At 45.1% G+C, this 144,179-nt stretch overlaps 1 protein-coding gene across 2 annotated transcripts; it reads left to right on the top strand.

The window, feature by feature from the left end:
* Nucleotides 1-51,635: 51,635 nt before the first annotated feature.
* Nucleotides 51,636-137,392, top strand: LOC8040002 (transcription cofactor vestigial-like protein 3). Of its 2 annotated transcripts, none has more exons than XM_002413855.5 (4): nucleotides 51,636-51,994; nucleotides 91,832-92,288; nucleotides 125,997-126,605; nucleotides 136,795-137,392. In XM_002413855.5, exons 1-4 carry the CDS (start codon nucleotides 51,842-51,844, stop codon nucleotides 136,842-136,844), a joined length of 1,269 nt encoding a protein of 422 aa, XP_002413900.3. In that variant the 5' UTR covers nucleotides 51,636-51,841; the 3' UTR covers nucleotides 136,845-137,392. The 2 variants fall into 2 exon arrangements, with proteins under 2 accessions (XP_002413900.3, XP_042147202.1); XM_042291268.1 differs by lacking the exon at nucleotides 136,795-137,392 and adding an exon at nucleotides 129,239-129,303 and having other exon boundaries at nucleotides 51,684-51,994.
* The last annotated feature ends 6,787 nt before the right edge of the window (nucleotides 137,393-144,179 follow it).

Here is a 144,179-nt window from a genome sequence, read left to right as displayed (position 1 = left end):
TTTTTTTAATTTCTTTTTGTACTTTGAAAAACAAAAAACTTAAAGGGGGGCTCCTTGTGATGATGTGACTCAAATGTCCAAATGAAGAAGTGCAAGTCAACCATGGATCGGCTCAGAAGGACAGGGAAGATGACGAAGAAGAGAAGGGATTGGTAGTGCATGCACGGAGAGCGTGAAAAGGACTGGCCGGGAGAACGTGCTGGGTCGGAACGACACCATCGACCAGGGCAATCGGCGGTTCGGCAGCCCGTTCCAGCGAGGGCAGCGCATAGAAACCTACGCTGCCCGGCTTCCTACTGCGCGAGCACTTGGTGCGGTGACTCTTGGGTCATCGACAAAAGCCAACCGCTCCCGCTCCTGACTGCCTGCCACAACCGTGGGCCTACAACGACAACTCCAGACACAAGGCCCGCTGCTGCGCATGGTGATTCAAAGACATGGTGACTGTTGCGTTTTCCTTTCTTCCATTTCTTTTACTAAGTTTTCTTTTTTTCTTTTAGTATAAGCATATGAACTCTTTGATTTCTTTTGTAAATACATGTTTTAAGAAAAACAAAGGACATTGTATCTTGTCTATTATTAACCCCAAAGAACCTCGCAACAAGGACAAACACAAATCTCCATACACAGCTAGGTGACTGGTGCGCGACCGAAAAAATCCGCTCGGTCCGGGTATCGAACCCGGGACCTCTCCATTTCCAGTGGAGCGCTCTACCAAGTGAGCTAACCAGGGGTTAGACGTCAGTAGAGTCGTTTATCCTCGAGTTTTCCAGGCGAGACAGAGGAGACAGGTTTTTACGGCGGGACCTACGAAAAGGCGATGCATGGCGTCGCGGTGAAGGCGAGCGAGCTCCTCGGGACGAGGCGGGTACAGGAGACGGTGGACTGCGAAGATACTCGTCGATTTCTCGTGGGCGCTCACCATACCGCGGGCGCAGGTTGTTCGGGTGAAATCTGCGTAGCCCAAGTTTCCGGTAGGGCATCGGCGATAATTGGGTCCGCTTCCCCGCAGTGGTGGCTTAGCGGGCGTCCGTCAGTCGTTCTCCATGCGTCCGTCTTCGTTGGCGCCGACTGTTCTTGGCGTTCCTCCTGGTGTCGAGCGGGGTACAGGCGTATCGCGTCGAGAAGGTGACGGGTACTGGCGGGCATCTGGCGGTGGTCGTGGGGATCAAGGCGGCGTAGGTCAACGTCGGCTCCAACGGGACTGACACATTAACGAAAGCTTCCGGCTACAAGGCCCGCTGGACCTCGTCGCGTACGATTTCGGCGACTGAAAGCGAAGCCGGGCGCTCAGCAGCGGGGTGCAGCTTTTGGTGTTCCTCTCGGTCGACGTCCCGGATGATTTCGCGTATGTCCAATGTTCTGGGACCATTGTAGCAGCTTGACAACGAGGATGCAGTGATGCCAGGTAGTCGCTGGCAGTGCAAGGATTGGGCCTGGAGGGCACGTTCGATGTTCGTGGCCTCTATCACAAATTTTTCGACGGTCGCAGGTGAACCGCGCACAAGTCCCTTAAATATGTTTTCTCTGACCCCCGCATGAAAATCCTGCTTCTTTATTTATACTCCGTTCACTTTTAAACGGACCCTGACAGGGTATTTATGATCGCCAAGGTTTTTATTTGTACATGACACATGAGAGCCCAACTACCTGAACACAATTTGCGGCTCCGATAATCGTTTTCTTTCTGCCCGAAAACCGCCGATAGAGAACTGGCCGGTTTGAGTCACGCTCACTCTCTTCTCTGTGGTCACGTACCGTTTCGTATGGTTTAGACACAACCACCAAAAGATAATTAAAGTCGTGCGTCATTGAAAGCACACAATCAATAGGAAAAATATACACAAAATATGATACCTTCATCTTGTAAACCCTGAGATGGGGAACGATAAAAAAACGTCCGTTTTTTTATCGTTCCCCATCTCAGGGTTTACAAGATGACGATTGATTACCAGCTCGCCTGCACTCTCTCACTGCTTATGATACCTATTTGTGTACCTTCTGAAAAACTGCAAATACGTTAATTTAAAACAAAAAGTTGCACAGCCACATGATCTCTCTTAAAGGCCGACGACCAGACTAGAGATTCTGTAAGGCAGAAGATCCTCCTCACCATGGGGAGGAGGAAACAGCCAACGGTGAACAGGGCAGAAGGGTAAGAGGAGGAAGCGAGAAAAAAGTGGAAAGCGCGAACTGGTCGTCGGCCTTTAACTTTCACTTCTATATTTCTTCTTCCTCCCCAGTCCAGTTTCGGTTTCGGTGTCGAGCAGTTGCGTTTTCTGACTATATTAAAAATGATGGTTTAGCAAAACATTGATTGGGTAGTCTTCTGACACCATAACAAATCGTCTGGCAAAAAATTAAAAAAAAAATGTTGGGGGTGTGTCAGTGACATTTAAGCTGAGAGTAGAAGCTCCGCCTTCAGGGCGAGCTCGCTGGCTTCCGCAGTGCTTTGGTTGCGCGTGCTTGCGGGTTCACACTTGTGTTAGCAAGGGCAGAAAGCTCGCGCTGAAGGCAGAGCCTCTTGTCTCAGATTAAGGGTGAACGGTGTATATACTTCGTCTCATCCTACGATAGACTAAAGGCCAAAGCTACGGGCCGCCAGGTCCAATCACGCTCCACGCTAAACTATGACATGCTTAACATTGATTAAGGATGGACGAATAATGCTCCTTATTAAAATGTGCTGCATGAATCTATAGCTTCGACACTGCAAATAGCCTGCATCTCGTGGCTTTCTTTGCAATGTAAAATTAATGAGTCACTCAGTAACGTTCATCGAAGCGAAATACCAGGCAATTTCTAAGTGGCCCGTGATTGGATCTGGTGGTTCGTAGCTTTTGTCTTTAGTCCATCGTAGGGTGAGACGAAGTATAGGAGCTTCGGGATCCACTCGGCTGCTAGCCGATGCACGTCCTTGAGGAAGCTGAAGACGCTCTAGCTAGGGCCTTGAACCATTGCCTGAAGCAGCTCGTCAGCTCGTTCTCGTCGCTGCGGGGTCGCAAACTCTCGGCAGTGCTCTATTTTGCGTACTTGCCAGGTGGTGATCGTCACCTCGTGGTTTCCCTCCCCAGGTGTGTACGTTCCGTTCCGTCGAGAAAGAAGTAGACGTTCTGCAGGCATTGCTCCGGCGACCACCCAATGTGACGGGCAAATCACTCGTACTGCTCCACCCAGTTGCCGCTGTCCTCGTAGACGTTGCCGTGGAAGGGCGTCGGAGTACGGGGTTCGACGGGCAGGACGACGACGGGTGGGCTGACCGGGTTCTGCGGCGGCTGGGTGCTCGTCGCCCTCTTTTCCTTTGTTACCCCGCACCTCCACCAGAAAACCGCCTATGAAATGGGATCGATAAGCGCAAACCTGAAAATAAGTATTTAATCGACGAACTTGGGACAGAAATAAAAGAAAGAAGGAGCGACGAAACGGCAGCAGCGAACGTCGCAGCGTCGGCATGACATCTGGCGGGAGCGAGACTGCGAGAGAGGGAGTGCGTCTTCGTCGGTAGAGTCTGAGTTGGCAAGGCCACGTCGGCTCCCTATTTACTACACTCGGTATCTCAAATATTCGACCTAGAATATTCGAGAATGAGCTAGGGCGAGACTGACTCGGCAAGGTCATGTTGGTCTTTTAATTTTACTCTCGGAATAAGAGTAAACTCGAATCTTCTAGAAGTACAGCGAATCGTTCAAGCTTTCGCCTATAGATGTTCCTCTTCGCACACATCACAGAGGCAATGTATATAGTGCAAGTACTTGGTACTTTTCGTTCCTGAAAACTTCAGCTTAATTAAATGTATCTTTCTGGCAATAAACCGAAATTCTAGGACCTTTTAGTTGGTAGATACTGCGTACAGTGCAGCCGGATCCTGATAGAATCAAAGCAAGACCTTCCCCACATCCCGATTACCTAAGCCTTCGAAAACGAGAAAAGCCTGGCACATTGCCGCTAGAATCAGGTTTTTTGCTGATCTCGAAGAGAGAGGAGGAATGAAGGAAAAAGTTCGGAAGTTCTGCGAAACACATTGCTCTATCTCTTGTTGAGTTTTAAAATGTGATCAGAAAAGTGGCTACGGCTGCGGAATGGCGCTAATATCGGGGTTCTTTGTGTGTTCTTAGCTCTTAGCCTCTCTTTTACGGTACTGACCATTTTGTTTCAATCTTCCAGGTTTTCCCTGTAGGGAGGAGACTATGGGCCTAACATTTCCGTGTTTTCCTACTAGGGATGTGTTTAAGTTAAGAAACTCTCATGAACTTTGTGGATGTGAAAGTCTACAGCGAGCAAGGGGCATTCACCAGGCACAAGCTGCAATGGGATACATTTTCCAGGTAAGTCAGCTAAAATGAGTTTATAACAACAACAAGAAAAAAAAAAGATTACCTGAAAAAAAAAATGAAAAAAACTTTGAGTTTGGATTTTTTTGAAGCTCTTGAGGGCCAATCACTGAAAGGAGTCGACTTGAGTTGGTATGTTTAGCGACCGTGTGTGATCTACTGTTCATTATAATGCTGCTTTTTTTTCTAGTTTATTTTCTCGCGTATCTGCACTTGCGTGCGAGCGCAGCACAAGTCAAGATGTTCATGTCAAAAAAAAAAAAAAACTGAATATCTTGATTTATTATTACAAATCAAGAATATGGTCGTAACTGGTACAATGACCGTTCCAAGGAATATCCGGAATACCTTGGAGTGAAAGCGGACGTTTCGACGAGTAGCTTCTTAACATAAAAGTGGCAGCCAACGACTCGCTAAGCTTTATCGCGGTATATAGGTGGTAATATTTTACCAAAACTTCGGCTGCAAGTCTGAGACTTCCAGGGGGTTCCTTTCAACGTAGCAGAAACAAACAATGTCTATTCTAACAAAAAAAAAAAACAAAAAAAACGAGGTCAATATTTTTTTTTTTTGTTAACATAGAGTAACACATTATCGTAATTCCGACATTTCCAACGTGTCGTGTGAAGGTGAGAATCGTAGCACCTTTTCGCAGGCCACTAAAACAATGAACCCAAACTTTTCGAAGTGACGCCTTGCACATTCCGCAATTGCAGTTGACCACTTCATTGTCAGCGCGTTCCGCCGAAACTCGGCGGGGAACCTCCGCACCGGGGAACACCATGGTACGGAGCCATTTCGGCGATGAGATCCGGTTTAATCGAAGCCATTATTAGCAGGTATTAGGCGGTGGAGCCCAATCAGAAAGCGGCCAATCTTGCGAAACCATTATACAGCCTCCTGAACCAAGGTCGGCCGCTGAGCAGCGCGGTTCGAGGCAGGAATGAACCGTATTCGTAACATTCCGATTCCTTCCCGTCCTGTCTAATGGTTGGGACACTGGTGTCTGGAATTCAGACGCTGACGCAGGCGACTGTTGAGAGTTGTCGCGGTCGGGATTCGCCAGCGTCGCGGCGCCCGGTGTAGCCCTGTTGGGCGTCGGACGCTCATTATACGAGCCAACGGGCCGTCGACTTTTAAAGGGCAGTGAAGCGCGTTGCCCCCTGCGTCATTGTGATTATCCCGGGCGTTAAGCCTTTCGGAGACTGGGTCAAGCGAGTTTAATTAGATTTCGTGCCTCGGTCTCAGTGCGTTCAACTCATGTAGCTAGATAGCCGGTCGGGCGCTTGACTGAGGGTCGTGCGGAAAGAAGGTTATTTGGAAAAGAACGCGACAAGAATGGACGATACATGAACCTTCGATATTTATCTTTTTGGGCACATATGTCTATCAGGTATACCGCTCTCCCCAACAGAAGCATGAAGGATCGATAGTAAGGTAGGCTCTTGTGATATATTTATCGAGGGTGGAAATGGGGGATGGCGTACGCGAAGGGTAAATGTAATGTGTCGTCTCATGGTTCTCTCTAATAACACCTCTGGCTCCTCTCGACTCTGGAAACTCTAACCGAGTCACGTGTATATGGGTCGCTATTGGTTTATTCTTCCCGGCTTTAGCGTACCAACTCTTCTCGGAAGTCGGATTATTACACTCGCGTAAAGAAATCAGGCGCACGAAGATATAAAATAATTGTTTTAAAGTTTAATTTATAACCTTTGATCTTAAACAAGTCTGAAATTCTGGAAACTATAAGAAAAAGCGACAATAAAACCCAATATTGAAATTCTAGTTTTATGTATTACTTTTCGTTTCTTCACTTGTCTGGCAGTGTCAAAAATTCAATTACGTTAAAATAATATTTAAATTAAATTAAAAATATGCACGCAGACGAACCTTCAAAACAATTCTGCTATTGTCCGGCGCAACCATCAATTATACAGGAATAATTTCACCCTAAAGGCTGATGTAGTCTATTTTTTTTTTTTTTAAGTGGCGCTGAAAGCTAATATTGCGGAATATTCATATTGCAACATTTCCGACGTTAATCCGCGACCAACCTATTAGCTTCACCTCCTCGTAGAATGGCCTAGCTAGCTTTGAAGCCGAAGGACTGGCTGAATGCACTTTCCCTTCAACGAGCCGATTTCCCTGCGCTCGAGTATGCTTGTGTGGCTGCCTATACGGATCCTGCATCTGTGCTCGGCGTTGCGAGACTATAGGTGACCAAACACTTACTTAAGAGCGTACCAAAAGCGCCTCTTGACTCTGGCCTGGTAATAATTTATTTGGCCTTCAATTAGGTTTCCTCATGTTTTCAGCAGAAATACTAGCGTATCCGATAAGTTCTTGTACCAGTTTGCGTTAACAAGCATGGCATCCAGACCCAGGGATTTATTTTTATAATTACACAAAGAGAGGACAATGACGGAGGCGCCGCTTTAATGCACAGCCGGAAAAAAGCATAAGCAAAACATAAAAAAAAGAAACGTAAATATAGCATGTACACAATATGCCTAAACAAGAAAATTAAAAGCCACAATCTTTAATAAAACAGAAGATACAATTGTAGATAAAAATCAAACAACAACACTATGCAGTAACAAATAAAAAAAATATTTTAGAAAAGTAACAAATTTTGGTCATACACTGTTCACATATCTCATAAAATCGACAAAAAGAAAAGAAAGCGAATATGACGGTGCGCGCGCGTTGACTCATATTTAAGGTTTGATGTTTTCGGTTTTTATTTGTTTCAAATTCGCCACTTTCTTGCGAATTTCATTTAAAAGGTTCATTTCTATTATATCGTTTAAACGTTTTTATTACAAAATAATAACATTCACCTTATTATATAATAAAAATTATATATCGTATGTAGCAAATATCAAAACTGAGCAATTTTTTTCTCGTTTATATATATATATAAGCATCACCAATATTGAACCCGAAACCGAAGTCTCTCTTTTCTTGTACTTTTGCGAGCACTGGGCCAATATCTACCAATGGTTCTGTTTAGCATGGTGCTCTCATGGGGTTTCACAACTGCCATAGAAAAGGTGAAAGGCGGAAGACCAATTTGTAGAATAATGTTTTTAAACATGCACGGACAAGTATAGGCGAAGGAGATACTAACGAAACGTCTATCCAAGCTGAACATAACAAGCAACTTTGATAATCACTGACAATTTAGGTCTTAGTTACTTAATATGATCGTAGTAAATCACCGTACGTAGTTTCCGAGGTTTTCTATATTAATGCGCGCCTGTTATATTTTGTTGATAACAACGTCACACTCGGGAGCGACTTCTCTTGATTTTCCAAGGTCGCTCGACGCTTTCCTTTCCTGCCAGTGGCCGTGCATTTACATGCGATGCTGGCAAGCTGGCTAAAGTGGCTAAAGTGACCAATCCGTCAAATGCTGCAGAAAGGCCCCAGTTAAAATAAGGTCGCTTCTCTATAATATTCTTGTACGTGCCAAATTAAAGTATGCATCCTCAATTTGGAATCATAACCACACCATCATGCGTATGGCTCTTTAACTAGTTCAAAATAATTAGGCTTGTTTTATTTTTATTTTCTAATTATAATCGAACAGCCAGCAGTACAGTAATGAAATCTAGCCTGTCCTGACTAATTCCCCTGTTTGTCAATCCGTTGGAAGGATTTTCGTACCTTGCTATTTTATAAAGTTTACCATCATCCATTTTTACGAGATCAATTCAGTAAAATGCCTAATCATAACTCTTTTGTCGATCATCAGCATAAAGTTGGACTAACAAGCTCCCAAACGAGCATCTTTTTTTTTTCTTTTTTTTTTAGATCTATTTTACGTCAAAAAAATGTAACCACATTGCTGAAGTTACCGCATTATATATATCATTATACGCTATTCCGGCAATCTTTGTTCACTTTTTTGTAAAGTAAACATCATGCAGATGATTATGCAGAAGCTTATGCTTCCATGACTTTCTTGTTTTATTTTACTTTGTTTGTGGAAGATGTCATTATTCTTTTTTTTTTTTTCAGATTACAGCGCATATTTGGTGTTCGTATACTTTGTCGCATTTCCCTCTTTTGTCTTCTGATATTTTTATGTTTTCTTTCCCACTCCCCTCTTCAATGCTTCGGCGCTTAAAAGTATTATAATAAATAAATAAGTATATTAAATAAATGAGGGCATGAAAATACAATTGTTACGACATTTCCAAACACTGCGTATACTCACGAAACTATAGTTGCAATGCGTGAGCCTCGTGATTGGCTTTGCCAGAAACTTTGAAATGGTCCTCATGCTCCAAGAAGTTGTGGGACATTCCTGACATATAAAAAAATTTCAAACCTTATATCTAGAGGATTGGGGACTTGGCGCGCAACGCCCGATTACAAACGAGAACAGAAATGTAACTCCCGAAAAATTGCTAATTGTTAAGCCCTCCCCAGCATAAAGTAGAACAATCCCAAATGACAGACAACAGGTCATTAAGGAAGTGCGTCATAAGGACACAAGTTGACGACTAACCCCTCAAAAAAAAAAGTATCAGCTCTGCTATATATATATATATATATATATATATATATATATATATATATATATATATATATATATATATATATATATATATATATATATATACATTCTTTTTTAAATACCGACCTTTATCGGTTAAAGCCGAGTTCTCATAACACAATTCGGTATCCGTTTATGGTCATTTATCGATTCAAATCTAAAACGCAGAACCCTATACTCACCTCCAATATTATGCGAAGCGGTGCGCGTCAGCAGTTGCAAGTAGACTAATCCGTGCGCTGTGAGGTTTCTTAGGGCCGGTTGCACCAACGTCGCTTAGCGCAAAGCGGAGCTTAGCCGGGAACTTAAGCTTAGTTTCGGTTTCGTTCGGTTGCACCAAACTCGCTTATCGCTAAACCTAGCACTAAACTACGCTTAACTTAAGCGCCCAACACTGGGCGCTTTGCTTCTGGTTGTTTCTTAATCCTGGATTAAAAACATGGCGGCTGGTTTGTCGCGGTCGACGCGGTGGACGGAATTGGTTGTGCAAAGTGTTTTAGGCTACATCAGCGTGAAAGTCTCGACAAAATGACTTTTGATTGTGACAAGGATACAAGATATTGTCGCGTAAAGTGTTTATCGACCCCTGTTTTCAAGTTGGCTCTCCACTTTCAGGGCGTGTTAGCCCTAACCGAGAAACGTACGGAGCTGTGGGGCTCACGTCTGTATTCCCGTTGGTTCTTCTGTCAACGAGCTTATTCGTATGTACTTACTAATTTTCGCATAGCTGTAACGTATTGTTATTTACCACCTTGTTTATTTACACTTGCAGCGCGTATCCTTCAATCTGATCAGCGCGTTGAATAGTGGCAGTACATGATCTCGGCGATCAGCTGATTGTCGACACCTCTGCCGTTTGCATTAGATTGCGGCGCTTTTAAGTAATAAAACAGCGAAAATTCAATTTCTTTCGTTTTCTGAGTTTTGAGACAATCTTCAGTGAATTTTCCTTATCTCGCGAGTAGAATCTTGGCTTCAGAAAACTGTATCGTTCCATAACTGTAACTTTTTTGGTGATCGCATTTTTTTTATATACTTTGCTTTATATCTTTCATTCGTTTCCCGAGAACGAGATACTGTTGTTTCCGAGTTGTGCTCTGTGATGGTGTTCTCCCTTTACTTTTGTCGTTTGTTGTCATTGTGACGATGGTTGAGACTATATACCGGAACACGTTTTCAATAAAATTCAGTTGAAAGTTGCGCCTTGTTGTGTCCTCCGTAACTTTTTTGGTGATCGCGATTTTTTAGGAATATTTTGCTTTATATCTTTCATTCGTGGCGACGACAAATCGTAACGACTACTAGATTCGGTCATTGCTGTATCGGGGCAGGCTGGGGCAGGTGATGCGAAGAGACGACCGTTCTTATCGGCGCGATGTGATGTACTAGTGGGAGTTCTTTTTTTTTTTTTTTTTCTGAACTCGACAGTGTGAAACTGAAGTCCGTTTGAGGCTGCAGCGGATGTTCAACGACGGTACAGTGCAGTTCTGTCACCTTGCTGATAGCAACGAGTACAGTCGATGCAAGGTCTCGTGACCTGACCTCTCGACGACTTCTATTCGACGATTTCCGGGCATTTTCGCAGCCGCCGTGGCGAGTTCGTCACTGTTTTGAACTTCACCGGTCTCAGGCTTGACTTGGTTTTAGTAGTCATCTTACCTGCCTACTTATATCCATGATGTTTTGTCTTCAGCGATGTAGTGAGTAGAGTGTCCTTCTCGCGTTCGGTGAGTTTTGGGGCCCCCGATGGCTCCTTCGCCTCAAAATGTGAGCACGAAAACTACTACCACTGTCAAAATATCCTGTTATCAACCGATATTAAACACACAATCACAGATGTAAAGAGCATTCGTGTTTATTTGAAGCTTTGACTTCTGTTATTGCAAGTTAAACGAAAAAAATGCTTGAATTTGGAGACCTTTAATTTGTTACTCACCGAAGAAATACAGCCAAAAGCAGACGCCGACGACGACTACTACGGCAGTTTTTCTTTTTTTTTTTTTGTTTTGTTTACATCACGTGATTCCTCTCCGTCAATCGTATTCGTCGCTCTGAGCGTTCCCTAGTTCGCTCTGTTTGTCCCTAGATTCCCTACGCAAATCCAGCGTTTAGCTAGGGGCGCGTCTGTAAAGCCGGCTTAACCTTGGTGCAACCGGAATTTAAACCCGTGCTTACCTAAGCTCGGTTTAGGGCGCTAAGCCGGCTTAGGAAAGCGCCGCTTTGGGTTAAGGTAAGCGACGTTGGTGCAACCGGCCCTTAGAAACGGTGGCCGATGGAACAGTGTGGCCCATATTTAAGCGAACATTAAAGTCATAGATCTTCAAATTTACAATATGAATTTCGCCCGAATCATATAACTTCTTTCAACTTCACGTTCTCAACTTACGCCTGCCGTTCGGGGCACCAGGACAGTCACCTCCGCTGTGACATCGCCCTCCACGTCGAGGGGTAAACCCCAGAAAAAGACCGTCTAGTGATGCGCGTCTTCATCTGGAGGTTGTAATTCATCTCAAACACCGCTTCATATCACGACGAGCCATAGCGGACACTGCGAGCCACCCGGAGCCAATCCGATTCAGCGCACGGATCACGTGACTGGGTGTCCCGTACACCGTTGTGCACCTCTAACTCGGCATGTGATACTCAGGCTTCACTGGATAGGCTCCGATGGCTCGTAGGGTCAGCTGCGGTCCATGTATAAGGTGAAGCGGAGGCTATAGTCTCGTCGTTTGCGGGCGTGCGACATGGGCTTCCCCGCACGGACTGTCCGCGTCCCTATTTCCTACTTCCGTTCCTTCCTCGCCTTCCTCAGGGACCCTTTTTGAGAACCGGAAGTCGCCTCGAAAGCGATCGGGCTCGCTTTACTCTCTCCAGCGGCCTCCCGCCGACATCTCCTTGGAAACTTGATACTCGCTCTATTAGCGCGCTACGGGTCGTGATTTATATTCCGTTGGTGCGTGCGAAAGTTTCCCACTCCCCGAACTATCGCACGGGCGATAATCGCGTTATCAACGTTCCTGTGGCTGTAAATCTCAACCGGCTTGGCATCAATGTCACCGCATAGTTTGCGAAGTGAGTTGCGAGTTGACGTTGATGTGGAGTTGGTGGGCAGGAGAACCCGAGGAATAAGTGGCCGCTTTAAAGCCGAAGAAATCTGTCGTCAACAGTTTACGGAATACGGGGCGCGTTTGAATAGGACGTATTTTGGTGTTTAATACCGTTCCCAGGAGGAACTTAAGATGTGTCGATGCCGTTGTCTGACATCACTCAAAAATGCTCTATAACCACACCAACTACGCCGCAAAACAAGCTGGTGAGTTTACTTTCCTGCAGACCACAGTGACGTCGAAAAAACAACGAAAAGGGTTCCAGTGAATGACGTAGCTCTGAGTATGAATAAGCCTTCAAAATGCGGTGTGCGGAGAGAATAAGCGAGTGAAACGCCGTGCTCATACCCCTGTGCGTATCCTGTGTTATATTCGAATTGTATTCTGCGCTTCGTCATTCGCTGAGATTCTTATATCGTTCGCTGTCCCTGGCTCTCTCTTTGTTCTGCGGGAGACTGAGGAGAGTGGACTCAGAGCAGCGTTCTACGGAGCGGCGTCCCAAGAAACGGCGTTCCTGAAACGCGTTCCCTTCAGGAGAAACGGCGGAACGCTGCCGTTCCATCTTACTTCGTTAGAACTGGAACGGGAACTCTCCATGTTTTTGAGACAACGGCAAAAAAAAAAAAAAAAAACGGGGTTAATATTTTTATTGCAATATTACTGAACTTTAGTAGGCATCTAGGCTTTTCATTGTTGACTTTGTCAACCTCCGGCTTATTTAATTAAAAGAGGCAACTGTTACCTAAATGTAACGACACGTTCTAATCGTTGATAAAATAGTAGCGGGAACGCGCAGTTTTGAACCACTAAAACCAGTAACAAGAATTCGTTCCAAGAATGAGAATGAACGTGGAACGAGCTTTCATTTCGTGTACAACACTAACTCAGAGACATCATTTAGAGTCTAGGTGCTTTGCATTTCAAGCGAGATATGGGCTCCAAAGTCACGAGCACTCATGCTCCATGCTTCAACTGATTATTTTTGTACGTTCTAAATATAGCTCGCGACATGTTACCTTTCCTATGTACATTTCATACGCATGTTTTCATCTAAAGTGAATTACGGTATTGAGGTCCACTTTTTGTCTTATAAAGAAAAGGAGAATGTCTTTTTTATAGTATTTCAGAAATGAAAGCAGGAGAAAACAGCAACTTCAATTAATTTACTTTTTTTTTTCAGTTATTAACCATTGAATAGGCCATGACGGAAACTGGCATTTCTCCCGTCTGTCAGGAATTGCGTTTGACGAACTGCCCATTTCTCACTCCTTAGCCAATAAATGCCCAACGCAGCTAAATTCGTAAAAAAAAAAAATATCTGTTTTCGCTGAAATGTTTAATATTGCATCCCAATCAATGTTGAAGTAAATAGAGAGCATGTTTTTCTTTCACCGCAATGTGATGTCAGAATGTTTCTTGGCATTTAAGCCACAATTTTTCAAAGCAAGCATTCTGATTTGTTGACTAAATACATACGCCAGCTCCGGTAGTGTTTAAGTCAGTTCGAGGCTGGCGCGAAGCAGAGATCAACAGTACATTTGCAGCCTGTCGCGTTCGCAATGTATTTTCAGGAAGAAAACTTGCCCCTTCTCTTTCCCCCTATTTTGACCAGAGCTATCCTGACACACGTATCTTATATTTGCAGCACCTGCGGCCGGCCCACGCTTCAAATTTTTGTGGTGTAGAGCTTCAACGCTTTTCTTCAGGGAGGTCTTTTATATGTGTTTTTTGCAGGCTTGTGGAATCTGGAACACGCAGTTATTTTGCAGGGCATGGTGCCTGACACTAGATCAATACGACATTCTTTAATCAAAAACTTTCTTGTGTTTGGAGGTCGTATTCCCGACATACATAGACGCGGATAGACCAAAGGTTCCGCAATATACATATTTCGTAATGTTTAGTGATTAATCAAAATGCTGCAAGATAAGGTACAAACTGAACTGTTGAATACTGTCGTAGAGCGTGCCCTCATCTAAAAACTTGACGAAGTAATCGTGGGCCGTTTTTCACCGGGTTGACGCCTGAGTGGCGGTTCCACCCAGACGGCGTATGTTTGCGTTGAAGAAACGCCTGCACTGCAGTTTTCCAGCTGAGGTGCTTACACGTTGAAGGCGTAGCGGCATTTGCTGCAAAAGGTTAATTTTTTTTTTTTTTTTTGGTGGAAGAGTGCTAGGACAATCAGCTGCTGTGGGTGTTGGTTCCGAACATTTGTTTAATTGAAACATGTTTTTATCAATATATTGTTTTAGGTGTTCATTCTGCGTCAGAAGTGCTTAAGGCACTGTCCTCGTTGCGTCCATCTGAAACCCTTCTTATATATTTTGTGGAACATTACATCGTTACGCTGAGCCTTCTTACATTATTCTGGAGTCCATTTTTATTACAATACTGACAAACACTGTTAATATAACGTAAGATCGGAAGAGGTGCGTATTAATTTCCTGTAAACTTGATCAAAAGTCCTATGTTGGACAAAAGTGGCATACCTGTTTCGCAATCGTGCTTTCCAATCGGAACCACTAGTAACCAAAACGCACTTGTGACAGCTTTCTGTTCTATTAAGCACCGTCGAAAACACTCTCACACAAAACAGCCAGGGCTGTAAAGACTATGGCGTCCAAGCTCAGGCGATTTGTGTTCACGAGCCGTAATTTTATGGCACAACCTTTCAACATGCCGTAGGCGCTGTGTCATCAGGCGCCCGAACTGACCGAAAGCCAAACCCCCCCGAAGGAGCGGGATTTTGTCGCAGCAGCGGGAGCTCGCACTTCTTGCGCGCCGGGGTTGCCTGCTAGGGGCGCAAAACCAGCATGCGTTTTCGAGATCACAATGGGAAGTAAAGGAATAAGCTACCGCACCAGCATATTCTCAAGGTACTCCCAGAATATAGTAGAATAGGCTGAATGCATTTCAAGGTGTATTAAGGTTTTTCAGCGTTGGTAAGCTCTATTCAAGCTCTACGGTATGATCTATTCAAGATATCTCAATAATCTAGACATCTTCTGAAGGCTCTGAGTTATGTCACTTCATTGATTATGAATCAAATGCTGTATTTCACTGATAGATTGCGTTACATCGATTGTGATTGGCGTAAAATCAAACTTAATAAAGTTGGTATCAAATTAAAGAACAATCTATTCGCTTAATAAACCGATTTCACCAAGCGAACTGCCCAGGCACGCGAATTCCGGCTCCCCCCCCCCCCCTGAAATTGTCCAGTTTGCTGGGGCCTCTTTTCCCATCTCCCCCTCATACAGCATTTTGTCAAGGGCGCCCCCCCCCTCCCCTCCCCCCCCCCCCCCCCCCCCCCCCCCCCAGAAACAAAATCCTGGCTACGTGCCTGAAGCATGACGCTTTGCATTGCGTGATGCCACAGCGCAGATTTCATTTTTGTGTCTAAACGGGTGTTCCGCCTGATCACTCGCGGAGCTGATTTTGTAGATTGCAGAGATTGACTCTGAGAGTTTTGTGGGTAAGTAGACGCGCAGGGATTTTTTAGGATATAGGTTGTTTTTTTATCCCGCAAGACACACATTAATAATAATAATAATAATTGTAGTAATGTTTTTTATTCACTTTACACATACATATACATAATGCTGGCCTACAACATATTATTCTACAACTTTTGTAGAATACTACAAAAGCAGTATCCTGCTTTTGTAGGATTCTACTATCGGTCATGACATTACACCATAGAACCGATTATTTATTCGATTAAGGGTCACTTAATAATCGATTCAAATTATTAATCGCTGCGCAGTGACCATTGTACTTTTGACAGTGCATTCCAATGTGAAATTTTTCTAACTGCTACAGAGCGACAATTATCTTTAGTATATTTATATACTTCGCACTGTCGTCGTCGTCATTATCATGATATAATTATTTTATCCCTCTAAATTACAAACGATTCCTTCAAGAGGCCCTTTGATGTTTCTGCGGTAGAAGGCATGTTTTGCGAATAGAACACAGCTGGTAAGTCAGGGAAAGGGGGTGGCTAGCGTTGATCATGCAGCAGTGATGAAACGAACGCAGCACAGTACAACGTATGTCCGCATCAAAACCGATCCATCTCAAATCTGAGTTCCCGATCCTTGAAGCGGAAACTTACATATCGGATCGCAGTAAAAATTCTCTGAATAATATTTGACAATAATGCTAATAATGTACTCCTTAGTATTCCTTAGAAGCTGACCATAAACTTATTCGCACAGTTACAGTTCGCTTCCTGGGGAAAGGGCAAAAGGCCTAAGAAATTGATACGATGGGTCTGCTAAGTTAAGCTGGTGATGCAGGCAAGTTGGTTCAGGAACAGCGCAAAAAGGCGAGGACAACGAGAGTTGAGCACAGGACGATCGCTCACTATCAACTAAATTTTTATTATAAACGCTAAAAAAAAAAAAAAACACAGTTACCTAACGCCGTAACAACCAATGGCGTGTCGCTCAACAAGCATCTATAATATCTATCTCTTTTTTGTGTAGATAAATTGAAGGCTAGCTGATGCAGTGCCCCGAGCTAGCTCTTTCTACTACCTACATCCGCCTCCAGCACTTCTCTTTCCACTTTTGTACGCCCCCTGCCAATGATTATGGTATTTTCGAGGATAGGGTGACACAGACAGTCTCTTCAGTGTACGTACATGTGACCTCCAGTCATTGACCGTAAGGAAAGGCCATGTTCGCGCATTCTTTCATTGACACAGCATCTAGCAACTCGGCCACATGACCTAAGGGCTATGTCGGAAGTTGCAAACCGGCGCCGCGTGCATTCTGTGTCAAGCTTCGGTAAACTTCAATTTTTTTTTCCTTCACTTATTAGCGGAGATACCAAACACTAAATCACTACATGCTTCCCTGTGTGAGCTTCCGTATCGGAGCGTTTGTAGTAAATAAACATCAGTTCCAAAAACACAAAATTTTAAGAAGTGATCAAGTCGAGAGCAATTATATAATTGCGTTTGTCATTATATGCTTGGAAATACACGAAAAAATAAAAAGTGAAACTTTACCCTATACGGTCATACAGTAAGAAGAGGACATTCCGAGGTTCGAGAGTAATTTTGAAAGACCGATAATGTCCTCTTCAATTAACATCGATCCAAATGTGCCCAGATCGATACCAGGGATCGATAATTTAAGAATAAACACGAATCAGCCACTTCCATTTGAGATTCGCCGAACGATTTGGGGAAGACCATGGCGTCGCCGCATTGCTTGTTGTCGAAACTTTTGTTAGCTAATGTTTTTCGGGGATTAAACGTCTATTGTTGCCACCGCCACCTCCAATTGGAAGATGCCTGCTATGGATTGTGGGAGAAATGTCAAATAATTTACACATATCGTGAAAGTTCCATCTTTGATTAACCACCTGCCAGTCATCCAAATGAACCAGCAGAACAAAACAAAATATAGGGATTTATATGTTTCTTTATGGATGAAATCCATCGATTACCTAATTAAGACACCATATTTTTTGTTGGGGAAATTCAAGATGTTTATTCGCCGAAAGCATAGTAGACCCTCTTTGTTTGTCTGTTTAGTTATGTTAGAAATAATTCGCCTCGCCAGAATCCATTTTAATATTTCGCTGTTCGCGTAGCATTGACCTCCCTATACTATAGGTAAAACTTGTCGCATTTGCTCTCTTCCTTTTTGCGCGTCTTTTCTTTCTGAAGTTTGAATCACCACCGTTCTCGTTTGGTTGCTTGACGGTGGTGATTGATGACGCATTAGTGGCAAATAAAATATATATATATATATATATATATATATATATATATATGTGTGTGTATTTTATACGTTATTATGAGATTACCAGTATTTTTGGAGAGGAGTAACCTGTTACTATTTAAAGAACTTGACACCTTACAAGTATTTTATGAGTAATTGTTTGGTTGACAAGATAAGAAACCCAGCGGTGATTTATTAGTTACCTTTCAAATCGAAGCATGCTTTAGTTCCAACTGAAGCTAATGAAAACATATATTATATACGGCAAATTAGTCACCTTCACAGCCTACGAGTCCCGGACTCAATGGCGTTGCGGTCGCCTTTGTAGCCAAAAATAATTACATATTAAAGCACACAATCATCTCGTTGTTCCAATACAACAATATCTGATTGACTTCAATCAGAGGTAAGGCAGCTATGATATAGCATAAGGTAATTCAGGACGTTTTCTGCTGAATCGGACGACCATTGTCTTTAACAAAAATATGTTTCAAAGCCAGGCACGTAGCCAAAATTGGGGGGGGGGGGGGGGGCATGGCCCCCGAAATCTTTCATTTTGCTGGGACCTCCTCTCCCCCCCCCCCCCCCACCCTCATAAAGCATTTTGTCATAGCCCCCCCCCCCCCCCGCCCCCCACCCCTTCGAAACAAAATCCTGGCTCTGTGCCTACAGCATTTTCGTGTCAGCATGTGCTTCAGGGATTATGCAATTGAATGAAAACATATTGAAGATTTTCACTGTGTTTCAATTCGTCAGTGAGTCGTTCTTTTATATATTTTGAACGCCGTTTTTTTTTTCATTCAAAACCCACTTGAAGGAAGACGAAACACCAATTTCACTGGCGCCTGCCCAAAAACCAGATGCTACGTACGTATAAACCCCTAAAAAAAAACTTATTAAAAAAAATACACATTTAACGCAAAAAATAGTCGAAAACCAACGATGCCGTGTGATGACAAAGTAATTATCGCAAAGGTGCAAGCGAGCGGGACAGCAATAGTGATAATAACCCCTGGAGGAGTGTAACAAAGGGAACAAAGAACAAACAGAAATCTTCAGTCTCAGCTAAGTGACTGGAGCGCGGCTTACAAAACCCGGCTTGACTTGGTATCGAACCAGGGACCTCTCTATTTTCAGTGGAGCGCTCTACCAACTGAGCTGCCCAGGCGTTAGACGTCAGTAGAAAATGGTTTTCAGCAGGTGCCACCAGTCTAACACCAGCAAGGGTGAACGGCCTACATTTTAAGGTTATGTTGACAATTCAATTAATAAAACGGTGCGAGCGAGCTGGACAAGAGTAGCGATAATAACCCCTGGAGAAGGAGACAAGGGACAAACACAAATCCCTAAACACATCTAAATGACTGGCGCGCGACTGAAAAAAGAAATCAGCCTGATCCTGGTATTGAACCAGGGACATCTCCATTTTCAGTGGAGCGCTCTGTCAACTAAGGTAACCAGGGGTTAGACGTCAGTAGAGCAAACGGATTTCAACAGCTGCCACCAGTCTAACACGAGCAAGAGTGAAAGGCCTGCTTTTTAAGGTTATGATGATAATGCAATTAATTTAAAGGTGCAAACGAGTTGGACAAGAATAACGATAATAATACCGGGAGAAGTGGAACAAGGGAAGTAAATGACAAACACAGCCAGGTGACTGGTGAGCGACTGAAACAATTCCGCCTGGTTCGTCCCCTTTGTTCCCATCCCTCATAGATTATTATCGCGATGCCGTCTCCCGTTTCAGCGGGACAGAAAACCCTGCCACAACTGCACGACGTGAAGAGAAGCGGAATCGGTGAAAGCTGCTGTGGATGCCATCACCACCGATTCAAAATATAAAAAACACCCCCCTCTATAAATACTCACGCACACAAAAGCGGTATAGTAGAGAATGAATGACGGACGTACGGAAATTTCGGGACTCACTGGAGCTGCGGTACTCGCGCTACGCCCGCTTTCGGTACGAGGCGAGGCAGCCTTATTGCCGCCCGCAGCCCGTCCAATAGCGCTGTTTCCCGGGCAACCCCCTCCGGCCGGGGAGCTGTCAACACTGAAAACACTGCAGCCGCTCTCGCCGACCTGGCGGAAACCTCGCTTCCTCCGAAAACCGATGTTCGGAAGCTATTGGAAAGACCCCCCCTTCTCTCCCTCTCTGTCTCTTCCTTTCTCTCTCTCTCTCTCTCAATCTCTTTTTCTTGTTTTTTCAAATCCTCTTATCGTACACTGGTATGACTTTAAGCCACATTATTCATTAGGTTTGCGTGATACTTACAAATCTCCTAGTTTTGTTCCAACGCATTTTCGTTTGTCTTTCCGGTGTTTCTGATAAAGGATGGCGTGGTAATATTGTTGAACAAAACTAAAGGATTTTTTTCGGAATAGTGCTTGATTTCGGGCTCTGCGAGGAAGAAATTTGTGCATTTCGCATTGCCTTAAAACACTACCTACTGTGACCAGTGTACGGTGCCTGGTAAGTGAAGAATTGCGGACTTCCAATCCCGGTTACATACTCAATTGTAGTGATCGGAGTTCTGTTTTAACACAAGGGAAGTTCCCAGCCCCAGTTCCTCTCTTCTCTCAATGTATTTACTATCATATTCCAATAACGTAAGCCCACGAAGCATGTCCATAAAAAGCGAGACTAACTTCACTGCAAATAGAATAATACCTTTGCCCAATTATTCTTTCTTTTTTTTTCTGGGGAATAAACTAAAATTTCCAGTTTGTGAAATCAAAATATTCACATATTCTACGTGTACAGCAGTACTCAACTCCAATATTATAGCAGTTTTTGCTCATACAGACGCAATCATAAAGTTATATTATTGAAAGAGCTCCAAAAAAGAGGAGTTAAATTTGTTTGCTCCAGTACGGACGTTCAACTTGCATCACAGACCAACCCACAAAACTGGGATCAAAGATTAGTGTTGATCGTGCAAATTTAGGCTACCTCAAATATATGTACCCTATTTTAAATGGTGCTTTTAAGGCTAACAAAAGCAGTCATCATTAAATGCTTGAAGCAGGACATATTGTACACAAGGACAGCAACAGGCTCGTTCAATGTTCCTTTAAAATATAGCTTTAGTTGCACTTTTTTTTTTCAACCGTCTCAGATCGAATTGCACTTCATACCTATATTTCAGCTGTACGAACCTAGATTATTTCATTAGCGTTCTTAGGGTTTAATCCTTCTGCCAAACCTTAAATGAGGGCACTCAATTCAGTCCTAACCGTTATGACCGTTTCCTAAACTTCTTCTTCTTCTCATATTAGTTTAATGCTTCTTCCTGACAACACTCCCAACCCCTCGGACGTGAAGCAGTGACTGGTGGAGGATCTGCCTACGGTTCAAGGTAAAGTGGGAGCTGGTCAGCGTGAGCCATACAGCGTGAGCCATACAAGCTGTGTCACTCTGGAGGAAGTCGTTTTCCTTAACCTGGTGCAGTACACGGAAGGGTCTCTCACGCTTAAGAGCAAGCTTTGCCGAGGTGCCTTTGCTCGCGTGGCTCAGCGTGAATATGTCGCGAAGGAAAAGATCGCCCGGCCTTGAGTGCTGTCGGTCACCGACGTTTGTTACATTGTACAGCCCGTGCATTCTTGGTCACCTCCTGGTGTTTTTTTTTTTTTTTTAAATTTTAGTGCTTGTTGCAGGCGTCCCGTGAGCTCTGCCACAAATGCATGGCACGCCACCTCAGGGGGTTCCATGTCCTCTGTGTCTCGCGTTTCTTCGCACAGGGTATACAGTTCTCGGCCGTAACAGAGGAATGCAGGTGAGTTGCATGGTGACCACACTCTCTGCGGTGCGCATTGCGAGAGAAATGTCAGGGAGGTTTCTGTCCCAGTTTATGTGGTCGGTGCAAATGCCCTTAGAATTTTCTTGACGGTCCCATATTATCGTTCAACCAACAGTCCGGGAGGCCGGTAGGGTACCGTATGGCCATCTGCGGTTCCCCAATGTTGGAGAAGTCCTTTCCACAATCTGCTCATGAAAGGTTTACCATTGTCACGTGAAATGGCCACAGTTAGGCCCTGGCTGCAAAACACCTCGAGTGTGCAGTTCACACTATTCTTGCTAGTAGCAGACCGAAAAGGAAAGAGCTCTGTGACAGTTCACACAGAAAGAATAAAATCTGTGAAAATAGACGAGGGACAGACACTCACAGCTCTTTCAATGAACAACGACATTTATATGATCCCCATTATACTGCGAAAGGCCACTTTCGTCACAAGGAAATTGAGGGAAGACGAAGATATTAAGAAAGTATACTAGAAAAAGATAAAAATAAATATAACTGACTTTGATCTTTTGAACAGAAAGAAGAAGAAGAAAATTGGAGCAGACTTTTTTTATCATAGCTCTGGCGCTAGAAAGTCCAGCTCTGGTGTCGAGAACGACCACGAGGGCCCTGAAACATTGTTTGTGGCATTCTTGATCTTAAATGCTTCAATTATTTCTCGCCCGTACTTGTCCTTGCGTGAGCCAAGCACAGTAGTGTTTTCATAGCTAGGGGTGCAATCATGGAAGGTGCGTGCCCGAAGGATTAGCTTCATCCTACATGTGAAGACCACCTTCGTATCGAACCGAGCAGCGAGACTCTTCAGGCGGTGGGCAGTATTATGCACGTATGGAATGCAAGCCGGGTGTTAGCGTCTGTGTCTTTTGTTGCTAGATGAAGGACGGTTGGGATCTGTGATGAAACGCTGAAGGATAGTACGGAGGAGGCTTGCTCGGTACCCGGCTTGGAGAAGTCAGTCTTGCTGACGTTGGATGCTTGCTGATGAGAGGTGGGGAAAGGATTTTGAATGAGAAGAGGCAAACAGGGTTCGAGTAATTCCAAGCTTTACCGACTTAGAGTGGTTGCTGCAGAAAGGGGAACCGGTTTTTTCGATCGTTGCTGGAACCTCCAGTATGCCTTGAAGTTGAAGTTCAAGTGTTAAATCCAGGTACAGTAATCCTTCAACTGTTGGTTCTTCGCTCGTAAACTTAACCCCCGACGAGCAGGAATCGAATGCTTCACAAATGACCCATGAAGAGAGGGAGGTCGGATGAATAACAAGATAATCATCTACATGATGATTATCTTGTTATTCAAGATTCCTGAAAACCACCTGTATCATCAATGCAGGCGGTTTTCGGGAGCGAAAACATCCAGTCGGGGCTTAACTGATTGGTCTACGTACATAAGGAAAACTTCACTGAGCACCGAAGCTAGGTAGGAGCCTATACAAACACCTACCTTTTGCCTTAATATTTTGCCGTTGTATTCAACGAGAGTTGACTGAAGGTACAAGGCAAGGAGATCTGTGAAGTTCTTTATGGAGATCCCTGAGGTGTTTTGAAGCTTACAGAGACCATGTTCATAGATTGCATCAGACACGGAATTCAAGAAAATTTGGTTGTTCTACGCTGCTAAAATAACAAAAAGGGCTATGCTAGAGACGTTACACTATTAGCACTTCCCAGGAACTATAACCAGGTGTGGGTCTGTTCAAAGGGTCTGTCACCCCCCAAGGTTAGCCCTTGCCGCCAAAGAAGGTCAAAAGGAAAGAAGAGAAATGGGAAGAGTGAAAAGTGTGGAGAAGATAAAACGAAAGATCAGAAGGTTAGAAGAAAATATCGCAACAGACTGGATCATCCTGGTCGGTTCAAACGAGGACAACTGTCTAGAAGAAGCGGGGCAGAAGTGGCGTATTGCCTCACCCGGGGGGCCCAGAAGTGTCCAAACCTACTCCGGACTAGGCTTCGTCACCAGGATATCATTTTTCCCGGAAACGGGAAAGCCACGCACAGCCAGACGTGGGTTGTCGAACACATATTGCTCGGGGTCTCTGGTGACGCCACTCACCAAACAGTTGCTTTCACAGGTGCCCCCTGCGGGAGTACAAAAATTTAGTGAATGTCGAGTGACTGCAAAGAGACTGTATGTGCATATTAGGCAAGAATACTAGACATTTATGCAAGAATCGCTAAACACGCAGCCTCAGCTGGGAGTTTGAGAAAGAGAGCACGAAAGATAATGTTATCACTACCACGCTGCGACATGACGATTTTTTTTTTTTCGAGCCCAGTAGATGAGGCGAATATTTTTGCGAGTCCTTTTTGGTCTTGTTTTAGTGTTAATGGCGAGTTGTTACCAAGCTCAGATATAAATGCATGGATTTTTTTTAAGTCGTTTCAATATTTACAAAAAAATGGTGCGACGGTATTCCTTGGCCCTGTCCTGGAGTTGGCCTTTACCTGTCGCCAACGGCAGCATAGCCTTCTTTCATCGTGAAGACCTGAATCCCTTAAAAGGACCACCATTAGAGCTCGGTGCTCAGTGTCCCCGACTTCCTGATTGCCGGCGCTGCCGATCCTGGAGTTTCAAATTCAAATTCAAATTCGTTTATTTTGCCACGAACAGTACAATTGTGACAGGGGAGCTGGAAAAAAAAACTGCAGGCCTGCAGCTTGACGAGTCCCAGAGCCCCAGAACAAGGTAAGAGCGGCACTGGCACATACAGACAAAAAAGAACGAATATGCGCGCACATACATTTGCATACACCTATACAGAGGGTAAACACAAGAAAAACATAAAGTATTCAACTTCGCAATCAACGGTATACAAAAAAGTGGTGGCTACTTATTATAAAGCTTCTTGAATGGAACGATGACTAACAGAGTGCATTTCAATATCACGGGAAAACAGGGTGTTTAATAAAAGTGGTAATTGGTGGCGATATCTTTGTAGACCAAAATTGGTCATTGAAAAAGGAATACGCCAGGGGGCCTACGTCGCGATGGGTATACAGACTCGTTTGCTTCTAGATTACCAAGATCTAAAGAAATGACATTATTTTCCCTTGCGGATCGTTGATAATTAGCTATCAGTTTATGTGCATACAAATTGGTTATATCAATTGTACTGTTGGGCGGTTTGTGGACCGCGATCAGAGCACGACCATCGCGGGCAGTCTCGTGAGGAACTGCTTTATTCGGACCTAACACAGAAGAGGAAAAGAAAGAAGATGTATTGAAGAATAACGCGATAGATCGGACAACACAAAGAAGAAGAGGTGAAAGATGAACACAGGAGGACACAACATCAATGACTTTATGTTTTTCAAAAAGAGGAAGGGAATGATAGTCACGTGGAACATTTTCGATTATCCTGAGTGCCTTTTTCTGTAATAGGCGTAACTTGTCAATGTTGCCCTTTGTAGTCAAACCCCATACCAGGTGGGAGTAGCAAAGCACAGGGTAAAACAACGCATTGTAAATTAATTTTTTTAATATTTACCGGAAGTATGTGCCTGAATATATTCATTATTCCGACAACTTTGCATTGTTTTTTATGAATATAGGTAACATGATTATTCCAGGACAAGTGACAAGAAAATATTACCCCCAAGATGACCTTCACCTGTCGCCAACCCCTCTTTCGTCGTCTAGACATGATTTCCTTTAAAAGGATCACCCAGAGCCAAGATTACAATGGGAGCCAGGACCACCTTTAGAGCCAGGTGTTCAACTTACGGGAGACCACGAAACGGTTGGTGCCTCGGGAAGGGGCAAAAGACTCCGTCTCGAAACTTTAGTGGAAAGGATGCTACGGTTTCTTCCTTCTTAGTCCTATTTCAGTGTGTGTGTTTTTGCGTGTGTGTTTTACAGTGAAGCCTGCGAGGGAGAGGTATCTTGGATGACAAACTGAACCTTTGCCGCAATTGGCTCTTGACCCTGATGCATGAACTTTCTCATCGGGGAAATGAGAAGTGCGCCTATATATGGAGCAGCGCGCTTCTAGAGAGGAGTTCTCTGCTTCGCTTCCGTTCGCTCCCGTCGCTTAGGCGATAAGTGTGTATGTCTGCACTTTGTAAATAGCCATTTTCACCGATGTAAATAAACTAGTTCTTCTGCGGCTAAAACGTTTGCTCCTTGGCTCCACACCTGGCCCACTACCTGGCTCGACACCCTCGGAATTGCACCAACCGCAACAAAGCGAAGTGATGAAGGCAATTAAAAATATTTTAACCGAAGCTGTCCTAGGGAGCGGATGGAATTCCTAGTTTTATAGTCAAGGGTTGTGCTCAATTGCTTTGTCAAGTGTTGCTTTACAAATATTTAACCTGCCACTTGAATCTGGAATTTTCCCTACCGCGTATATAGAAACGCTGTGTTGTTCCGTTGCATAAATCGGGTGGCCGTTCTGTTAACAATTATAAATTTATCCGGTGACCAAGTTAAAAATTTCATTTCAGCAGGCAGAAGTAGTAGCGCTGCACTTAAGCACACCTTTGTTATCCCTGGTTATTTTCTCAATCTATCGTCCTCCGTGCTGTAATGCACGGTTATTTCTGGCGAAATTTGATTTAGCTTTGTCCTCTCTTTCGTCTGAAGAGCTTGTATGTGTAAATGGCGATATTAATATTGACATACTTCGTCCCACAGTGACCATAGTCGCAGGCTATCTTGATGTTTTGCTAAATGGGGCTTAAAAGCAACAACTCAGAATGCGACACGGGAGGAATTTATATCTGGCCAGTTGGTGGTATCTAACATTGATCATATAAATGTACGAGCTCAGAACGTAGTAGTCCAGTTTGCAATTATTGAAACTAAAATTGCTGATCATTATTTTGTCTGTTGTTCATTAACACAGATATCTAAGCCGTTGACTTATGCTGGTGCTAAGAGGGAGTTGTCAATAGTTGATCCCAGGCACTTCGATAAACTTGTGAAGCAACATGATTGGAATACTTTTCTTTAACTACATCTACAGCTGACGGTTAACCTTTTTAAAAAGGTAGCTACACGTACTGTAAAAATTAAACAACGTAACATAGACCAGAAGTGGATGTCTTCAGAAATATTGGCAGCATCAAAGAAAAAGATCTTCTATGGGCACAGCCGAAACGCTCCCCCGGTAACCTTATGCTACGGTTGAAATTTAAGTGATACATAAATAAGGTTAATGCCGTGATTCGTCTGGCAAAACGCATGCACTTTAGAACTAAATTTAAGGACGCTCGTTCTGATATAAAAAAAACTTGGTCGCTCATCAACGATCTCCATGGCACGAAGGAGTGCACTAAAAGCAATGATAGCTACCTTCTTTCTTAATTCTGTACTGATGGACAGAGTATTGCTAATGAGTTCAACAATTTTTACTCAAGTGTCAGGTATTGCAGGACAACACCCAGCTTCATGTAACTTAAACAATAGTGTCTTAAACTCGGCTTATCTTCCTCTTCTCTCTGAAGAAGAGCTTCGGTCAATCTTTTTTAGCCTTAAGCCCAATAAATCGCCAGGTATCGACGGAATTTCAGTTAATGAATTGCGCAGAAACTTTGAAGGGATTAGGGCTGTTCTACTTTCGATTTTTAATCACATTATATCTAATGGTATCATTCCATTAGCAATGAAAACAGCTTTGGTAATTCCATTATTCAAGGGAGGCGCGCGAAATAACGTAGAACATTATCGACCTATTTCCATTTTGTCTTGCTTTGCTCAAATACTGGAAAACATTTGTGAATAACTATCAATAGCTTTTTTAGATAAACACAGTTTACTATCTCTTTATCAGTACGAATACACACAAGTCCGAGGTACTCAAATGCTCCTTGAGGACTTTTCTGACATGCTCTGTTTATCTTTTGAACGGAATCAAGTTGCCTGCGCACTGTTCCTTGATGTCCGCAAGGTATTTGACAGTGTTAGCCATCACATGTTAACAAAGCTAGCTTTCGAAGTTAGGCTTTCGAGGCTCTTTTCTACATTTATTGGAAAACTTTTTGCAGGATAGGCGTCAAGGTGTTTTATTTAAAGGGTATCAAAACGGATTCTTTTCAGTCAAAGCTCGTGTCCCCAGGGCTCTGTCTTAAGTCCACTGTTGTATAATCTTTATGTTAATAACCTCTCCATGGTGGTACCAATTTCATTATTTCAATATGCTGACGACACCATTATTCTATGTAGAGCGTCCAATTATTCAGATGCCCTTTCGTCTTTACAAACTACGGCAATTAAAACTATGGACTGGTTTGAAGCGAATATAATTAAAGTTCATGCATCCAAAACGCAGCTAATATGTTTCCACAACCCTTTGAAAAAAGTTAACCTGACCTCCTCTTAACGGTTGCATACGTCTAGATGTCTATCATGAGTATGTGAGCCCTGTACAGCACACATCTTCTATAAAATATCTTTGCCTATTCTTTGACAGTGACCTAATCTGGAACACTCATCTTGTTCATGTGTGTAAGAAAATTCGTGCAGTGTCTTGTTTGCTGTACAGCATGAGATATTTTGTGCCACTATCCGTTCGAAAAAATATAGTACATGCTCTAGTCTACAGTGTGGTCCGTTACGGTATTACCGTGTATGGTCATTCTGCTCTGCGTTGGCAAATTAGGATTAATTCGATTCTGCGTTTTTTTGTTAAAGAACATTTCCTATGATTTATGCCTTGGTAAGGACATTGACGTGTTTAAAGTACTGCATTTGCCTGCTTTTAACTCGCTATTGATGGAGACTGTTCTTCATAGGCATTTTTGGGATAGTCAATTTAAAGCTCTATATGTACCCATACCTCGGCAAGCCTCACTCATGAGGGCCCTCACTCACCCTCACTCACCCTCATCTTCACAGGTGAGGTGAGGGTGAGTGAGTTTCTGAACAAGGAAAATTCATGAGTGTGAGGGTGAGTGAGGGCCGTGAGGGCTGTGAGGACCGTGAGTGCGTGAGGGCCGTGAGGGTGGTGAGTGCGTGAGGGGAGTGAGGTTCATGAGTGCGTGAGGGCGGTGAGTGGCGTGAGGGTTATGGGATCTTGAGGGCCGTGAGGGCGGTGAGTGCGTGAGGGGTGTGAGGGCCATGAGTGCGTGAGGGGCGTGAGGGGTGTGAGGGGCGTGAGGGCAGTGAGTGCGTGAGGCCCCCTTCAGACGGAGCAACTTTCTCAGCAATTTTGGTGTTGCTGGCGGGTTGTTCCCTAGCTTTCCCTAGATCAACACAAATTTCTGAGATCGGGTCCGGCTCGAAACAAGCGAGCAACTCGGAGCCATTCGAAGTCGTTTGAAGTGGCTGCATCCAATCAGGGACGCAATATTTTCACGTGATACCTCGTGCCGGTAATGATGACAACAAAAACTCGGTGCTGGTTTAAAATCGATCGTTTTTGGAAATAAACTATTTCAGAAAGATGCATTAGTATTCTCAACAAGATTTAAATGCATAAAAGCACGTTTAGGCCCGTTTCAGACGGAGTAATTTCACCCAGCAACTTGACGTCGCAACACGAGCAACACGGGCCGACAGCTTTCACACCCAGCATCCGAATTGTTACGACTTGCATCATCATCATTCACTTTGAATTTTTTTTGCACTATTTAGACGCAAAGCTACGCGCTAAAAACGTGTTTTTATATCTTTGAACGGCGTTTAGAATACTAAATCATCTTTCTGAAAAGGTTTATTTCCAAAAACGATCGATTTCAAACCAGAACCAAGTCTTTATGTGTCATCATTACCACCACGGGGGTGTCACGTGAAAATATCGGGTCCCTGATTGGCTGTTGCCGCTTCAAACGGCTCCGAGTTGTTCGAGTTGCTCGTCCGTTTCGAGCCGGACCCGATCTCAGCAATTTGTGTCGATCTTGGGAAAGCTAGGAAACAGCCCGCCAGCAACCTCAAAATTGCTGGAAAAGTTGCCCCGGCTGAAGCGGGCCTTATAGCGCGTAATTGTGTGTCTAAATAGTGCAAGAAAAATAAAATTTCATGATGATGATGCCAAATTGCAGCAATTGGTTGTTGCGTGTGAACGTGGGCGGCCCGTGTCGCTGCATGGTGTTGCGACGTCAAGTTTCTGGGCGAAATTGCCCCATATGAAGCGGGCCTGAGTGGCGTGAGGGCCATGAGTGCGTGAGGGGTGTGAGGGGTAGAGTGCGTGAGGGCCGTGAGGGCGGTGAGTGCGTGAGGGCTATGAGTGCGTGAGGGCTATGAGTGCGTGAGGGCAATGAGGGCGGTGAGTGCGTGAGGGGCGTGAGTGCCATGAGTGAGTGAGGGTCGTGAGGGCGGTGAGTGCGTGAGGGGCGTGAGGGCCATGAATGAGTGAGGGGCGTGAGGGCGGTGAATGGCGTGAGGGCCATGAGTGCGTGAGGGGCGTGAGGGGTATGAAGGCATGTGGGCCGTGAGGGCGGTGAGGGTCGTGAGGGCCATGAGTGCGTGAGGGCGGCGAGTGCGGTGAGGGGCGTGAGGGTCATGAGTGCGTGAGGGCCGTGAGGTTCAGTGAGGGTGAGTGAAGGGCTGAAGGTGAGTGTGACTGTGAGGATGAGGGTGAGTGAGGGGCTGAAGGTGATAGTAGCTGTGAGGGTGAGGGTGAGTGAGGGGCTTAGGTGAGTGTGGCTGTGAGGGTGAGGGTGAGTGAGGGCGACCTAAAATGCCGACCTCTCTATGTACCTTCTTGTATTCTTAGACCCAACAAGCGTTGCCGGATACTTCGATGTTCTACAAGATTTGGAAAAAGAGCTCGTAGTTACTATGTACCAGCATCAGGGATGGGCAGTATTTCAAATACAAGTATTTGAAATACGTATTTCAAATAATTTGTGTATTTTGCATTTGTATTTAATTACAAATTGGGTAATTTATTTGACGTGTGTATTTAAATACTAAAACGTGGGTATTTCAAATACAATTGTAATTAAATACAATTTTGTGGGCGAAAATACATCCCTCAAATTTATTGTCACAACTCAATTTGCTCATCCTAAGACGTGTCCAGAGCAAGAAGAAAACTACGTTCTGCACCGAATGCAGTGTGTCAATCAAGCACAAGCGTCTAATGACTTTGTGATTACGGTGCTAGTCCAGGGCAAGAATAGTGACGAAATCGACGTTCACAGGCAGATTGCCTAAATAAGTGCCTGTGACAACTTGTGATGCTTTCCAGCCTGATTTCCATCCATACTTTTGCCTGGAACATCCTAAATGCGCGGGTCGTCCAGATTTTCGTAACTGGTGCGAGTTGCAACAATAAAAAATTCTCTAGCTAGTGCTACGCGTCTTAATCGTCTCGGTTCTTTGTTGGCCTATACCAAAATGTAATAGACGAGAAAAGCTGCTTGAAGCTCTGTACTTTTTTACCTATAACGTCCAAGCTGATTACATTTTTTTTTATTATATTTCTATTACTTTACTAGAGCCTTGCACACTTACTCCAGAGTGTGCGATGCGAAATTAAAATTAGATACCCAGAAACCCGTTGCAGGTGCCCTGAAGTCGCTGACGCAAATTTTGAGGAATGTATTTGGAAAAGTATTTGGAGGAGACCAAATACATTTGGTTGTATTTGTATCTTGTAATTAAATGCTTTTTTGGAAATGTAATGAGATTTGTAATTAAATACATTTTCAACGAAGTATTTTGTATTTGTATTTCGATACATATTTGCATGTATTTTGCCCATCCCTGACCAGCATTTATGAATAAACTACCTTCTAGTATTCTAAATTTAAGAATAAAATACAAGTTTGAGAAAGCCCTGAGAAATGTTAGTTCGTAAAGTGCTCATTAGTTTGCTTTTGTTATTCTAATTTCTTTGTGTGGATTTTATTTTACATGTTTCCTTTTGCAAACGGCTCGTTTCACTGATTGTAAGACGCTGCCAGTCAAGCCCAATGTGGCTTAGGGAGGTCTGGCTTAACATGCATTTTTTTCATTAGCAATAAAAGTATTATTATTATTATTAAAAACAACAGTCTCTCTGCTTTGCAGAAAATCTAGTTTCTTTTTTTTTTTTTTGTTAAATCATTTTGCACCCACGCTTTTGCACATGTTTTTTTCGATATATTATTTTTGAGCAACATGGTTTTTGAAAGGCCGCTCATCGGAAACAAACCAATGTTCATTCTTGAGTTATGTCGTACTATTTTTGCATAGAAGAGAACAAGCAGATGTAGTGTGCTTTATGAACAACTTCTGAGTAAACTTCGTGACTACGGTGTATCCCTTATATACTGTCGTCCTTCGAATAGTTATTTATTCCAACGAGTTAACTTTGTACACGTCTCCGGTCGCTTTTTTGCTCCTTTTCTTTCTACTTCTGTTGTTCCCCAAGGCAGCAACCTTGGCCCTCTGGCATTTTAAAGTTTTGTGAATTATATCGCTTCCTGAGCTAAATATACGCGAATGCTCGTATTTGCGGTTGATATTCAGTTGTCTTTGGTGGTGAATCCGGTAGGGAAATAGTAGCGTCGTCAGCGAGATATAGACTTTATTTTGGCACACTTTTCTTCAAATTACCTCCTTCTCAATAAATCAAATATGAAGGTGATAATAATAATAATAATAATATTAAATTTTATTCACATCATAAACATAATACATATGCAGGCCCGCAAAAGCACTGGTATGCTTGTATGCGGGACCTGGCGTCCAGCGGAATCACGCTTTCTTAGAAAGCGTGATTCGTTTAGTTATTGTTACGCATTGGATGCAAGTTATTACTCGTGTTGAACTTATCTGTGATCTACAAGTTCACATGGATGCTGGAATTCGTTTCAAGCAGCACGTAACGAGTTACGAATGCATTTGGAGTTTTCGGTGCCATCACACGTATTATCCGTAATTGTTAGGGGGCATTTTCTTTTTTTTTTTTTTTGTGCTTGTTTTGTTCACATGTAGGTTCCCGCGTCGACTACGACTCGGCTGTCCGGAATTGTATGGGATCAATCGATTCAAGCGCAATTGAGCGTGCACAAAAAAAACGTTCATTGTCGTGTTATATGATTGATATCTTCAACCTAATTATTACATCAGCTATCAAATTATATGCTGACTGGTGAAGTTAGATACGTTGCACTATAGAACGTTGCGGGATATGATGATCATGTTTAAGGTGGTGAACAGAGTTATCGATGTACCCTTGCTGCTCAGCTACATTCGCGTTTTCTTAGCTGGAAGGTCTACTGGGTTGTGTTCACTGTTTTATTATTTTGTTTTCATCACGCAGCACCCACGCCTCGGTTACAATTGACATATAACCACATTAAACAGATCGCTGCGAGTACTACTCCTCACATTTTTATAGCATGCATAGCTTTCGACAGTGTATTAATGCCAGTGCTTTATTTTAACCTTTTCGTTCAAGAGGAATTGGGAAAAGCTGCACTAAGGAGGCGTCAAAATGTTTGTGGACGATGAAAATAAATAAATAAGTGAATGAAAATACTTAATTAATTAAATAAATTAATAATTTAAATAGCCAAATAGCTATTCGAAACCCCTAAAACCGATATGAAATCATGCAAGAATCAGAACAACCAAGCACAAAAACAACTTCAAGACAAGAAAAAAAGCTAATGAAGGGTTTAGTTTTATTGAGGTCAATACCAACTGCAAACCAGGCCTCATTACCGGCCACGGTCTCGCCAACTGTTTTTGTTCCGCCTTGTTATTCAAATTTAAAAATGTATAACTGTACTACTCTTCTTGGTAACTTAACTTATCAATTTATATTAAAATGTCTTAACGTCAGCATTGCTAACGCCGGAGCAGACAGGGACGACTTTACATTTTAATCTCTTTCTAAATCACCCCAACTCAACATCGACCATTACCGAAACTTCTTTTGATTCAATAGCTTCTATAATCCCCCGGTAATTTTATAATATCTTGAAGTGAATGATAAATATATACACTAAAACATCAACGGCCGAGATTTTTTTTTTTATTAGTATTTGCGTTTTTTGCCGCATACACTCACTGGTAATGTGATGAGGCTCTGCTTTTTGTCCTTCGTTTAATAAGATATAGAAGCAAACCTGTCTATGTTTGTCACAGTAGAGTCGCGACTGTCTATTTTTGTTTTATTCCTTTGCCACAGCTAACCCTTGAGAGAACGAAAGGATAGAATAAATGGACTACCACGTGATGAACGCGTTTTAGAACAAAATAGTAACATTCTTTTCTGGTTTTCTATGTCTTCCGCTTGTGCGGACGTAGGCCGAAGACCCCCTGCATTGTTCAGTTAGAGCCTTTGTTACGCGCTGCTGTGAGGAAGAGACCGGTGGTAAACTGTGGCTACAGAATTGTACATAGGGTGGTATAATGTTAGTTACCTAATATTAGAACGGTGAAAAAATAAATAAAAAATTAGACGTTGGATGTTTAGACAGAGTAGATATATAGACACTCAAATATGGTGCAGCTCCGGTGCACCCTCTGTATTATTCAATGACCGCTCTCAAAAAAAAAAAAAGCAAAAAAAAAAAGCAAAGAAAAATCATGACGGGTGAAGAAATTTTTAATTTAACAAACCTAAAAGGTTGCACTCCATGAATTGAATATGTTGTGAACAAGCGACAAATTTTGCCCAGCGGTGTTCCCTCAGCTCGCTGGGTAAGAATAGTGGCGAGTTTCGTCGATTATTCACAACATACTCGCTCCAAGAAGTCGAGCCATAAATCAGTCGCGTTGCCTTACTTTGCTAAATGTTTCCCTCCGTTCGTTTAAAGGGACCATGAAGGCAGTTTCGAAGTTTTATTCGACGATTGAAATGAATGTCAGGCACGTCTCAGATACTGTTGACCAAGTTCTAGCCCAAACAGAAGTTTGGGTGCCGCACCAATCGAGCAAACAGGCGCGGTAATAATAGCGCCGGGAACGATGCCTGAGACCCCACCGAGGCGGCGGCAGAAACCTGAACTAAAGTGCGCCGTCGAAGCGTGACGACAACGGGCTCCCCGTCTGGCGATTGGTTCAAACGATAGACGCGCTCTTGGTTTCGATTTCGGTGGTGAGATGTGATGAAAAAAGGTTATTTGAACGTTGGATAATATTTTGAAGTTGTAGTTCGGAATTAATAGGTTTCATACCGTGTATAAAAGCATAATCTGAAGCGATCCCACCGTTTGTCACTGGTTGAACGCATCCCGCACTGCTACCTCGGGCGCGTAACAAGCATCGAGCAACCATGGACAAAAAAAAAGAAAAAGAGGTACAAGCGCCGGGGGCGGCGGACTTTTGGTTTTCGTTTCGTGCGTCGTCTCGTGTTCGCTTTGCGAACTGGTGTCTCACCAATCATGCCGCGTTTATGTGCAGCAGTAGGTTGCGCGGAAGGCCGGCTAAAGACGCGGTCGATCGGGCGACGTTAGTTTGCATAAACTGCCGACCGATGCAGCAATGCGCAGCATTGCTGCATCGGCGTGAGGTCGCTGAACGGGAGCTCAAACTCGTTTGCGAGCGCGGCGTTGTCGTCCATTTCTTTCAGGTTTTCTTCACAGACCGCCGTGCACTAGAGCGAACCACAGGAACCACACTGAGTGTGCACCAAATCCTACCGATGCCGACAGTGCTCCCTGACGTCACTTCTCTTTCCAGAGGCGAAAAGGGAAGAAATCGGAATGTTTGTTTCGGTTTCGCAAATTTATTTGCAGGTACAGAAATAAGAGCCACAACATTCTAGAAAAAATTGTGTGGCATGCCAGGACCTCAATGCTTCCGAAAACACCTTCTTTTTCAAAAAAAAAATTAAATTACTTCATGGTCCCTTTAAGGGGTGTTCACACGGGGGATACTTTTTCGGGAAGGGACGTGCATGACGTCAATGATCGGCGGAACCAGAGGGACTCCCTCCCCGACTCGAGCACTCACACGAACGGCAGGGAGCCGAGAGGGATGATAGTGTTATCAGATGCATTAAGCGCTCGCACTCTCGACAACGGTGCTTCGTGATAGCTGACGAGGGTAAAAAAATAGAGGTGTACATGAAACGACGATACGCGATCAAGGCAGCAGCGTGGTTCGATGCGGAGGACGACGAACTGCTAAAAGAAAAGGTCCTTCTTTAATGGGTGGCTGCAACACGAAGGACGTGGAATCAAAAGCCAGTTGTATGAAGAGCGGCTTGGGGACGACATTGATAAAGGTCGAAGACTCCTTCGGGTGCTTCGGAAGACATGCGTAACAGCGCAAGCCACAAGTCAGGCGATCCCGATACCGCCGCTGTTAGCTCGCTAAGCAAAATGTTCGAAGTTACCAGACACACGGAAAAATACCGTCAATCGCTAAGAGATCACACGCCAAGGCGGGGAGCGTTTGTGCAACCCGAGCCTCCTCCTCAGCCCTGGGATGTCTACGACAGTGCGGCTCCGTGGAAAAGCGTGACGTTGTTACCACGTGATGCGCATCCTGGCGAGCAAGCGCAGAGATTTTTTTCCCGTATGAATAACCCTTTATACGTTTGTTATTGGCCAATTGGCTGTCAATAAACACAACATATGTCAGAGCTCGAGTAAAAATCACGAACTATGACCTTGCAGCCGTCGAATCTGTGCAAGGGTACGTAACCAAAAGAAAAAAAAATAACAAGGAACACTGGGACGAACCTTGAAGAAACAAATAAAATGATTAATATTTCGGAAGACTAAAGGTAACCATAAATTGAAAATGTAGAAATGAGCTAAAAGATTAAATGCATATATATCTGAAATTATGCGTCATCCTTGGGGAGTGAAGCGCCGAAGATGAAAGTGTGGTAACAAGACCTATCTTCCTAGTCTTCATTCCTTACGTCTACGCCTGTGTATGGCAACAGCGTGATTTGAGAGAGCATTTGTTTCTCATGACTAGATACTCGTTATTTGCCCCAGAATACTGCAAAATAACGGAGCTTTTTTGATCGAATAGTACTGCACCAAATGTGACGCTCGCCTCTGTGCATTTTTCGCTAGAGATACCGAAGAGCACAACTCCTCGTTGGGGACTTATGTCCTCCGCAAAGTTCGAGTACCTTCAATGTTAAGTAATCACGAGGTACCCATCGCAAGAACAAACGTCCGGTTATGTTTTTCTAGCCGCGGAACTTAGTCGCGCACCTCCATTTTTTTATCGTTGATTTGTTGGATCTTGCTTCAGCGTACTCCTCCCTTCGGGCACAACCGGCATTCCACCGGAGCGTCCCCAATCACACGCCGCAACGAAGGACGGACAGAACTAACTTCGCTTCCTCGTGGGAGAACCCGTGTTTATTAAAGAGCACGCCGAATCAAAATAAAAAAAAATAACCGAACGCAAAAACAAGTGCGTCGCAAAAATGAACGGAACGCGGCAAAACGCGATAATTATCATTATGCGCGATGCGTCGCCGCGTGCCTGCGACTGCTGTTCGCGAAGGAACGCAAATGACTCGCCGACACAAAGACAATCGCGCGCCGAGCCGCCGGAACGCTGCAGCAACACGGAGACGGCCGAGGGAGAGAAGGAGCCCAGAAAGGAACAAAGGTAAGAGGGAGAGGAGAAAGCGGACGAAGGGGAACCCAGGCAGGGGACGGCGCGAGCGCGCGCAAAAAGCGAAAATGGAAGGCACCCGAAACCGAAAGTGACCGAACACGCTCGCTGCTCGGCAGTCGGAGATGTGCATGGCAGAATATAGAAAGGGGAGTTGGGAAAAGACGGGGAGAGGGTGCTCCACATTCCTGGCGAGCTCGGAATCTGAGTCTGCCGGTCTTTTCCCCTCGTCCCCAAAGCCGCCCCCCGCGTCGACTTATGAAACGTTTCTTGGTCTGCGTACTCGGCTCCCTCCCCCTATACCGCGTCGCATCTACAAAGTTGGAAGCGAAGCACATCGAAAAGCAGCAGCTCCGCATAAAGCGCACAAAAAGGAGGTTGGAGGGGAGGTCGGGATGATGGGGAGGGGGGAGGCGGGAGCGGCATTCAATATCGGTGTTGCGGGGGCTTTGAATATATCAGCTCGGGGAGTAATTATTAAACGCCGCGATGGAAGATGACGATCATCAGCTGAACGAGAGGGAAGAGGCGAGGAGCCAGCTTCGCTGCCTGGAACGATGGCTGGGATCCATTTTGATTTCCGCCGCTTTTTTGGTTCCCCTCCTGCTTATGGCTCAAAAATATTGTAACTTCATTGTCGCACAGGTGGCGCAACCTCATTCGATTGCTGCAAATAGATTGTCAGAATTGGACGAGCAAATCTCAAAAGGTATTTTAAAAATGTATTTTTATATGCGGTTAGGAAAGCGATGTAGTGGCTAATGTCGAGTATAAGTTTCTAGATTGTCCCAATAGACTGTTCGTGTAGTTACAAAAGCCTCTTTTCCTGTCAGTTATTTTAGATGATGAGTGGACGGTCCGTTCACTCATCATCCCGAAGAGCCTTGGTTTCGTATAACTCCAAAAACAATGCGATTAAAAAAAAAAAAAGAACAAGAATGTCGCCAGGTTATAAGGTTCCATGAGTTGAAATCAAACACAAACGTTTAACTCGTCCAAAATATAACGCAAGGTTCGCTTATGCAAGGATGTACATCCTCGCTTTACTGGGCAAACATCGAAACTTTGCTTATAACGCGTTCCGTTCTGGCGGCGCTTTGCTCCTGGATATGCGTGGAAATTAAATGCAATGGCATTGATTTCCATCTATGAAGGCACCTTCACAGCAAACGATGCCTTCACGAGGGCACTGTCAGGCTCACCTCGACTTTATGGGGGCTGCATCTGTTACGACAAAAGGTTATAGCAGAGGGAGCGTAGCCGTCATGAACCTTTGGGTAAGACCGACAATGCTCCATGAAGGCATCGTGTTCTATGAGGGTTCTTTATTGAAGACGAGCAACGCTATCCCATTTTATTTTTGAGCCCCCCCTCGCTGGTGTATTCCTAGCCAAAATTCGATCTGTCACCCCCGGTGTCTCTTGGCCGCGTCGAGCATGGCCGCACTCTGCACCTGGCCGACTCTGTTCAGCCATCCCTTATTCGGTGCGCTCCTTCCTCTCGCGAGGCATTGTTCATCATTAACCGACGTAATAATTAAAGATTATTAAGATTTCCTTCTTCATTTTTATTATCCCCTCCAGCAGCGACCTTAAGAAACTAAAGTAAAACGCTTCGATACGTGACACGTGTTATTTTTTTTTTCTTTTTAGGTTTTGTACATTTCGATGCAGACGCTTGTTCTTATTTAATCCATGAAAGGCATTTTGACATTATCCCCCCTACTCCCAGACATTTGACATTCCGTCTGTGCGTGGCTCCGATGATCCACGTCCGCAACCCCGCGCGCTTGGTATACGTGGTAAGGCATAGCAGCACAAATTTGTTCTGTACACACGTGTCGAATAAAAGCGGCCGAATAACGGACAAACCAACGAAAGCTTTCACGCTATAAACCTCCTCCTGCTCTTGACGTGCTCGAAGCTATAGACACGAAGCCATTGGCAGCATACGAAAAGCTCAGTATTTAAAAATTTAACAAAAATAGCGCCACGTTCCTCGTTAGGACCCCCCCCCCCCCCCCACCCCTCTCCCTTTTCCCAAACCCACACACAAACACACAGACACACATACACACACATAGTCACACACACTCAGAGTGCTCGTATACATCGTACAAAACGCACGGCATCTGTTGCGAGCACGTTGACATTATTACATGCGGACACGCCTCAGGCATGTTTTAAGCATGTTCACTTGATTCATGTGTAAGGTTCGTACCTGTCTGCAGGCAGTTTATGTATGGCCAGTGCGACAGGACCGAAGAACCTCAGACAGTGTCTACAGACTGTCGTTTTTTATTATATGTTAATGGTGCAACCGCGGGATAAGGATATAATTTTTTCTTTCGTTTATACCATCCAAGTCCTCAGCGGTCCGTTTATAAAAAAACAAGGAAATGACAACCGGGCAAGAGAAGAGAGCTCGACATTTCCCAAGGTGAAGCCAGCTGGAGAATTTCACGTCGCGTTGCAGAAAGCTACATATTGGCTTTCAGACATTTTTTGCGTCCCAAGTACTACGCTTACTTATGGGTGACAGCTTTCCACTCAATTGACACTCTTTAACGAGCTTGAAATCGCGGAGGCCACTCCGCGGCGAACGATGCATTAGGGACATGTAAACAACCGTGATACTCTAACGTCTATGACGTCCGTTTTAACCGCGCTTAGTCAAGCAAACTATAGCAGTATCCAGACTCGAGTCTATCTATATTCATCACATTGCAGCGTATACTTGTTCTTAATTTAGTTTGTCGCGAAAGTTAAGCTGTTCCGCCCGAAAAAACAAACGCGTTCAAATTGGAACGAAATATGTCGAAACCAATTTGAAGCAAGGCTAAGCGTCCAGAACGAGCACCAACCCTAGCTCCTTCGAAACGCTCTCTCGTGCCTCGGACGTGATTAATCGAGAAACGGCGAGACTCGGCTTCGGCGCCTTCGCCGTTTATCAAGGGGCGCCATTTTGGCCACGTGCGGCTCCTTAGGGTCCCGGGCCTGCAGTACACCCGCTCTTCCCCCCCGGTCTCCTTCCCGCCTGCAATCCGACCATTTCTCTTTCGGAACTAAGCGACTCGAAGCTGTCTCTCCAAACTCAAACGCAGGCGGCTGTTCAGTACCACTTCCGGAGGGGTGATGAGGTCCCTAATAGTGTCATAATTGGGAACAGAAACTGGCGAAAGACCTGTCACTCCGTCCATACATACGGAGACGGGAGAGGGGGGCAAAATAGAAATGGATTGAAAAACTTTCAGTGGCAGAAAGTTTATATAATGATCTAAACCCTGAAACGGGGAGAAATAAAAATAGCCGACAAGACGAACATATATCGAGCTTCTTCGTATTTGAACCTCGCAAGGCACACTATGCACACTACAATATTGCCACGCGCATAGGCGAGCGATCGCGTGCGTGGCCGAGTCGTTACCGCGCTTGACTGCCGCGCAGAAGGTCTGGGTTCGATTCCAGCGAGCAGAGTGGTCTTTTATTTATTCCTTCAACTTGGCGTTCTCGTGAGTTCGAGAACGTTTTCGTCTGACCGAGTTCCGAATGTATTACGCACCGAACGTTCTAGGCCGAATGTTCCCGAAACCCACGCGGCTAAAAAGGTGCTCCGCTTGGCGAGCCGCGGTCAGTCTCGCCTACAGCGCTCGATCCTGCTGCTTCGCCGACATCGACACCTGCGACGCCAACGTTGTTCTATTTTATTTTGGTCACAGGTTCGTCGCATTAAACGTTTAATATCTTCAATCATTCTTCGCCTCCTCATTTGTTATTCATAACAATATTATTTAAAAAAATTTAATCTGAAAAAAAAAAAAAAAAAAAAAATTTGCAGCGACATTTACCTCCGAAGTTCTATCATTAGGATTCCGGGTTTTCGGAGTTTCTTTTTAGCTAAATTCGGAGGGTGTTTTTCGGAGTGTATATTTCGCATAAATTCGGGGTTTATCAGACTCTTTTTCTTTTTTCTTTAGATTCCCTTTTTTATATTGCGGGATTAATGTTACTGTTTCGATTTTTTTTTTATTCAGAATAAAAATAAATTTTAAACGAACATTAAACCTTCCCCTAATTCAACTCACCTGTATGGAATGATACTCCGCGGACTCATTTGGCATTGGCGCCCTATTCATAGACAATACTAACTGTTCCACCACCAACCTTGAACAAAAGGATTGCTTCAATGAAAGTCAGTACATTGAAGTAACTAAACGACGGTGAACGTAGGCCGTAAGAAGCATAGAAGCTAAAGGTGGCCCTCCTCCCCCCAATGAAACTTACATGTTTGTAGCTTTCATAGTTATATTAACGCCCCCCCCCCCCCCCGCCCCCTCTCACTAAGAAGCAGAAATCGTATGCTCCAAAGTGAAAGCCGGAACAGTGTTTTTTGTCGGTATCCACAGGTACAATGACCCGTTTTTCTCACCGAACTTCGGCGAGATAAACAGTTAACCGTTGGGAATAATCCGAGATTTAAAAGAAAACTGAAGTGGCCACTTTTCAGGACTTTCACAAAAGTTTTTCGTCAAACACCATCTTTTTTTGCTTTTTGTTGATTTTTAACTTGCCATCATGACCTCGAAACTCAGAGTTTTTTAGCTAAATGAGTATTCACGAAAATTTTACCGTCGAGCGTCTTTCTAAGTTTTTCGGATTTATACGCGGAACCCTGCCTATAATGAAAAACCGGTGAACAGGCGAGCTGGTTAAGGTTAAACATCGCGAAGACCGTCTCCGGTCTTGACGATGTCCTATTTATAATAATTTTAATGTCGTATTTAAGGTGCGACCGTTTTAAATATTTAGAAGACATTAAACCATTCTTTAGGGGATCAAAGAAGAACTGACGGACGTACAATATTTTGGGTAGAAAGAAACAGAATTGTGTACTTTAAGCGAAATCTAGTCGGGTCTGGTCTACGCCCTTTTCAAACACTATTACGCAAAAAAAAAAAAAAAAAATTGGAGTTTACATTTTGTCTACCAACTGTGGTAAACATTGCGAGACATTCCTTTTATATATAATAATGGTGTTACAAACTCCTCATGCCATCAACCCTATGCCAATGGGCGTTTGTAAAGGTTTTTTAGTTTCAATCCGCCAGTGTGCAGGGGAAGAGGATCTGTACGGGAGCCAATTGCAAGCTTTGGCAAGTACGAAACGTTCCCGAGGAGTAAAAAGTATTCATAGAAATTTCAAAACTTTAATTTTATTATTATATGCGACGAGTCTTACGCAATTACGTTGCTCGGGGATAATATTTCTAATGTGGTGGACATCCAGTTAAGGTTTTACAAAAAGCGGTTACTAGGTAGAAAACCAAATATAAAAGAGTAAACGTTCCTGAATTTCTGATTTATATTAAATAGTATTTTATTTTGCCTTCTATAATCCTTTCGGGGAATATTAGCACTTCTGCAGACGTCCGACAAAAACCAGCTTTTTTTTTTTTTACGCAGTTTTTGCGAAAGTTTTGGGGAAAGGGGCGAGGGGCAAATGTCCCGGAGTGTTAGGAATGAAGACGCGAATTGCAGGCATTTAAATCGCGCCCACGATTGGGGCCGCCATTACTGACTCTCACTTGTCTCATGGTAATCCCGAGGCCCTAAAACTGGCGATGGCCAGCCAAGGCCAAGCGTTTGTGTTAGCGACGACGATATACCTTCCATGAACCTCTCATGTAGTAGGGCAGGAATGAAGAGGACGAAATAGAATCAGTCAAAAAGTGAATTAATTGTATAATAGATTCACAGTGAATATACAATAGCTATGTATTCAAACTTTTTTTTCTCAACCATTGAAGTTAAAGCTGGTTCAAAGTTATTTAGACTGCGAGAAAGTGATCTATCCATATACCTTAAGATGCGGCGACTTCTTTTTTTCACGCGAACAAGGAACAATGTGTCCATTGCAGTACGACTGCTTCTGGGTTAGCCAACGAAGGCTGCATTCAAAATGTAATCTGTGTCACAATATAAATGCCTGGATTGTTTATTTTTTATTGACCGATACTGCTATATTCGTCGAGGCGGCAGCGCTCAGCTGCACTGCAATACACACAAGATATTAGAGCGCAGCTCTTAGGCACCCGTTTTCGGCTTGAGCGGCGTCGCCCTCGCCGTCGGCGTGGCCCTCGCCGTTGCCGTCGGCGTAACCGCGCGTTGCATGCAACTCAGACTGCATGCAACCTGCGTTGCGTACAACCCGCCGGCGTCGACGCATTTATTCCAAGTTGCATGCAAACCGCGTTTCATGCATCCCGCTGGAGTTTGCGGGTTGCATGCAACCCGGCGACGCCCCCGAGGTCACGTGACCCCCCTAGGTCACGTGACACCCCGAGGTCATGAAACCCCCTGGTCACATGACGCCCCTAGGTCACGTGACCCCCCCGAGGTCATGTAACCCCCCGAGGTCACGTGACACCCCTCCCCGCTATCACGTGACCCCTCCCCCACCCCCCCCCCCCCCCGAGGTCACATGTCCCCCCACCCCTCAGTACCTTCCCTCCTCCTCCTCAAGGGCTGCGCTCTAATTAATTTCTTCCAAAACCGACGCGCCGCGTTGCGGCGAAATACCACGCAGTGCACTCTGGGAACTAGTTGGCCACTCAGTTTCGGTTTCGACTGAGCAGCTTCATCTCATGCCGCGACCGAACGCGCTGCTTGCGTTTTTGATTATCTGACTTTTCACGAACGTACAATACACTCATTCTCGAGCAATACAAAATGAAGACCGGGGCACCTTCCTTGGTTCCCGAGACACCGGATATTATGAGTGCTTATGCAAACGTAGTAAGACGTGGCTTAGTCACCTCACCCCACAAGTGCATCTTTGAGTTCAATTTCAACAATCCCGTCTAGTACCAGTGAACTAGTACTGAAATTTGTTCATCTGGAGCCTTACACGTATTTTCTTTGCCAAACGTCCGATTCTTGTTACTTCATTGGGTGAAAAGCAAGCCGCATCCACACAGAACTATCAAAGTTGAGCCCAGGGTTGGCGCATGAACTTTTAAGGAAACGCAATAAATTCGACCTCACTACTGCACAAAAGTTACTATGAGGTCTTCCTCGTGTCATCACATATCTCACACTCAACTTTTATGCTGATAGAAGATTAAGTTTTCGCAAACGCTGAGATCAGCTAGCTACGACGGAGGCCCTAACAAGCGTCCCCTACTCCTCGCTAAGCCTTTTTGGACGAGCTTTTACTGACGCCCAAGATCTGTGCCTTAACGGTGTGTCTGAAATTATTTCGGCATACTCAGGCAGGAAAAATGCAAACACATGACAAATAATATGGCCGTTAGCAACCGTCAAACGCGCTTTGAATAATTTCGTTCGTTTGGCGCACCGCATAGGGGTTCATGCCCGTCCGGCGCACTTCCGCCGAACGGTGCGACATTCTTCACACAAGTGCTCAACTTTTGCTTTCTTAAAACGGTCTGTATGTGCTTGCAGGATAACTTCATGCGCATACGCGATGTTGAATATTAGTGGAATGCAAGCGGGTGGGGACTTCACTTCGTGCCGTGCGTCGGTTCAGTACAGATGAGAGATAAGAAGTGTGTTAAAAATGAGTTTTTCAATGACGCCTCCGAGTTTTACCTCGCGTACTCAGGCGTATTAAGAAAAACAGCAACTACAAAAAGTAATATTTCGTCTATGGACGCACGAAACAAACAAACTTTATGATCAACAACACTAATGTAAAGGCGCGAGCTCGATGTATGCTTACTTTTTGGTTGCTACAGCTTGTTGATTCGTACACAAGCGAGATCCCAGAGCTTCGCAGCGTCGAGATTCCCAGCACTGGCTCGTCCACATACCTCGATTGGAACGCCTAACAGAGAGGCTCAAATACAAAAATACAACAAGCATGTGTTAAGACAAGCTATACGTCTCGGGCTTGTGCTAGAGCTTCGAGGTCTGGCCATTTTGGTTAGTTTAGAGACCACAAATGACGCTCTCGGGACCATAAAATATGAGATAAGGGCCTTTAATAATCCGCGCTCTGTGTATAATTTCTTGTCGACGTGTCGACCGAAACCGAAACCATGCCACCCTCCTCCCTGGCCAACTAGTTTCCAGAGTGCAACGCGCGCCGTGTTGCATGCAGGGCTTTATGGAAGTAGTCTATTCGGCGTTACAGGGGGTTGTAAACGGCTTTCATTTTTTTTCATAAAAACTTTGGTTTGGTCTAGTTGGTCTCCATTAAGTAAAATGTTAAAAAAACCAAGGACAAAACTAGGACAAAGAAGGTACAAAGGTAACAAGACCGTAGCTATTTTCGAAGGGTCCAAGATGCTCTGTCACCAGCACCGGTGGATACAAAAAAGTCCAGCAAAATCTCGACAGAAAAACGTATAGATAATCAAAGAGGAACGAAATTCGTCACAACACTGCAAAACGAATGTCCAGAACAATTCTCGTACATTTTCTTAGCCGATTTAAGATACGTTTTCTAACAAACTTGAGATGAAAAGAAAGGCACTGAAGCGCTGGCGACGACGTCAACTGTGAAAGAATTCTATTTTCGAGTAGTTCGCGGAAAAAATGACTTCAAATGCACTATTTGCAGCAGCACACTGTCTAATTGACAAATGATGAGATCTACTTGTTACCCGTGACTGGAAGAAAGCGTCTGTTACGTGACAATAAAAATAAATACAAGGCTCATAGAATTAATACTAATCGGGTAAAATTACGGTTGAATAAAATTTAGGAGGAAACTGGAGGATAAAGATCACTCGGATAAGGTTCTAACAAGTCTGCCTTAATCTGCCAAATTTTTTCTTCGTGCTTTATGGCTCTAATGTAAATAACCTTTTCGTTACATGTCAGAAGTCTCATGCTGTACATGCATAAACACTTAACCCATTACTGTTGGAGCGTGCCAGATGCCCTTTCTATATATATCTGACCCTCTAAGCGAAAAACAAAATTGCATATGTCTTACAATTTACAATGCCAACAAACAAACCTTCACTGCACCTGTCAAGTTTCACAGGCGCAATACGAAACATTCCCACTGGCGCTGAGAATTGGGAGGATTTTAATGATTACAGTATTAATCGAGAATTTTGCTGCTGAAGCTCAGTCTGAGGTTGACTTCGTGGACCCTTCTGTGTGTTCGTAAATAAACGATCTTCATGTTGTTCTTCATAACTTGATAAACTGCGTCCGTTGTGATTGCATGTGAATGCGAACTATTATTATTTCCTTTGAACTGAGTATAGACATCCCTATCACTATCACTAATATCATCGCTGCCTTTTGACCGCCAGCACCTTCTGCCATTAAAGCGTGATAAGAAGTTCGTTACCCTCACTCAACGGCTACGATAAAAAAATATCATGAACGTCACGGGACAGCCATGGTTTGTCTCGAAGCACGTACCATACATTTGTAATGTGAAGTTCTTAGCATCGCGATTGCTATAGATTTCTAGCTTCGGCAAGTGACGAAAGCTCTCCTAGATGCAGTCAGTCCGATCATTGCTGATGACAGGAAACGTTTTGGGGGCTGAAGCAATCTTCAATTTCTTAATCACACATGCCACGTTTTATTTACGTGCTAGTTCTTGCATCACCGTCGACGATGTTTGCATAGCCTCGCATTCGACTCAATCCTATTCATTTGCACGGAAGAAGCTCTTCAGAGCCAAAACAAAATAAACAAAACATGTGTCCTACATTGAGCTCAGGTTAGCTATTTCTCAGCAAACCACTGTCTTAACTACACAAAATAAAGTTGGACATATCCAGCAATGACAGAGACGACCGATATTTCTCAGCATTCTGGTTATCGCAGCTTGTCAGCACCAATTCGGCAGTTGGTTAACTACTGTGTCGGCCGAAATACCGAACAGACAGCAGTAAACCAAAAACATCGCAGACAAGCATCAGTGCGCCTTTGCACATGAGAAAGACCATTCTTTGTAATCAAATTATTTTTCTTTTGAGTCAGAGACCATCATGTACCGTCATGCCACTTTCCTTTTTTTTTTAATATGGTAGTAGTACTCATATAATTAGTGCCAACAACCCGTTCAAGTCTAAAGTCCAGGCCTTCAAGTCCGGGCCTTTGAGATCCCTTCCAGTGTCCACCTAAAAATGGAGGTATCCATTAAAACAATTCTACGAGATGTGATAAAAAAGTTTGGGGACTTATTTTGTAGCGTAAAAATAGAGGAGTACAGCGATGCGCGCGAAGCAGTCGAAGGAAGGAACCTTCGCGTCTCGTTATACTCAAGGGCGTCGCTCTGTGAACATTTGGAGTTGCGCTTCACGAGTTTTTGGGACCACGTGCACTGGCACAACGGCGATTGCACAATAGACTGCAAATTAGAGCGATAGCGAACATCAATTCTGCGTTAAACTTGGCAAATATTGAACAGAGACCTTAGAAATGATTCGCCAGGCTTGTGCCAAAAACCAGTTAACGTTGCGAAGTGTTTTAAGTGGCACTCGCGCTTCAGGAACGGCAGAACATCGCTGGAAGTTGAAGAGGGGTGGGGCGACCTTATCCGCCCTCTCCTTGACTTCAGTGACGTTCAGCCATTCCGGAGAAGCGAGTGCCACTCAAAACACCTCGGACACCTCACTGCTTTTTGACATAAGCCTTCCAAATCATTTCAAAAAGTCTCTGTTTTAAATTTGCCGAGTTTGACGTGAAATAATGTTCGCTCTCGCTTTGGGTGTCAGTATCTGGAAAGATCGCCACTATGCTCGTGCCTGTGGTGAAACAAACGCGTGTATAGCGTAGTTCCAAATGTTCACAGAGCGACGCCCTTTGACACATTGACGCAGAAATGGCCGTTCCTTCGACTGCTGAGCGGGTATCACGGTGCTGCCTTTCCCGTTTGCGCAACAAAACCAGTCCCTGAACTTCTTGATCACTCTTCTTATCGATAAATATATGTTTGTCTTGCTCAGTAATTTATTTGTGTCAAGGAAACTTTATCTTAGGTGTCCAGAAAGATAGTGACATTAGTGACTGAGCGGCAAATTTGAAATTTGATGCGGATTTTAAGAAATAACAAAAACACAAAAACAGGGTCATTCGACGAAAATAAACCCTGGAGAAGGGTTTATTTACATTAAACAATATTTTAACAGTACAGTAGATTGTTGGGCTAGTTGGTTTTGGAACTTGGAATACATTTTAGCGCTCAAAACACAATAACAAAAAGACGAGAATCAGACACCACAGTGCGCTACTAACAAATGATTTTATTACATGAAACGTCACTTATATACCATCCGTGTTTCTGATATCGGCTCATCACTAGCCAACCTCATGTCATGCCGCGTCATTGAGGAAGGCACATTCCTTGTCAAGTAGATCAATCGAGGCCACGCGGACACATGCTGCCCCACCCTTCTTAATCTCATCTGCCTCGACTAACTCCCTCACAGATTTTTTTTTCTTGTGCTTCGCCAGAGTCTTGCACTCGGAAAACAACGGCACACACTTGCAGCTTTGAAGTCGGACATTATCGAGGCGGTCATCTGTCTGATCATTGTCAAAGCTACAAGTGTGTGCCGTTGTTTCCCGAGTGCAAGACTCTGGCGAAGCACAAGAAAAAAAACTGTGAGGGAGTTAGTCGAGGCAGATGAGATTAAGATGGGTGGGGCAGCATGTGTCAGCGTGGCCGCAATTGATCTACTTGACAAGGAACGTGCCTTCCTCAATGACGCCGCATAGCACCGGGTTGGCAAGTGATGGGGCGATATCAGTAACACGGATGGTATATCAGTAACACGGATTGTATATAAGTGACGTTTCATGTAATAAAATCAGTTGGTAGTAGCGCACTGTGGTGTCTGATTTTCGTCTTTTGTCCTTGTGTTTTGAGCGCTAAAATGTATTCCAAATATTTCGACTTCTGTGACGCCACCTTTTCGAGAAGTGAAAAAATCGTTTCAAAATCATTTTGGCGTTTTTCTCTCTATTTTTAAATCTCAAACTTTGGAGCTTCGTAGTTCGGACTGCGTAGTGATCGAAAGTGGCGGTCAAGAAAATATGACCTTGCTTGCAGGCGGCGTCGCAATTCAACACGCATTTTCCGAGGGAAAAAACGAAACAAAAGTGCAGTCGGGCCATTATATTTACTAGCGACTTCTTAGGACCTCAGAGGCTAAAAACCGTTTTTTAAGTCCTCCGTGGCGGCTTCGGACCGGCTCCGTAGCAGCGCAGCCTGTCGTAAGCTGTCAGAAGAGGCATAAAACGCGGGTTTTAGCCTCTGAGGTCCTAAGAAGTCGCTAGTGAATGTATGGGCCCGAATTACAGAATGCGGATTTGTTCCTTTTCGTGATTTATTTCACGTTCTCTATATATACACAAGGGAGCTGAATTTTGTGTCATAAAATTTGTAGTTGATAGGACGACATCTGCTTTCGAAAAATGCGCATATCTGTACATCCGCGTCAGAACCTTTTTTCGTTCGCACCGGTCAAGAAACATCGAGAAGGCAAGGTTTGCATTCATAGATTTTTATTTAACGCGCCCAGATCGTTTCGTAGTTAACCGGCTCGTTATACACGAACCGAAAATAAAATCTAAACCAAACAGCGAAGTCAGGAAAGCCGGTTAAAAACAGGGCTGGAGCCAGATGCAAAACGAGACTGCAACCATACGAAGACGCGCTCGCACAATAAGGGGGGCACAAAAAGCGTGCCGAATTTCTAAGTGTTGCAAAGTGCACGCACTTACATTTGTTACGTGCAGGGAAGACAAAGGAGTATCCAGCTCGCCTTTGTTCTAAATTCTATAATTTAAGTGAGACGCGTGCCGAGATGATATGCGAGAGCTCAGAACATCGCCGCCGTGCGTGTCTACGTCCGTAAGGATCAACCGTCGAGCCAGTCCAATACACACGCTGAGTAAGACATTTCCTCTGCCAAGAAGGACCGAAACTTCTTAGGCACGCAGCACGTGATTCCGGCAACACGTCAACGCAACACCATCAGAAACTAAACAAAACGAAACCACAAAACGGGTACCACTGCGAGGGCTGCACTGAGACGTCGAAATAATAAAGCCACTACTTTGACGTTTTACCAAAGTGACGTCGCAGACGTCAAAACTATTTTTGAGATATCTTGACGGTGGACGTCGAAATAGTCACTGCCCTTTCATTGAATGTGCATAGAATCTGCAACATGATTTTCGCCCCCCTTCCCCCATTACTAGTTAATTATAAAAACACACGTAAAAAGAAAATATTAAAATGTCTAATAGCCTTCAAAAGCAAATAGTTTCATTTGCGACTTCCTAGAGTTTTGGTTATGTGGCTTCTTCAGCAACCCTGGTCCGTTCGTAGTTCCGAAGTGATAATTCTATATTACAAATATAACGTGGTTGCTATCGGACGCCATGGTGATCAAACCTATAATAAAATGAAATATACAAATCATATTTTAGTTTCAATATTGTGACCATATATTATATTTTATACTCCGAGTCTGCTTAAATAATGACACGAATGAACTCAAAATTTGTAACAAGAAGCCACGATATTTAAACTAAAATATATTCACGAATTGTATTAAGATTTTCGTCGGTTATCCTGAAACCGTGAGCCGGATGCCTTTACACAACGAAGTTCTCGTTTCGCTGTGCAACCGCACGAGGCTTCCCGGTCGGCTGCACAGGATCAAAAATAGAGCGAGGCAAAGATAAAAGTTTAGACGGTGGGCAGGTTGTTCGAATACGCGTCAACGAAAGAATAAACACAGAGACGGACACGAAGGTCGTCGTGTCCATCTCGCTATTTCTTCTTTCAGTAACGTGTAAAAAATATAAATTTTTGCGAGTCGGAGTTTTTGTTTCAGCACTCAGTGCAAAATATCCGCTGAATTGCTTCGCTGAATAAGTAAAATATATTATAAACAGAAAACCTTTAAGTTATATTTCCTCTCAGCAATGATTTTATGAATTTAGTTGCTCAGGGACAACCCCACATCTGACCACAATCATTGATGCGCGGATCGCGCATCAATGAGCAATATTCCAACCGAAAAAATAGAAAATCATGAAGCAAATGCATCAAAACAGAGATCAATACGCATCGCTCCTTCCGAAAGAATGCGCCAAGAGGCAGCACTGATTCGTCGAGAAAACAACAACAACAAAAAAAAAAAAGAAACTAGAAGAAAAAAGAAAAACCAATCCAGCATGTCTTCAATACAGAGAACAAGTACAGAAACGCATTCTCAAGACGGCCAGCGAACGCCGCCAGAATCGATTAGGCCCACAGCCACGCGCTGCGCGTCCGCTGTCCAGCGGAAAAGCGAGCCACGTAGGCGCCGGCGCCACGCACGGCCTGGCAGCTCTCGCAGCCAGCAGCAGCAACACAAAAGCCGGGAGCTCGCCGCCGGAGGTGCCTCGTCGTCCTCCGACGTAGCATCATCCCTCCGATCCCGCCCCCTTTCGGCTCGCTCCTCATCATTTTCTCCCGCTGACTCCCCGCCGGATCATCCCCAGCATCTTCCTCCTCACTCCCCCATCCACCCTAAGCGCGCCAGCGTCATTGGCTTCCTTCCCGGTGACGTCACGAGAGCGGCCCCTCCCTCAGCCCCTCCCTCGGTTTTCCATGGCGTCGGCGAGAGCGGAGATCCCCCTCGGCGGGAGAGAGAGGGTGGCGACGCTCGCTGTTTCCCCGTTTTTGCGCGTTGTGAGCCTCCGGCGAGTCGCGGGAGCAGCTTCGGGGCGCCAGTGGTGCGCGGCTTTCTCTCGGCGCAGTGGTGGAATTGTTTTGACGGCTCGGGCGCGGGTGTCGGGCCTTGTCTACGGATGTGGGGCCCCTGGATGCGGGAACGATGAGTTGCACCGAAGTGATGTATCAGCCGTACTCGCCGTACTTCCCGTACCAGCGATCGGCGGCCGCCGCGGCGGCTGCTGCCGTCGGATCTTGCGCGGGTCCTCCGCCGGGGATAGCCGCGGCCGCCCAGGCAGCATGCCTCGACTACAAGGTGAGGGAACTCTGTTGCTCGTGAACACTTCTATGTGTCGCGGGAAAAGGCTGATTACTCCGAGCATTTTGAGTTGCAGCTGCGACGTAGAAGCGCGAGCGTTTATGGTAGGGTTCGGCTTCTCCCCACTCCGTATGGTCGGGCTGTCTTCGAGGACCACGTGTGCGTTGAGGGGAAAACAGGTTTCATTCATATTGCTTCGATTTCGTGAGTCGTAGTTTGCGGAAGTAGCCCAATTGAGAGTCGCTAGTGTGATGATTGTACGGTCCACTCCTCTCCGACCTGTTAACGCCTTGGCTATAGTATGGTGTCCGACGTGATCTGCTGCGCTAGAAATGTGGAGCCGCATTTACCGAATAAAATTGTCGGACGGTACTTCACACTCTAAATCTGACGGGATTACGACATTTAACATATTTTGACTTCAGCCTGTGCCTTTCTCACGACATCATAATGTTTAGTTCCCAGTACTTTAATTCTGGAAATGCTTTATATACCGTGCGAATTTCAAGCGACAAACTTGTTTCTCGCCAATTTAAATTAATGACGGTCGCGAACCGCCAAGACTGATGTAATATTCAAATTCCACGCGGAGCTTTGAATGTTTGCGACGAGACGGCTAATGGAATAAGCTTAACACAGAATTCATTTCTTGTAGTCATTAAATCACCTGTATTTTTATCGCTATTTGAAACAGCAACAGTTACAGCAAGCAATTACTTAGTTATTATTTCATCATTTTATTTTATAAAATACAGTGCTCTTACCCCCCCCCCCCCCCACATACACACACACACCCCGCAAAAAACAGAAAGAAAAAAAAAGAGTGAAGAAAAAAGACACCCCTTAAGTCGTTATTCTACATGACGAAACAAAAACCCAAATTCTTACCGAAAGTCCTTCGTATTGAGACATGCGTTTACACAAATAAAAACGCCATGCGCTCTGATACTTAAAATATTTAGACGTCAAAATGCAACATGTGCTTAACCCGGGTCAAATAACTTGGGGTCAAGCACAGATAAGCTTCGAGTAATTAGTCGCGGGTACTGAACTGCACGCTGGAGTAGGTTCTGACAACGTGAGTCACACAAAGTTCCAAAGAAGGTATGGAATTCGGAGCTTGGAATGCAGCGTTAGTGAACTTGGTAAATTACAAAGATTAGCAACGATTGAGACTGAAGCACGACCTGCTCCATCCTGAATTCCAAAGGGTGTCTTAAAAGACTGGGTATGTCTGTTCGCGAGATTCAACATTTTAATGTGAATGTTTTGTTTTGATACGAGTGTGCACTACTGCTTCCCTCAGCCAGATGACTTGCCTCCTGCGAAGCTTTCCGCGTCAGACGACTTGAGTCGTCTATTGCTCTAACATGTCATATGTTTTTAGGGAGCTTATTCCTAAATCCTATATTTTCCGGTATTCATTTCTAAGAAAATTCAGAATGTTTAATTGCTTCCTTTTTTTTTAATATCAATGTATTTTGATTATTTATTTTGAACGGGCGCTAAACCATGGTGATTATCAATGATTATCAAAAAATATCATGAAAAACTGGAGTTAAAGTCTGAGAGGGGAGAGTTTCGTCAAAAACAGTTTGCTGGAGGAAAATTTTCCAGAAACCTGTGTTTTTTCAGGTTTGAACCGATTTTGTATTTTTGACACCAACAGTTATCGGTGTTTTTTGGTTTAAACTGATTTTGTATTTTTGACACCGACGTACCTTTATTGGCGTGTTTCGGCTAAAACTGATAAATCAACAGTCTGCTTATTACGTACAACTAAGGTTGACTCCCTACGACGTGTACCGCCAGTTTTTCGCATCTACGATATTATGTTTGGTAAGTCTCTGCGTATCGATGTCAAACGGCCTCTTTAGCGGTACTCAATGTTTATCGCAAACAAACCGATAAGTCCGGACCAAGAGGTCTCGCGTATCGCGCGACAACCTTCGCCTTGTCTCTGACCTCGTTGTGGGGTTTGAGCTGTAACAATGATTCACGTTGGATAGGGCAGCGGTCGCCGTTCTACCGATAACTGGTGTCCTTGACTGATTAAAAAAGTGGAATGAAAATATAAAAATATAGAAATATTTTCGTCCATAATGCAGCACACGATTAGAAGAGACCGCTGTGAATGGAAGAGTTCGAAAACTACAATATTTGCACACAGAATAAAACATCCTACAGGGAATAATTTAATAGCTTTGCCTTAATAAGGGCCTCTTTAGAAAACTAGTGGGATCTTAATTAATGCTATATTTTTATATTTTTTCTAGCATTTTCTGTGCTTTTACTGCGTTCTATTCAAGCAAATTTCGGCGCCATTTGTTAATGTTTTAAGCTGCGTTTTCCCTCACATTTGCCGATATGCTCCACTTCTCAGCACGTATAGAGTAGATCTTATTCTTATTTTCTGTTAAAACGGAATTTTTTTGGTGACCTCTCTTAACTTCACGCACAATGTGCATCTTTATATTATTGCCTATGCAAATAAGCACAGCCACCGAGCAATCCCATTCATCATCTAGCCGTGATCAAAGGTTTGCGCAATATCTTTTCGCGGCACAGTGTGTGACGGAACGCCATTTAAAAAATAGCCAGGTGTCAGGCTTGCCCTCGCAACGCACTCTTCGCGTCAAATCCTGTCAACACTTGCAGGTCGCGTCTCCAGTTAACGTAAAAATGGGGGAAGTTACACCATCCTGACTTAGCCTAAAGACACGTGGCTTTCTTTATATTTATGTGAAACGTGAATATTTCCATTACAAGAACAAGAAAAGGAAACAGTCTCATGGCAATAATTTTAGTCCGACGCAGAAAAGTATTCAAAAATAAAACATCCATTATATTTTGCTAGAAGGAAATATTTTTTTTTTTTCTTAGCTGTCGGGGTCCCCGCTCTGCATTTCAATGCGTCGTAAACAAGTTATGGAATTCGACAAAGCCGACGGACTGAAAAAAAAAAAAGACAGAAAGAAAAATAAAGGACGTCTTTTGAGACGAAGCAGGTACAGCGGGATCCCGGAACGTTGATCACGTTGACATGCGACGCACGCCTTGAAGAAACAACTGAGCGCCTGCCCTAAAGAGTGTAGCGGCGGCAGGAGACAACATATGCCGATATGGGCGATACGAGCAAAAACGAGCGGTGTGTGACAGAGTAGACAGACCCCTACGAGCGACGATGTGCATATGTATTTATTTATTCCATTATTTTTACATACTGCCGGCCCAGAAGGCCAAAAATAAACGCTGCAACTTAATAAAACAACCAGATCTCACTGGATTCTTCAGGAAACCGTCGCTAAGGAGCGGAACTTTCTAGGTCTTTCAAACATTAATAAGATCAGCGAGACAATATTATACTTGTAGTCGTATGAATACATAAAAAAAATAACTAATTTACCAAACCCGTTTGCGGGAGTCACGATTTTTCAGGTTTCGATACTCCTAATGAAATGTCAAAGGCATATAAAGGTCGTGCGGTTCTACACATCGTTATAAAAAATAAAATGCGAATATCTTAGAAAATATTGAGCTTGTTGATTACGTGTCTGCATGTCATAGGGGTCTTCTGCCTTAAAGTATTACTTCTAATTCGAAAAACCTACTGGTATATATGAGGTGCAATACTGCCGCTAAGATATCTGAGGGTCTTGAGCGTGGAATGGGCATGTTGATCTGTGAGAACGAGCCAGCCTATAGAGTTGAGATGTCGTTATCCCTGTGAAAATTGAGCTGCATCGGATCCAAACTTGATCCGATTATTTTTTTGTATAACTGCTCTTGTGCTTTAAATTTCCTTAACCCTTTCTACACCTTCCAGCCTGCAACCTATAGCGCAGGCTACGTTGCAGGCGTGCCCACATTCTCTCTGCTGCGCTCAACATTTTAGTAACTTTGTGCACATCCGCCGATTTTACTGCGGACATCTGCGAGTCGCCCGCTGGTAGGAGCGGTTCTTTCACAGCAACGTGCATGGCCTTGTAGCGCTACCTTTCTGTCCTCATGCTCCTATAGCTGGGGTTCTATTTACAGTGTTAATGTTTCGCCATTTTAGCGTCGTACTAAAGGTCAGCCCATGGCAGCTGGAGTGCCAAGAACGTATCTCTTTAAAAAGAAGCTCGAGCCGGAAACACAGTTTGTTGTTATTATAATTACAGTCAGGGCACTCTTTCTATTGCCTACTTCTAATTGCTCAGCTAATAGCTGCAATGTAAAAAAAAAAAGACTACAAACAAAACGCGGCAGTCCAAATGGAATCCCGGACAGAAGCTCACCGGACAAAAGCTCACCCATTCTTTCACAGACCCGGACAAAAGCTCACCCATATTTTCGCAGACCCGGACAAAAGCTCACCACTAGAAAATTTCATGTTGGTCTTAACACGAGTGCGGACAACTTGGGTGCATGCGTGCGGCACAAAAATACAACGATAAATTAAATCTGACAGGCGCATGGTTTGTTGATTTTAATAAAAACAAGTTTATTTATCAATTGGTTAGAAGCGAATGCAGTCCCCCACTAGCCCTAGCAGCCTTGGTAGATCTCGATGTACATGCAAGCCCTCGCAAATATTTCTAAGACGATTCTGCAAATGCAGAGTAATTTTTCGCACCCGCTTTACTGTGGGCTCACGTCTCCGGGCTTTTGTAAATGCCGTGGCATTGAGCACCTGATTTTGCTGTAGGCATTCAATCAGCGTCAAGACACTTGGATGGGCGTGGCCGACGAGCTTCTGAAACCCGGTACTCTATCTTTCGCAGGTGTTCATCCGGTCTTTATCTTGACGAGTGGTGTCATACATATTCCACCGTACCGGGGGAAACTCAGGTCGCCGTCGGCGCAGAGTCATGCGAAGGGAAGAATTCGCTCTGGGTGCCGCCGCAGATGGAACAGAAGCATAACGGAAGCGGCCGTTGACATAGTTGCAATCAAAGTAGTCCAGCAGGTAGTCGATGTCACCGGTAGACTTTTCCTTGGTGGTTAGTTCTTGTGGAACAAGCTGTGGTGGAAGGAACCCGAGCCTATCTAAAATCTCGCACAATTTTCTAAATTGTTCATCTGTCTTGTACTTTTTTCCAAAAGGCCGAACCCCCGTTCTTTCAAAGTATTTTTTAAAAAATTCGCAACTCATTGGTGGATGAGGTACAAGTTCTCCTAAAAATGGTTCAATGTCCATTGCGTCCGCACTTTATTTCAGCCCGTGTTTCGCCCGGGTAGGAAAAAAAAAAGAAGTCGAGGTGAGCTTTTGCCCAGGTCTGTCAAAAAACGGGTGAGCTTTTGTCCGGGTCTTTCAAAAAACGGGTGAGCTTTTGTCCGGTGAGCTTTTGTCCGGTTACCGTCCAAATGGCGGAGAGGCGCCGCACAAAGACCTCTGTTAATTAATATTGCTTCAGTAGAAGAAGAAATAGAATCACCGTGTTACAAAATGACTCATGATACTAGCACCCACGGCCTTGCGAGGTTTTGCTTTGAGGAGAGTGTTTGTGAATTTAACATTCACTGATCCGAAATGTAGTGATGTGGAAGTTGCGAGGCAATCAATATAGACATATCTAAATAAGTATTCAATTGCACGGTTTCTCATTACAGTGGTAAATGTGGATTCGCTTGGTGACTGGCGTTAAATGTTATCTTCTTGAGTAGGTCTGGAATTCTGTGCGAGTTCTTATATTACATTCCGTCCGAATCCCCTGGATAAAAAGAAAATAAATACCTGCAGCCCTCGCGTGCATCGCACGAAAAAAATCGGACGTTACGCAACACTTTGCATGGATACCGGTCAAACAATCACCGGCGTTAGCGACGGCAGTGAAACTGAGACAATCGTCCGCAAAGAATTCCCCAAAAGCAACGGCGTCGTACAAGCACTGTCTTTCCTGCAAGGCTCTTCTCGCGGGCTGCTTAGGCATTTATTTCGCAGGAAAGTATAATTTACCGCTGTCATTAAAATGTCTTCTTTTCCTTTGTCTGAATTTCAACATTCAAGGCGTACTGCACAATTATCCGGGAAGTACTCACGGTTACGTCTTCAAGCGCTTTAGGTTAAACTACACTATCTTAAGGAAGCCGGCACGCACGGTAAAACAGCACGCTAAGATTGCTTCGTAGGTTGAAGGCATCTTCACTATTTTTTCTTGAGTAATTCGTCGCCTAGTGATTCTATCGATCGGTATTTTACAACCTGTCACCATCCATGCTCTTTGGAAATCCATCGAGGTGTTTTTACACCAAACGACTAATTACATTTTGTTTTATTATTTCCCTTTTGCTGCGTTTTATCTGCTTCAGTGGAATGCATAGAAGCGTCAGTAGCGTGGACTTTATTTTTATTATCTTTTGTTCTATTTATTTTAGCAGGGCGCTATCCTGTTAAGACCTTCGAAGGCCGACCCTGTGGCAGCGGGGTTTCAAGGTTGCTGAATGATATGGAGTCAGCTTGTCCCGATGGGAAAGACACAGCTTAATAGTGTATTCAGGCCTCCTCCGACACTCACACGTGCTTTAGCAGCTAATCTCCGGGTAAAAAGAAAAAAACAAAACAGATTTAATGGTAGGCATGTTTTAAGCCGGCATCATGCTGCGTGTGTGTGTTTAGCAATCATTGGTGCTGCATAGGCGCAGTGTCGACTTAACAGGAGAATTTATAGGATGCCGTCACGAACTGCAGTGGCTATACATGTGTCGAGTATTGAAGTATAAACAGTGCCCTATGCTCCTATTTGTGACGTTTGAGTCACAACTACGTCCTAAAATCCTACAAATTTGCGCTGAACATTTTTTTTTTTTTTTTGCGGGGGGGGGGGGGGGGGGGGGGGGCTATGGGACGCTCCAGTGGGAATTTTTAATTTCGACCACCCGGTGATCTCTTGGGGCGCAACCGAGATCTCAGTCAGACGGCGCCTTCTACGCAATAAGCTTCCATCATATGGCGGGCCCCCTGGCCTGAAGTCAAGCTCGCCAACTTTGGGATCCATAGACCATCGCTTTGCCTTGAAGCCACCGAGGAGACGGTTCTCAGTAGAATAATACAGCTGATTTGTGACGCTTTTCGCGCCTGTAATGGGCACATTAGGTATTTTTATAGTGATCAACTTTCCCTCGCGTCATTCTTGATCATTCTTGATACCATTTTAATTTATCCTTTAGGTGAGACGCTTTGCATCCACTACTTGCCCATAATCTCTGAATTCGTATTTTAATAAAATCTCCCGCATTTCTGATAATGATAAGTGATTGATCGCATTTTTCTCGTAACGATTTTAGTCTAGTCTATGAATTTACATATCATGATTAGAAAACCGCCATGTTTTCCTATTTCCTGGATTAGTGTACGTTTTAGTGTTTTATCCGGTTATCTACTTTGCTAACTTGAGGTTCCAGTTAATATATCCGTATAAATCATCTAAGCTCGGCGTGCACGAATCTGTCATTGTTAATGTGGAGGACGAGTGTCTACCTAGGTATATCTTCACTCTCTTTTGAGAAGGCATTTATTGGAGGGTAGCCGAATTTACACCAAAACATCAAATCCTAGCTTCAACAATTTCAAAATTTAGGCCGACTCGGAGGCAGGGGGAAAAAGTGCAAAGGCACGGTCGTTTGCTTTGTTTTAATTCTAAAAAAAATGAGATATATATAAATATATATATATATATATTTAGCTTACAATGCAGTTTTTTTTGCCTATTACCAACATAACACTGCAACATTTACGACAAAGAACGCTCTACTTGTTGTATTTGTGGGCTACCAGCAAGACCGCAGTGCCGACTGTCCGACGTAACTTAAACCCGAGTGTTGTGTCAGAGGTGCTGGTGCTCGTATATTCAATGTATCTGGAGGTATTGATGCCACTCTCGCAAACAAAGTTTGATGAAAGACTTTCATCTTGTTACGCAACGTCAGAAATCACTTGTAAATATATCAGCTTGTATTTTAAAATTAACTTGAACACGAAGACGAAAGGACAGGAGAGGACCAACAGGCGACTACCAATGGTGTTATAGTGTAAACTTCTTCCTTGCGCGTTTGCTTCTTCATTTAGAGTCCAAACGAGAACACGATAAACCTAATACATAAATAAACCTATTGCCCTAACAAAGCTCACTACCGATATTTACACTTACAGAAATGATACGGAGCAATTACACATAATTCCCTAAACATTACTGTTTTTTAAACTAACCCGTAACAAGCTGGTGTTATTGTTGTTCAGGGCGTGACGTAAGCTTGTTGCGGGTTAGTTTAAAAAAAAATGTTTAGGTAATTCTGTGTAATTGTTCTGTATCATTTCTATAAGTGTAAATATGGGTAGTGATCTTTATCAGGGTAATAAGTTTATTTATGTAATAGGTTTATGGTGCTCTACTTTGTACTCTAAATGAAGAAGCAAAAACACCGTTGGTAGTCAGCTGTTTGTCCTCTCCTGTCTTTTCTTTCTTTGTGTTCAAGCTAATTCTAAAGTTCAAGCTTATATATCTGCAAGTATGTACCAAAAAAGCTCAACTTTTAACCATTAGTCAGAAATTATTGTCCATTCTTACCGTGTAGCCAAGTAGCCCGAGTTTTGTTTGCGAATTCGGGGCACAGACTTCACTGCAATTCTCGTGGGTGGCGTCCGAGCATCCACGAAGGTACTGAGAAAATGACGAGGCGGCAATCACCCTTGTTCGTAAAAATATTGGGACATGACCCTGAGCCTCGCGTTTGTATAGATTTTCAGAAATATCCTCAAAAGCGTCACTAACTAGAATCTCTGTAACCACCGTCACGGACTAAGGGGGTCACGTGAGCATGGGAGGGGGGTGTGGATCATAATTTTCATTCATCGTATAACTTCCTTTACGGGGTGAAGAATTCGGCCCCGCTACCCAGGACCGGCGAAAATGGTTGTGCACTACACGTCAAAACACCGCTAAAAATTCACCTGGCCGTCATATAGTTTTCAATGCAAACAAAGCATTTTGTTCGCATTGATTAAAATATATAGTTTTACCAATCAATCATGCAAACAAATACTTTTTGTACCTCTGTAGCGAACAAAAACTATTTTGGAATTTCCGCACGTTCATAATATTTCACATATTATGAACGCCGTTTCACAATTGTGTTAAGTAATTGTAAATTGTTTTAATTATATACTCAGGCTTGAAATATGATTTTTATGTTAACTATGAAACTGCGGAGGCCTTTGACATAGTCATGTACTTAAACCGAATCCTCAAACTGGCCAACACAGCTACAAATTCTATAGCCTATACCTGTCTTCATGGCCCTTCACTTGAATATGTCATGTCGATCGTTTTGTTCGAATTCACACAAAAGTCAGTATGCGAAGCTTGAAAATTTACAGTGCAAGGCGGTTAGATTTTCATTCAATGTTAAATATATTAAATACCTGTCCTCAATACTTTTCAGTAGAGCTGGTTCCTTAACCCTAGCAAACACAGCTAGACAATTTTGGTTCACATTCTTGCAGCTCCCATTTCAGAATGAGTTTCAAAATGACAAATTTAAATATACTCCAGCTTGTGCTATACTAAAGCGACCAGATACAAACATGGTAAAGTCTGAATTATCATTATTTTCGGTACATATTTTTTTCTTATTTAACCGCTACTCTGTAGAAGTAACTTGATCATACTATTACTACCAGCATCTCCTCATTTTTAAGTCAGTTAGATGTTCGTTGCATATACATGTTTAATTTAGCTGACTCGTTTTATATGTATTCGTATTATACTTTTTCTTACTTTCTATTATAATAGATATATAATATATTAAGTATATAATATACTTTATATATTATATACTTTCTATGATCGTTATAGTTTTCACTTATTTATTCCTATGGCACTATTCACTAGCATTTTAAGTGCGTGATTTGATGATAAACGGCTAATGATATTTATTTGAAATTTTGTACCCATTGCTTCTGTCATTTATTCTCATGCATGTAAAAAATACATAAATAAATAAAGGTTTTTCTGTGCATAGCACGGATGTGCTTTTGAAGATTATAATGAAAAAGTATACGTACGGGCGTTTTTTGGAATGCATTCGCTTTCCTCATTACCGCTTAAAGTTCACCAAGATCTTATGGAACACAGCGCGTGGCGCGTCCCAATCATTTTGTTACCCCTCCACGACCAATCAGATAGCGGCATTAGGACGCCAAAAACGAGGAACGAAACAAGAAATGGTAATAAGAACGCCTTCTTGTGGTGTCAGTGACCGTAACACAATTTTCGGTGCGATTATGTGGCCCGCAATAACGGGCATTCGGATAAAACGTTGTGGCTACCTATAACAAAGGTGCATATAAAAGGCGCGATACAAGCAAGAGATTTAAAATAGCGTGCTCAAGCGCTTTCCGCACGCAAAAGGAAAACGTCGTGCTGAGCGCCAATGCGCCGAGTCCGAACCTCCGTTTTGGGTTGGCACGTGGCGACGACGCTATTTGCGCAGCGAGCAAAGCTTCTGCGTGCGCTATTCTAAAACTCACTAAGGTCTTAGCTTGTCTGCTCTGGGAAGAGGGCGATACACTGAACCCCGCACGCCATCCCAAGGATGACGCAAGGCAAAGAGGAAACTATCGTAATGTTCCACTCTGAAGGCCGTCCAGCAGAGCGGCAGGCCGCCGAACCCTTGACCTTCTCAGAACACAAAACGCTTTCTTTCTTTATCCCGTTTGACATCGTTTTTGACTTTTTCATTCCTCACATCTGTTGGGCACATCGCCCTTTCATCGCTATGTGCCAGGAGTTTCGTTTGCTACTTAGTAGACGGCTGCCCGATAAGCGTGCGTCGATGTCTCTCGATCCACCCCACGTAACAGTTGCATTAGGAAACCGATATTGCGCAGTGAGTGTATTCCGAACGAGGGCGTGGAATGTAAAAGTTTTCAATGACAGGACCAGTATACTTACTTCTCATAGTTCACTCGTAATCGCGTATTGTTTATTTAATTAATGCCCTGGACTAGAGTGAAAAGCTTTGACCTACAAAATTCCTCCTTCTAGTAGTGATACTTTGTCTTAATTCTTATTTTTAATAAACATCGGGTAGCCTGCATTCGATATTACTCCAGGATGTGCGTTATATGTAGCTGCTTATGGGCTGCAAAATTTACCGTGGAAAGCTAAGATTACTCATGAACCCCGGTTCAGGGCACTGTGCAAAGCGAAAACGCAAATTCGTCTGCTTTTTTTTTTTTTTTTTTTTGGCAGGGGTTTTTGGGGACCTCAGAACGGCGAGCTCTGACTGGCTCTGATTGAAAGATAGTGGGTAGGCCTCAATGCAAGCATGCCTTGGGGTCTACCCACTGTCCTTCTATCAGCGCCAATCAGAGCTCGGCGTTCTGGCGTTACCACAACCCCGGCAAAAGGAGCAGACGAACTTGCACTCCGCACATGCTTTCCAGGAATACAATATCCTATTGACTCACTTGAGTAGAAAATGTTCTGTACTACTTTCAATTTGGCAACCTCTTTCGCTCAATATCTATGTTATATTTCTGGTGTATTATTTTTGTATTTTATGCTAACTGATCTATTTGCTTTGTCTACAAAATGGAAAATTAGAATTTGATTTCACATTGGCGCGCTTTGGTTTATGTAATACAATGCAATCTTACAGGACCTGTCAGGAAGGACCAAGAACACAAGGTTATTTTTTCTAAATATGTGGGAACGTGCGACTAAGCCGCAGTGTTTGCGTTCACGGGTTGCAAGTCGCGGCGTTAAACATAACGCGGTATTTTTTCCAGATGTGCATCATGCTTCATATATTTTCGAAACAATAATCGGTAAAGTACTTGCATTAATATTTAAAAGTAATAGGAATGAAAACATTACTTGTTACTTCTCGTTTCTTTAACTTTCAATTCAACATTGAAATAACATTTCAAACCCTTTTCGCATTTCCAGATGCCAGGTCATGACCAATTACACACCATTATGTTACCTTTTACACACATCCCACATACCTTGCAAGCTCTCAAGAATAAAAAAAAGCTAGATAATTATTTTTGGCACACTGCACTAACGGAGAAAACATCAGAAAACATCTGAGTTAAGTAATGGCGAATATAAGACTGATACAAATAAGCGCCTTATAAGTTTATTGTGTTAAATAGTTTGTCAGCGGGAGTAAAACAACTACTCTGTGGCGACTTCACTTAGTTCAATATTTGCCGCCAATTTCGAAAAACAGAAAAACAGATGATCCTCAAATTACCTCTGGAGCAATTAATATTAGTTAAAAAACACTATATAACGCAAGAAAGGACACCATTAAATATTGTGCTAAGAATTACTTGTACTATACTTTGAAATTACATTGTATTTATAGTGCTTTACTTCTTTAAGTATATTGCGCCCGGTGCACTAACTACTTTACTTCAAGTACACCTCTAATTTACTTTGTACTTTACTTCAAGTACTTGGCAGATGTACTTTAGGCAACAATGTGAGCAAACAAACACTGTCTGCGAAATTAAGCTCAGGCAGTGTTAAACTTCAAAATGGAAATGATACATCCGTAGTACATAATTGACCAACAAACAAAAAAGTACGAAACAATTAGGCACGCAGAAGCAGACCCAGCTATGAAAGCATTTCTGTGAAAACACAAGCCGCTTTATATTTGGCTAGCACAATCTCGGTAACGGATCACAACCAATGTACTTTCTTGCTGCCATAAAAAGTAACTTCAAAAGTAACTCGCTACTTTTTACGGTAATTAGTAATTTACTCATTTACTTTCTATTTGGGTAATTTATACTCTACTCAAATTACTTTTGAGGCCAATACTCAGTAACTTAACTTAATTAGTTTTTTGAGTAACTCGTACATGTCTGCTCCATGTACACGTTTATGTTTTGACCTGTATATAATAAAGTCAAATCTTTAAAACAAAGGCTTGACCGTTCGTTTTTGGCGTACACACCTTGTTCCTTATCCAGGAACGACGTGTGTCTCTTACACCACCGGTGATGTCAAAACAATAGCTGAATTTTTGTTTCCTGCTTAAAAGTAAATACTTTTTTATAGCTAACGGTAACTCGAAATTCCTTTATTGCGGTAACGTCCCTTACAAAAAAGTGTAATTCTTTTTTGTGGAAAGTCTACTGAAAAAAGTCAACACAGGTATTAAATGTCAACAGCTTTCCATCATACTTTCTGCAGATTGTATTTAGCTTTTGACTTGACTTCCAGGAGCCGTTTGGCCCAAAGTTCATTAGAAAGGCAGCAGACTTCTTGGCGCCTAGGTGTCAACTTTTTGTTGAGACTCCACTGAAAAGCTAAACCTCTAGCGTAAGACAACCTTGTGACCCCAAGGCGATTCATTGGCACCAGACCATTTTAGTCTCTGTGTCGCCAGAGCCTACAGCTTTTCTTGTGATTACCTTACAACTTTCGAGGCTTGGGCCTCAAAAGTCGCGAGGTAGTCACAAAAAAAAACAAAAAAACGGGATCTTTTTTTTAATTTTGTTAGTATGTTAAGTACATGTTTGTAAATTGTGTGGAATTTGAAGGCACAACTAAATATATCCCACAACTGCACATTAGAAACGAACACAAACACAAACACAATGAAGCATTGAACACTTGAATCACAGTCCCGTTGACTGCTCCAGAGCCTTATATAGCCTACATATTGAAGGTAATCTTTTGGCCGGTGACCACCTTAGCACTTATTAAGGTTCCAAGTCTTTAATGTTCTCCTCGAGAGTTTATCGAAGGGAAAACAGTGTTTCGAAGTTCGTGGACAATATCTCTTACTAAAATGCATTGGTGCAACTAATAATATTTCGGCGCAGCCGCTAAAATAACATCCACAAAACGTCTCCTAGATGAAATATTATCACTGCCCTAGATAGCACGACTCAAGACGAAGCGACTCAAGGCAGTTTCTCCCCTTTCGAATAGTCATTTTAATTTTCTTTACTAGTTGACTATTTAATGTGGTCATTAAAGTCTCTATAGTCACAACGTCATAACGGCAGGGCATGCCTTTCGAATGCTGGCCTCCAGGACGCATCCCATGCCTTCCGTCGTGTTTTGACTGCACGCGCGCGCTCGAGGTGCATGAACGCCGAAGCGTTTTCAAGGGTAGTAGGCTCGCGCTGGAGGCGGAACAACTGAAGTTGCTTCCCGTTCTCACCTTGTCAGAGACTACTGAGAAACATAGCGACTTTTGGCATCTAGTCGGGGTGTACTATGTCCAACAAAAAGTCAACAGAACGTCTGCAACAAAAAGTCAACAGTAGTCTGTAGCATTGGCTACCGAGAGTCAACTGAAAATTTTCAACACAAAGTAAACAGAACGTCTGCAGTCATTCTGATGACACTGTCAACAGAAAGTCAGCAGAAAAGAATCAACATAAAGTTAATAGAAAGTCAACAGCTTTTCTTTTGACTCAGTCTGAAGAAAGTCATCAGAAAAGTTTCAGCAGAAATTCAACAAACTTTCTGTTGACCATGTCAACAGAAAGTCAGCAGAAAAAGTCAACATAAAGTTAATAGAAAGTCAACAGCTTTTTTTTTGACTCAGGCTGAAGAAAATCACCAGAAAAGTTTCAACACAAAGTCAACAAACTTTCTGTTGACATGGTCAACAGAAAGTCAAAGTCGAAAGAAAGTAATCAGAGTCAACAAGAAGTCAACACGTTTTCAATAAAAAGTCAAAAATCATTTTTATAGGCGGTAGATGGAAATGTTTTGCTTTTAATTGCACTCAAGGAATAACGTACTTTGTCACTTCTCTACTGCAGCCTACGACACTGCCGGATAGTCAATTCCGCAAGGACGGACCAGGAAAAAAAATTTAGAACCTAGCGTGTGTCTCAACTATTTTGTGACTTTACGAGAAGACGTCAGCTTACTCAACAGCAACGGAAAGGACAATTAGAGTAGTGCAACAAAAATAGTATGGCGGATGGAAGAGCGCACGAAGAAAACACGAGTGGGTTAGGTGCATGCGCTACACGAGCGTTAATCATTCACCCTGCGGGTTTAAGACATTTAGTTCTTATTTGTTTGCCGGTGATTCGTCTTCGCAAGTTTCGCGGAATATAAACCACCACGGCTGGCCGTAAGCGAAGCAAAATCTCGCATTGATTTCCAGCCAGACTGTGTCAGTCGGAAACGATAAGGCCACAAGCAGATATAAAAAAAAGGCAAGGCGAGCGAGTTTTGTGAATCTAATCATTAGCGCTCTGAAGCTAATGAGACTGCGCATTTAGCCACGCCGAAGAACGAATCAGAAAGCAAGAAATCGAAACATTGTAAGCGCCAATTAGTAACTTCCCCTAGACGCGGAAAGACGTTTGAGCCCCCCCCCCCCCCCCCCCCCCCATTGCATGATATGCACCATAGCTACGCTGTCGATTGATTGGTACAAAGAGTTTTAGTGTAGCGTTTTGGCACCCTTCCGCTATCGGAACAAGCAGGATCGAATCAGGAAACCAAGCCCTACTTAAATCTAAAGCGACCCGTCTGGACCGGTTTCTTGAATGAATGTGAAACCTTAAGACAGCATTCAAATATACTGAACGAAAATTTGGTACGCTCCTATAAGCTTCCAGTGCGTCGCCACGGTAACAAATGTTCCAATTTTTTTTTATTATTATTATTAATGGAAACGAGGAAAACGACAAAGCATTCTTCTTTTCCGCCGGAACAATATCCAGCTACTCGATGAACCCACACGTCTGCCTTGTGTATACACTGAAGCGCGTGGGTCCCCGGAACCACGGAGCCCTCTTCGGCCCCGGCGAAGTGAGGCTTTGGTCGGCATGAAATACGAGCCCTCCCCAATCTAGCGTGGCGAGACAGTGTGTCCGACTGCCGCGTCGCAATAACGGATTCTTCGCTTCCCCCTCTGCCCAGTCGGCCACTGTCCGTAGCAACTGACGGAACTGTAGATCACATATGTCGTCCTTTGGTGCGCTTATACGGGGGAGACTCCAGTCCATTCGCTCGTATGAGCTCGTGCGTTGCGGAGTCTAGCGATGACAGCGTTATTGCTTTGTCCTATGAAAAGATACGAGTGACCCTTTAGGAATCCTCGGGACGTCGCTCCTCGGTTGTATATTCTTTTTAGTATTGGAGTAGCGCTCGTGTTTCCGTGTGTAAACACTGTCTTATCCTTTTTTTTTTAGTTTCTAATATATGGATTGTTTTATTGGTAATGTCTTTATAAACACAATGATAGATCAGTAGTGTTAATTGACAGTACACGGTAGTTTTACAGTAAAAATCGGGGGTAGTTTTGTTATCATTTCTTAGGTTGCCTAAAGCAACTAATTCTTCAACTCGCAGCCTCACCCTAATTCGGCGAGAGCCGCGAGCTTGAATTTGTCCATCTTTGGTTTAAATAAAGCTGCCTCGTTTCTCAGACCGGTAAGCGAAATTGTGGATCTTGTGATGCCAGAAAAAAGGAGGCACAAATTTGGGACCTCGACTTTCCGCCATTAATCTGCGCGTCTTTTCTTTTATCCTCCCCCAACTTCACACGTCTAGGAACAAAAAAAAAATCTAATCATGGTTCTCTTGATCTTAACTTTATTCTCAAATGTATATATAAGCCTTCCTTCCTAAACCCGACCAGCTATACTGTGAAAACATAAATTAAAACTATTTAGAAAAGCCAGAAACTTTTGTTGCGTTTAGTCTCGGATAACGTAGAGGGGGGGGGGGGGGGGGGGGGGGACACATTTCAAAGTTTCGGGATAAATTAGCCACCGATAGGTGGCATAAACTCGATACCATCGGAAGTTTATAGTTCTGCCTTTAAAATCAGACCAGAGACCACCCTTTAGAAGAGCCCATTGCTGCAACTTCGAGTGGTCCTTGCCCCGCCACGTGCTTCCCAGCAGCGTGCAACTCGGCTGCAGTGCAGTGCTCCTCGGTATGCACGTTAGTCGCGTTCCTCGGCATGTCTTGGAGGCTCCTTTGAGAGAAGACTGCCTGGGAGGCAGCGCGCGCGCCCCATACCAAGTAGGTCAGGCCGCCGCTGTATGGGCGTGCAACGACACTCGGCCACGGTGACATCTGAGTCTGGCTAGAGGAAATTCAAAGGGGCGCCGCGAACGGCTTTCGATGCGTTTCAGCCGCCGTGACCACGCACACGCAACCATAGTTGGGTCGATGATATACTCAATGTCACATTCCCTTCAGTCTTGTACACATTACTCGGTAATAGTAATCCATTACAATTACGATTACTCTTGATTAAAAGGTATTAAATTATATTACTTTGTTACTTGAAAAGAAAAGTAATTGGCCGTTACTTGAGGAAGTAAATGTTTCTTTTCCGATTACCTCAGCTTATTAAAACGAGACTTTTCTGCCTCTTTGAAAACGAGTCTTTCGTACTTTCCGTTATTGGATTAGGATATCACCGAATTATGAACTCCTTATCTTCTTAATCCACAAATTTCGGTAAAGCATTCTTTTGTCAGAGAGTTGGGTCGCGGATTTTTCAGGATGATCGTTGTACTAGCAAAGAGCGTTATTAGGAAGCGGAGGTGAAAAGGGCAACGGTTAAAAGTACCTTTAATACTTCCAGAAGTAATCGCATTACTCTTGTGAACTCTTTCTGATAAATGTATTGAAATGATTACCAAATTACTCCAAAAAGTAATCGATTACAAGTAATATGGTTACGTGTAATGAGTATTGTACAAGTCTGCGTCGCTTACAACCACAGTCCATCACCGTATACAGGCTGTGCGGAGGTCATCAAAAAAATGAAAGACGTTTACAACGCCGAATTAGAGCGCAGCTCTGGATGAGGAGGAGGGGAGGGTATGCCCCTCCTCCTTATCCGTACCCTCTCCTCCTCCCCTCCTTTCCTCCTCCTCCTGCTCCTCTCTTGAGGTATTCCGATTTTGCCATATACCGTGCTAAACAATCTGAGAAAGATATATATATATATATATATATATATATATATTCTGGTATTCTCGCTCACCGCTTGTCCGGAGAAATGAAATGTAGTTCTCACATCTGAAAGCTCCGCTCTGTCTAAGTTCTGCCGGTGCCAGAAAACAGGATAGCAGGATCAAGGCGGGAGAACAAGACAGCGTTAAAGTCAACACTTTTACGAAGCATATGACACTCTTGATGTCATCCTACTTGCTGTCGGCTCTGTCAAAGACTGCTCGACGTTTTTGATTTTCTCAGCGGTAGTCTTGAGCGTGCACCCCCGAAAGGGGGGTGCACGCTCAATGGGATGTTTTCCTGCATGACTGGTATAAACTTCTACGTCTTGCACGAAATATTCGGGGTGTGCCGTAGGCGACAGATACAGAGCTACCACGAGCAATTCGTTGTTGACCTTGGCGGCACAAAGTCCATCAAATTCGTCTGACGTGCCACAGAGATCGATGGGCACAGCACAGACCCTTACCCATGTAGATAACCGCTTGGATAACGAGTACACCACGTTTTTATACGTGCCTCTCTGTGATTTATGAGTGGTGATATCACTTGTATGCACAACGGGTAGCTAGTGTGGAGAAAAAAGCGACCGAATCCTTTGGTGGTCTGGCACGGACTGGTCGCGCGTTTATGTCTCTTTCGCGTGACCCGCGACTGGCCCGCGGGCCGGAGCAGCTGCTCGAGCTCAGTGTTGCGGGTTTTGCTGTAGGCTCCTACAGGGGTCCCCCGCGGTAGCATGCATCTTGGGAAATCGCAGAAAAGCACTAGATCCAATGCTAGCAACACAATGAGAACAACAACAGTAGCAGAATCGATGTTGGTAGCCGCGTGATGCCGATATGACATGTCATTTTGTCCATGAGACGTGCTTCATGCCAGGGGATGCGCTGGTTTTCTGGGATGCAGAAATTTGGTTGGTGGACGTGAAACCTGATACTGAGTCGTTGGTAGCGGGTTTTATGCGATCCATGGCGATAGTTTCTGGATGCCCGTGCCAGTCAGGAATGATGGACTTGTCAGTTCGGTTGAGGATTTTAAACGGGCCGTCGTATGGTGGAATAAGGCTGTTCACGTTTTTGCGGACGAATGCTTGAGTACAAGTTGAAAGTTTTTGGCTTACAAATACGTTGCGAGAACTGGTCAACTGAGGAGGCGTATGCTGGAGCTCTTGGATGAACCAACATAAGTCATCCAAGTACTGTGGTTGTGGCACAATATCCTTGGATGCGTCGAAAAATTCTCCAGGGAGTCGGTGCGGCGATCTATACGCGAATACCGCTGAGGTGCATTTCAGGTTTGTTTTAAAAGCAAATTCAATGCCGAGGAGGACGAACGGGAGATGGTCGACTTATTAAAGTCGCCCGTCTCGTGCCATGATCGATGCTTTTAGCCTCCGGTGCAACCTTTCTACTATGCCGTTTGCTGATGGGTGGTAAGGGGTTGTGTGCACATGATGTGTTCCAAGACTTTTTGCTAGGGCAGCGAACATTGGAACTGGCGTCCCCAGCCCGTAGTGACAGTTAAGGGGTAACCGAAACGGGCTACCCAAACTTCAACAGAAGTCCTGGCAACCGTCTCCGCGGTGATTTTTGGAAGGGGAGTTGCCTCAGGCCACCTGGTGTAGCGGTCAGCGCAGGTCAAAATATAAGTGAAACCTCGACATGGTGGCAAGGGACCCACGATGTCGAGATAGGCATGCATGGTCAAAGCGTGTATCGGGTATACGGAAGGGAATTAGAGGTGTTACGGTGCGCTTGCTGACCTTCGACCGTTGACATTGTAGGCAACCTCTTGTCCAGCTACATACATCCGCATTAATGGTAGGTCACACGTAGCGAGCTGTTACCAGTCGTTGTGTTGCTCGAATGCCCGAATGCCTTGGGTTGTGCAGATGGTCGAAGACTTTCCGACGAAGGATTAGCGGGACGAAAGGTGGAGGACTGCTGGTAGACACGTCGCAGAGGATGGTACCGGTAGAATGAGGGAGAAGAGCTGCCCTCAACGCCAAGGACTTTAGCCGGTCAGGATGGGCTAGCAGCTCCGGATCATCCCGTTGTGCCATAGCAATGCTCTCAAAATCGGCACCACCCGGACTTGCCGAGACAGCGTCGACGCGGGAGAGCCCGTCCGCTGCTGAATTGTCTTTGCCTTTTGCGTGGCGGAGATATACAGGGAACTCCGAAATGAAAGCCAGTTGTCGAATCTCTCGGGACCAGTAAGCGGTGTGGTTGCCATGGAACGCATATGTTAGAGGCTTCTGGTCCGTCAGTATATGATACTCGTGGCCCTCAAGGATGTGCCTGAAATGTTTAACGGCCAGGTACACAGCAGGAAGCTCACATCCGAATGTAGTACAACGTGTTTCTGCTGTCTTCAGTTTCTGGAGAAAAAAAACCAAGTGTTTGCCACTGGCTACAGAGCGTCTGTTTCAGGACAGCTCCGGCAGCGGTGCTGGAGATGTCAGTCATGAGACGAGTGGGGGCCTCAGGTCGCGGATAGAAAAGCAGGGCTGCATTGGCCAAAGCTTCTTTCAGGGTGGAAAAAGCTGATGCATCTTCTGCGTTCCATGGGACTGCTGATGATGGCCCCTTCTTGGTTTTAAGCAGATCCGTCATGGATTGAATTATTTCAGCACAATGCGGGATAAATCTGCGATGGAAGTTTATCAAACCCAGAAACTCATGAAGCTTGCGAAGTGACGCTGGTTGGGGAAACTCGCAGATTGCTCTGACTTTTTCCTCGAGTAGTAAGATGCCCACTGATGTTACGCGGTGGCTGAGGAAGTCCAAGGCGTCGACAACAAACAAGCACTTCTTCGCATTGATGACAAATCCGTACTGCTGCAGCCGGTCAAACAAAAGCCAAAGGTGTTCTTCGTGTTCTTCCGGAGTTGAGGTGGCCACGAGAGTGTCAACGCAGGCGAAAACGAATTGAAGTCCTCTTGTGACTTCATTGATTGGACGTTGGAAAGTCTGAGCGGAGTTTGGCAGGCCAAAGGGCACCCGTACGTATTCAAAAGGTCCGAACGGTGTGGCGATGGTTGTCTTGGCCGCATCGGCGGGTTCTGCGGGAATCTGGTAGTAGGCCTTTATTAAGTCTACCTTAATTAAGGCCTTTTAACATATTCAACACCCGATAATCTCCGCAAGTCGCTCGGGCCCTTTTTTGGGACCATATGTAGTGGAGACGCCCAATTGCTGGAAAAACAGGCGTATGATCACAAGCTCCAGCATGTGTTCAAACTCTCGACGCGCGATGTTTATTCGCTCGCCAAAGAGGCGGCGAGGACGCGCGGAGATGGGTGGGCCGTTGGTGATGATATGGATTGTCACACCATGCTTGATCGGCACCTCGGCAGTGCAGAGTCGGGCTAGGGCAGGGTACTCTCTGAGGAGGGCTTCCTCCCTCGAGGACGCGGCTAGGGAACGCATCGGAGAAGCCGTGAATGACGACAGGATACCCTGTATGGTCAAGGATGTGGTCGCACCGGGGAGGCTTCTGTCACAGATGTTGACGGAGAGGCCAAAGTGTGCCAGGAAATCTGCTCCCAGTATGGCCTCACGAAGATCCGGACAATGAATACCCACCGGAAAAGTCGCATTAGTCCTATGTCGATGGATAAAGATCGCTGACCAAAGGTGGCAATAGTCGAGCTGTTGACGGTTCGTAGGGGCGCGGTTCGTTGAGCCTGCTGACGGTGAAGTCCGGACGCGGGCAAGACGCTCACCACGGCCCCGGTGTCCATTAAGAAGCGGTGACCCGAGACTCGGTCGACGACGTAGAAAAGGTGGCTGGTACGTTGACCATCGTCACTCGCCGCTGCTAGTGCCGGGCCTCGATGTTTTGCGATCAATGGCATAGTTGCTGGCAGTGCTTGGCACGTTCCACGTAGCGCCGACGGTACCAGCACACTGCTCGGTTGCTTGACCGTGAGGCTCGTCGCGAGGATGAACGGGCGTGAAGCGAGCCTCGCCTCGAGAGTGTTTCGTATGGCGCTTTCATGGTCGCGACAGCGCAGGAAAGCAGTGCTATGCTTGCCTTGATTTCTGCAATCGCTGCTTGCTGCAGGGCGGGGACTTGTGAGGCTCGTGAGTTTCACATCAGCAATAGATGGTGCGGAATATTTGGCGGTGCGATCCGCCAGTAAAGCAAGGCTATCTAGCGGCATGTCGTCAGCGGCTGCCAAAACCATGCGCATTCTTTGCGGAAGCTTTTGAAAAAAAAAAAAAAAAAAAAAGCTCCCGCAGGATATGGTCTTGGGGGCCCAGCAACAGTCGCATTTAATGGAGAAGTTGTGATGGGCAGCGATCTCTTAGTTCCTGGGTTTTCAGCAGCTGTTGGATTCGTGACCGCTCGGATGCCGTTGTTCGCTCAAGCAGAACGCCTTTTAAGTGATCCTAGGCGTTCTCACAAGGTGGCTGCGACAGCACGTCGTCGATGTCGTCTGCCACGTTTAGCGGCAGGGAGGCAACGACGTGGTAGGATCGGGACAGCTGGGTAGTCATACGCCGAAAGTGGAACTTCGCCTTGATTTGGGTGAAACAAACTGGTTGGTTCTTCGGCCAAAAAAAAAGCGAAGGCGTAAGTTGATGGTGGCGACGTTGGCATCTAAGGTCTGAGGAGGCATGCCGTCACCAGCGTGAGCGTTGCCCTGGTCCATATCGGTTAAGACCGCTAGAGAGGTCGGCGGGGGGTGTTCAGACGTCGAGTCACTATTTGTGGAGAAAGTAAAGACCGAATCCTTTGGTGCTTTGGCACGGGCTGGCCGCGCGTTTATGTCTCTTTCGCGTGACCCGCGAATGACCCGCAGGCCGGAGCTCGCTGTTCAAGCTCCGTGTTGCGGCCTTTGTCGAGGGCTTCTACAGCTGGCATCTCCCCTCCTCCTCCTCCTTCCCTACTTCTCCTCCCTTTCTCCTTCCTTCCTCCTCCTCCTCCTTTCTCCTTCCCCTCCCCCTCCTCTATAATGCGCATTGCATTATGGGAAACTTCACTGTCGCATTATGGGAAACGTCATATTATGCGAAACGCTCTGACGGCGACAGCGTAACCGCGCGTTCAAATATGGGAAACGTCCCATAGCGTAACGCGCGGTTACGCCGACGCCGACGGTGACGTTTTGCGTTATGGGAAACGTCACATTACTCAAAACGTCCCGATCGCGACGTTTCGCACACGCCCCGACGGCGACGTTTGGCATTATGGAAATGTCACATAATGCGAAACGTCCCGACCGCAACGTTCCGTACACGTCCCGACGGCGACGTTTTGCGCGGTTAAGCGCGAAACACATGTACGACGAAACCGTCCGATCCGACGTCCGATCGCTGCTCCGGCTCGCCGCAAACGATTATCCGAGACACATGCCGAACTTGGGACCGTCTTTCCGACGATTCCGATCGGCTCCGCCCAGTTCCGTGACCAGTGCGTGTTGCCTAACTTCCTGACTTTTTTTTTTTTTTTTTTTTTTTTAAGTCAGGGTATGCCTTCATGTAGACAGTCGAATCCGTCCAGCTTGGCTGACCGTACGAACCACTCCCGAAACTGGCTCTGGCAGTGCTTCCGTGCTTTCCGTGAATTTCTTTCCTTACCCTCACCAGCACCTCACCAGCGTCTGGTGTTACCAGGCTAAACTCGCAAAGGCCGTTGTATTGCCCTTCTTCCACTCTATTTCTCCTTTTGACGGGACGGAAGAATTGTAACGAGTAATTTCAGTAACACGTTACTGAAAAAGTAATGAGATTGCGTTACAAAATACAATTTAAAAAAAGTAAGGGATTAATTACGAAATCACAAAAAAGTAATTAATTACAAGTAATCCCGTTACTTGAAACCAATTACTTCCAAGTCTGCACTCTAGGAAGATATATGCTCGACGAGTTCCGGTTGTTGACATAACAGGCTGTCGACCGACCATGGCACAAAGAGGCCTTTCTCCTGAAGCCAGGGCTTTACGGGGATTGTGCCACTATGAAACTGAAAAGTGAACGACGTTTACAATTCTCTGTAATGACGAATTAGAGCGCAGCTGTTGAGGCTACGGAGGGGAGGGTATGCCCCTGCTCCCCCTCCGTACCCTCCCCTCCTCCTCTCTCGCTCCCCTCCCGTTTAGCGAGAAATTTTCGCTAAATTTTCAGCTAAATTAATCGAAAATTTCCGCGCTAAATTTTGCGGGAAATTTAGCCAAAATTTTCGCGCTAAATTTAACGAGAACATTCCCGCTGAAGGTTGCGGGGAAACTGAATTGGTGTTGACGTCCACGTGACGTCAATTTCCCCGCTAAAGTTTTCCTCGTGACGTAAAGTGAGACGTCAGTAGGGGAAACGTCACACGTCACGTGTGACGTCATTATTGTTCATTTTTCATAATGACGTCACATCTCAGACGTGACATGTTACGTCACACGTGACGTGTGATGTCACACGTGTGACATCGTTGTGGAAAATGTCCCATAATGCAACGCGCTGTTATGCCGACGCCGCTTAACCCGAAAACGGGCGCCTAAGAGCTGCGCTCTAAAAAGGAAGTCTTTGCAGACGGCCTTACCCGCATCCTGTTGAGTCTTATGAGGACATCTTTCCTTGGACCATCCCTGTATAAAGATAGCTACACTTGTATTTACATCACTCCCTCAACAAGATCTTTGTACAAACGCTTCCGCACGACGCCACTTAAATACTCTAATGAGAAACGTACTGTACTTCTACAATCTTAAATGCCCTAGCAGCTTCGAACAAAACTTGGATGACGCTCAAGCTTTGCCTTTAAGAGTGAAACACGATAGCGTTATCGGGCCTTATTCGCATCGCCTTCTCTTTCGGTTCTCATGCTCGGAGACGGAGTGTGCTCCGAGATCCGGAAACGCTATCGCATTTCCAGATCGTCCTGTCGCTGCTGTCGCCTCACTTCGGCTTCACGGACACGCCATATAAACATAAAAACTCCCGCTCGTTCCTAAGCCGTGCCAGCGTGCGGCCTGGTCAGTAGCGTGTCTGGCTCGCAACCGAAGGGTCGTGGGTTTGAATCCTGCCTAAAATGCTTCATTTTTTTTTGTCTTTGAGGCAAATTAATAATTTTTTTTATTTGAAATTCTCTGAGACATGTGGTGACCTTTAATTCGCATTACCTGACATGTTAGAATGCCTTTTATTCCATACGTGACGTCACATTTCACGTGAGCGTTGTGGGTTTTTTAAATTCCCGGGCGAGGTCATGTGGCCGTGACGTCATGACCCTATCGACCAATCAGGATGTTCCCGTCACGCCACCGACACCGGCTTTTCTGCGACACGAGCTCATTAACACTATCGCATTGAAAGAGTTCGTACCAGTTCGTTCGTTGAAGGTTGCTAGAGGAAACAACAAACTCGGGCATAGCATGACATCGGCGCCATAAGTAAGAGACGAGCGAGAGCGTAAGCAATTGAACTGAGACTAAGAGAGTTTTGGGAACCGTTTTTGCGCATTCGATGCTCTACGGTGGGCCCTCCGGCACGAACTGCGCATGTGCTACAGCAGAAGACCCATGTGCGCACTTCGTACCGGAGGGTCCATCGTACCGTATCGGACGTGCAAAAAGTGTTCTCTAGAACACTCTTATAACTTGCCGCCGACAGTCGCCTGCAGTAGCGCGCGACGGTTCGCGGCGGGTGATACTTCGTCCAGCATACTTAGTCCTCTGGCGAGTAATACTCATTCCAGCATACTAAGTCTACAGAGGACCGTCGGCGGCGAGTCATACTTTGCCCTTCTTGGTTAGCTGATAGGCGACAGTCGGCGGGCGGTGAGTCAGACTTACACGTAGTCCAACATAAGTAAACTTAAATCCGATCACAGCCTATACGCCCCGCAAGTGGGCTCATTTTCGTCTTCTGCGCATGAGAAAGGAAGTAGTGGTGACGTCAGAACGCCGAGTCCTGATTGGCTGATCGCGACCCCCTATCTGAGCGTCGTCTGCTCCTTTGCAACGTCGTCTGCTCGCAACGTCGTCTGCGTCTGTCCTACCTTTCCTGCGACTTTCGGAGCGAACTCGACTTCGCCTTTAAGGGAGGGCAGACGAAATAACTCTAGCGGTACGTTGTTTTCGTCTAACAACTAGCAGACGCGTATCAAGGAGGGAAGTCAAAGGACTCACTGGCGAGGTGTCCCGGGGCGCCGAGGTTTGTTTGCTTAGAACCTAGAGTGAGCGTGTTAAGCGCGATCCAAACCAACGCTTCTTTTTGCGCCTGTAGGTCGTGCGGCTGCGGATATGACGTATTTTCGTGACGTCGCGCCGCTTCTTCGCTCCTTCCGGGCGCGCATAAAAAAGTTGGTTGATTTCAACTTCTTTCTCAACGCGCACAAAAACGCGCGGTGACGTAGTAGGACGCTCCTGTGTCCCGGCCAATCGGTGGAGGGCAAGCTAGTTCCGGCTCCGCGTTTCTCGCCGTCTGGCTGCCCTCTCCTCCCCCCCTTTTATTCTCTTCCAACATGACAACGCGATCTCTCTCTCTCTTTCTTTCGCCGTCTGGCCGGCCAGTCTGTCGCAGTTGCACCTTGCTTGCGCGCTCGTGCCTGCGTGCGCGCTCGCCCGAAGTTTCGCCCGTCCAAACCAAAGCGCACGGTTCTGACTCGGAAAGCGCGCCCGGTAACAGCAAAAACGCCACGAAATGCGTCACATCCGCAGCCGCACGAACTACAGGCGCAAAAAGAAGCGTTGGTTTGGATCGCGCTTTAGTGTCCGCAAGTTCCCTCCCAAATACTTTTTCCCTCCATTCGTGTGCGGCGAGACCCCTCACTCTTTAACGGCGCCGGCGGGTTGGCGCAGTTAACGTCGTCTGCTTTACGTCTGCTAGTCAAAGCGATGGCTGCTTTACCTTTCCTGCGTCTGTCGGAGATTCACCGCTTTTTCACCGGCGAGAGTCACCGTTGCCTCGGTAAACAAGGAAATAACAAGAGGAAGAAATTGACCTCTTAATCTAAAATTGAGGTCAGCGATCAAAGTATAACACGGGAAGGGTTCACAAGGGTCGCGCGGGCATATTCCATTCAGCACGTCAGCCGGTCGTCGGCAGACGGTCGCCGAGTCGCGGAGTGCCTGCTAGGCCTAACTGCCCAGCTCGTTTGGTCGCGTTCGGTGGAATCGTGGCCGTTGGAGCTTTTGCCCGGTGTCGGCGGATCCAGCGTTCTTGTTCGTCGTGCTGTTTCAAGTAATTTTTACTTTTTTCTTGCTGCTTGAAGTCAGGACGCGTGAGAAACTAACGTAGAAAAATAAACGTCCGTGGGTCGTCGCGTCCGCGACGCTGTCGGCCATGCTGAGTTGATCGTAAGAAGTGCGTGAGACAGCTTCGGAGCTGTCGTAGGATTTCGCCGTAACCCGCGCAAAACGTACGAAAATTTCGTTTCGTGAATACGAATTCGTTCTTAAGTTTTGTCTTACGCACATTTTTGGCGTACGATCGTTTCGTGAATCTGGCCTCTGCACTTCCGAAAGTCGCAGGAAACGTAAGACAGACGCAGACGACGTTGCGAGCAGACGACGTTGCAAGGAGCAGACGACGCTCAGATAGGGGGGCGCGATCAGCCAATCAGGGCTCGGCGTTCTGACGTCACTGCTACCCCCTGCGCAAGGAGCAGACGAACTTGCCCTCCGCATACTACGGTCCGATGGAAGCAATCAGGTGGTGCAAAAAATGCATCGTCATGGCGGTTTTTGTCTTGTCCATATGCTATCGTCTGTCAAACCGATTACGCAAGGAAAATGCGCAGGATAACGGCGCGTCCATTGTGCGGGATTGGTTTAGTCAGTGACAGCATACGTACAAAGACATGATGATGCACTTTTGGTACTGCTTGGTAGCCTCCATCAAATTGTAGCGTCGTCTTCGGCCGAACTTGTCTTGGCCCTTCCGATTATCCCGGAGACCACGAAAGTGTCATGTGTGCAGCGCATCCGAAACCACCCAAAGCTCCCCGCAACCATGTACATCCAATCATGACGCACGTATAATGTAGGCAGGACACAGTCCGCGCTTCCCGGGTTAATTAGAATGACCCGAGGCGAGTTTAATCACTGTCTAAATGTCAGTAGCTACAGACGGTCATTAGCTTCGACACAACTTCGAACAGTGCAGAATATGGTGAACCAAGTGGCGCAAACCTTTTCATTACGCATTTCTAAAAGTTTTGTTCATAACGGGATCTCTGGAGAAAAACAAACTGACTAGGTCATGTATATTCGAGTAAGTGTAGACTCTTCGTCGCGAGAACAATAAATTTTCTGTCCGCCACGAGGCAAGGAGCAAGTTTGGACGCAAACACAATTAATGGATGGGTGAATGGTTGTTTACGGCTAAATACTTCGAATCAGGTGGTGGTTCGAGCCGGCTAGCGAGCCATCTTAGTATCAGTTGTTAACCAGGACAAGTACTATATGACTTATTAAAACTTCTTGTCTGACGGTAAAACATCTTTGCATCTCGGTGCGTGTACCAAGCCCCGAAGCTTCTACTATTTTGTGTCGTTGCACGGCAGCGGCCATGCTTTCAAACACATTTGACCGTCGCAAAATGTGGTTCGGAGACTGGACGCTGCCGTGGCCTAGAACTGATATCGGAACTTCTCGTCTGGGTTTGCTCCTCGTCTTTCTTCTACGACCGCGAACTCATGTGCCAGATTCGCCCGGGGCTGAGGGGGCTATGATGCTAATTTCAAGAACTAGGCTACTAAAAACTGTGTGATACTTTTAGTCTTGAAAAGTATAACCGCACAAAAGCAAGAGATAACCTGTTTCTGAAACACGCCTAAAATATGTGTCACCAAAGATTACACATCACGGCGTTGTTAAGACGTGCTATGCCCTACATTTTCAATAATTAGTTTCAGGTGTGGTCGTTGATAGTCAAAAAGAATACTCCACTTTATTCTTTTTGGTTCAAGAACTTTCTATACCCCTCTCCACGTAGCGCGGTTTAACCAATGTACGTTCGCGCGTAAATAAGGTGAAGAACTGTCAGAGAGCGCTCAATAGGTATAAACACGTTGATACCCACTCTTGTAGCGCTGTGTGCCATTTGAGAAGCGCCACCAGCAATTTACGTATGTAACAAAAAAATAAATATGCGTTTACACTTCAAAGATGATAAAATATCAGATATTCGTACATCAGCAGTTGTCAGCTCATGATTTCGCATCCGCATACCCCGTAGACATATAAATTGTTCCACTACCTTTTTTGTGTCTTTTTCGTTTGTTCTTGGTACGAGCGGCTAGTATTTTGAACGGGAATCCCCAACCTAGCCTTTCAATCGGAACCCAACCCCTCATCCACCGCTCTAATAAAATAAAAAAAAAAGCTTATATCCGTGCGATGCACTTGATTTGCGAGGAATGCCGATTTTTCGTCCTCGCTGCGATGTCGAACACGTTGTTCTCCTTGCTCACGTCTGCATCGACAGCGGTATTTACAGCGCCACGTCGAGAGAGCGGACGTGCCTCGCATTCCCAAACTGACCACGCCGGTGCGGGCGCAGTCGCCACTCTACTCCGCGTTGCCGACGCTTCGGCGCATTCCTGCCATTGCCGCCAGTGCGGCTGCCAAGCGAAAGGACCCTACCAGGAACCACCATCTTCCACGCCGAGACGAAGCATAAACAGGAGACGAAATAAAACGGGGTTTGTCGCGGGTACCTTACTAGTTCGAGGTGTTATACTTCGTTTCGCCTTACGATAGACCGCAGTGGACGGTACGCAGGCCATCGGATCCAGTTTAGCGCTGTGAACGCATTGCGTGACTAAGTGCTCCGCGCGTCGCTCCCAGAGGTCACGTGACTCTCACGAGGAATTTGGCTGGCTCGGAAAGACCGTAGCGTCCACTCCAGACCGTCGTAAGGCAAGATGGGGTGTGGACCTCCGCCTCTCCGCGAACTCTCGACCAGACTGCGGGAAACGCGACCATAGAGTGGCAGCGTTAGCAGCGCTCGATCTCGAAAACTAAAAGAAAAAAATAACTGTCCATAATTTAGGTATCTATCATCTATTCAATATTGCATCGCTAATATCCACACTTTTAACGTACGCCTCACATTAGTGTGCCTATGGATATAGTAGTGTACTGCCTCTCCACTACTCTACTATATCCATAGTGTTGTCAACTACAGGAGCCGTCGGCAAGTGCGCGCGAGAACCGCGAACGCATGCCGCAACCAGTCCACGCGATGTAGTGTCATCGGTGTGTGATGTCACCTAGATAGGCTGTGTGTGGGCAACAAAGAAGAGGAGGAGGTAGACTCAAGATGAACGAGATCTGGAAAGTAGGTACCCGTCTCCGGTGACGAGCGGGTATCGTCGAAATAAACCGCTGGTTTTTTTAAGAAAACTAAAAACGAAACGTCTCTGTGAATACAATAGTATAAGTCTAGCCCGAGCAACGTTTTTTTTTTAAAGGGCCGGTTCAACCAGTACAAAGTATGGCGCAATTGTTACGTTTTCAGAATTTAGTCTGGACTTAGATCATCAGTCGTTGAACCTTCAAACGGAAAACGATTTTCTCTTCGTTCTTTCTTGCAATTTTGTTTTAGGGCTGAGAATTGCGCTACTTATACTTTCGTTTCATCACCGACAAGATATTGTCACGTGATTAGGTTTAAATCATGTCACACGTTTTTCGCCTCTCGCCACTACTAAATGGGATTCAGGGAGGAAGAGGCGCAAAGCAAGGTTGCCAACGTAAATTAAAAAAAAGGAAACACGTACAACATCAAAGGCACAACGGGTTTAATAAATAACATCGAGAGGACATGCCGATGGACCATTACGCCATATGATTTATTCTCTAGATAATAAGACGAGGTGTTATGAAGCGTCCTTTTGTATTACCAAGAACATATGTCATTTATCTCGAAGGTTTGAAGAGAAAAAATATTACATTCCTGGAAAGGTAAGAATACAAGGGAACAACTGACTGCAGCGGAGCTATCATTTCAGAAGTGAGAGAGTAGAGGAGTTCTGCATTATTTGGCTCAGAACAAAATGCCTAGCTCTGGTTGCAGCACACGGCATATTTCAAGACTGTTAATAAAAAGAAAAAAAAACATTACTGAATACCTTTGCGTGACAGGCACGGCTCATACAGTGATGTAAATGTGTCCTAATATAGATACCATTATCAGAGCTTCTCAGTACCGCTGCGAATTAGCTTTTGCCGTAAGTGATCATCCAACGATATACCGGGTATTTATGCGAATCGAGTGTACTAAAAAAGAAACGCTTTTCGGGAACAAAGTGCCAGCCACGGCAAACGTCAGGGATTGCTAAAAAAAAATCTAATTGGAAACATCATTAGGCAAGATTTATTCCTCCCTTTTTTTGTTATATTAAACATGGTTTCATTTAGAAACTTTCTGACCGTCATCGAAAACCCCTAAAAAAGTAAAGTTCACTGAATTACCCTGTATGTATATAATTATGTCTCCGGCAGGAATTACTCAATTTGTCTTGGTGGAACTATTTGTTCCGAGACATTGAAATAACTTCATTAAGAAATGGTATCAGAGCATTGTTTTGCTAGTACAAGACAATGTAATAATTATTCAATAATTGCCGTTATAGGGGTACTGTAAGAAAAAATAGCAGATCCATAATTTCAATAGCATCCTTATTACTTCTGCTTGAATAGCACCAGTGTTAAGTGAAAAAGCAAATAAACATAGTTGAAAGTTAGGAAATCAGTTAATTTAGAGCAGCGTAAAAACAATTAAATTATATCAAATATTAAATTTTGATAAAAAGAACGCACTTTGACAGCAGTTATTAATTACTGTGGGGTTTCAAGCGCCATTATGTTGCTCAAATCACTTGTTGGCGTGATTTGCAGAATGCATGAATAACGCGACATTTGATAGGAAGGAATTTTCTTCATATGCGCAAAATTAAAGTTTTTGCGCTGCCGCAGACTGTTTTAAAGGTATATAAAATCATGTTTAGCTAGTCACTTTACTTAACAGCTTGTGGAGAATAGCTCAACAAAATATTCTAAGTTGTCATTTCCTTTTCTGTCTTGTACACACTGAAGTTTTATTTAGTAGCGAAAAATGATGCTTCAAAGGAAAATTAATGAATGAGTAAATATTTGTGGAGCACCGCCTCATTTCACTTTAGTTACAAAGTTACAAAGAAAGTTCCCTAAGAGTATTTTAAATGTATTGCTTTGATAACTTTTTATTATAATTGTAACAGCCAGGAGCAGTATGCAGAGTAAGGACAATACATAGTTACTTTAAAACTTTGCAACACGTGCCAGAAACAATGCCTGAAAAACGTATCGCACTTTGAAAATAAGTATCTCCAGTTTAATTGCAATTATTTACTCTTTTACAACCTGAATTCACACACACACAAAAAAAAAAAAACAAGTCAAGCACCAAGTGCGTTGCTTTTTTTTTCTTTATTAAAGCAATCTAAAGTTTTATGGGAAATAAAAAAAAATGTTGGTCACGATGCTTTATCAGAAGTAATCACCAAACCAAGAAACAAAAAAAAAATGTTAAGAAAAATTCTAGGATTTTTTCACCCAAAGGCGAAGCCGTAGCACTGCAACTCTATATACTTCCTCGTATCATATTTCCGAACACAGTCGAAGGCTCGAACAGGTACAGCCACGTACACATATACTAAAAGCGTAAATCGCGTGCCATTCGCTGCACTTGGTTGGCTTAGCCGATGACAAAACAGATACAGAAAAATTACGAAGGCCGTGACGTTGTGTTTTAACGCTGTTCGATTGGACTCATCGGCTCGTAACATTGGCTGTATTCTTACTTAATGTGTAGCGAACTATGGGGAAGGAAATCCCTCTGTCGCGCCCCTATCGGCAAGTGGATAACAACCCGTGGGAACCAGAACCTAATGAATTATTAGTTTGTATCGGACACAGCACTAGGCTGACGTAACCGAACGCTACGTCATTGTTTGGCTGGGTGTTGTGTTCAATCGGTGAGGCACCGCTTGAACGTACGTTCCTGCCAAACGCTGATACAGTACTCGTGTCCAATTTGTGGGTCACGCTATATGGAGGAAGATGACGTAACGAATCCAATCCACAGGCCGTGTGTCGGGTAAACACCTGGCTCTGAGGAGAACAAGCTGCACACAGTGCCCCTTCAGTTCCATCTCTTTGCCCACAGTAGCGGAGTAACTCGTAGCCTAGGGGAATTCGTTCAGGAAAATTCGACGCCGATCCGAAAGGCATTTTCTAGACATAGTTCAGTCAAGTATCGTTCCCATTTTAAACTGGCTTGAAGATGTCGAGTTCCAAAGAGAAAGCACGAGTTCTTACGATAGCTCGTAATCTTTCTAGAAAAAGAGCGGTTTCTTCCAAAAGTCGTTTGTGCTTTTATACTCGGCCAATTCCTTTATTCTTTTTCGCTGTTGTGGTAACGCTTTTAGTGTTGTCCAGCTTCATGCGAGCTTTTGCACAGGAAACTCTTTTAACGCCATTAGGCGGCTCTTATATAACATGTTTTTTTTTTTCGCATAAAAATGTTACATGTTAATTTATTCATTTTTCGTTCTGCACACGAGCAGTTTTTTTGTCGTCAATCATGTTAATATCACGGGAATGTCAGATGCTAAGTAGAAACACAGTTGACATTACTTGCATCTTGGAGGAGATCTAAATATTTAATGAAGCCAAAAAAGAAACCCATACTAACTAATTTGTCATAAGGAGCTTACCGAGATTGATGACAATGCTACTGACCGATATGTCGAATTTTTCAAGATAAGGGGAACGTAGCCAACCCGCAGATTATAGTGGTATAACATATCTGCTTCTCCAATAAATCTTGTCTCCGTTATAAAACGATTGCCTGAAGTTCCATTGTTAGATACCTCCAAAGCCGTGCACTGGCGTCTATGAAGTCATGAGAACAGTGGCGTCACGAGGGTCAGCAGCACCCGGGGGTAGCCCTCCGCGACACCGCCCCCCCCCCCCCCCCCCCCCCCACCGTCTCGCGTGGCCCGTTGCGACTCCCCCCTCCCCCTCCCCCCGCTCGTGGCCCGCCGCGACGACCCCCTGAGCGCTGCACCCGGGGCGGCCCCCCCCCCCCCCCCCCCCTTGTGACGCAACTGCATACGAACACCCATAAAAGATTTACCTCCCTAACGGTAGACAATCATCATGTCCCTAGAATGCAGGTGAATGCTGTGGGGCTACGTTTGTAACATTTTGAGAATGCATTCAGCTCGGATCATTTGAATTACTAAAGTCGGGTCAAGTGAACGCAAAAAGGAACATCTTTGAAGCCTCATACTGCAGTAGCCGGCTTTCCACTGAGAGAGGCATTGTTTAAAAGGGCGTCGTACCAGTTTCGTATGCTGATCTACTATAGTACTATCTTGCTCAAGAGTATATACTTAGCCATCAGTTAAGAACAAGACCACCGGGAGGGTGTACTGTCAGCAAAAGTACTCAGATATTAAGGTTAGCTGTCTGGTTAACCATACTAGTCACAAATACCCCTAAGGACAATTAAACGACACGAAGTGCTGGCCCCGTCTGTCTTGTGTCCTTGTCTGTCCCCCTAACTATTTACGTTCAAGAAGTCAACGAGTCTTGTACTCACATGTTACAGAAAAAGGTAATGGATGATACATATAAATACTCCTGTCAGAAATGATTTACTGAGACTGCGTAACTACTAAACATGAAGAGAAAAATTTTTCATCACTTCGAAATGCAGGCGCGTTCCTTGTCCGATTTCTATCCAAAGTCACAGGATTAGCGCGGCGTTGTAGCCTTATTTGCGCGCATGTATAATTAATAGAAACGTGTCTTGTTTACGATTCTGCTTAATAAACCCGATTGAGAAAAAAAAGAAACGAAGAAATTGGCAGCTACGTTTTATTTTTAAGTCCTCTACTGCATAAAATGCAGTATTTCAAGTGCGATCGTTTAAACTGATTTAGAATGCAATAAACGGTCGTTTCGGGGAGTGAAGAGGAATCCTTGATTTTTATTCATTTCCTCGCCACATTGATCGGGGAAACGGGGTGTATAGCTCCCGTGACGTCAATTTTCCTGCTTGATTTAGCGGAGTTCAATGTGTGTCTGCGTTTGTCGTGTGCCAGGACGTCCAGGCCTCGTAGCCATTGACGCGCTCCCCTTCCCCTATTCCCCCCTTTTTTTTGCACAATACACGTGTTTTATTACTACTACAAGTGGGGAAATTGTATTGTTACATGCGTCATGTACAGCCAGGTTACGTGACGTCAATTTTTCCGCTGAATTTAGTGCGGAAACGGAAAGTGTCTAGCTCACGTGAGATCTATTTCCCCGTTAAATTTCGCGGGGACATTAAATTTGTGTATATGTCACGCGACGTAAATTTTTCTGCTAAAGTTAGAGGGGGAACCTAAATTGGGTGTGTAGATCTCGATCGTGACGTCAGGTATCGTGAAATCACATTTTCCGCTAAATTTACACGGGAAACTGGTTCGGTGTATACGTCACGCAGTGTTGGCGGCAACGCGTTACGAGTAACGGCGTTATCGGTAACGCGTAACTTCTTTTTAGTAAGGTAGTAACGTACTTGTTATCATTTCAGAACAGTGACGGGTAACGTAGTTCCGTTAATTATTTCGAGCAACGGGTAATGTCGTTACGTTACTCGTTACATCTTTCTCGCACAACCTAAAAGAGTACACTTAAATTTCTTTCGTGTTTCTATACTTCGTTTCACCCCAAGTTCAGACGCGCCGACGCTACGAGCTGATGGGAGCAATGAGACAGCGTCAAGGGGGCTCCATCATGATGTTCGTCGTGTTTCTGTACGTGTTCTATCATCGCCAAACCAAACGTAAGCAAACAAGAGCCCAGTGACTTGCGCTTTTGAAGCTTCTTGATTGGCACCATTAGATTGTAATGTCGGCTGCGTCTGGATTAGCGCTGAAACGAAGTATAGGCGCTGAGTCATTCATTATTGCAATCATTCCACGTGCAGTCAAGACCGTAAAAAGGTTCCGCTTTAGAAAGACCCCATAGCAGACGCCCTTCGTCTCAGTGTAGAAAAACGCTGTCGCAAAAACAAAACAAAAAAAAAAACTCTCTGACTGATTACGTAGAAATAAAAAGCAACGCGAAAGTAACCTGCGTCACTTTTTGTCTGTAACAGTAACACGCGTTCCGTTCATTTTGAGATAACGTAGGTCCGTAAAGCGTCTCTTTATATTGAAAGTAACGAGTAACGTATTTCGTTACTTTTTTCGGTAACGCCTAGAACACTGACGTCACTTCACGTCAGGTCACGTGACATCAAATTTCTTCGCTAAATTTCTCGAGGAAAGTGAACTGGTGCATAGCTGACGTGGCGTCAGGTCACGTGGCATCCATTTTCCCGCCGTTTTTGGCAGAAAAGCTCAATTCCTGAATAGACCACACGACGCCAGGTCACGTACCAATGGACCTTTTCCGAGAAGCGTTCTGCGCACGCGCGAGCGCCCGATGCCAAGCGGTGGAAGTCGGCACGAAAAAAATCGAGGAAATTCGGAATGAGGCTGTAAATCGACGAGTAGAACACGTAATTGCAGCATATATATAATTGTGTTACACAAAAAAAGAAAGTGGACGGAAAGAAAAACACGACGTTTGGGTGGACGCTACGGATTTCCTTCTTTAAAGTCGCGCTAGGCCTACCTCGTTGCATTGGGCACGCGACGCTGCTCAGAGAGCGAAGCAACTGGTAACGTAGCTCCCATTATTGATTGGTAGCGCAGGTCACTTCCTCGATTTTTTAGTTCGTGCAGCCACCGCCTGGTGCCGTCGGTATATGGAAAAGGTCCATTGACGTCGCGTGACCTAAACACCAATTCAGTTTCCCCTCTAAATTTAGCGGGAAATGCACGAAAGAACTGTTGGGCAAAACTATGAGATTGGGGGGTCCGTTAAAACAAAAAGAGCATTTTATATTTTATTCGATAAACAGACGCAGCACTGCTTTAGTTGTAATCGTCGATGTAGCAGTCCTCTTGTCTCAGGATCACAATTATAGGCAGAGGCGAAAGGCAATCAAGCCTCCATCTCGTTCGAGAGGGTCGACAGAGCAGCGTACTCAAAAATAATGTTATCGGTTTTATGAATTATATATATTTATATAGACATGTAAGGCCGACTGGGCGTTTTGCTGCTGCACGCAAAACTGCACGTCGTCCTTCTTATGTACCAAAAAACTGAGGGAGAGGAGGAGACGAGAGCGCATGGAGGACGTCAGAGAGCCGACCTCTGGTTGGAACTGATTACTGGCTAGACCTAAAGCTAGCCAGCTGCATTTGTCTCCACTGCACACGTCGAACGCGTTCGAATGCGAGAGCCAAATGCAGTAATGCGGCGTTCCGTGTCCTAACGAGTTCGACAAGTGCTGTAGAGTCAAAAACAGCCAGCTTTAGGTCTACCCACTAATTCGTCCAACCAGAGCTCGGCGTTCTGATGTCACCACGCCGCTCTCGTCTTCTCCTCTCCCTCAGTTTCTTGGCGCATAGTATATCTCAACGTTTTTTACGTCACAACGTCTCATCCGAAGGGGAGCGTGTACGGAAACTTATGCAACGGATATAGACCTCACTATAAGGCGGTACCACGTGACGCACTCTCGGCTCGTAATCCCGAACCCCCTCTAAAGGAACAACGCGTAGATCGTGGTGACGTGCCATCGCACAAACAGCGTTTCTCATGATAATGCAATTAATGCAAAGGTGCAGCCGAGCTGGACGGAATAAAAAACAATAATCCCTGGAGAAGGGGAACAAGGGGGACAATGGACCAACACAAATCTCCAACACAGCTAGATGACTGGTGCGCGACGGAAGCATTTTGTTTTTATGTTTGTCCTTTGTCCCCCTCGTTCCCCTTCTTCGGGTATTATTGTGTTTTATTCTGTCCAGCTCGCCTGCACCTTTGCATTTAATTGAATCATCATCATAACCATAACATGCAGGCCATTCACCCTTGATGGTGCTAGACTGCTGGCAGCTGTTAAAACCAGTTTGCACATACTGACGTCTAACTCCTGGTTAGCTCAGTTGGTACAACGCTCCACTGGAAATAGAGAGGTAGAGAGGTCCCTCGTTCGATACTTAGAGCAGGCAGATTTTTTCAGTCACGCACCAATCACCTAGCTCTGTTGGAGATTCGTGTTTGTCCTATGTCCCCCCCCCCCCCCCCCTTTCCCTTATTCGGGGATTATTATCGTTTATTCAGCGTGTGTCGTTGACGTAAGCGTCTTTGGCCTATGTACTCTCGATCAACCACTCAAAATTCTATATCTGCGACGACCTCCAAAGTATTATTATTTTCATCCCGTTTTCTTCTGTCGTGATATGTCTTACGTCAGAGTTAAGACCTCTATATAGCCGATTCCGGAGGCTGTGCGTCGGTCGGCGCCAGAGTGGTAAAGGCAGGAGCAGAACGCGTCAAGTCCTGAGAGCTGGCCTCAATGATCCCAAAACAAAACAAAAAGCGAAAAAAAGGAAACATTTGAAAGATTATGCGTGTTTGTTTCACTGAGACGAGTTGAAATAGCTTGGGCACTTGTCAAACTCTACTTATTTGTATACAATGCGTAATTCCGGTGTTTTTCTGCAAAGCAAACTGGAAAAGAACTGGGTTCAAACCTCACAGGCGATGTTTTGCTTCGTCTTTCTGCATATTAAAGGGAACCTCAAATGGTTTTGCATATGAGAAAAAGAAAAAAAAAGAAAAAAAAACTTAAATCGTCTTTATTTCTTTTTCAGGATCACAAATATCAATATTATATTTCAAATTGCTGAGTAAAGTAGTCACAACAGATCTTTCAAAATAGCACTGAAGCCCCTCCTTCCCGGCGCGTTCGGTGGAAGGAGATAGTCGTGACGTATCATACAGAGATCTCAACATTTCCGTGCCTTCCGCAAGCCTCAGCCGAGCTGTCAAAGACGCTTCACGCGTTCTCTCACAAGCGACACGCGCAATGCAGTTGAAACCTCTGGTCATGACGCCACAGCTAGCGGTTGGTTTTTCGGTTTTTCTCCCGTTTATTGTTACGTTCGGGTCAAATGCTTGTGATATTCAACTTTACGAGACCAAAATACGCTTGGTTTTACCCTTAACTCGTGTTTTTATTTTTTAGAGCCTCTTCAGCTTTTTTTAAGGTGTGGCCAGTGATATGGGCTCATCGGGACTACCAACTGAGATCACCGATGTCGGGGATCTCAGTTGGTGGTCACGATGGGCCACCAACTGATGGACCACCAACTTTATGGTCGGTGCTCGGGGAGGCGGTCTTCTGCCGCAGAGTCGTGAATATATATGTTACATTTAATTCATTAGTTTCATTTCACTGGACTTGGCACGTAGACGTCAGGCCTAAAACTTGCGGCCGTGTCGTATGCGCAGCCTACACGTTTTTTTTTTTGTTTTTTTTTTATGTGACATCACATTTGTCGTGTGATTCACGTGTTTTGTAGATTCAAGTGCTTTCACATCAGCGCCCACCTTGGTTTCAAACGCGATTTAATTGAGCCCGCTCTTTCGAGTAACAGAGTATTCGAGCTTCGTATGATAGCGTAGAGCGGCTATAGGAAAGAGAGACCATACATACTGTTCCGCTATTTCTTTTGGCCTCGCTCGCAACACTTAGACACTTTGTAGTTAGTGCATATTCCGTGGCGTTTTACACAGGTGTTTTATCTGACTGCGTTTGCTGATAACCTGCTGCTCCATCGAAGGATGGGCCTGCTGAGAGTGAGCGCCCCAATATTTGCAAACAAAACAAAAAAGCCAATTATATCGCCATCGTCTTGAACGGGAATACAAAAACGGAATGAAATACTCGCGTTAAAAAAGCTTACCCCGCAACCGTTTTTCTGCCCACAGAGGTTCGTGAGTCCCAAGATGCAAGACCTGCTGTCGGGCAGCGTGTCCTCGCCGGTGTCTTCCCCTGCGCCCCTGCAGGCTCCGGCCAGCATCCACCGAGCCTCCCAGCCCCAGGCACCGACGGGGGGACGGTCCTCGTCGTGTGCCATCGCCGTGGCTTCGGCATCTTCGTCCCCGGTCACGCCGCTCAACCGGACCGGGGACGAGGAGCCCAACTCGGCCGCGAAGCCCTCGTCGTCCACCGCCGCGTCCAGGTCTTCGCCGGCCACGTCTTCTTCTGCAGCGACGGCGACGACCGCGGCCGCGGCGGACGCTCAGTACTTGTCGGCGAACTGTGTCGTGTTCACGTACTACAGTGGGGACATTTCGTCGGTGGTGGACGAGCACTTCTCCAGGGCCCTCAGTCAGCCGAGCAGCTACGAGGCGGCCTGCAAGACCGGCGCCGTGTCGCTCAAAGGTCAGTTCCACCGCCACCCGTCTGTGCAGTGTTTGATGCTGCCAATTCGCGTGTCGTAATCTCGAGCGTTGTGAGAGCGTTTAGTCGACCTAATTTGTGTATCAGACATAAAGCAATCACTCGAGCGATCATTCAGTTTTTCGAGGAATTGTTTATTTGCAGAATCCGATTCTTGAATATCTTGTAAAAAACAATGGTTTAGCTCAAGGGCAACTGATATTTCCCTGTTTGTCTAGCGACGGTCCGCATAAGTTCCATCTGCAAAAGGTTGGCTTCCCTGTCGGGTTTCTCGGGATATTGGCGAGTGCGGGACTATAGAAAAGTCACATATGAAGACTGTAATGACTTCTTTAGTTGTTTTATTGTGGCGTAGCTATTACTTTCTTCACTTTGGGTGAACTAAGTTGTTTTTCTGTACATGAGTATTTAGATGTCCTGGTTGATGTGCACGTGTGCGCTGGGAAATTTCAGAAATTGGTAAGGGTAGTAATGGTGCCTAGTGGTTGTCATGTGGTATTCATGGCAACTTCATTTAATTGAAAGGAGAATAAATGTGAAAATTTAACGAACAGCCACTTACGAATTGCAACAGAGGTCATATACGTTTGTTCCCTGTAAATGACGACAAAGCTCACTTCAGTTTCGTCCATTCATACGCTAATATTCTTACAACAAACCAGTTTTACTAGACCATTCCCAAGCTTTCTTAGTTTCACTGTACTTGTCAAGAACCAATTTCGCGTGGACACCGTGTATTTTATGCTAATGGACTCACCTTACTGACTGTTTTGAGAGTGGCATAACATAAAATTAGTGCGTTTAAAAATATAACTTCAAAAATGCATCGGTGTAGGTGCACGAACGGTCTTTCATTCCAAAACTCACCTTGGCAAATGTTTAAGGTTCTGTAAAAGGTAGTACGTGCATATCCGTTATCGCCCATCAGCTTCGAATGCCGTTACCACACCTTCCAGAGTCCGCATGTTATTCTCTCAAAACAAGAGAATAAAGTAAAAAAAAAAAAGAAAGATCGACGTTCAGACCCAGCCCGAGCTCATCGCATCCCCTGCGGACTCGAAACACCCAAAGCTATTCTCGCAGCATCCCCGCGCTTAGCATCGCGCGACACCCCTCACGCGTCAGACATCCACGGGCGCTCCCGTCCGAAGCGCCGTCCTTCCCTTTAACAAGCAGACTCGAAGGCACGTCACCGGGCGCCTTGTTTGTGGCCCGACTCCCTGACGGCAGGTCCTCAAGTCGAGCCAGCTTAGCTGCCAGTTTCGCGAGACTTCGACACCCGCGCTCGATGCCCGCTACCCAAACTGACACACACACCCGGGAGGGCCATCGGGGGCGTGTTTTGGCAGCGGAGCTCGACAGGCAGGCTCTCGGTACACGGGACCGCATCGCGGCGCCCAAACGCCCGTCACTCAAACGCTATTGCGGCTCTTCCCACGCGTCTTTCGCCGAGGGTTCTAAATCCGATACGGTCGGAGGCTGCCCTCTCTCTTCCTACCCGGGTGTGGGTTTCTTCCCCGCGTCTTGAGTCTCCGGGAAGGAGGACGGGCGAGGGCCGAGTTCCTCCTGGTCGCTTGGCTGCCGCGGTCTTCTACGGACGTGTGTCTCGTTTAGCGGGGATTCGCCCGGCGGACCGAACACGTGCAGGTCTGTTGGACTCGCGGGCGGTGAACCGCGAAGGATAACATCCTGCGCATGAGGTCTCGGGCGCGGCTTGTCGGGGCGGAAGCAGGCAAAACCGCTGTCTTCGCGTCGTCTCGTGGTTGTTTTGTGGTATCTTGTGGTTGCACTGACTAAATTGCTCATCTACAGCGAGTGACTCGTCGCAACTTTAATACGGCTGACCGATTACGCGCTGTATAATTATTCACGCAACCGTTAATTATTTCCGTGGTTCTTTGCTCGACGTTGCTGCATTCGCGCTATACCTTCCGTATATTGGTAGGTGTGACCTCCACGCAGCTACTGCGAACCGAGGAGTTCCGCGGACATGTTGGTTACATCTACCACAGAAATGCCGGGATGCCGGATGTAAGCAAACGCGACGCGCCACCTCGTCACTTTTGAGGCGCCGCTGATTGGCTCAGCCGTTCGGTGACTCGGCCACCGGGCCGAAAAAAAGGTGTGCCATGACTCGCTGCTGTCGCTTCCCTGATTCTCGACGAAATGCATTAGCTCTTGGCGCGGGGGATTCTTTGTGTTCGGAGAACCAGTCTGTTCACCCGGGCATCGGCGGTTTCGGCTCCAGCCACCGCAGCTTTTATAGGGGCGCGCGTCAGCAACGGCGCGTCATTGCAAGCGTGCGGCACTCTTACCCTTTAGGCAAGAGAAAAAGTGGACGCAACGAGCTAACGAACGAAGCGAAAGAGCACGGCGGGAACCGAACCGCGGCATCGCGAAACCAGTTTAGTACATGGTAAAGTCCAGTCCAAACCAAACGAAACCAAACAAAATAGTGCTGCATGCACCAGGCAATAAATGCTAACGCATTTCGAATTCCGTCAGCGAGCGATTGCTCCAAATCGGGCACCTATGCGACCGCGACCGTCGCTTGGTGACCAAAATGCTGTCGCGTGACTGCTGCCAGTCACAAGTGGAACGAGCCATTAGTAGTTCTGGATAAAATAATTAATAGGAGACACATTGCTCGGAATACGCCATCAAACCTACAACAAGGTTCTTGAGAGGGATCCCGACAAAAATCCGGAGGTGAATTTGGGAGCCGCAAAAAAATGGGGTACTTGAACCAATGGTAGGGAAGGATCCCTAGCGGACTGGGTGATCGCCACGGGATTAGCTCACTAGCTTGGAGAACGTGATGCCGAAAATCGCGCTTTATTTACGCCTATATTTGTTGGTTCTTCGTGTGAACTGCGTGCATCATGCTGCTTGCAGCGCCCGAGGCTTCCGTGAGAACTGCTTGCGTCAGCATCATGCGGCTTGTAAACGTGTTCTACGTAAAATATTTTCTCTAAAATGTTGCTAAGGTTGCTGGAATTCAATTTTTCTTGGGGGGTGCGTACCCCTAAAAAGCTAGCCCTGGGACAAGCTCAGTTACAACCTTCATTGTGCAAAAACTTTTGATATGTAGGATGTAATAAGACATTTTCCAATTAGCATTCTTGAAACACCATAAAAAAAAACTATACTCTGTCTCATCCTACGATGGACTAAAGGCCAAAGCCACGGGCCGCCAGGTCCAATCACGTTCCACGCTAATCTATAACATGCCTAACATCGGTTAGGGGTGGTCGAATAATGCTCCGAATCAAAAAGCGCTGCATCATTTCTATAGCTTCGACACTGTAAAGAGCCTCTATACAGTGGCTTTCTTCGCAGTGTAGACTGATGAGTCACTCAGTGCTATTAGATTCGAGCCACAGTCCGCCCATCTCTATCAGCGATCTGAGCCACGGGCACCGATACGTGCATCGAAGGGAATAAAGGCGGAATTAAGAGACTCATGATTGGATCTGGCCGTCCGTAGCTTTTGCCTTTAGTCCATCGTAGGGTGAGACGAAGTATAGCTGTGCGGTTATTGCTTTCACTCTGAGACATTCATGGGAAGCGTTGACCTATCCCATATCGCACACTACGATAATGCCGAGTGCAGTTCACGCACACTATCATTGTGTGTAGGATACCTGCGGTTCAACCGCTCCATTGAAGAAGGGCCTTAGCCTTTTTATAAAATTTATCTGCGGTCACACGGTCTTTGGTGAATGCTCTCGGTTCTAAACTACGTTTGACTAGAGAAATGACTAACGCATTGAACACCGTTTCTTGAAACAATGGCAAGATGGAGGTGTTTTTTTTATATTAAACTCAAAATATAAAGTCGTTGGCGACAAAAAAAAAAAAAAAAAGCATTCTAAAATTACAGCCCAAAATCAACCCTGCATAGCCATCCACGACCCGAAGAATTGCGATTCAACTGTACTTGCCATCTCAAGGAGAAAACAAGTTTGGAGCGTACGTTGTGCTCTAGACAGTCTAAAGACTTACAAGACTTGGTTGTAATAAAGACAAAATAAAAAAGTGAAAGACCTTTACAAATCCGTGTAATGCGAAATTAAAGCGCAGCTCTTGAGGAGGAGGAGGGGAGGGTATGCACTCTCCTCCTCCCCTTCTCCATCTCCTCCTCCTCCTCTCCCCTCTTCCTTCTCTGTACACTCCCCTCCTCTTCCTGCGTACTTTCCCATCCTCCTCCTCCGTATTATCCCCTCCTAACACAGTTTCCCTGCCAAATTTAGCTGAAAAATTGACGGCACGTGACCTCAACACGAATTCAGTTTCCCCGTTAAATTTAGCAAAGAAAATGACGTCACATTGCTTGGTGTCACGTCACCTATGAACAATTTCAGTTTCTCCGCCAGATTTAGCGAATAATTGACATCAATTCAATTCCTCGCTAAATTTAGGGGGAATTCAGTTGGTGTTGAGGTCACGTGATGTAAATTTTCCCGCTAAATTTAGCGCGGTTACGCCGACGACGGCTACGCTGCGAAACACAAGGCGTACAAAAAAAAGTCGTAGAAATTCACTGCACGGCTTGTACGTACACTGAATTTGTACATCTTGATAAAACAGCAACTGGGCTACTGAACATACATGCATTTAGAAATATATTAATTGACCACGTAAGAAAATAAATGAGTACGTCTCTGGTTCTTGAACTCACTTCTCCCACAACAACCATTGAAGTCTTCGGGCTTTCGGTGCGCTTTAAGTAGTTTCCGAATGGCGAACCGTTGGCAATCTAGATTCACCACTAAATGCTGCAGAACACTACTTAAAAAGAAAGAAAAATCTAACAAATAATGTAGCTTTTTTTTTTTTAATGACGAGCTAATATTGTTTTTTTTTTGTGTTTTTTTTTTTCAATAAGCTAGCCATCACGAACTGCTACGAAGTTCGCGAATGTAAGGTATCCACCGCAATACTAATAAGTAATGCCACGCTTTTTACTTGAAACCTGAAAAAAAAAATAGTAATCTCCCACGAAGAAAAGTAAAAACTATATATGAATGTTCCTAGTTATTTGTCTTTTCATGAGCAGTTTTTTTTTCTTCTTCCTTTGGCTGATTGATAGTACTATATTCATTTTAACCGTTCATTGAATCTTCATGGTCGCTACTAGCACTTGGGACACCAGCTCCATTATGGCAGTAGTAATAAACTCGAGTCCACTGTATACGAGATATCAGCATCAATTTCATCCAAAATCACGCCAATTTTTTTTTTTTTAAGATTTTAATGAAGGTTACAAACAGAATGAATAGTTTTCATCGGTTATCACTTATGCCCACAGACGTGGACATTAAAGGTGCGGTGCAACGATATTCAGTTGGAATGTTTTTTTTCTTTTTAAACGAGTTTAAAGGCCCGTTCACACTCTTGCGACCGAGTACGACCGGGAGAGACCAGACCGGTTTTTAAGCCTTTTGCGACTTCTTACGACCGGATAACTTGCAGCGGAGCTGGTCCTAAGAGATCGCAAGAGGCTTAAAAACCGGTCTGGTCTCTCTCGGTCTTACTCGGTCGCAAGAGTGTAAACGGGCTTTAAGAGTTTACACGAGCAATTTCAAAGATAAAAGCGAGCGTTTTCTTTTCGTCTCTCCTTCGCAAAACTTGATGACTTAGCGCAGGGGTCGCATTGTCCGCACGCTCCCCCAGTGACGATGTTTGAATGCGGCTCATAGATCCATCCCGAGCATTGCGCACTCGATTTGGGCTCGTGAGAATTAATAGCTCGACAAGCAGTCGGGAGTGGCTCGTGTCCAACCGTATCAACGACAGCAGCAAAAGCCTAGCAATGTCTGAAACTCAGCGAGTGTCCTGTCACCTGTGCTTTGCCATCCTCACTGCATGGCTATGATCAACATTGACGGCATTTTTTCGGCTCCAGATAACGTGGCCGCTTGTTCTGGTTGCAAGGTGAGGGGGCGAACGCTGCTTGTCTCTTTTTTTTTTTTTACTATTTTTTGTGACTTTTATTGCGTATGGTAAAAAACGAACGTGTGTTTCATCGGTCCACTAACGTGCAAAGATTCGTTCAAAGCCGTATTTGCGCGAAGTACAAAAATCGTTGCATCGCCTCTTTAAATTTTGAGAAAAATTATTTCCATATCAATATATATTCATATTCTCAGCACGCTTCAAGAAACTTCTTAAGGTGCTGGTTTTATGTGAAGAAAGAAAAAAAGAATCCACGAAAATAATAAAAGTGATTACGAACGCTGCTGGTGGGAAACTACCATTTTTAACTTTTTCTTCTCTGACGTTTGAGTGGAAAGCCTGAGCCATATCTTAGGGGTGCACGCAAAATATGACGTCCACATACGGGGACAAAGTATTTTTTTCATGTCATTAAACGCTTGACTTTATTGTTATGGCCCAGCGTAATATCTCTTCGAATGTGAACGCAGGTAGCGAAGAGGCTATACTGTGCGCCGCAATCTTTGTCTACTGAACTGTGAAGCGCATTGCTGCGGAATATCAGTCTCTGCGCATGCGTCCATAGCCCACTGACACGGCGTATATTGCTGGGTTGATAAGCGCTGGATAGATCTTGGTAATACGAGCCTTAAAATTTGGCTCCTGTATATAGGAAGCTCGAACTTTCACCAAATGTGCGCTGAGCGCGTTAGCTTTACGGTGAGAAGTTTTAAGATGAAGCAATTTTTTTTTTTGTAAACAATGAGAGCAAAAAAGCTCGCCAAAGCAACGCCGGGCGTGTTCGCAGACGACAGAGTTAACGACGCTATTAACTTGTGACACCATCTCCCGACAGGCGCAGCGAGCAGAAAAATGCAGAATGTGCCGTCTGGATTGTTTACATCATTAGTTGTTGTGTTTTTTTCACCCGATCCTCAAGTGTTTTTTTTTTTTTCTGGCAATCACCTTCACGGCCTGGTGATAGCTACAATAATGCATTTTGTTAAGTGGCGCAACGTTACCTCTCGTCATAAAGCCGTTATTATCCATCCATCTGTCCAGCTGCACCTGTCGGGAGAAAGCACCACAAGGTAATATAGCTAAGTCGATTGTCTGCGAATGCGCTCGACGTTCACAAAGGAGAGTTTGTTGCTCTCATTTCTTACAGGTAGGGAACTAAGCCTTGAAATTTTATACAATGAATCTGACGTGCTCAGTGTACATTCGGTGAAAAGTTGGAACTTTCTATGTATAGGCGCCGATTTTTTCGGCTTGATTCACGGCGTCAGATTCACTTCTGCCAACCTATATACACTCCGTGCGGGAACTATAGGGGGCGCTTTGAAAAACGCGCGCAGCGCCGCTAGCGGAGGAGCTGGCGTTCGACCGTGAGGCGCGTTCAGCAGCCTGCGGCGCCTTTTTGCATGCCAAGCTGTGGCGGCGGAAGCGCGCATGGACGAAACTTTTGCTTTTTGAGCCGATACGTTGAGGGTGACGTTGCATGAATTCTGGGGCAGACCTAAGAAGGGCATTTAGCTGTTCTCCTCATCTTATATATTGAGTTTTAGTCGTTATTCGGGGGAATTTCTCTAGTTGCGGCCAAAAAAGGAGTTGGAGCGATTTTCCGAAAAGCAAGACGGCCGCCACCATAATTGTTTTGAGTGGGAAATTTATTTCGCTCGTCGCTGTAAACGTAGGACTGCTGGAACGATGATATTGGAGGCGAGTGAGATGTCCACTAAGTTTCTGCACGAAGTGTGCCAAGTTTCATTAAGACAGCAGGTGTGAAAGTTGTTTCTAACGAATGAAGAAATAAAGCTGTACGGTATATCCAATATTGGACCCAAAATGTTGTGTTATAGCGGGCTGCGCAAAGTGCAGATTTGGGCACACAGGTGCTTGGACTTGACAGTAACATGACACAGCACCTATAATAATTAATTTAAAAAAAAAAGTGGCATAGGGAAACGAGATGAAAATTTGGTTTGGGCGGCGTAACTCAGTGGGAACCGGTTTTGACCATGAAAAGGCTGTCAAGAGAATACCACTGGTCGGGGGAGGTGGAGACTTAAGTGGTAGGAAGGGACTAGTGGACTGTACTTCCAATTGAAACAACTTTACGAAAGGTGGTTCCAAAGCCGAGAAAACGAAGTTGTCGGGCAACACACGGTTTGGCCGCCAAGGGCTTTGCGGTCAGCTGTTGTGTAATAACCTGTTGTGCGAGGTGCTGACTTTCGGCCCACAGGTACTTTGACATGACCGTCACTTGGCACAACACTTATTATAACAAAAATAGTTGGCATAGCGAAACCAGGTGGAAATTTAGTTTGGGCGGCGTAACTAAATGGGAACTGGCTTTGACCGTCAAAGGCTGTCAGAAAATACCACTCATCGTGTAAGGTGCACACTTTATTGGTAGGAAGGGACCAGTGGACGGTACTTCCAGTTCGAACCACTTTGCGATAGGTGGCTCTAAAGCCGAGGAAAAAAAATTGTTGTCTACAGAACTCGGGGTGTCAGTCTTTCCGGCCAAAAGGAGGCTGATCAAGAAAGAAAGCACACCACATAAACTTCCATACTCAAACGCCGATTCTCCAGTGATTCCGAGTTTCATGGTTGTTTTCTTTAGATTTATATTTGTCACTTTTTTTACCGTTCGAATCTTTCTTCGTGAAGTGCAGATTGCGTGCCATACTTGTCCGGAAATATCAACGACACTTACGATGGGGACGAATCTTCTTTGGAGGGCATTCCTCCAACGAAGTTGGCACTGCATACCCGCGAGTGTGGGACGGCATTTCAGTTCGAGCTGAGGTATGTAGGCGTCACTGGTACGAAAACAAAAACAGAGCGCAAAGCGGCAGTGTAGATTATGTCAGCCGTGCCGACACAGTGGCAGACATGATCGGTACACCAAATTTCTCGCGTCGTACGGCACGACTTCATCGTTGTCGCTGTCCCACAAAACATGGGCGAGGTGAAAAACTGTGAAACTTTGTCTCCACGAGATGCGACGCATAACTATTGAAGCACTTAATGACGCAGCACAGGCAGCACTTCATGCTGTGAACCCAGCGCAACAGCACCACTCCGACTTCAACGCGTACCAACGTACGTGGCGTGGTTTTGGTTTCGTTTTCTTTGGGGTGCTCACTGCCTACCTTCGGTACCGGCCGCGCGGCGGCGCGCCAGTCGCGTCGCACGGAGTGTATATGACGAAACGGGTGCCATGCGTAAGCGACATGCATGCTTTCGACAGCGATCTTTTTCCGGCCACGGTGTCTGTTCAAAGAGTTGAGTTGAAAAACGTCTTTATTTAATACCAGACATGGCTGCTTTTTCTTTAAAGGGAAATCATAGTTCCATGCCGCATTTGGGAACCAGCGTTGCCACTGTCGGAAAAATAAAGCTCTCTCCTCTAACGTCTCTCCCACTCTCGATTTCGTCAGGGCGTTCGAGACCGGAAGTCCTCGGCTCGGCAAAGACAGGAAGCGCGGCCGTTGGAAGGACGCTTTCTTTGCGGAGAACATGTGCTCCGTCGGCGTCGGGCTCGAGCCTCCTCACGAGAGACTATCGGGTGTTACCATCCCATGAGGGGGGCCGCCACCACCCGCCCGTCCTCACCCCAAGTGGGTAACTTGCGCGGGGTCACCGCCGGAAAGATCGCTGGGCGTGGGGGGACACGCTTCGCTCGCTAAATAATCTCCCGAGAGCGGGGGAAGATGCCTAATCTGCCGAAACACTTTGACGAAAGTGTTCTAGTGTGATGTGTCGGTATTTAAGACGAATTTAAAACCGTCGTTAGTTCTAATTAAATGCGCGGTGTTAATATTTAGACACCGGGAAGTTAGTCAGCCATGCTCCGTCGGATGCCTCCGCTGCAAATATGAAATTTCGTCAGTGCAGCACATCTCCGAGCCTGGGGTTTTTAGCGCGCAGTATAGTGATACACAACCGGACGCGTGAACAATGCAAATCCCAGTCAAAACAAGCAGTGGTGGTGATAGAACCCAGGATCTCTGGATTCTGTAGTGCAAGCTTGCGCTCCAGGCACTCCGAGCTTTGGTGTGTTAACATGTTCTGCCATTGATTTTTTTCTTCTTCTTTCTTGACCTCCGGTACCGAATCCCCTTTATACTGATCAAAGACAAGGTTTACCCAAAGCAGGCTGCTTCATTAGGAAAAAAGTAAGTGAAAGCAAGGCGCTCAATGCAATGTGAAGAAGAAAGAATGAGTGCACGGCAGAGTTACCTCAAACTACATAAATGAGTGCATTCGCGTCTTTCACAGATTAGGTGACCATAGGTTGGCAGCGCATAAGACATGGTTAGGGCGCTACATCACCTCACGGGTGCTAAAACATGTGCTGTTATAGGTTACGCATTGCCCGTTTAAAAAAGAAATTTAGGACAACAGGTGCACCGCATTAGCTTGGGAGGTTTTTATCCTTTCACACCAATGTGACAAGACGGCATTTGCCTTGACAGTTTACCTCGCACCACATGAATGAAAATATCTGTCGTAAAGCTGCTTCGCTTAGTCATAAGGACTCGCACAGTGATTATAGTAAGAAGTCTAGAGCCTGGAGTTTTCTTTTTACATTGTCATTCATCCTTTGAGATTCGTTGGCATCGATCTGTGCCTATTTTTTAGACACGCACACATTTCCCAAAAAAGTAACTAAATACCGTTATTCGCTATCTGCTCGAAAAGTAACTAAAAGTTACTCGTTGCCGGTCCTCAAAAGGAACGCGTTACTTTTGTTCGAATGTAGCGGGTTACTTTTCTCGTCACACTCTGACGACCAAATAAACAATTGCTTTTGTTTCTTGGTTTATAGTTTTCTTTTCAGCATTCGTTGTACTTCAGCAGTAGCTGCCTCTCCAAGTTTTCATCAGTTATGTTTCTTCGCTTCCTTCAGTATACATACATCTCAGGTGGCGCCAAAGAGTCGTTCTACTGACGTGCTCGAATGTGTTGTGCTTCAGAAAGAGATATAAATCTGGGATTTCCATCTCTCCTTTGTTCTGTCTGCTTCTAAAGTTCGAAGTTGGCAACAGGTTCTGCGTCTTCCCGCGTTGGCAACCTCCGTATTTACATTCGGTCTGTACACGATGCTAGAAGATTTAACCAAAAAACATTATTGTTACTCCTGGCTGAAGGACATCCCCAGCTGTAGAGATCGGCTGGCGCGTTCAGCGATAAACGTTGCTATACTGTTTCTTTTTTTTTTTTTTTCGGGTTGCTTATATGCTTTTGTAGCAGTAGACGCGTACGCAGGTTAGAATAAAAACGAGGATGTTTAAACCGCGATGTACACGTCACTCCTCAATAGTAACGAAATTCCGTTACTCGCTACTTGGCCTTAAAAGTGACTAAGTACGTTACTGTTTTTTTAAGTAACTAAATACGTTACTCGTTACCGAAAACTACCTATGTAGAAGTAGCTCGTTACTAGTAACGCGTAACGTGTCTGCTATCTTTAGACCGACTGCGACACGGGAAGGCCGCGAGAACATTACGTAAAAAAGCAAGTGGTTGCGCACAAGGGTAGCCGGCAGCCTATAGAAGTTCTAAACGTCGTCTGGTAGCTTCATGATAACTAGCCGCTATCTTTCCTTTTCAACTTTGTATTATAATCAAAACCTTAATACCCCGAAGAAACTGATTATACCTCGTTTCGCCTAAGTCCGGGTGCAGCCGACGCTACAAACTCATGGTACCAATCAGACGTCATCAAAAGGGCAAGTTCATAGCGTTCGTCGTGCTTTTTTGTGTTATATCATCGTCAAACAAATCTCCCCAATACTTTGCTTGGCGTCGGATTCTTTTCCGGCTCCAAACGACAATTGCCTACTCTGCCCCAAACGAGTATACCCCAAAAGAGTGGAGGTCAGCTGTACTCCCAAAAGTAAGGATCTCATATGGCACTACGCTTTGCTCTAGCTCTCCACTGATTGCCTTCTTACCATCGTAACAGCTTTCTTCGGTCTTAACTTAGTTGTCGGTAAACCATGAGCCTCACACTCCAACGCGTAAGTAATTTTGATTATTTTTTTTTTTTTTTGCCACATTGCGTTTGCGGTTAGGGGGACAAACTCTATATAAGAAAAAAAAAGAGCAGTGGCGCTTGCATTCCTGGGTTGCCCGGTCGTTTTCTGAGCCATTTCGCTTAGCCCTTCTTAACCAAGAAACCCATCACCGCAGCACTGGGGTCATTTATTCTAACGCGGGAGTTGTTTATGGCGCGTGAAACACACAGGAAATGAAACGCAAAACAAAGCTTTATGTGGCTCGTAAAAGAATGGCTGATTCACCTTTTTGTTGTGTGTTCGTGCACGTGCATATTCTCTTTTTCTCTTTCTCTTCGTTTTCTTGTGGGGGGGGGGGGGGAGGTTTTTTTGGGGGAGGTTTTTTTGGGGGAGAAGGGAAATGGAATTCATGGGTTTGCGGTTGGTACTAGCATATGAAATAAAACGAAGAACTGTGTGCACTGCACTAAGGATCAAACACATATATGCAGCGACCCGAATTGAGACTAACGTTAGTAAAGGTCCGTCCCGGCAGAACGTTGCTGCTTGTTCTGACCGAGAGTTAAATAATGCCGCTGTTGTTCACTCCTAAAGGCACAGTGCGGTGGTAAGCACACACTCATTGGAGCAGCCACGCGTCTATTTTTCGCCATATTATCACGATTCAGCCCATACCCGCGCACAAAGATGTTTAGAGCGACGGAGTCATTTGATGAGAGGCAGTTGGTTGATAAGTTCGGCGAGAGCATACATCTTTCACTGCACCGTTAGACTAGAGGTGGACAGAGTATGGTATAGCGCGTCAAAAGAATTAGCTAACGAATGTTTCACATATTAAGATCATCAATGACTCCTTCAATATATTGCGAGAGGGAAAACGCCGTTACGCGGTCCCCTATAAACGAGAACGCACGTCACGCCGCGTCGGTTCGAACTCCTCTCATTCACGACGGGCACAAGACCGGTACTAACCAAAGCGAGGGGTCGTTTTCGCAATTACCGCTATCTTTGCAGCCTCTGCTCGTTGGCACCTGCGAGACAGGTCCTCCGATAAGCTTCCCCCAGCGACTAGGCCTAGTTAAAGCCCTAATGAGTCAGCCGCTGGATGCGTGCCTCCTCCGTCAGCGGTGCGGTGATGCTCCTTTTCCGAAGCTAAAACAGGCAAAGCTGCGGGGGCCATCCTCGCGCGCGGCTTGCGATAGCCATCTCGCTTCGTGGGCTCCTCGGCTCGGGAAGAAGGAGCTTCCGGGGACGAAGAGTCGGCGAGAGCACTCGTCGTCGCGGCGGCATCTTTATTTTGAGGACCGACCAAACACACGCACTCGCGGAGCGGTCTGGTGTAGACCGACTTTTTACGAGTACGGCTCTCTGCTTTCTCTCCCTCTTTTGCTCTCCGTCGTATATTGCGCCTACTCGTACACTCCGTTCACCCTTAATCTGAGGCTGCAATGGGACGGAGCTACGCGCTCGCGGGACTAACCGACCTCTTCGCTTCCATCGCCTGAACCCGATCTCTGCGCGTGGGTAGAGGCGGGCGCGCGATCACGTGGCTAAAGGTGAACGTGCGACCGGTCCAACAAGCACGTAGCTTCCACAGCACTGTCAGCTTGGCGTGAACGAAGCGTCGCTTCCCCTTGGGTCGAGGCCCGACGGAAGCCCTCCTCTGGATAAGGGGCGGCAGCGAACATGTGTGTGTCGAGTCCCTTTGCTTGGCGGATGGAGGCTGGGATGCAGTCGGAGTGAGCCCTTGTCTTGTACCCGAGGTCGTCACTTTTGAAAGACTCCGGGACTTGGAACAGTGCTACTAGAGGCAGAGCGGCTATTTTCGGGGCTCGAGGTGAAGAAGCTTCGTTTCACCTCACGATGGACCTTGGAGGACGCTACAAGCGACCTAAGCCAATCCAATGATGTCTGTTACGCGACCTTTATGAGGGACGCGGGGGGGGGGGGGGGGGGGGCTCAGGGTTGGATTAGTTGGGATGGCTCGTCGCGTCTGCGCTGCAATCAGTTGTAAGGCGAAGCGCGGTATACGCGCCGGACTCGTCGTTTTGATTGTTTCCCTCGACGCGCGCGCAGTACATTCGGACGCGCTCATTTCTCGCTGGGCTGATTGGTCTAGCGCCTGAGTTGTCGGGGAAGGCGCGAATGGAGGGACTGTAACTGGGGCCGGTTGAAAGAAGTTCCTGGCTTGTGGAGTCGTGGACCGCGCCGCGCGGCTCAAAACGAGACGAAGAGGGAACGCGAATTAATTATGTATAGCTCTCGCTTCCTGTTTGTCTTGACGGAAAAGTCAAGGGGCAAACCAAAGCGACTCGTCTTGCGTTTTACGTGATTGTCTGAAACAAAGTGGCGGAGCGCCTTTAGGCGTTACTAAATACAAATGTCGTTCAATGTGGTGGGCTACCGCTTCCTCGTTTTTAGGCGACCCTCCTCATTGTTTTCCGAGTCATTCCTTCCCGATTCTCTCTCCCTCCAGACATTTGCTGTCTCCCATTTTTGCAGCAAAACTTCTTGGCTGAGTGTGTAAGCGCACCGCAGTTCGGAGCGCGTTTAAGGAAAGCTACCTTAGCAGAACATAGAGGTCAATGCCCGCCTCTTTGTCTTTTTCATCTGGACGAGCATTGTGCCGGTGTGCGGTGGTGTATTATTACTGCGTGGTGCAAGTTAAAGACAGGTTAGCAGCTGCGCTGCTTTGGCTTAATTTCTCATCTTCAGTGCGTAACAAACAATGTCGTGATGCTCTGGCGGACTACTCACGCTGTCCAAACATCTAACGACCATACTTTTTTTTTCCTCTTTCGAGAGCGCGAAGGAGGGTTACGTGGCCGACTACGGTTTCCACCTCGCTGGTCGACGTCAAAAGGAACGAATGAACTCGCGCTACATGCTCAGGCAACAATTGTTTAAATCCACCCTCTGCCTTTATTGTCGTCGACAGGCGTACGTTCCAAAACTGGTTAGTAGTTCACCAACCAGTTTTGGCGCGTGTTTTTTTTTTTTCCTTTGTTCTTGTGGGACATGTGGCACAAACCTCCTTCCTTCAAATTAAACGAGGGATGGCAGATTCACGAGTGCTTAGCCTTTAAAGCATGATTCCGCTGCAGACAAGCTAGCAGCCACGACTGACATTAGTTCTGCTCCAGCCCAAGGAAAGACAAAAGGCAGTTCAGTTCCTTATGTCGGGGCGTGTGTCAATTGAAACTCGCGGAAAACGATATCACTCCTTTGTGTAATAGGTACACTGTAGTGCAACGTGGAGACCCGAAGTAGGCAGTCGTGCTGCACCGGCCAAATTGCGTCTGTACAGTAGAGACACGAGACGCTGCTCCAGGGCAGAGTTATTTTTGCTAATCCAACAATTACAAACCATGCTTATTTATATATATGCAACAACTGATTCCCCCTCTCACCTTTCTCCACAACATGAAGGTCGCCTGTCTGTTTTCACACAACCAAAGAAGGGAAAAAAAGAAGCGGACGGCACCGAAACCCGCAACACCAACCGACCATCACGAACGATGTTAACTTTCTATTTCCAAAGACACTCACACATCCTTCTTGGTCCCGTCGCGCTAGCAGGCAAGCACCGACCTTTGCCAAATAAAAAATCAATATTTTTAAGGTTTGTTTAGTGATTCGGGGAAGCTCTTAGTCGCTAATCTATTCTTTTGGTGGACTACGTAAAACTAAAAAAACACACACAAAAAAAAAACAACTTATTTTGCCACTTTGTATTTGAGGTGTCTGTGGGAAGAGCATTTTGTTCAGTCGCCTGGTGTGACAATATTGTTACAAAAAAAATATAAAGCAAACAAAAAAAATATTGTTGGGCCTCAAACGTTGGCGTAATTTGGTTACCTCAAACATTTACTCGTGTCGGAAGAGGCAAAAGGGTAAGTATGAACATTAAGATAACCATACTTTGTTGACACGAAATAAGAATTACATGTCGAGGTGGTCACTCGACCAGAATTCAAGACATATCCGAATGATTCCTTCAACACAATGATACATAACGAAATTTAAAAAAAAGAAAACTAAACAAAAAACATACAGACATGTTTTCTTGCATGAATTTCTAAACCAGAATTAAGAGGCAGGTAAGAGTAACTGTATTTGAATTTAATGTTTATTTGAAAAGCGGTAGATTTGTTTTCAAATACAAGGCTTCGAGGCATAGGCGGTTTGGCCAGGAACAGAACTAGGGCTGTTAATCGTGCATCTCCTATCATAGCAGACGCAAAAGTACATGTTAGTAGAGCTGCCATCCATATGGAAGCAGATAATACAAAGCAGGTGGAGAAAACAGAAAGGGTGGCCTCCCTTTGTAACAGACATGTACAAATTACTCAAAAAAGGTAGTTAAGTTAGGTTACTGAGTATCGACGCCAAAAGTAATTGGAGTAGAGTAGAAATTACGCATTTGTAATAGTAATTGAGTAAACTACTAACTACTCTAAAAAGTAGTGAGTTACTTTGAAGTTACTTTCGAAGTTACTTTTTTTATATTTTTGTGGTAGCAAAATGAACAGCGGTTTTGATCAATGAAAAACCCTGGGAGCCTAAAATAAATGCAGCCTATTTATAGATGGCGTTTGCGCCAAAATAATTTATTCGCTCGCAGAAGCAATTGACTTTCAAAGTTCTTGATAGGAGAGTTTTCCCCTTTTCCTTTTAAAGACGTCCCCAGCCGAGGTAAATAGACGTTCCACCGTGGCACTGAATAGAACGGCAGCGTTGAATTTGAGAAAGAGGCTGTGCAGGGTCGAGTAAGCGAGTGTCGGCATCTTAGCTGTCCATGACGAAACATGTGAGGTTTGCCTCGGGTAAAGAGTCTTTTATAACAAACTTTCCTACTTTTTTTTTTCTTCGTCAAGTTGAGATTGTTATGACTGGCCCCTCTTTGTTGCGACGTCGTTCTGAGAGTACGCTGAGCGAGCTAGTGCACCAGACCGTCAAGGGTTCAAGTCTCGCGCCACGACGATGAGATCATCAGGACGACTGCGCGTCCCGTTGTAGTGCTAGTGCTACGCTACTGAAAAAAGAAATGTTTTGGTTTAACAGAAGATGAACCGAAGTATACTTCGCCGCTGACGCCGGGTCCAACAAAAGGATCTCCCAAGGGTAACTCGCAATCCTCGCCGGCGACTACAATATTCTGACACGCCTGACAAGTAAATCGTTTTTAACAATGAGGAGGTCTCCCAGGCATGAATGGTCGGAAGGACACGAAGGATTACGTGAACAAGCATCGTTGCTCGTATACAGTTACAGCTGGAAGCGGGAACGTGCTCCCATGAACGGATTATCCGTGCCAGGGTTTGTGCGCGGGGAAGTCCGGCTTTGCAAAGGCGTATGCGCTGACGACAGGGCGACCATGGGAACAGGCGCCCAGCTGCGAGGTCATTCCAGTGGCGCCTCCCGTGGAACCTATCGCTTGAGTCAGAACACTCTAAAGACAGACAACAACTCTCGGAGTGTCCCCGTCTTTCACGGTTGCAGCTGGAAACGCGGCGCCTGCGTGCCTTACCGGATTAGGTCAATACCCGACCAAGGCTTGTTAAGCATCTCTTCCTGCGCTCGTGCGAGCCGGTGTTATGTTTTGGCTGCTCGTCGACACCTTGACCCAAGGACGCCTTCCCGAACAAGGGGGCCCCTTGTTAGGGAATGCCACCTCATCTGCCGGCGCCTTATTCGTTTCTGCGCTCAAACTTTCGTGATGGGCAAAATTAGCACTATATAATTTCGAAAGTAGTTAGTAATTTGAGTAGAAGTTACCTGAAAAATGTAGTTAAATTAAACTACTAATTACCCAAATCTAGTTGTAATTGAAAGTTACCAAGTTACTCGAAAAAGTAGTTAAACTACAGTAGTTTGAGTAGAGTAGTTGAACTACGTCCAAGTCTGCTTTGTAACCACCATTCAGAATAATCGAAACTCGTGTACTAGGCTCTCGGCGTCATCACAATGAAATCGAGCACAGACACAGATTGGATACTACGAGCGCAGCGCGTCAGCACTCAGCTTGGCCTCGTGTCCAGATTATGCGTCGAAGGACACTCGGCGTCGGGCTCTCGTCCAATTGTGGAGCTGGTGCCATCTGAATGGAATGATGGCCTGTTCAGAGCATGGAGGTTGGAAGCTACTGGAAATGACATGACGCCACGAGAGGTGAAGCCAGAAGTCTGGAGGGACACGCGCCCAACGATGAACAAAACCAAAGCTGTTTTAGTTACCCGAGCACCCGAGACGAGGGTGACCAAAACAGCTGTTGACTCCACTCTCTTTGTCCTATAGTGGCTCTTGGTTTTTGTCATCATTGGAGGCGCATCCCTCCACACTTCTGGCTTTATCTCTGGTGGAGTCATGTCGCCCCCAGAAGCTTCCTACCACTATGGTTTTCAGGTTTTGATTACTTTAGGGGATGTAACCTCTGTTGACTATCTTTCAGTTGGAAAAGAGAAGGGTAAATGAAAAGAGAAAGAAACAAAACCAAAAAGGATACGATGAATTTGCTAGAAATGCGTTAAAGATATACAACCATAAGAGTGCCGAAGTAAACCGGTGGGAGTGGTGATAGCATTAAGTGTTTAATCTATCACCTATCCCACGAGTGTATCTAGAAACTTAGAAATGTGCGCGCAGCATTTTTTTTTTAATATTATCTTTGCTCTGAGATTTTGGTTAAACATATCTTTTGATGTCCAGGATGCTCGCAAAATTGTTAAAAGAGCAGTTTACGCCAGAATGTGATATAAACTGGCAGAAGGCCACATCAACAAAATCTGCTTACCCTCCTGCCTTTCATCTGAACGTTAGAATGAACCCCACTCTAAAAGACGTATGAATCCACCATAAGGAAGGTAACACAAAGAAGAGGACGGACAACAACGAAAGTCATTGTTGCCATCCCGTTTTCTGTGTTACCTTCCTTGTGGAGGATGTTGTTACTAAAGGCTGGTTCAAACGTCTGCGTTGGTTGCGTTCGCATGCAACCGAAACGACCGTAACGACAAATTCACCGGGACAAGTGTTCGCCACACACAACATGGCAAGCGATGCAAGGGGTATACCTTCGCGAAGCAATCAACGAGTCACGGTTGTTGCGGTGTTTTAGTTGTTACGGTCGTTTCGGTTGCATGCGAACGCAACCGTTGCAAATGTGTGAACCAGCCTTCACACGCTCGTTTTGTACTTAATAAAATGAATGTCGTGCAAAGATTATTTGCAGTAACAGGACGCATGTAGTCAGTGTCTTCGATGTGAAAATGCAACGCAGCTAAAACTTTTCTACAAGCCATTAACTCGTGCGTTTTTATTTGTCAGAATCACGGTCAAGTACCTTTTGCTAGGCCTTTACAATTCGAATGCATCTTCTTTACAATTTTCCTTCACATGACCCTCTGCTATTTCTCGGGATTTTTCTTTTATTGCGTTTTGGTACCTTGAAGCTGCTCTAGAACGTTAATAATTTGCGATCACCTTTTTGGACGGTAGGGCCGACAAAGATTAATGCTTATTTGAGAACTCAAACTTACGTCCAGCGTTTCTTGCAAAAATAATCGAATGGCACGAAAATGTGCATTGTGCCACACGTACCAGAAGAACGGTAACTCGCACCAAGTTCTGCAAAAACTATCGCCGTAAATTTGTTGTTTGTCGATTTTACGACTGCTCGCATTCGTTCTATACAGAAGACAGAAACGACTGTGCCTAAAACCTGCCAAAGGAAAAGAATGTAACATCAGGGAAGGTTTATACGCAGCGACTTTTGTTCCGTATTTCTCATCGAAAAGAAAGCCACAATATTAAATTGCAAACTAAAATGTAACAGAAATATGCTTCTTAACCTGTCAATGACTTCAAGTTCTACAAATAAAATTAAAAAAAAAACAACGTAAATAAGGTTTCTTTCCTTTATCCGTGAAATATCAGTTTTGTAAACCATACTGAGAGTTCATCTGTGACATTTCGGCTCTGTCACCAAAAAACTGTGGAGCGGGGAGGCGATACCAATTACTCTTCTTGTTTTAGCCGTGAACGTGCTCCGTGGAGCACCGGTCCGTTAGAAGAAAAGATCAGTTAGAGTTACATGAAGGTTGCTATCCATGGTGGAAAAATGCTGTGAAACATCGACGAATTTCGCGCGGCGGCTTTTGCTCTGCGCGTGGGATAAGCACAATGGCTCCTATGTCGTGTGCAAAGCGATCGTGCCGTTGTGCGAAGTTCGTCAGTTTTTCGTCGCATAATTCGCTACGTGGAGTTCAGCTTTCGTCGTGCCGCCAGCAGCGACGACGAGCCCGGCCGCATGCGCGTCTCGGTGGCCTCAACGGTCATGGGAGGCGAGGTCGAGGACGGAGCCGTCGCGTCGGCTAGGACAGCCGTCCAGGTCCGTGAGTATCGCCCCACTTCATATTCCGACCACGGCGACGCGCTTCTGTGACCGTGAAAAAAAAAAGTCCCTTGACCGCGACTGAAGATCTTTCGCAAGAATCGAGACAAGTGTGGTAACACGCCGTTATCCTTTCTCGCTACGAATGCGATGTTTTCAGAAGGAAAGCGAATTAGAATGCAAGCTTAGTAGAAGAGCGTGTTGGTTTAAGTCATGGAAGAAGAAAGAATAATTGTTTATTCTTTCTTCTTCCATGATTAGAATGCAAGCCGCGATATGGTTTCGTTGTGGTAGTTGTCGTCTCGCAGTGATCCGTTGGTTTTCTTTTTTTTCTTTTTTTTTTTTTGTACCGATAATTAATGGATTACTAAAGCATGCCGTATACGTAAAATACAGCTCATATCGCGGGGGAACAAATAACAGAGATATATGTATATATACATTGAAACGCGCAGGGAACGCGCGATTACCGGGCAGCCAAGTGGGCGCCATCATTGTTTCATTTGGGAGGGGGGGACAAAAGCACTTAAGCACATTTGGCAGGTAAACAAACGCACGAGATGCGCAAGGAGCACGCCGTATAGCTGTCCGTGTGTTTCTGACAAGTAAAGAAAACCTGGGCGTGTGTGGTTTCTTTTTTTTTTAACGTTTTTCTTTTGGGGGTCTTTTTCAATCGGTTAATAGAGCGATCTAATTAGCTGCGGTGCAATGATAAGAAGTTCAAAATTTGCCACTCCCCGCGTTTATTAACCTGCCACTCACTATACTTGAAGTGCAGAAGAAAGCAGATTCGGCAAGCCGCTCTTTCTCCTAATTCCTTCCATCTTTGATATTTTTTATATACATAATTCGCCACAACTTCTTTCCAGTACAGGGTACTCAATCATGACTTGCACCCAGCCAAAATTAACGGCTCCACTTTATACTTCTTAGATTTTTTTTTTATTATTTCTCTTCGTACTTTACTTCTAGCTTGTTACGTAGATGTGTGGGTTAGACTCTTCCAGCGAAGAAACGTTGGCTGAATTTGTAAAATAATGTTTGCTTTGATTTATAGTCGCCGAACATTTACGGTTGTCAGAAATGAAACCATCGCTTATTTGTCTGCTGGTATAAACATAAGAACGCAAGGACTAGAAGAGACATACACAAACAGAGCCAAGCTACACACCTTGCTACAATTTATCTCCTGGTATTCCATACGTAAATGCCGAAACATTATTATTGGGCTAGCCACGTGTCATGGGGAGATTTAATCTTTCTGGAGATCTGCCCGGAGGAAAAAGCACACTACAAGGTAAATATCAGTTGTGTGTTTTAGTCGTACTTTTTTTTTTTACCCTCTCGCCTATTTCCGTTTTTTTTTTTTTTTTTTTTTTTGAGCTGGAACTTTTTTGAAATTCAGATCCTCCTCAATAACTCGGCTTGCATTGCGCGCATCACGCCATGCCACTGTTTTGCTTCCAGTACCCGAGCTAGGCCTGCTATCTGCGGCGCCGGCCTGTTCCGAGCAAAATCAGCAAAACGATCACTCGAGGCAGACGTCACGGAAAACCTTGCCGAGACTAGTAAAGCCGCAAGCACGGAAAAAGAAAAAAAAAAAAAAAAAGAGAACTGCTGCCTCCACGTACTGGTTTACTCGTGCAATCACCTCCGCAGAGCGGTTTTCCTCGAAACTGTCTCGGGGGAATTGCTGGCCGAGTGCGCTAGCGCACCGCACATGCAGCTCGGAGCACGTGGAGGGAAATATCGCGTTGCAGGACCCAGGGATCTTGGGTTCGATCCCCACCCCTACCCATATTGGTCTGGGTGAGCACCATATCAGCGTCCGCTCGTGTACTGCGTGATGGTGGTTAAAGACTCCAGGCTAGTAGTAGTACTGCGCTAGCTAAATTTCACACCTAATTATTTCTGCTGTGTGTATGTTTAGACAGTGCCAAGTCGCTCAGCCCCAACGTGCGTCTGGTATGTCCGCTGTACGTGACAAATATTCTTTAAGCGCAGTCGAATGGTAGCCTGGGTTTTTAACGTCCATCACGCGGTAAAAATAAATGACCGCACACTGGTATTATTCGCTCATCCGGATCAAAACGAGTAGGCGTGGGGATTGAGCCCAGGATCCCTGGCTCTGCTTCCGCTTCACATGCTCCAAGTTGCGATACGTTAGCATACTCGACACCGACCACCCCCCCCCCCCCCCCCCCCCCCCCGGGCCTTCCCCATCGTCATCTAGAGAGAAGACAACAGACGACCAGTGGAGCTGACTAACTTCCTGCTGTCTAAAGATATATATACATAACACAATTTTAAACTGTCTCAAATGAGATCTCCGCCAGCTTTGCTTGGAGCCCTTCGAACCAGACGCCGCGGCGTGAGCGGGAGCAGCAGCAGCAGGAACGGCCCTAATCGATGAAATCAATAAGCGGCTGCCGAGGCCCCAGCCCTCGAGGCCCCGGCGCGGCTGTAGCTCGTCGCCTATCGCGGCTCTGTGTGGAGCGCCCCTCCGTGAGCCAAGATGGTGGCTTGCGACGCCGCTGCAGGAAGGCATCGGCCGGCTCTCCCCCTTTAGCACCCCATCGATCTGCGAAGGAGCACGAAGAAGCTGTAAGCGCGCACAACGATCCTTGCGTAACTGCGCGGCGGCTCTGCGTCGTCGCCGCCAATATACGCGGGAGGTTTCTCTCGGTGCTGCTTCTCTTTCGGGCTTTTGAACATAGTCGGGCGAGGGAACAGGGACGTCACAGCTGCTGATTTTGTGGACGCGTGGCGAGATCCCGAGAAGTCGTTGAAACGGGAACTTCAACGCAAGAATAGTCTGTGGCATATTGTAATGATTGAAATCAGCATTACCTTCTGTACCAGTCATAGAAGAGGTCGACAGGTCTGCCGGTACTGGCGACGCGCGACTAAAAGCGTCGTTGTAGTTGGTCTTCCACAATTTGCCAAACGTTCACTATGACCAATTTGGTTATTAATTCTGCTTTCATCGACAAAAACAAGTGGAATGTCAGGCTTCATAATAATAAACCCTCGATTGGGAACAAAACAAAAAAGGGCAACCGCTCCCATGTTTTTTTATTTGTTCCCAGTCTCAGCTTTTTATCATTATAGAGTTAGTTCCAGACATGTACTTATCTTGTTACTAGTAACGAGCTACTCCTATCTAGTTACTTTTTTCGGGAACCGTTAACGTATTCAGTTACTTTTTTTTTGAAAAGAACGAGTAGTGTACGTGTTACTTTGAAGGCCAAGTAACGAGTAATGGTATTTCGTTACTTTTGATGAGTAACGTGTACAGCGCCGTTTGAACAGCCTCATGTTAACTCTAACCTGAGTACGCATCTATTGCGACAAAGGCAAGTGGGCAACCCCGATAATAACAAAACAGTATGACAGTGGAGCAACGTTTATCGCTGAACACGTCAGTCGAGCTCAACAGCCTGGGAGTGTCCTTCACTCTTCTAGACGGTTGAAACTTCTAGAATCGTGTACAGACCTAATGTAAGCCCGGAATTGGCCAACACAGGAAGGCACAGAACCCCTTGTCAACTTGGATGTTTGTCGTGTCCGTCCTCTTCGTCTGACTCTTCCGTATATTTTTTTGAATTTATTACCAACGCGCTCAATCCAAGTTTGGAACTTCAGAAGCAGAAAGTACAAAAGAGAGAGGGGAATCCCAGATTTACCAGCTCTTCTTGAAGCAAGACACTCGAACGCATCAGTAGAACGACTCTTCAGGCTTCAGCGTCGCCGGAGATGTACTCTCAAGGAATCTAGAAAACATAACTGATGAAAACTTGTTAGTGCTGAAGTGGAACGACTACTGAAAAGAAAACAAGAAGCCGTAAAACTATAACAGTTTAGTCCTCACTGTTCGGTCTTCGAGAGCACCAACGTTTTGTAAAAATTGCCGACCGGTAAATCCTCCTGTAATGACGATGGAATGCAAAAAAAAAAAGAAAGCGATTTTGCCTTTATCGGTTTTTTTAAAGAAATTAAGTGTTCGAGAGATGTTTTGGTGGTGAATCCTAGGCCGAGAAGGAAATTTTTTAAACATATCAACCCTGAAAAAAGTATTCATTAGCAGCCTTTCACAATGTTGACCTTGTGAAACTATTTGTTATACGGACATTTCCTTATAACGTATTGAGAATATGATATAAGGGACAAACTTGTCAATTGAAGTGTGACGTCTGACCTCCGCATAATTTGCAAAATAAAATTAAATGGCGCAAGAGAACTGACATCCAGCAAGCTTGGCTCAAGTCAAATGCCAGGCACCAACCACTTGATGGGTTTGTGTATACAGATCTTTATTTGTTTAAACAGATACGCTTTTTACTTTCAGTGGCGTCGAGAATGAATCCGGCATCGACAACGCTGCACTCGAGTGACTTCCATGTAGACGGCTTCATTTCGGCGTCACACAATACGTACCTCGGGCGCTTTTATCAGCCACGAACAAGCTGTCTTTGACACGTTTTTCACACTGAGAGCCTAATCCTCTGTGTCTAAATAAGTAAAATTGAATTCGACATCTTAAGAAAATTGAATGACTGCAGACATGAGACCAAGCACAGTGTATAGTTTCTTTAAATTCATGAATAAACAAATCAAGCAAATGGTTATACCGAAAGAATGATTCCCCCATACAATCAAAAGCAACTGTTCTGAATTTGTGATAAAGGGGAGAGCACGATGCTTTGAAGGAACACAAAGTGACCAGAGTGACTCCTTGCGTTTACTATATTCGCCTTCTTCAGACCATAAATGCCTGATCATAAATATGCATTGCGCTTCTTATTGCGCCATTTTCAATTCGGCGAATTTGCGCTGTCATAAAGAATTGGCCTCTCAACCGTCGTGTGTCTTAGAGTCATCTACATACTCAATGTCCGCCAGTGCTAACGCTGATTCCTTTCCTCACGCGTATCGGGTACGCCGACTGTGAAAATAGTCAAAACGTGTTATACAATCAAGTACATAAATTGTGAACATAATTATGGCATGCAGTTAGGTATAGTAAAAAATAAGTATCAGACATTTCACAAAGCAAGGCAAAAGATCGGAGTAAAATGCGACGAAAAACATTATTACCACGCCTTCGCCGGGGCCCGGAAGGGAGAAAGGAGTGACGAGTTGAAGCCACCTTATGACGGCCGCGTCACGTGATTCCAAGATGGCAGCGCCCATGCGATGGAGCGTGATAAAATCTGTAGGTTTGGACGTTTATCAGGCGAAACACCTTTTTATCGGCTAGTGCACTCAGAATGAAGCTTGCAGAAGCGGCAACTTTGCAGATTCAGAAATAAAAATTAAAATATTAAGAACTGAAATCCATGACCTAAGTAATCCCACTCAAATCTTAACAAAATTGCAATACCTTGAAGAAAGATCTATCGATTCAGAACCATAAGTATTCAAAACTCTAAGAAAAGCGTGAGAACGTAACAGCACATTTTGAAGCATTCGGATATCTAGTGTGAAAGTACTCATAGGGCCACTTTGTCAGAGTCCATTTTATCAAAATGCCGCTGACATCAAAACAAATGTGGCTGCTCACAGACTCCAGACGGAACCCGAAAAGTTACCGACAAGAGATATATACTGCGTAAGAGGTGTGTATACCTTGCAGGGCACCTGAACAAAGTTCTATTCGCGTTAGAACAAAAACGTGTCAGTGGAGTCAGTGGTATAAATTGTCGAAACAAAAATGCTGAAATTGAGATAAAACTCCTTTTATAATGTTGAAAGATAATATTACAAGGTAACCTACCTTGACCACTAGTTACGTCGTGTGTGTGTTCTTATATGAAGTGACTAGTTTCAGTCACGTAATATTCCAAGTGCGGCTGAACCACTCATTGTAGTGTTTTGCAACACGGCGCGTATTAGCTGATACTGATGCAGTATCAAAGACTTCACTGTGGCACACACACTCTAAAAAATGTATGTAAGTCTACTTTCACGCACAACACTCGGAGAGCCAATCACCGCAGCTTACGGAGGCCGGTCAGCGAATGACGATGCCGAAACATACTTTTAGACCAAAAAACGCAGTCTGAGTTGTGACATTAAGCAATGCAAAACGTCGCGCATGTCCCCACTCAGACTTCGTTTTTTATATGTTTCGGCATTGTCATTCACTGAGCTGCCTCCGTAATTTGCAGTGATTGGCTCTCCGAGTGTTTTGCAGGAAATTAGACGCACAGGTCTTTTTTAGAGTGCAGCATTCCATGCAGACATTTGGAGCTGATGCACCTCTATCTGCGTGTCTTCTTCCTATATTCACCGATGACTTTTGGGTGAGCATCACTTTTTCGTAGAAATAAATGAACTGCGCGAAGGACGAGGACAGAGGTAGAAACAAGTACGACACACGGAGCGCAGACTTCCAACTGTTTATTTGGCGCAGACACAACAGTATATATAACAGCAGCAATCAGTTTGCAGCGAAATAAGGTTTAAACATGACCATCCAAAAAAGAAAATTCCTTGTCCGATAGTGAAACAGATTGCATGCTTATGCAGTTGTGACCTTTCTTTTTAATGAAGTAGGCTTCTACGAGTTTTCTTTCCGTTGCCTCATTTGCTCTTGCGAAAACACGTGTCTTTTGCAAATCAGGATGACAACCGCATTTCAAACAATGTACTGGCAGATGTCCGCCTGTGTTGTTTTTTATCGACAGAAAGTGTTCAGGTGCGCTCAGGTTCAAACAACGTCCAGTCTCGCCAATGTATACTTGTCCGCAAGAAAGCGGATTTTCATGGATAACACCGGATGCGCATTCCGTGTAGCGCGTGCAGTGCTCGTTTTTGCATTTGTTGATGTTAATTCTTGGCTTCATCATAGGGCACATTTTACTGAGTTTGCAGGGCGCTGAATCACTTCACTTTTTCACTCACTTTTTTTCAATCACTTTCTTCTCTATTCTCCTCTCCAAGGATATTCTGCGTATCCCCTAGACTCCGATTTAGGCCGCGGTTCCCGGACGGATGCATGCTTTGCGTTTCTTCAGACAGAGGTAAACAACTAGGGAACAAGAAACAAATTGATGCCAACCATTTTAGAGGTCGCACCCTGAAACAGAGACAAGCACGAGGAAGATTAAGCACCGCAAAATCGGAACCTTCCAACGTTAAACAAATGCGGCAGTCGACGAAAGGACAATTTACGGCGACGCACCGCGAGGAGCGAGCTTGCGGTAACAAAGACGCCTCCCTGGACCGCTACCAAGAAGAGACTCGGAGGGGAGAAACAGTCACGCTCGAGCTTTTCACCGTCGTACCCCGCGTTTCCCCCGAGTGCCGGGGTTCTAAGCCTAGCCGTGGTTGGGCACGCATGGCGGCGGACGGCCGGGCCAAGCGTCGCGCATCCCGGAGGCACGGTCTCCCGGTCCATTTGTCAGCGGGCACCCCTCGTTGCAAGTGCCCGCGTGGCAGAGGAGTCGCTTTATTTTGGACTGCTGCACCTGACGACGATGATGGAGAGTGCGCAGGCGCCTGCTGCTGCCCTGGTGCTTTCTCGCACTGCCGAGCAGAACGAGTCCACGGCCGCTCGCTCGTCTCTTGCAGAGCGAACGCTGTGGTTCACCGTCGCTCTGGCGAGATCTGTGCGCCTCCCCGACGGGGCATTTTGAGGCGTTGCTTTTGGGATAACCGTTTTCGTTTGTGGTCTTTGATTGCCGCTACCGCCCCGGGCAGGCTAAAAGAGGTTTGATGTGCTGATATGATGGTGTCACGCTCTTTCCGATTGTCTCTTCATGCACATAAGTGGACATGAACTTATGGCATCAAGTTTAGTAACATGCCCCTATTGACAAATACAGTGAAGTTTTCTCTCATCATTACGTTCGCAGTATCATAGTTTGACTGCGAATTGATCGAGTCAATCAGCAAGTGTCATTTCTCTTGACTGGTATTACTAGACATAAAACCGTCATATTAAGCGTAGATTCGCTCCTACGTACTCGATCAAGATCCACCGTATAAAGTGCAAGAAAAGGCGTTCCTTTCATAGTAAAAACTCTTGTCCAGGCCGTCAGATAATTTGGACAACTATAACCGCCTCCGCCAAAAACAAATCACTCATCGATCGTTTCCATTTTGAGTTATGATTCAAGGTTGATTGCCTGCAAAGTCATCAAACAAAAACGCTGAAATAAGCAAGACTTCTCAAAATTATCTCAATGAAACAAAAAAAAAAAAAAAAAAATTTCTGAGGCCCTACGCGACCAGCACGACCACGCATGCAGGCCGATCTATTCTCCCCGCACGCAGCGTTCTGTGTACTCTACAACAGGTAGGGCCATGAACACCCAACCGAATCGTCCGCAAACAAGCGAGCCAACCTTGAAGATCGGTGGCACTGATCAGGTTGCGTTCCTGCCCAGCCAATCGCGCGCGCGTCTACGCATCTCGTGTACCCAAAAGGACTACCAAAGGCGCCGACTTATCGAGGAGATCGTCGTCGTCGAAAGAAAGAAGCGCCCTTTGCAGATGGCGATCTACCGAAACGCCGGTGGCCGGCTCTGTCGGCTTCGAGAAGAATAATCCTTTTGGCGCGGAGTCAGTTTTCTCCTTCGAAGCGCGCGGTGAGATTACGGGACGGTAGCTGCGCCTTTCCCTGACTGATCGGAGGCAGTCGCGCGTCTCTGCAAAAGGTGCGTCCCGGTCGGATGAGGCAGGCCAGCTAAAAATCAGTCAAGTTGATCCGCACGGCAGCCGGGAAGCGACCTGATGTCTGCGAGTAGGAGTTTGTGTTTGCTGGGCTGGGGGACCCCTCAGGAGCAGCCGACTGGTGTCGGCTGAGAGTTTTGTTTTTATGAGCGTGGGAAAAAAGAAAGCGAAGGACGAGTGTTCCGCGTATTTGGGATTTCTAGCTGGATTTGGTGAATCCATTCCACCTGGTAGAACGCGTAGACGTGCCGAGTGAACCGCCAGGACAAGCTTTCTGGAACCTTGCAAGTACTTAAGAGGAACAGGTCGATCGTAAGAATTTGAGGAATTTGGCTTAGGATATAAGAGTTTGCAATTAGAATAACTATCAGATTTTCGCGCTAGATAGTTTACGTCCTTTCAAACCGAAGGAAGGTGATTCAATGAATTTTATTTGTTTCTGAAGAGACAGATGATTACGTTGTGACCTGTTGAAATGTTACATGTGTCTCATTAACCTTCCATGAACTACCGAACCACACCAATGAATCAATGTAAGAAAGACCGAGTGTGTCAAGTTAAAATTCCTCCAAACTTCGAGTTGGTTACGTTGTGGTTTGTTGAAGAGTTACATGTGTGTCATTAACCTTCCACGAACTACCAAACCACATCAAGGAATCAATGTAATAAAGACCGAGTGTGTCAAGTTTAACTTCCCCCGAACTTCGCAGTATGATATGGTTTAAATATTTCAGTTTATCCAATGAACAGGCGGGACAAAGGGCTTGTTGGGAATGCTCTGTTGCAAAAGGGAAACATGAACACATATTCAGACAAGCCATATAACTATAGTATGGTAAAGTGGCCAGAATTCATCCTGCTAGTTCATAATACGCTTTTATTAAGTATCAGCCCTCATGTGCGCGCAATAGCTTCTTTTTTTTTTTCGTGTTTAGGGGAGAGGAGTGCAAAAATAAGCACTGATGAGGTTTTCAATTATCTTCCTTCCTCGATCACACGAACCAAGCGTGTCTTTTGCATACGCATCTAGTGTCTTCGTTAAAAATACAAACAGAAAGATTGCTCTTAATGAATAATCAATTCAAAATAACTCGCAAGAGTAACAAAAAAAAAAAACGGGTCAAGGCATAAGGGCTTCTAAAGTAGAAAAATAACAAAATGACAAGACAGCCATGGAGCCGATGACCACTTGTAACACTTGATACATAAACTAAAGGTGGATCAGAATAATGTAACCTGATGAATTAGAAAACAGTAATCTGTACAAACAATCCCCCCTACAATTCCTTCTGTTTTGTGGACAGTGTACTCATGAAACAGCAGACTGTATATATGCCTTAAATGCTTTAAAGTTAGTGAACACTTCGCGAAGTTTAATTTTTTCGTGGTTTTCTCTTGAACCTCAATTCTGTGACTTTTATTGGTACACAAGAGAAAGCAACTGAGAGCTTACGTTCATAACTTGCACTTGAACTGAGCAAACCGTAAACCGGACAGCCAGTTTAGAAAAGGGGAGAAAACTTATGACCGAGTTCCCAAGAAAGGATGGACGACAGCGCCGGAGGACACCGTGGAATGATCCCGCTAACGAACTCCATCAGGGTGTAATGACTTCTTCTCCGGGTCGCGCAGTGCCGTTAAGGAAGGCAGCTGCCGAGACTCGTTCCCGAGAGGACTCCTCCTCTGCCCCGCCGAAAGCGCGAGGCGGCAATTCACCTAGTTACCCAGAGGCGCAACTTAGAAGCCATCGCCGTTTTGTAGCTTCCTCTTGCCGCGAGCGCCTGGAATGCCTGCTGCTTACTCATGGAGAGCATGAACGGGCATTCCAGTGGGAAAGACAGGAACGTGGTCCCTCTTCTTGCGTCACTCTCCTTCTCCCCCTCCCCTTCTCTTTCTTTTCTCCTGTGCTTTGTGTCTCTTATTTTCTCCGACTTTCAGTTTTGCGCCATTACCGAAGAACCCTCGATGCTTCCGAGATGTTCCCGAAGTCATTCCTTCTTCGTTTAGGACCCGTGCCAGGAAGTTGGCAGCAGCCGAAGAGTGCCTTGACGAAGCTCCACGCTGATTTATCGGCCGCCAGTCGGAAAGGAGGCTCGGCAAATTTCTTGGCGAGCGGGCCGGTCTCCGTGGCCGCGGAGAAAGCTCCGCGCGGTTTTTTTTGCGGCGCGGTCTCTCGGAAAGCGAAGAATAGTTACTGCAACAAGACGGGCGAGAAATAGGCAGCCCGGAGGGTTAGACCGAGTAGTTCGGACCTGGAGGAGAAAGTATATCTTAATATATTTTCGCGTGTGTCTTCTCTGTCGCGCTCTAGACGGTCGAAGAAAGAAAAACAAGATAGCAGTCAAGGATTTCTCGAAAGCGTGGGAGGGGTTTTCTTTTTGCCTGGGACATCGGCAGTGAAGAGACAGTTGCGCTCAGCAGTTGGGCTGTCACGGCTGCGTATTATGCAATGTTATTCTTGGAGCGGGCGACAGTAACGAGCTGCGGACGTGTTGCTGCCAAACTTGTGGCGAATCGTCAGCTGGAATTATTTAAGCGGTTCAACTCGAGTGCATAACAGGCGACGGGCTTACTCATACCCCCGAGCGTCACGCTATAAAAGGTTTGTGTGTTCACCTGCCTGGAGAGCACGTAGGCATTCAATCGCTGCGAAGGGCGGAATGATCCCAGCGAACGACGAAGCTCCCAATATGGCTAGACATATAAAATGTTACGTGAGCCTGCAGGTACACTAAGCATGACATCCTACTTTTTATTGTCCCTACGCACATTGAGTTTTACTTCTAGTCGTGTATGAACACTCGCGTTCACCAAACTTTTTAATTGTTTAAAAATTATTCTTGTGCCGCGTATTAGCCAGGAAAATGATCGCAGAGGTGTTCCTGAGAGTGTATGAGGGCCTATAACCACTGCCAAATTGAGAAATGCAGGTCGTGGCTTATTTATGAGCACGCTTATTGCGTCGTGATTCGTTCTTAAAATGTACCGTATAGACTACAAAAGAGAATTGGAAATATTAAAGTAGAGTTGTCATGTAAAGGTGCCACGGCCCTAAATTTTCTGCTAACATATATTGTAAGCGCCTCCTTTATATTGTTAATTTCTACGGCTAGATATATAGATTTTTTAATCGCGTAGGATTCGCAAGACGTTTATTATTACTCATTAAAATTATAACCTACAAAGTTCTAAACTCTTTTTTTTTTACAAGGAGTTTATAAATTTGGGACGATTCACGGTAACCAAAATCATTTCGACTAGGGCTGGGCACTTATCGATTAACCTACCAATTAATCGATTATTGTTTTAATCACGATTAATTGTCTTAACCGGTTAATCGGTTACATTTTGATAAACAAAAAGTAAAAATGTGTTGCTTTCACTACTCAAACGTGGACGAATACACATCTTAGTAAAACATATAAAATAGCGCAACAGAAACAAGGACAAGAAGTAAACAGGACAGGCGCTATTTTATATGCGCTATTTTATATGCGCTATTTTATATGTTTTACTAAGATAAACCAACTAGCCCAACAACGTACCTTACGAATGCACATGTTTGAAGGCAAAATTTAGGTGAAATTTTAGCCTAAAGGAAACTGTAGGGGTGAAGTTTGTGACTCCAAACAAGTGAAGAACTTTATACCTGCCCCAGCCACTTCAACGCCATCCAAGTGTCTGTTTAGCACAGCGAAGGTTATTGTAAACAATAAAAGGAGTTCGCTATCGCCGGAAACTATCAACGAACCCCTTTGCTTTTGCGGTTGAGGTAAGAATTCGTAAGTGGGAATCTTTTGACTTTTTCTCGACTACACACCCAATTTTATTTAAAATCTGAAATTGTAAATGTTGCCATTTATCTTATGTTCATAGAAAATGCATAACTAAAATTTTGACTTTTTAAAAACTAATATAGATGGGAATGACTAAAACCGAGTATTTAACCGATTAAAGGGTGCCGATTAATCGGGTTAAAATTTTCAATCGAGGCCAGCCCTAATTTTGGTGAGCAATGCCCCGTCGAGGAGTCGTTCAGTTCTGAATTCCCGCATTCTGTTTTTACCATAGAATATGACAGAACGCATGAAATGCAATACAACATTCCATCTCACCAGTTTTGAGAATCACTATCACAGGCCCAGATCGTGTAACTCAAAGCCTCCGCACCCTGCCTCCTTCCTTCCCCTCAATTTGTGCGGCACTGCGGACATCGCACATGAGCAAGCATATCTGATGTCATTATAAGTCAGATTAGTTTTTTGTCTTATACGTTCACACAGGAAGTTTGTGCCTTGTAAAGACTCACTTCGTTCCTTGCACGCGAGAGAAAGCTTGCAGTGACATTGCTGCATAAGGGCGGCCATTGTTTTAATGTAAAGACTGCTTCAATAAGATCCATTTAATTTCAGACCAAGACAAACAACACACCCCTGTCTTTTCCACCAATACCACTTCAATGTCGGTGGTGAGGGCGGGTTCGCCCATCGTCTTCTACTACGGGCTATAGGTTCCGGCATATCGGACTAACGCACCGCAAAAACAGTGGGACGCAGTCAGGTCAAGTCATCGTTGTTCATAGCAGAGCAAATGAACGAATCTCTAATATCGCGAGCAGCTCCCAATCGGCTATTTTGTTCCCCTCTGCAGACACGCCACCCATGTCCCAGCGCAACTTCCCGGCGTCTTTCTGGAACTGCAACCAGCAGCCTTCGGCGTCCAACTCCCCGATCATGGGCGGCGGCAACTCGCTGACGGGCGGCGCCAGTCCCGGAGACCTGTACTCGGCGGACCCGTACCACCCGCACCATCCGCACCACCCGCACCACCACCATCACCACCACCACCATCACCACGCGGCCGCGGCCTCGGCCAATGCCGCCGCCCTGCACGCCAGCCTGCAAAACGACCCGTGGCACTACGCACTGACTGCCCCGCAGACGGCGCCGTACCGATCGTCGGCGATGCACGAGCTCGCGTACTCTGCGGCGGCGGCAGCAGGAGGGTCCCACCGGTTCGGGACGCAGCAGTACGGCTCGCTTCTGCTGCAGCCGTCGGTTAGGTCTTCGAGACTGACGCCCGTCAGCGCCACGTGCACGGCACTGGACAAGACTGCCGACGCGTGGGCGGCGGCGGCTGCCGCTACTCCCGGTCGCTACCATCACGACCAGCTGGCCGGAAACATCGCGGGCCACGTGGACGGAAACTACGGGGGCCCCCATTACGGCTCCATGGGCGCCGCGGCGGCCGCCATGACAGGTAACGAGGCCTTTCTATTCTGACCACCAAAGTTACGGCTTTCTGGTGGGATGACGGTTCACTCTGATTCGTTTCGTCTAGAGATGGTATACTGCGGGGGCTGGTTCACACCTTTGCGTTTGACTGCGATCGTGCGCGTTGCGTTTCCTCAGAACCACTTACGGTGAGAGAACACATTGATATACACTGGCGCCATCTATACCAGGTAGTCCTGAAACTGCGTATTACTGACGGAAGGATCTGCAGTAATTTCGACATCAAATCCTATGCACTTCCTATGAGAATTGACTGCTTCGAAGTTACAACACTGTCATAATTATTTCAAGGGAAGGATGCTTAAAAGCAAGGATGCTTAAAAGGAAGGATGCTTAAAAGCTTAAAAGGATGAAGGGAAGGATGCTTAAAAGGATGAAGGGAAGGATGCTTAAAAGGAAGGATGCTTAAAAGAATATGCAAATATATACTCAAGTTGAGGGTGTTCCAAGGCTGTCTCATAGATGGTGCCACTGTGCTAGCGTCTTCTCTGGTTGTGAGTGGTTGCGAGGAAACACACCGCACTTGAGCACACTCAGCCATAAATGTGTGAACCAGCCTTAAGTATGCGAACGGTTATGCTCCACAAACCCTTCATCTACAACGCGCTTGCAACATGCTGAGTGACAACTTTAGATGCTCTCAGCAAGCTCTCAAGGCTTTTGTGAAAATAACAGCTATGTGCATTCTGCTGTCCAGAAACACGCAATGGAGATTTGACGTTCACTGCGATGTTTGAAATCCCTTTTTAATTCGCACCTTTTATAGATCGTAATATTACTAGGAAAACAGGACTCGTAGGGAAATTTACAAAGCAGGCCCTCACTTTTAGCCTATGTGATCATGGAGAGCGAAGTCGAAAATAGTAACTAAAAGTTCACAAACCTTGTGTTTAGACGCAGCAGGTATTTTAGAAATGTTGAGGAAAACTGCAGTATAGCCATGGCGGGGCGACGTTAATGAAGGCTTCTACGGAAACTATGTAAACAACGCCTCCAACGTTTATAAATATATGCAAGTTTTCTTTAGGCACTAATTGTGTAAATTTTAAAGACATCATGAAGTTTGGGCGTGCTGAAACCCCTGTGCCAAACACTATCAGATGAAGAAATGTTATGTATAATTTGCATTGGAAGTTATGTGTTTCATTCGGTCCTATTCTAATCCAGTACCAATAACCTGAACTATATCTTATGATTATGGTAACTAATAGCAGAGTACGCGTTTTGTCATTGGTATGTGGTTTTATTTTCTATTTGCACCAGATGGTGTGCAGCAGAACAATAGAATGTTTGCAGGGTTTGACAGCCCTTCGTAGAACCTCCTTGCGTTCGATTGGTGTAAATGATTGGGTCTGATGCTGTGGTTTGCTGTTTAGGACCTTGGTCCGAAATAGCCAAATGTTTATACAAATGAAACGCTCTTCATTTAAAGTGAAGCTTCTCTTGTGTGGAAAATAAAGCCGATGCTACCTCATCCCAATTGGTTATTCCTATCAGCTTATTAACCTTTTGCAGTTATCGGTTTCATCACCGTTGAAGCTAAGTGCAAACGTTTATCCGTTTGTCGGTTGGAAACGAACTGAGTAAATATCCCACTGAAAAACCTCTACAAAAAAAATTGACGAGCAAAAGGCTCGAAACGGGGAACCGGATTAGTTTCATACAGTTCGACCCCTGTGCTTCAGTTCAGCACGTTTTCATATGGGTTATCTCAATTACAATTTCTGCTTATATCAAACAAAGAACTCTAATCTATGAGTTTTATGCTTTAATGACAAAATATACTATGAAACACTCGGGGTTCTTTTGTGTTAAAAAGTAAAGAAAGAGCATCGATTATACTACATAAATGAGAACTCCTGCTTGTGAAGGCGTCGCGGCTACCTCGCGTTTTCTCGAAAAGAGCCTAACATTATGCCGGTGAGGGCTTACCACCAAATTCCCGTCGAACCCTGTGACGTAATAAAAACTGCAATGTTTATCCCTTTTGGCATGTATGAATACATCAGGATGCCCTTCGGCAACGGTTTATGGACCAGGTGCTTCGTGAAAGCACCTGGTTCATAAATTCTTACGAACTGTTTCTGAGAAAACGCGACAGTGCAGAAAATATAACTCGTCTATTTTCTCATTGGTACTAAAGTGAGAGCTGCTGTCAGAAGAACAATGCCAAAAACAATTCCAACGAGTGAACGCAAAAATCAAATAAAAATTAAGATCAACCAGGATCGACCCTTGCAGACGACTAAATAAAGCTTTTTCCCTGTGTTTGAAAGAACTTTCGGCGAAAAGGCTCTGTGGGCACGGAGTGTTAAGATTTCACTCCATAGTCCAAACCACTCCGCACCTCTACAGCATTTTTGTCGAAGCTTGCGCTCGAGTATGAAGTTGTCTCTTAGTCATGCTCGAAAGTCGCACCACTTTCCTCGAGACCTCAGTGAGCACTAGTTTAGATGTTTTAATCTAAGAGAGGTCGGAGTTAAGAAAAAAGACAGAGGTAGCGGATCATAAGATGTTCCGCCACGTTAAGCCCAAGTGTTGCCAACCCCTTGTGCCAACTGGGAGCGTTCCAACAGGGGGTTGGGTCGCTGTGTCCAGATCCCAACAACGGAGGCTACATGCTGGAGTTGTACAAGTTCCAAGCGATGCATGTTTACCGGTGAAACACTGCGGCATCGAACACCGTAGGTTCTCTCCGTCCCCAAACCGACCGGCCGCTTGGCCCTAACCAGAGCGAAAAATGCACGATGGTCTTCTGACAATGCTCCTTCTTTGGTTTGGGTGGTGGTAGTGCCCCCATTGCGGGCGCTTAACAAGCAGTGGAGCCCGCGCTTGAGTGGCCGTTTTCTTACTAACCATTTAACACGTGCAACCTCGTATGGGTGAATCGTTGTCTGTTTTGGTGTGGAGATGAATGGTTTGCGCTTAAATACCAAGCCGTTTGCTTCCGTTCGGTTTGTACCAAAGAGTCTCAAGTGAGGTGACTGCGATACGAGTATTATTAATTCTGCGTAATAATGACTTTCTACCGGAATATCGCGCTGTTGATAATTTAAGATGTCTACAATCAAATCAAGTTGATTATTAACGCGTAAATTGTATATAAATATACTGACTACCAAGTCACATCACAAAAAAAAATGTTCATCGGGGAAATTTTGAGCGGAGAAAAGCTCGCTCATCATTTCGCAGACCCAATAAAGAATATGACATTTTTCTACAGAGGAATATAAACAAACTGGCTAAAAGACTGTTACGGTTACATAACTTAATTTACATAAAGTATATTGCATGATTAGTTTAACAAATAGCTTTAAATGCACTGACACTGGACCATCTTGAATGTCGCGTTCGAAACAATTTTTATTCTGGTAGCTCACATTTTGGCATCCAATTAGTTAAAAACTCCCGTTGTAAAACATATTTGAACTCTTTTAGTACAATAACAATGCTTTTCCATAAAGGCTACAAGATTATAAATGTTCTAATGTATACCCTTTGTTGTTGTTTTTTTTTGTTTTTTTTTTAAATCCTGGAAATTGGGTCAAGGGAATGTTTTTAGTTCGAAACGTTCCAGGCAGTTGAGAATAATAACGAACTTTTGTATGCCAGCAAGTCAAACTAAAATGATATTGCATCTTAGATCGCACTTTAAAAGCACACTTTAGAAGGGTTTTAAGGAGAAAAGCAGGCGTTCTAGTGTGTCAGATATGTTCCACAAAGGTATTTTTGTTATCAGAACAGATTTGCAAGTGCCTGCTATATATCACCCTGTCCTCTCCGCTTTGGTAGGTCCCCTTGACATGACGAAACGTCGTCGCGTAGCAACCATTTCACAGAGGAACCTATCTATAGAAATTAAACTAGAATGTAGTTTTCCCCAATTAACGTATTTTGGCTGTTATTTTATGCGAAGAGTGTTGACCCGGTGATTTATTTTTCGCTGCAAGCTAGATTATAAGAAAACAATAAGGCGGATGCCCGTACCCTTCGTTAACAATGAGGTCGATTTATTTAAAGATGAAGTAAATTTGTCGAAAAAAGCAATGACATCAAATAATGTACCAAACAACTGTAAAGTGACTTCATATGAGAGTTATACAAACGCTTCTCTAATTCTTTTTTCATTAAAAACCGAGAGTGATGGTAAGGGTCATATACATAAGATACGTCGCGTTTTGTGCTCCGTCCTCTGTGTTTATTCTTTCGTGCGTATATTAGATGATTTTCTTCGCGCCATTTCGTTCGCTTTCTCTATTTTCCTAAATGCACGGAGCTTATAAAACAAGCCTGATAATATCGGTTTGTATACAAGGTTTTTCCGGAAACGCGGACAAAATCGCTCCTTGATTATGGTTGATTCCGTAGTAGTCTGTGTCAAAGGGACCATTAAGAAAAATTATCAGTGTTCAATACAAATGGGGGATTATTTATTATTGAGGATTTAAATTGTTAATGATTTATTTTAAAGGCGTGGTTGCAATTATAACCTTGCTGGGCATTCGTGAAAACGATGGCCGACAAGCACCCATCCGCTCAGAAGGGGGTGTGTCTCGACCCTTCATCACGTTTTTAATAAGAAAATCGGCGTCGTGCGATTGTAATTTTTGAAGTTTTAGGGTGCTTAGGTTCGGTAAAATCAGTTACGAAAAAGAACAGACGATCGCAGAATCCCCTTTAGTGCCCGTTTAAACTGCGTCTCCAGAGGCGTACGCTACTACCGCCTCCCTTGGGTGGTTCTTTTTTATTGCACCAGTCCAAGCGATGTTGCAATTGCCCTGAAATATGAATGTTAAATGCTGCCTAAATATGAGAGATAGGCGAAACAATGCCGAAATTTCGATGATCACACAACCAAGAGGAGTCGCTATATGGTCCTGTACAACGGATATTCACAGACTCGTAGGTAACGCATTGCGAGTGACACGTTCTTGCTCGTGTAACTCGCTACTTCTCTCGGTAACGATGTAATACCTGAGTTACATTTTGAGAAGATAAATTTGTAAAGGACTTAAATAATTTGTGTTCGAGTGAGATGTACAGGGTACTTTTTTTAAAGAAGGTGGACAACACCAACTTTTTCATCATCCCAACTCAAAGTGTTGCTGTGAAGCGCCAGATAATTAGCAGCAGAAAAGGTAATATGGTGCACTCATCGACCCAACTTTACTGTTCCAAATAATCTCTCCCCCTGTTACCGACTTCAGCAGAGAGTGTCATCAGTCTTCAGAAAGCGCAACCATAACAATTTATTAACTTTCCACCTTTCTTTTTCAGCCTTTGTATATATGCTTGTCTAGCTTCACTTTTCTGTGATGAGAACATTCTTCACATTAATGCGCGTATTTTATTTAGAGCAGCGTTGTTGTTGTTTTTCTTACAAGAGCTTTCTAGCCATTGGATTCTTGTATATAGATAAACTGGTCTGGACAGACGATTAATAATTAATTACCCTTAGCAGGTTCGTCACGTGCGCTTAGCTCATACAAGAATAGCATTATGGGTAATATTCTAGTAAACAAATAATGATAATAGAAATAGTAATAATAAGGCATAGTTGGTTCTTTCTGCCTACAAATTAATGCGACGCAGCCCACGCAAGCGTCGTGAGTAGACAGCTACGTGGTCCGTTCCACTTCGGCGCCGCACGGCATCCCTGGCTTTAATTCACCACCTGATGGCTAAAGGAGGGCATAAGGAACCGCGTGCGAGGACGGCCGCTCCGGGTGCCTAATTCTCTTCCCGGCGTCAGCGAGCGTCAGCCTCAATTAAACTCAGTTTGGGTTTTAGCCGCCGCATGGCGCTTGAAGCGCGATCCCCATTCCCGCGTCGCAGCGCCACGCCTTTTCCCCGTGGCTCTTGGCGAAACTAGAAGGTACGCGTTAAACCCGGCCTGAAATGATGACGCCGCGCGATTGGCGGAAGTAATTAATGTTTGGGGGACGCCGCATTCCTCCTTCCTGATTGGCTGGAGCCGCGTCGACACGGGGAGTGGATGGCCGGGGAACGAGAGGGTCGGGGTTTAGACACCGCGCCCGGTTGGGCGCGGTAACGGATATACCTTACAGGCGGCTGGGTACGAGCGCCTTTTTCGCACCGGGGTGAGGTGACTCACTGACGGACGAGTTTTCGCAAACCTCGGCATCCACAACGACCTCGGGCGGCGGGACGACTAAGCCTTTTAGGATGATTCCAGAAGCTCATTCGGTACCGAGGACTTCCGTCTCGTTTCTAATCGCCTCGGTTTTAGAGTAGCGGCTATTATAATGAGCTGAAAACTTGAAAAAACAAAGGAGGATGAAATACAAAATCAATAAACCGCCTTTTTCTCGATTTTTTTTCCTCTCTCCTAAATAGCGTTTGACGCCATATTGCCACGTGTTTGGGGAAGAGCAGAGCAACCTGTTCTTGATTCCGTCCATCCCCGTTCAAAAGACAAAACAAATATTACCTGGACACTCTTTTTTTTTTTTTCATTGTTGTTCTGATGGTACGCGAATAAATTTCGTGAAACGTCTACAAAAGAGAACTATCGGAATATACAGCACAAATGTTTCTGTCCGTTAAGATACAAATATTAAACTTAAGGTACCACTTAAATTGAATACGACGACCCTTTGCATTGCGATATTACCGGCGCAACATGATAAAAACAAAAGCAGCCAATTGGGGCTAAGTTAAAGGTCTAATTGGGCATGTTCCCCGGGTGTTCGAATGAAGTATACTTTACAGCGTGGGACTGTTATAGTTCCCGCCGCCACTCATTCGCTGTCCGCGTGTCTTGCAAGTCTTTCGTAGGTGTCGACTGCGGGAACGTCGAGGCCAACGCCATTTCGTGCAAAAAATCGAGCGCGGCGCTTGTGCCGTCTAGAAAACACCCGGCATAGCCAGTTACGCGAAGCGCTTGATCACAATAGCAAAGGCTCTGACGTTCACAGTTGTCAGTGGTCTTCAATCACCTCCACCTGCAAGCGGTCATCGTATTGTGAAAAAGGCTTATGCCCGTGCTGTTTAGAAGCTAAACAAGAAGGGAAAAAAAGTACGACGAAACCAGGACAGATGCTCGTTTGGGCATAACGTCTTCGGGCCTTTTATGCAATAACCAACGCACGATCATTTTGAGAGTTTTAATTGACAATTTATGCATTGAGAAATTGTCGGGATATTACACGTCGGTATACGATTAATGAAGCTGTGATTATAGGTATTCTAGAACACCCTTCGCTTTTACATCTATATTAAAAACATGGCCTACGACCGTTTGTGATGCTATCTGGCGTTTGGTGCAATCATTAAACTAACGGCCTTTATTCACTGGTCAGTGCTTTTGTAGATATATTCGGAGGTAAGATCTAAGGCAAGCTACCGTCGCCTTCATCCTGACATTACCTGACTTGAGAATTATTCCATGTCAAAAATGAACCGGCTCGTCCACTACCGTGCCAGAAGAAGGAACTGCAAATATCTTCCGCTGCCGTCGCAAAATAAAAGTAAAAAAACTCCCCACTGCATACGTAGTCGCCAATTCATCAATGCCAACAGATCACGCCTACAGCGATCCAACCGCGCGCATCCCGAAGCGGCATTCCCTCAATAACAGCGCCACCGAGCTATCAAGAGCGCTCCCACCACTCCCTCCTCCCCGTAGACATCTTCAGTCCGTTTCCATATCGGGCAGAAAAGCGAGGCCCGTTCGACCCGCCGGAGTGCAGCGTCCCGCAATGTCCGAGCCAGCAGCAGGACGCTGGGGCGAGGACCGCTGCAGGCAATAACGTCCTCTCTCCCCCTTCCGCTTCTGCATTCCATCGAAGGAGGCTGAACCGGCGTCCGAACCCTGAGGGAGCAGAGAGAAAGGGGCTCCGAGGGGTGGGCAGCGACAGCGCCTGATCGAATCCCGCGCTCGGCAGATCGGGGGCCAGCCGTCAGGGCCGGCGGGCTCCAATAGTCGAGCACCGGCTCTGTCGGCCATCGATCGAGCGCTGCTTGACGCCGCCGCCGGAGCTGCCGCCGCTTTATGCGTGTGCTTGCTACGCGCTGCAGTCGTTGCATATACGGCTGTGCTGCTAGGCCGGGCTCAAGCCGCCGGGCGGGTCGTAGGCTGGAGGCGAAGGGCAGGGCACGTCGGGCTCACAGTCATGTCTGTTCCGGCCCTTGCTTTATTTCTTTACTTTCTGTGCAGATTGTTTTTGAGGAATAATAATTAGGAAAACAAAGCAAAACGTCACACGAGAGGTGTCACGCAAAAGTATAAGACGTGATTCCCCCTCTAAATTTAGCGGCAACTCCTAAGTTAGTGTACAGATATGCGTCAAATATACATTAAACAAATTAGCTGGTCTTTTCTTCCCATTCTTTGGGTGTGACGCTTCTGTGCTCGTGGTCAGTGAAGGCATGCAGTAGGCCATGTGTTATATAAACCACCCGCTGGTGTTTCATATAAGTCTTGCGGCATCGTACCGTCCGTACAGTCATCAAGTGTTCACGCGTTTCTTTTTCATCGATAGTTCATGCAAAGTTAGAAGCGAGGTTTTCCTCGTTATACTTCGTTTCATCATAAGTCCGACTACAGTCAGAGGCACGAACACATACAACAGCAAGCACGCATGAAACAGTTCGGCCCACTAGGCCCTTTCGGTATATGTTTGGTTTAACGACGATAGAACGCGTAGAGAAACACAAGGACGACCACAACGTTGCGCTTTTTACATTATTTGATTGACCCTATCAACTCGCAGCGTAAGATCGAATTTGTGACGCGTTTCCGACTTATCTTACCTCAAGCGATCGGATATTCGCGTAAAAAAAAAAAAGGAAACAGTCATTAATGTTTTGATTACATCGTAGCAGACATCTGAAGGTTTGTATTGCTGTCGCCGTGGATATATTCAGCGATGAATGAAACTGGCGATAGGAGACGTACTCGTGCAGTTTTTGGATTGAGCAGAAAATGACTTCGTAAGACAGTCAGTCACGAGCCCTACATTCTATAATCATTCCCGCAGAACGCGTTTGTTGCCAATCACTGCGAGCATCGAAACGAAAATAGCGAATGACAAGTTCAAAATTCGATTATGCCCGAAAACTAAGATGTGGATAGTTGGACAATGCTCGTGACGTTTCACTCGCTCATTGTCCTTGAACTCATCCATTTTCGGGGAAAACTGTATTTTGAGCTTTGTCACTACTTCACGAAATTCTTTAGTTGTTCGCGTTTATTGGCTATCATCGTGTTTTGCTGGAATATAAAGCCACACTCCTTTTAGAGTGCTTGAGCGAATAAAATATAAGGAGCGCCATCATAGGACATGTTAAGAGCCATTACAAAGCTGGAATGCTGTTACGTCTCTTTCCGCCTGTATGGATCTGTTCTCATCCGTGGTGTGGGACTTCACCATCTTTATAACAAACACAATACTAACATTACGTATTAAACCTTATTCAATACCTACTGGACCTCATTCATTTTTTTTATAATAGACAATATTCCTTATTTTGTCTGTTTGTGAGTTGTGTGTCCTTCGTTACTGCATAGAAAGACGCCTTGAGACATCGTCTATACAAAATGGACAATAGAGAGTTTTAGGGACAATTTCAGGGACTCGCAAATACGGAGTTCTTAAAGGAGGGCCCGCCGTACCGTCTAAGGATGTACAAAAACGGTTCCCTAAAACTCTCTAATCTCTCATGGCGTCTCGCTATATAGATGTAGGTTGTAAACAGCTGCATTTCTCTTTGTGCTGTGGCTAGTAGCTATCGCAATATTTTAGTCCAATAACAGCATCCAAACTGGCGCCTAACCTCACGCTGATTATTTGTGTGGAGCTGAAATTAACGGCATTTTTAATGTTGCGGTTTACCATGTTTGTTAAATCGCGGGATACACGCCCTTGGAACACCTAGTGCTAATATGGTCAGTAACTCAAATTTATAAAATATAAATAAATTATCAAATAAACCGGCGAAGAAGTCAATGTAAACTTAGAAAGCTAACTAAATCAGTGAGGCCTTTGATACCGGACATTTGGTGCACATCACTAATTCGGTTATAAATCCGGTTTATCCTGGAAAAGAAAAAAAAAAGTATGGTAGCTCCTTAATTCTCTTCTGACCGGTACGAGAAGCTCTCAAAAACCCAACTTGTCCAAAACTCGCAGGTCTCGACACCCAAGTACAAGACGCCGGGAAGGACCTGTACTGGTTCTGAAGAAACAACAGCGCAGAGCCCGGCGATGGCCACCCAACGGTTTACGGCCTTCTGGACTGGAATTGCGGCATCGGGAGTGGCTGCAATCCTGCACTGGCGACACTCCGTGGGCAGTGCCCGCTCCCAAGGAACGGTCAGCGACTGTCTAGAACCAGGAGCCAACATCATCAACCGCGACGGAACACACTCGAGTCATGCCCCTTCTTTCCCTCTTGCGATCCCTCCCCTCCAACCCCCGTGACACGCCCAAGTTGTGCGGATCACCCCGATGTGCAAGATGGAAGGACTTGCCGCCCCTCATCATCTGTGTCATACGTAGTCTGCGCGACGTAGGACGGTTTGACATCTCATCCTTGGTTCCTATTTATTTGAGTTTTAGAGAGATTACGCCCACCGGAGGAGAGGAAAGACTACTGCGTCGTTGCACGCTCATCTCGTCTAACGATTAGGTTCAGAGCGTTCGTGTTTATTTTTTTGTTTCTTTTCATTGTTTCCAGGAGATTGTACATAAAGAATCTATTCAATCCTGTGGTTTCCGTTTTAAAGTGTCCCGTTGCTTCTCCGGGCTATCGGAGCCGAGTTTACGCAGGCTCCGAAATAACACGAGACATGTTCACTCCGTCTAGACGTGAAATGGACGCACTGCGCACAGCTCAGAACGTTTTTTCGGTATGGTGAAAAGTAATAGCACTGTGGAAAATGTGTGACAGTCCTTGGAAGTGATCGGTTTGATAGAAGAGCAAAAACCTCACAACCCTCCTCCCATGCCTATTCTCCCTCCTGGATAACTGGTTGTGTGGGTATTGGGGCATGTGGAGGCAGGTAGGTAACAATTTTCTCTAATGTAAGCTACAACGATGAACACCTTCCATTGTGACCCGTATTACTGTACAGCGGATAACAGGAGAGAAAGAAAACCAACGAAAAATCTGCATTGGCTCCTACCACTTCCGATATCTCGGAATGAGTGACGCTATGGAGGTCAACATACACAGGGATACGAGCCGTGATCTTCGTACCTGGAATTTGATTTTTATATCGGCGGCGATCTTATCGTCGACCGAAACATTGGTTTTAAGGCTTCTATAAATTTCATAATGTTCATATTTTTATATATATATATCTTTTTTTTTTTCGTTGATACAACGGCAGACTTCATTTTAACATTACCTAGGAAAGCAAACCATAAAACGTATACAATTTCGTCACATTGATAGATGCGTGTTCCCTCGATGATGGCTACCCTACTTGACGGTAAAGGTGAGTGTTAGGGAACATGATAAATCATTTTCCGCAGTCCTGTCAGTGATTTTAATATTGCTTTGCTATCTGATGGTTATTGATGTTCTTGGCTTCACAAATTGATCACACTCTCTCGAAATGGAAATGTCTCTTGGTGTAGCTGTTTCCAGACAACATGCATATAACAACAACATATTTGTTGCCGGGAAACACAAAAGTTCGTGTATTAATTTTCTTAACCTTTGTCTTGTCAAAAGGGGAATTTTCCTTACATCGCAACGTCCTTAACGAGTTTCGGCCTTGCCTTGCTTGACATGTTTCCCCTTTTGCGTCACTTTAGGCAAACCCAGAATATAATATGTGCCCCCTTACTAAAGGTTTTCTCGCGATTCCTATTTTCGGTGCTTCTAGGGCTATCTTAGTGGCTACCGCACACGTCCAGCCGTTCATGTTCCACACTGCACTGACTACTCAGCTTTGAGCGAATAGCTCTGCTTGCGAGGTGATAGGCGATTGTTGAGCCATCGAGAATCGCTTTGCGTTTGGGCAGTCTTGCACAGGCGATAGGTTTGGGCCCATCACTGCTTTGCATGCACATTGGTTGCAAATGTACGAATAGACACTGGTCAGGTTTGTTAATGTCTCCCTTGACACTGTTATGTAGTACACATTATACAAGAAAAAGCATTACGATTCTGGTAAAGGAACGCACAAATGTGAGGGAGCCCTCGCTAGAGTGCTACTATTTTCGTAAACAAGGAAAACGACCAGGGCCTCAAAAAACGTCGTTCTCAAGAAGACCAAAACTCGACGACGAAAAAATGAAAATATGAAAAAACAAAAGCATTAGCAAGAAAAAAACCGTTTGCCAGGATTTTAACAAAAAAGGCTACTAAAAGTCACCACGTGGAAAGAGACGAACAAAGCGAAGCATCCACTTCCCAAACGGACAGCTTGATGGATGACGAAACATGGGCGCCCTCTTTGGGCTAGAACTCTCAGACACATGGAGGCCGTTCTTGGCGAAGCCGGCATATGCTCTCAGAAGACGTCTCCTCTCCCTCGAATGCTTCGAGCTTTCTTTCCTTCTATTTCTTTTCCAGGCGAGTGGGGGAAAAGGAAGCGCCAAAAAGAGCAATAAAACGATCTGTTTCACACCAGGTCCGCAAGCGCAGCCGACAACGATGCGACCCGATGGAGTCGATCAAGTAGCGCCAAGAATGCGTCGTCACGGCGCTCGTCGTGTTTGTACGCTTGCTGTCCCCCGCCGAATCAGTCACGCACAAATAAACGCAGGATTACTGCGCATTAACTGCGAGTGAATCGGTGTAGCCGACGAAAGGCACAAAGACAAGGACGCGCTTGATTGGCTCTATCGGATCGCATCGTTGTCGGCTGCGCTCAAACTTAGTGTGCAAAAGATTATAGTGGAGTTTTTTTTAATCTCAGAATAGTTACTTTACCGGAGGATAGAGGGCGTTGACGTACTTGCCATCATAAGGTGGCTTCAGTTTGGTGGATCTTAGGTTTTTGCACGCTGGCGGCTGTGCTGGTGCACTACTGTGTATAGTTTCCGCCTAATTTTGTGATACAGATATATGTCTCTCTATTGTAGTACACAAGCTGTAGGTACTGTAACATTGGACCACTTTAAAAGCTACGTTAGGGGCGGTCGCATTTCGCGAGACGGTGTTTTGTTTTTGATAATTTGTCTTTATAATGCGGTACGTGTCGAACCTCACTTTTCCACCACGAACGGAGATATATCTTTCCCACGGAGGTTGGTGGCCTCAGATCTTCTCCTAACCCGAGGACGAGAGTTCCCAGACACGTGACTCCGCACGGCCAGCAGAGCCCCGAAGGGTTCTTGTCAGCGACGGGAGGACGGTTTCCATAAACTAGGCTAGGTACCCTGACCGCATCGCCAGCTCAAACGGCGTCTTCGGAAACCTCGGATCGTGTTCGAATGATTTGAGGCGCTAGCTAGAGAGGCTCTGGGAGCGAGCGATGATTATGCGCCTGCATAGACACAGCATCGTGAATCTCCGCGAAGTGGCTTTCCAATTCCCTGAATGACGAGCATTGCCGGAAAGTGATCAATTCCCCCCCCCCCTCACCCCCCCCCCCCCCCCCCCCCAAAAAAAAAGGGGGGGGTACGTATTCAATGAGTTGGAAACGTCGAATTTATACTTTCTCTAAAGAGCAGCTCCACCCGTTTCCGGGTGTAGCGGCGTCGCCATCGGCGTCCGCGTAACTGCGCGCGTTGCATTATGGGACGTTTTCCCGCTGAAGTTAGGGGGTAGATTTTCCCGCTAAATTTAGCCAAGTGACGTCACGTGACCTCAACACCAATTCAGTTTCCCCGCTAAATTTAACAGAAAAAAATGACGTCATGACTTCGTGTCACGTCACCGATGAACAAATTCAGCGGCCGAAGGAGAGGAGGAGTGAAGAAAGAGGAGGAGGAGGGAAGAAGGGGAAGCAGAAGGGAAGAGGAGCAGAGGAGGACCAGTGTAAGAGTGGGAGGAGAGGAAGGGGAGGGTATATGGAGGAGGAGGGGCATACCCTCCCATTTGTACCCTCCCTTCCTCCTCGAGAGAGCTGCGCTCTAGTTTCGCATTACAAAGATGTGTAAACGTCTTTCATTTTTTTGTTAGCCAAAATTTATCCGATTAAGCGGTTCAAAAAATTAATCGCGATTAAAGCATTATTCGATTAATCGGTAGGTCAATCAATGAAGCACCCAGCCCTACTCGTTACCAAAAAAAAATCGTTAAAAATAACGCGTTACGTACACGTCTGATTCAACATGAGCCTCCAAGTCGATTACAAGAAGTGCAACGGCACCTTCATCCACGATTGCTCCCCCGCTCCCCGACGGTAGGCGCCCTGAAGGTGCCCATCGAAGTCCGGCACAAAACAACCTACTTTTTACTACGAAGTGAATTCGAGCATAAATTGCGAACGTTTTTACGAACCCTTTCGCATGGTCATGTTCGTCGTTTGGCCAGGTTCGGCAGAGAAATGAATGAACTGATGCAAGAGAAGGATTCCCATTGTTTCCAGCCGGATCCACTGGCACTAGTTTCAATGCAAATAATCTAATGAAGAGACTAATGCATGAATGTATGGTAAAAAAGCGAGTCGACAACCTGCTTAACACTGTGCTAGATCGCGGAGGGCAGATTGTCACAGGCTTAATGTTCGGTGGTTAATTTTCGGGGACACTAACTTTTTGTGAACATCGCCAGACTGGGAAACCCCTTGTAACGACTCATATAATTAAAAAAAAAATTAATGTTTCTTCTTCCAGTCCTTTTGTCTAAATAAATTGAGGCTTTGAGAGATATTTTGATAGTTCACCTCACGCTGACTAGGGAACTATTGGCAGGGATAATCGTAGATTAAGATTTTTAATCGGATTAATCGCCACCATGCTTAATTAATTGATTAATCGGTCTTGATCTTTTACACGCTAAATATTCTTAAAAAGTTTATTTTGTTTCTCGAATTTCAGCTGCATATGGTAGAAGTTCGTTGATATTCTCCGTCAATAGCGAACTCCTTTGATTGTTGACAACAGTCACAATAGTGCGGTGCTAAACAGACACTCGCGCGGCATTGAAGTGGCCGTGACACGTTTAACGTTCTGCAGTTGCCTGAAGTTGCAAATCTCTCCACCCCCCCCCCCCCCCCCCCCCGTTCACTTTAGTTGAAATTCTACCGAAAGTTTTCCCTTCCTACAGGTGTACTCGTCCACGTCTGTGTGGTGAAAGCGTTTTAAGTTTTACTTCCTTTTGTTAATCCGAATTTTACCAATTAGCCGGTTCAAACAGTAATCACGAGTAAAGCATTAATCAACCAATCGGTAGTAAAACAGATCGATTGCCCAGCCTTACGTTATACGGGCCCTTTTCTTACAACGTATTCAGTATATGATATAACAGAATCTTCAAGTGAAGTTTGGCATCTGTCTTCCCAAATATTTGCAAAATGAAACTAGAGGTTGCTTGTATAAGATGTTACCATTGGCAAGTTTAGCTGAAGTCCAATGTCATGCACCACTTCATCAGGGATATGCTTTGAGAGAGTTTTATTTCTTTGAACAGATGTGCGTTTTTACTCTCAGCGGCGTGACCCGCCGCAGAAAGCAAATCCAACATCGACAATTGGGGTGATTTCTACCCAGACGGCTTCTTCTCAACCTCACGTGATGCGTATAGTTGAGGTGATCACAAACTGTCTGTGACCTTTTCTTTTTTTTTTTTTTTTGCCGGAGAACTCTATTTTTTGTGCTGAAATAAATAATTGAATTATATATCTTGAGAAACTCATTAAAACCTCGAGTTACGGCAGACATAGGACCAAGTACAATATATAGTTTTTTTTTTTAATTAATAAATAAACCGATCAAACTAATGTTTATACCTCAAAACCAATTCCCCCCGTAAAATAAATCCAACTTTTCCATTTGTTATAAAGACAGAGCACGATGCTTTCAAGAAGCACACATACATAGTGACTTCTTACATTGACTATAGTTGTCGCTTATTAAGCTTCTAATTGCGCGAACAAAAATATACTTTGCGCTTGTTATTGCAAGTTTTGCGCCACTGCGACTGAGAAGATCACGCTGTCATAAGTAATTTGCCTTTCAACCCCCGTAATGTCTGGAATTTTCTTGGTGGATGTAGAGAGACCCAAAAGCGGCCCATGCTCGCGCCTTTAGTGGGGTATATAGTTGCGAGTGCCCGCTCGCTCTTCCAAAGAGATACCAACAAAAAGCGCTCTAAAACCGCTTCAGATCCACCCATAAAATTCCCCTTCAGAGTCGTCTATTCATGCCCCATGTGCGCCAGTGATGAGGCTGATTCTTGTGCCTTTTCTGGCCTCCACACGAGTATCCGGTATGCTGACGATGCAAATAGTCAAAACTTGATATAAAATCATGAGCATAAGTTGTGCACACAATGATGGCATGCGGTTCGGCATTAAGTAAGAATCGAACGATACCTTAGAGAGCAAGAAAAAAATCGCGGTGAAACGCTACAAAGAACACGCATACAAGGCATTTGCCAACATACGAAGCGGAGGACGTACGGACGAATTGAAGTGTTGTAGCCCCTTATGGCGGCCATTTCACGTGATTTCATGATAGCCGCGGCCATGCGACGAAGGGTAAAAAGGTATGTATACCAGAGCTACCAACTGAAGTAACCACGCTTTCGGCCCACTGCGTCATATTGATGACAAGGATTCGGTGATGCAACATGACCTGTAATGCTGGAATCAGGCTTTCGCGTCCAATCTTTGACCTTAGATTACAGAAAAATCAACAGACAGGCAAGACACTACGCTACTGATTTGAGCGTTTCACAAAGGATTGCAGTAAGTTTAAAACAACGACTTTTCTCTCGGTTATATTTTTATATTGGTGAATCGTATTAAAACATGTGTGCCGTAAATACGCTGTGTACACAGGCTTTACAAAATACTCCTCTGGATATTGGCGAACGAGCACGCTTCTCATACCCGAAAACATATATGCACACAACCATAATATATGAGCTGAATCAGGGGTTCGGAACTTTTGCGTCTGCTACATTTCCCCCAAGCTTAATTATTCCTAAAATTTTCAAATAAATCAAAAGATTAATAGCTAAGCCTCACGTTCCAAGTCAAATTGAACCGAAGCTTCTTTAAAGTCTGGCAGAAGTGCAGAAGCATGGAGGGCTGTTTCGGGTCATATTTTCGTGGTGGCACGGTGTATACAACTATTATGAAACTCTGTGGCCAGGGGTACACCAAACAGAGTAATACCCAATTCACACGGCAGCGTAAAGGTACCTTTAAACACAGGTACCTGTATAGTAAAGGGAGCTGGAGCTCGTAATTACACGGCGCTTAAGGCCCCTTTCGCTAAGGGAGTTCCTGTGTTAAACGGAGCTCGCCAAGCTTCCTTTACAGCTAACAGGGAGTAGCCCGGGACCCGCGAACTCAAAATAAAAATCACAGATATATAAATATATATTGCCTTAATGCATTATAACAAATCGAATACATATATAAGTGGCAAATTATGAAATGATTGTG

This window comes from Ixodes scapularis, unplaced genomic scaffold, assembly GCF_016920785.2.
Source record: "Ixodes scapularis isolate PalLabHiFi unplaced genomic scaffold, ASM1692078v2 PGA_scaffold2__306_contigs__length_199485367, whole genome shotgun sequence".
Lineage (NCBI taxonomy): Eukaryota > Metazoa > Arthropoda > Arachnida > Ixodida > Ixodidae > Ixodes > Ixodes scapularis.
The sequence above is the reverse complement of the archived record's forward strand: the minus strand, read 5'-3'. Positions and strand labels throughout refer to the sequence as shown.

Excerpts from the sequence above, each read along its gene's own strand:
- LOC8040002 (XM_042291268.1), top strand. The coding sequence starts at position 51,842 with ATGAGTTGCACCGAAGTGATGTATCAGCCGTACTCGCCGTACTTCCCG. Across the intron at positions 51,995-91,831 it reads CAGCATGCCTCGACTACAAG|AGGTTCGTGAGTCCCAAGAT; the intron begins GTGAGGGAACTC and ends TTCTGCCCACAG. Across the intron at positions 126,606-129,238 it reads CGCGGCGGCCGCCATGACAG|ATCCCAACAACGGAGGCTAC; the intron begins GTAACGAGGCCT and ends CGCTGTGTCCAG.